At 29.5% G+C, this 144,179-nt stretch overlaps 2 protein-coding genes across 3 annotated transcripts; one reads left to right on the top strand and one right to left on the bottom strand.

The window, feature by feature from the left end:
• The first annotated feature begins 10,976 nt into the window (after positions 1-10,976).
• Positions 10,977-12,414, top strand: LOC136990149 (uncharacterized). Its single transcript, XM_067288520.1, has 3 exons — positions 10,977-11,127; positions 11,288-11,628; positions 12,028-12,414. Exons 1-3 carry the CDS (start codon positions 10,977-10,979, stop codon positions 12,412-12,414), a joined length of 879 nt encoding a protein of 292 aa, XP_067144621.1.
• Positions 12,415-33,179: 20,765 nt separating this feature from the next.
• On the bottom strand, positions 33,180-132,242 carry LOC136990108 (NT-3 growth factor receptor-like). 2 transcript variants are annotated; one of them, XM_067288464.1, is made up of 14 exons: positions 131,842-132,242; positions 61,869-61,943; positions 61,690-61,761; positions 61,515-61,583; positions 55,506-55,672; positions 43,629-43,916; positions 38,147-38,329; positions 37,920-38,030; positions 37,712-37,818; positions 37,348-37,621; positions 36,973-37,279; positions 36,661-36,898; positions 34,445-34,603; positions 33,180-33,963 (listed from the first exon to the last, which is right to left on the bottom strand). In XM_067288464.1, the coding sequence occupies exons 1-14, from the start codon at positions 132,087-132,089 to the stop codon at positions 33,778-33,780; spliced, it is 2,484 nt and encodes an 827-aa protein (XP_067144565.1). In that variant the 5' UTR covers positions 132,090-132,242; the 3' UTR covers positions 33,180-33,777. The 2 variants fall into 2 exon arrangements, with proteins under 2 accessions (XP_067144565.1, XP_067144566.1); XM_067288465.1 differs by having other exon boundaries at positions 55,575-55,672.
• Between the last annotated feature and the right edge of the window lie 11,937 nt (positions 132,243-144,179).

Below are 144,179 nucleotides of genomic sequence, written 5' to 3'. Positions count from 1 at the left end.
AGGTTAAAAAGTCGATTTGCGATTGATTCTCAGTATCCTGTTTACGTAATTTTCAAAACAGAGTATTGTCTTTATTTAACATTAACTGATGTTCTAGATTTTAAAAATATTTCATTTTTTTGGGTTTTAACAAATTACGATGCATTGTTTTAAGTTTCTTATAGTTTATAAGATTTGTTTAGTTTGATATATTCCTAAGCTACTTTAAGGCTTTATTTTTCTTTAATTTAGAGATATAACAAGTGAAGTCATACCAAGATTTCTTAAACTTATTGGTTTTTATATTATTAATCTTTTTTTTATAAGATTTTCCAATTGGGAATATATCTCTAGTCCATTTCCCGGTATAATTTTAGACAAATTTTTAATTTTGCATTTGAAAATTCAGATAGTCATAATTTATTTTTTTGATTCTCGGTTAAAGTGAATCAGATTATTTGGCCCTTTGTATTTTATATCTATTATCTGTGCAATCTTGGAGTTAAAATCACAAAATAACAATACACATGGAGAGATATTCTTCCATTTTTAGAGATATTTAAATATTTCGTTTAATAAGTCTATCTGATCTGGCAGAACGTAAACTAACGTTACTATAATTAACTTTTTGTATAAGTATTTCATATCAGTATTATCGATTTGCAACAAGATTAAAATGTTTTTTCTTATCATTAGACAAAGGCCTCCATAAGGTCGCCCTGGTCCTACTGGTTTCTGTAGAAGATATAATTGTATATTCCATCCTATTTTTAATAATTTCATTAACTGGTGTGACTAGCCAGGTTTCAGTTATACCCAAGAGATCGGTATTATATAGTAATTGTGAAAACTCCTTACTTTTTATTTTATGGATTAAACCTTGGCAATTCCAGTTCGTTTTAATTTAAGATTGTTTGAAACTTTACTATATTCATTATTTTCATTTTCTTCTTCGAGATTAATTATTTTATTGGGTTTTTCTGTAGAGAATCCAACAAAAAATCATCAGCGTATACCAACTGATTCTGAATATAACTATATGTAATTTTTTGACGATTAATTATCAAATAGTCGTCACGCAGTTTTAATTGTAATCCTTGTTTCTTAAAATCTATGTAATATGGTAAAAGTTTTTTCCTTCTTTTGCGGGAATCGTTATTTAAATCAGCTGACATATTAATATCTTGCCAATTTCTTAGAGTCTCGCTATACTTCGACTTATTAAAGGCTTTAATACTATACACTTAATATGAATATTTGAATTGGGTATTGTGTAGATATTTTCTATATCTTCTGATTCGCTGCATACAATTTTAAAAGTACCAGTGAAAAATATTGCTAATTCATTTTTAGTTATATCTTTAAACTGATTTGAATAGTCGTATATTATTATTTTAATACTATTTGTAGTGTTAGTAAGAGTATCCAGTTTATATTGAGTTAATTCATTTTCTAATGTTAATTTAGTAAATTCAGTTTCTATTTTATCATTTCTCATATTTATTTGTTGTAATTGATCTCTAAAATGTTTAATTTCATTTTGAATTATATTAATTTCTTGTCTTATAAGTGAAAATTGACTCACCAGCCATTGTTATCAATTCAACTATCTTTTTTCATAATTCTGCTGTTGAAATGTCTGTTTGTTCTGTAGGTTATTGTTCTTGTGAGGAGGTTAAATTAATTAGCTCACCTGTTTGGAATAATTATTCGGTTCTTCTAGGTTCTGTATATTTGGTGATAAGATTTGATTCCGATTCCAATGATTTGGTATTATTATTCAGCAATTTTTGACAAGCTAGTGGTGGGGTCTTCCTCCCTTTATGGGAGTTTTCTGTAAGGGACCAGGATTCGGTTCTATCTCAGCAATTAGTAACAATAATATAATAAGTTTAACATCATTCAAAATAATTTAATATTCTTCATCTCTTGAAAAATTAGACAAACTTTGGAAGTGGAGAAAAATTCACGCCCTTTAAATATTAATAAAATTAATTACTAGTAGAAATACTAGACATAAAGTGCAAAATCAAAATGGTTTAAAAGAAAATGTTCAGAACATCATTTTGGAGAACACAAAACTAATTAACCTGTCAAATGGATTCGTAGATAGGCCTAGGCAAATACCGAGGATTAATGATAATATTCTTAGAATCATTTCCAGTAAAATTTATTAAATCTTCTTTCAACAATTTAACAATATTTCTAGATTTGTCTATTAATAAATATTTCTATTCAAATGTGTAAGATTATAAGGAAATGAAGCGAATAATTACGCTCTCGTATCTCTGAAACAATGTTTTAAATGTAAAGAATTATTCATTTCAAATGAAATTTTCTAGATTACGCAGATCCTTTTACATATTTTACATGTCATAACTTAGATTACAATTTCTCCCCTACGATTTTTCTCAAATTCTCTCTCATCACGAGTCTTCTCCCCTAATTGTAAATTTATTCGTGTAAGATATTACAGAATTAACTTAATCCGAAGTTTTCATCTAAAGATTAATTCTTCCAAGTATAAATGAAAATATCAGAATTGATGAAATCATAACTTGGATACATCGCATTGAGTAGATATTAAGTGAACACACGAACATTTATTTTAATAATAGATAAATCTTTCCGTGTTCAAGTCGATACATTTATAATTATTAATTAAATCATAAGAATTTAAGTCGATCATTAAATTGCAATATTAATGGTACTAGAGGTAGGTCTTTTTTTTTATCCGATCCACGAATTTAAGTCTAGAAAGTGAGAGGCCATTAATAACCAATGTCAAAACTCTGGAGGTGGCAATAAGAAAAAAAACTAATTCAAAACTAATTAAATGTATCGTAAGCTATTACAATGAACCCGAAGCACAGAGTGTTCTAAAAGTCAACTTTCTTTTAGAAAAATGCACTTTTAAAACAATACACGTTGGCCATTTCTTTCCGAACACAAAGGAATGTCTCTCTCCCACTCAATCTGTGACGACGTAATCATTCGCGACTTCACAATTAGCATCATTCATTATTTAACAATTTAATTGAAAGTTTTAACTAAGGATTGTAAAGAACTAATAACAGATCTATTTAATTTCTCAAACAAATCTCAGTGATTTACACAATAGTGTCAGTACACTATTAACACCCGTATATTAAAACTGAGGTTGAAATGATTGTCTAAAATGTTGGTATCATTAGTACAGTATTACATCGATGAACTACTTCTAGGGGATTTTTATTTTCGGTTTTTTTTATTCACATTTACAACGTTTTTAAAACCTAAGAATTGAACTTCGAGTGTGTACCTTTATGTAACCCATGTTTTGAATATCTTCCTGGTAATCTACAGCTTTCAAGTTCTCCACAAGTAAAAATCAAGCGGGGACCTCGAAGGCTACTTCATGGAACTCCATGAGGAATCCATGAATCAAGAAATTTTTACATTTTTGGATTCAGGAGACCTTAAAACATCGAGAAATGCAAAAAATTTGGGTTTTATTTCCCTGTATGTATGCATGTTAACTGTGTATATGTGTATGTGGAAGGAGGCACGATTTTGTTCGCCCTCTTTAAAGCTTAATAATTCCTGTGATTTTGGTCGAAACTTTCTGAAATTTTGCGTGGAGGTTTGTGTATTAGGGGGGTTGATGTTATTAAATTATGATGGTTAAAGGTCTACGGGGTGGGAGATGAAGGGGGTCGTTTCATAGTCGAGTAGTGGTCGGATTAAAGATGATTTTACTCGTTATTAGCATTTAAAATTTTTTTTATAAGTTATCATTTCATTTTTATATTATAACACGTAACATTTTTAATTAAATACTATACACGAGGTTAACAAGAATTGTTTTTCTACTCTTCAGTTAATTATTTAATTGATGAGTGATGCTATTTTAGTTAGAAAAGTAACTTTTGTTAGGATGGTGAAAAGGGTAAGTGAAGTATATAATTTTAATTGCATCTCAGAGAGAAGCATCTTAAAAATTCTTAAATAAATTTAATTAAGGCAATAAACTTATATAATAACGGTATAATGTGTCATAAATATTAGTTATACAATTTTAAAACTTCAATTACGTATTCCACTCACAATATAAATAATTGTTCAAATAAGACGAACTAACGCCATTATGTCAAATGTTAATAATATTAAATAATTCTACGAGGATTTCAATGTTCAATTTATGGATTTATGTGAATAAAAATAAAGTTTTAGATCAGTATCCTATTGTTACTGAAAACTTACTGCTTCGATATGTATTGTATATATATAAATATATGTTTTTCAAGTTTTTACATTCGTTATTTTGTTCCCTTCGGCATATTAACATAGAAAGAAATATGTAATGTAAGATGCTATAATATAACTTTTAATAATCCCGACCAGATGTTGCTCGAATTATTTTGTCTTTATTATTATTATTGCCGTTAACTTTACACTTTAAAATATTTAACCTTGTAGTATGCTATATTACCAAATTATATTTTAGTAAGAAAGGAAGGAGATGATTTGCATGGTGAATCAATACACTTCACACAGCAATATTAATTGTAAAGTAACAAACAAATTAAAAGTAATCATAAATACAACACTACTTTAGTTTATTCAATTTACATCGTATTGACAGCATTATACACTGATTTTACTGAAATCTTATTTGAATTTTGTTTCAAAATGTCCACGTTCGTAAATCAAATTTCACTATTATCGTTAGAGCGTATGCGAAATAATTATAGTTTTTGTATCCAATAGCTTTATATAAACAGACCTGGTTTTTCACTTGAACGATTTTTTCAAAAATGAGAGCTGTATCAACATTACTTTTTGGAAAAATCCCCTCATATTCAAGCATGAAATTCTTGTGAAATGAAAACTAGAACAGGCATTATATTATCTTTAACACTTATGACTTGCGGCATTGTAAGACACATTAAAGTATGTTATGTTTGTTATTTCATCCAGAAACTGTATTACTTTAAAGCAGTCAAAGTGAAGAATGCTAAGAGGTTTTATTAATTTTACGAAATATTTATAACAATTTCTAACGTGAAATAAATAAATATTTATATTGAAAGAGTAGGAAGAAGAAAAAAATACTTCTACATCGGCTTTCACTTACTCGTTCCCGTTTGACAATTTCTCTTTACTGTTTAGCTGTAGATGTATGGAGAAATAAATTTAAGAGTATTTACTTTCTGCATTATCTTACTTATTTAAAAATATTACTGCTGACTGATATATTTGCGTGGAAGACGTGTACGAATTATCATAATAATAAATAATCAGTAATTAAACATTTTGTCATTCTTTAACGTACAAAATAGATTTTAAATCGTACTCAAATACGTTTAATATTTTTAATAAAATTAAAAACTTATGTAACATTTGAAAAAATATCACTGTAAACAAATATAAAACCTTGTATGTATGGATGTTAGTTGTGTATGTGGAGAGAGGCACGATTTTGTTCACCCTCTTCGAAGCTTAATAACTCCTATGCTTTATATCGAAAATTTTTGAAATTTTACAGGGAGGTTTTTATATTATGTAGATTTATGTTATTAAATTTTGGTGGATAAAAGTCGGAGGTGGAAGATAAAGGGAGGGCCGTGTGTCGTATCTCGAGTAGTGGTCGGTTTGCTTGGTTAAGTTATGGCAACGCAACAATTGAGCGATATGCCTTCCGGGAGGTCTTTTTAAGGGTAACTGGCCCCTATTGAATTGCAGACGTGGAGCTACCAGTGTTCTGGGAACGAAACCGCTTGGCCACTGGTGGGCCTAGTGGTCGGACATAATAATGATTTTACGCGTTATTAACATTTACAATTTATTTTTAAAAATAAAATCCACCCTACCCTCAAATTAAGCTTTTTGCCATTTTATAATAATAAAAAATATAAAATGTTTTTTCTAATATAAAATATATATATATATATATATATATATAATATATATTTTATATATATATTTTATATATATATCATAACATATGGAGCCACACACACACAGTTTTCGATGTTGTCGGAAAAGTTATGCAACTAGTTATTGGATTTTTTTTTTTTTTGTTATTTTATGTTGTTAAGGTCTAAATATCGTAGAAATATTTAAAAAGCGAGTTTTATTGACATATAAAGAAATAAAAACTGATCGAATTTTCTATTTTTAGTACTTTATATAGCTACTGAATTATAATATAATCTGATTATTCGATGTTCTCCCTTTAAATAAATATACGATTTATGATAAGGATTTTTTTCTAAAACACCTTTCTCTCAAATAATTTTATGTTTCGTTTATATATTATGAAGTAAGCGCCGACATTTCGAAAAATATACGAAATGACTTTTCTTTAAATTCCAGAACATTTAAGTTGTTTCCAAGTAATTTATTTTCTTATATAAGAAAATAAATTATACATTCGTCTGAGTGCTTTTGATTACACTTTACATTCATCTGTTTTAAATTTTTATATTAAATTTTATAATAGTAAATAAATAAATAAACTAACTACAAATTTAATGTAAAATTAATGTAAGTTCAGAAATAATCTAATAATGATATCTTCCTTGGATTTTTATACTCGTTATTTAGTTTTACTTTCCTGTCTTTCTTAGGAAAATTATGGTAAATGGTACAATTTTTAACACCGAATTTTTAGGAGTCAAAAAATGTAAAATCCCATTGAAAAAATATGTGCCTGTGTGGGCATCTCATCACATCAAATATGCTTTTATACGTATAGACGAAACGTGACGTTATAGAGCTGCAGTATTTTATAGGCTATGTCTGTAAGTTTGTAAACTTACAGACATAGCCTACATTCTGTGAATTTTAACATCATAAATACATCATTTAATCTTGAATTAAAGATCATTATAATCCGAAGCAAAAGATAATTTGTTAGCTATTGATAAATGAACGAATTGAACTGTTTACCTTAAGAAATTATAGTATTTTTTTTTTATTCTATCAGATTAATATAAGTAGAAAACGTTCATTAATTATAATTAGAAAAGATTATAATTAATTATTTTTATAATACAAACCTGTTCAAGTAACAAAACTTCGAGAAATTATATTAATCTACACATAAATTAATTCTTATTATTTTAATTTTTTAATTTTTATTATCATTAGAATATCTGTTACTATTGAATTAAAGCTTGGATTTAAATCCGATTGTACGAATTTCTATAAGTATATTTATACATTTCTAATTGTTTCAGGTAATGGGGGAGAAGTGAGTAAACTCCCCTAAACAATGGAATAGAAATTAGTTTCGTGTTCGTGCCTGACCGACAGACTGACTGCGGGAAGTTTTTCGGTTTGTCTTCACGTGTTTAACACTGAAAATCTAATTTTGATGACACTAAATGATAATTATGTACGAAAGAAATAACTCAACCGATTACGTTATATCTTTAATTAAACTCAAGAGCAAGAAATAAATAGCCTATGTATTTTAACTTGTTATTTATTTTAGCGTGGGATTTGCTTCCAGGAGGCTATGACTTGCAACATTACTTATGTCGATGTATAAGTAAATAAATTTAAAATAGAATAAATAAAATAGAAATAATCATTACTTAATACGATTGTTAATATTTATTTAGCATTCATTAATATTTAATTATTATTATTATTATTATTCTTACTTCATTAATAATGCATCTTGTTTTCAGGTGTTTTAATCTATCCTAACATCTATATTATTAAAAACTCTTTCTATACATTTACATTATAATTAGCTTAGTTTATTTTAACTTTAAAAACATTCTTATTTACATTTTAAAATATTAATTTACATACATTATTTATCTTATAGATTAATTCTATAAAAGCTATTAAAAAGTAAATTTATATGCCATTTAGAGTGAAATATTCAATGTAATAATAAATTATTCGTTTAGTAATATTATTTATGAATATTATATGTAAAACATGTAAAATACTGTCACAATTAAAATAATCAAATATTTATTAAATTTAATTTGAATTATAAGGTATTAAAATCATTTCTAAAAGTTATGTTTAAGGGTTTTTATTAATTATAAAAATTAAACATAAACATATAGATTTTAATGGTATCATTTATATTAAATTTTTGTTTCAAAAAATACAAATTAGAATAATAATAATTACTTTCCTTTTACTATAAATAAATAAAAAAAAATGAAGCGATTGCTACAAAATAAGTATCGGATTGTTCAACGAAAACATCCAATCTGTATTCTTTTCTTTGGTCATTTCATGAATTGAAAAGTTTCCAACAACAGATAAATCTCGAGAGAAATCTCAACAAACGTTTTTATTTTCCAAACTTGTTACAACAGAAATCCCGTTTTTAGTTTCCTCTAATAAATTAGTTCAATTATTTGAATACTAGCGGATAAGCCCGGCGTTGCTCGGGCAAAAAGTAACGATAGCGAAGATTAAGATGATTACATTATAGCCAGTCTTACCCGTTTTCACAGAATGCAAGAGTTAGGTCCCCCTGTTTCCAGACTAATTAGAGAACTTTTAGATGGGTCTAAAGATATGTTCGATTTCCCGCAAAAAACGCATCTGCGCGTGTAAATCTTGCACGCCGCTTTCTCTTAACATTTCCATTGTTACGCAACACTTCCATTGTTAACATTTCCATTGTTGACACTTTCATTGTTAACACTTCCATTGTTAACACTTCTATTTTTAACACTTCCATTGTTGACTCTTCCATTGTTAACACTTCTATTTTTAACACTTCCATTGTTGACACTTCCATTGTTAACACTTCCCCGCGGGGGTAATTTCGAAAATCCCTTCTTAGTGTATGTACTGTACCCTATTAAAACGCAATCAAAAACGTAAAAACCGCATCTAAAATAGTATAATAGAAGCCGAGCTCTTCAGGGTAAGCCTTAATCCTCTCCCTCTCCCCCGTGGGGAGGGGAGTTTCGAAAAATTCCATCTTAGTGTCCGTTCTCGTGACGTACCCTAACTGTGTACCAAATTTAAACTTTCAACCCCTAACCGTTTGGGCTCTGCACTATATTATTATTATTATTATTATCAACTCGTCTCGATTATATATATAGATTTAGCATTTATATTTCTTTTAAAAAATATAACATTTTGAAACGTTTCACACCTGCAAACTTTAGGCTATACATATAACACGTATCATTGCAATTATTAAATAGTGTTTGTATTATTTTATAATATTAAATATTGAAGATTTAGAAAATAAAATATAATTTATTTTTCACAATTATAGATATGTACTGATTGCATATTTGAACGAATGCAATGATACTTTTGTGTGAAAGAGAACATATTCCCTTGTATTTTCCTCCATGATGCTATAAATGATGCATTCAGTAAAGTTTCTACGAAGTTATTGAATTGTAAACATAACTGTAGTCATTAATTATTAGAATGTCATTATTTTAAAAAAAATGAGCAAGAAGAAAAGATTCTTTTTACAATCATTTTGTTGTTTTATACTTCAGCAGTGTTTATAATTCCGGATAAACAGTCTTCCATCGTAAAATATGAGGAATGCCATTGAATTCCTAAACTATTTTCGTTCCCGGTCTTTAAAACTTTGATGTAGAGGTTAAATGAAAAGAGGTTTAAATATTAAAAAAATTGGTAATTATCAGCCACGTTTTCTATTGTATTCAATATAATTCCGAGATTAGAAATTAGAAATTAAAATTAGATAAACTAAATAACATCTAAAGAAATATATTACAGCTTAAATCAGTTTAAATTTAAAAAATAAAATCTCTAATATAAAAATTAAGTGATCTTCTTTGAGCTAATAGAGACGAAAGTCTATTTATAAAAGTATCTCTTGTCAATAATGCTTCTTACATTTTTATCTAATTAATTAAAGTGCTTTCCTCTTTAATGAATCAGATAAACAAGTGGATATCCAAGTATGCTTCGAGATACTTGGATGTCCTGAAGAAATATGTCTCTGCTGACAATAGAAATTACAATTTATTTAAATAAATTAATTTTCGTGTTAGTTTAGCGACTCTGACAACAATTTCGAAGGATAAAAAAACTTGTCAATAAATGAAAATTTAAGAAACCTGAGGAGTAAAATACATCTTGCCCCTGTACATCATGCTTTTCCTTTAGCAATCGAATCGTGCCGGTCATCTATCTAATTCTTTTCAGGGGAAATTTTTGAATTAAAATAACGTGACCCCCGGTTTGCATCGTAGGTTCACATATCATACATAAGTTAATCGGGACCTCTTGTCCCTAAAGTTTCCATATCTGGTCTCGATTTTCATCTGTCTCGATGCACAGTCATGTCGCCCGAAAACTATGTCAAATGAGCTGGGGCTACCGAACTAAGGACGGGTTCGGATAAAGAAGTTAGTCCGGAAAGAGAAGAAGAAGAAGACAAGTATAAGAATAGGTACTTTAAGCATCGGAACATTGAATGAGAAGAGTAGAGTTGGTTGATCATATGCAAAGAAGGAGAGTGAACATTTTGTGCCTGCAAGAGGTAAGATGGAAAGAAAATAAAGCTAAAGAACTTGGTGAAGGATACAAGCTGTTGTGAGTGGAACGAATAAGAGAAGAAGAAATGGAGTTGGTAGCGTAATTGATAAAGTTCTAAAAAACAGAGTCTGTGAGGTTAAACGAAGGTGTGATAGAATTATGAGCGTTAAGTTGGACGTTGGTGGAATTTTCATTACGATTGTGTGTGTGTATGCTTCTCAGCCAAGTAGTAGAGAAAAAGAAAAGACAAACTTTTGGACAGATCTGACCAAGTTGTAATGCGTGTTCCTATGAACGAGAGATTAATCTGTGGGGCGATTTAAATGGGAATGTTGGGAAGAGGAAGAATGCGGAAAGAAGAGTTCTTGTTCTTGGGAGGTGGAGTGTGAAAAAAAAGGAATGGAGAGGGAAAAAGACTAGTCGATCATGCTGTGGCTTTTGACCTTGCGCTAGTTAACACCTACTTTGAGAAGAAAGCGAATCAACTAGTTACATACATGAGTAGAGGTAGATCCAGCCAAATTGATTTTTTCTTGTGCCGCAGGAGACATCTGAGTGAAGTGAGAAACATTAAGGTGTTAAATGGAGAAAGCGTTGCTGCACAACATAGAGTTTTCCTGGTGGATTATGACCTTCTTATGGACCATTGTAAGAATTGTGTTAGCCAGATTGAACAAAGGATCAAATGGTGGAGATTGAAAGAGGAGGAATTAAGGAAAGAGTTTAAGGTAAAAGTATTAAAAAGAAATCCAGTTTTCGGATGATGTGTAAACATGGTGGTTGCTGAATAGTAATTGCATTTTAAAAGTTAGAGAAGAGATTTCGGGAAATACTTCAGGGAAGAAATTGCCAGAAGGAAAAGAACTTTGGTGGTGGAATGCTGAGGTACAAGCCGCAGTTAAACAAAAGAAAGATGCAAAGAAAAGGTGGGATTTGATGGGAGGGCTGGAAGATAAAGAAACTTACCATTTGGCAAATAAAATGACTAAAAAGGCGGTGGCTATTGCGAAAGCAAAGGCTTTAGAAGAGGCTTATAAAGTTTTAGAAAGGAAAGGTGGCGAAAGGCAGTTGATGAGAATTGCCAAAGCAAGAGATAAGGCAACAAAAGATTTTACCTGTATTAAACTGATTAAAGATGATAAAGGAGTGGTATTACAAGATTACGAAAGGAAAAATGAAAAGTATATTTTAGAAATTTATTGAATAAAGAAAACCCCAGAACTTTATACGAGAATGGAGAGGCAAATGAAGGAGTGGTGCAAGATATTAGCAGAGAAATGGAAAGTGTGCTTAGGAAAATGAAGATGGGGAAAGCAGTAGGCACTGATCGGATTCCAGTTGGGGTTTGGAGAGGTTTGGGTAAGGAGAGAATTGATATCCTCTGGGACCTTATGAAGAAACTCTGGCAGTAGGAGAAGATTCCAGATGAATAAAAAAAGAACATTCTTGTGCCGATCTTTAAAAGTAAAGGGCATATACAGAATTGCAGAAATTACAGAGGTATAAAGTTATTGCCGCATACTGCGAAGATTTGGGAGAAAATTGTAGAAAGAAGGATTAGGCAGTAATCTGAGATTGAAGAGCTTGGAACAGTTTGGATTTTTGCCGGGAAGAAGTACGACTGATGCTATCTTTGCTCTAAAACAGCTGATGGAAAGGCACAGGGAAATGCATAAAGATTTGCACATGGTGTTTATAGATCTAAAAAAGGCGTATGATAGGGTACCAAGGCAAGAAGTATGGAGTTGTTTGAGGGAAAAGAATGTTCCAGAAAAATATGTTAGGCTCGTCAAGGAAATGTATGAGGGAGCAGAGACCCAAGTTAAGAGTAGTGTGGGCACTACAGAAGGGCTCTTCGTTAATGTTGGTTTACATCACGGATCGGCCTTTAGCCCTTATTTGTTTGACCTGATAATGGACGTGTTTGGTGTGTGACGCGAAGTGTGAAGCTTCGTGGAGTATGCTGTTTGCAGATGATATTGTGCTGTGTGAACTTTCCCAAACCCCAAGGCTGAGAAGAAACTGGAAGATTGGAGGAAAGTTTTGGAAGAAAGAGGCATGAAGGTTAGCAGAACTAAAACAGCCTCTATGACTCTGAATGGTAGAGACGAGTGTAATAATCCAAAATGTGCCACTGTCTTTGGTTCCAAGTTTTAAATATCTTGGGACATTTGTCGAGATGGGAGGAGGACTGAACTCGGAGGTGCAGCATAGAATTCAATGTGGGATGGAAGCTGAGCGGTGTGTTATGCGACAAGAAAGTGAGCTGCAATCTGAAAGGAAAATTGTATAAATCAATTATTAGAGCTGCAATGTTATATGGTGTTGAGACATGGGTCAAGAAATAAAGATGGAGGTGTGAGATCTGGAAATCCCCTTGAACGTAAAGTTTTACTAAATTATATCCGAATTAATAATTACCCCTTTCTTATATCCGGATATAATCCGAATATAATACGACTTATAATAAAATTGTTCCCTATATCGAATCGAACATTTTCCTATTATAAACATCCTGCCTAAAAATTGTCCTGGATATAAACATCCTGCCTAAAAACGGTCCTGGACGAGAAAATATGCGTCCCCGGCCGTATAACTGTCAACTATCCATTGTTCTTACGCTGAGTACAGATCATCTTGCAACTTAAGTTTATAGTTAGCGCCCGAATTCGTCGTATTGTTTCCAATCCCGGGAACACCTATGGCCTAAGCACACGCACGTGACCAAATTCCCCAGCAAAAAGCTATATAAGATGCTTCCTTCCCCCCTCTGGGGAGTCATTCATCGATTTAGATCGAGTCGCGATTTCGTCCATTTTTGTCCTTTGTGCCTAAGGGAATATTTTACGTTGTGCCACAAGAGTTACCGATCCTTCTCTTTAAAAGAATTACCGATTCTTGTGACCGACAGAATATTGGAAATACTGATTGTCTAAGAGGTATGGAACCCACTTATGTGAACTCTCTCTCTCCCTTCGCGTGATAGGGATATATAGCTTTTTATATGTCACCCTTTTTATGTCAGATTTTTGTAACGTATATTTTGTTTTCCATTAAATCGTTGTTATCCTGTTAACTGGTGTCTTGTTTGCTCGAATATTCGCTTATCGCCTTACCACGACTCCACCTTCCCTCCTACACTCGACCGGATAAAAAGTAGTCCCGTCCCTACGGGATCCCTACCGTCAAATAAGCCATCTCTGACTCGTCGGCAAGTCCCTCCGACTTGTTAGCCGAAATTAGACAGAGGTCAGACCTCGTCGTCCCTCCTCGGTACCCACAGAGGTGGCGGAGATGAGAATGTTGAGATGGATGTGTGGAGTGTCAAGGAAGGATAGAATAAAGAATGATTTTATTAGAGGTTCTGTTAAGGTGGGCCCCTTGAGCAAAAAGATGCAAGAATGTAGGTTGAGGTGGTTTGGCCACGTAGAGCGAAGAAGTGACAATTACGTTGGAAAGAAGATCGGAAAACTGGTAGTAAAAGGAAAGAGGAAAAAGGGAAGACCAAGATGCGTTGGAAAGATAAGGTGGAAGAAGACTTGAACCAGAGGGAACTTAAGAGAGAAGAAGCCCTTGATAGGGAGAAATGGAAGAAACGTATTAGAGAAGGCCGACGCGATATAAACATGAGAAAAGGCGAAGAAGAAGATTCTATATATATATATATATTGTATAATACCTAGATATATCACGGCACATTTTTCCATCATAGGAAAAATAAACCGGCAACGAGTTGCTCAACTTTCGCAGCAACATTTAAAATTTTAGTGGTGCCAGTTGTTATCATATTTTATTTTTAAAAACTTTTTATATTTTAACTATTATTAATATAAAATGGCAAAAAGCTTAATTTTGAGGGCAGGGATGAGTTTTATAAAGAATTGTAAATGCTAATAAAATCGTCATTAAGTCCTACCCTACTGGAAATACATACGACCTCATTTATCTCTCCATTCCCTCGACCTTTAACCATCAAAATTTAATAGCATCAATCCCCCTAATAAACAAACCTCCTGAGAGGCGCAAATCCGAGACCAGTGTTTAGTGGTTTGCCACTGGTGGGCACCAGGAATCGATGAATCGTCATGAAACTTTTGTTATGAATAATATAAACCTGGTTTAAAATTTAAAAAAATACCTATAAAAATTAATTTATGCACAAAATGCACTTTAATAAAAATATTTATCTTGGTAACTTGTATATAACGGGCATTAACACTATTAAATTTAAGAGTACGAAACTCGAGTGGGTAGGAAGGTAAAAGGGGTCATGTATCATTTTTCGATGAGGATTTTACTCGTTGCATTTACAATTTGTTTAGAAACACGTCTCTACCCTCAAAATTAACCCTTTTTTTATAATAATTAATAATATTAAAGTTATTTTTGAATGATATTTCGTAACAATTTTTTTAACTTTGATCTAGTGTCGTAGTGTTTTATAAACTTCAATATTTTTTTAAGTGGAGATTTTTATCATTAAAAAACTTACTTCTTTTAAGCTTTTGTATTGGACTTCTTAATGTTCCCATTAACCTCCTGTTCAAGTGCCGGGAAGGTCGAAGAAGAGCCCTTGCCAGAGTTTTTATTAGCTAGTTATTAGGATTATTCTTTTCTTAATTTATTTCAATTATCTTTTGAAATTTAATAACAAAAGTTGTTACTGATATAGAAAAATAAGTTTACTTAATAGTTGTTATATTTTCTCTCCTTCCTTTTGATCATTTGTTTTTCTTGGTTTTCACAGTTGCCAATTCTTTTAGTGGAATTTTTGCAGTCAAATGTCTCTCTCTCTTTCTTTTTGTTTAAAAAAATCAAAATGTAACTATGACGAATCCGTTCAATATTATCACTACTATATAAAAACACCACAGATTTTTGATGAATAATACATTAAATATTTTAAATTAAATTTTAAAAAACGAATCTAGTTATTAAAATTTATCATTCGTTGAATTTTTAAATGTCCTTACACAACAAATTCCGTATTTCGTAAAGGGCTTATTTGATTTATATTTACTTTTTATGAAAGTTTATTATAATTTTTAATGTTATATTTATATATTTTAAAAGCTTGTTACATTATATGGTAGTTATATAAAGTTTTATTAAATTTTTATCAAACAAATTGTAAATAACATCTTCGAATAAACATTTCAACCGTGCATTAAAAATACCATATTTAATTAATAATGATAATTTTTACAAAACGTTAAATAGTATATTATTTAATTAGTTTTTAATATAGGCGATTATGGCATGAATGGAATTGCTTTATATAATATTCTATCATATTTTATCATGTTATAGATTATAAACGTTTCAAAATAATAAGGGTATGTAAACTAAAAATCTGGAATATGAAAATAAATTTATTCTGGGATTTATAAGTTGTGGGATTATAAAATGATCAATTCCCTTAAAGTAAAGAAAATACATTCGAGGAGTTTGTCAGTTTAATAAAATCGTATCTACATTTGCGAGATTTCCAATATTTAAAAGATAAAATCTCCTTTATTTATAAATTCGAAAGACTACTTTTCTTAGTTTGATGATTATGTTATTGTTTTTCCTATATATAAAATACATTTTGCGTTTTAATGGAATCTTTTATATAATCTTTACATTTCATATATCACAGCCCGGCACACGGAATGTGATTGGCTCATGTATTTAAGTGACTCGTACAACACGGATTGATATAACACGGAACGTATCTACCGTGTTATAGGAGGTCTACTGTACTGTACATGTGTAATAAATAGTTTCTATAGTCAACCTACCTTATTTCCGCGAATTGGAAAAGAGAACTGGATGCGTGATTTAGTAAGATAGGTATGACTGCTCACTTAAATGTACCGAACCTTCATCTCCAAAGCGAAAATCAAATATGTGAAAAGTTTCAAACAGTGGGAATAATTCAAATTAAAATAAAATTGCGCCACTATCCGACAAAGCGTAACAACTTAAATTACTTCGAAACTGTCCGAACAAAGCCATGTAAATTGCTAAAAATATGCGACATCGATTCCCAATTTATCACAGGACGTTGAAAATAGATTTCAAGATTTCAAAAATCATCAACTGCATTTCAATATAGTCGCTACTACATTGTCAATTGACACGAATACATCACTTGCGAATTTACAAATACAATGTACAGTATAGAGTTGCATTCAGGTATGCAACAAAAAGAAAAGGCTTATTCATTTTTATAAATTGTACCTGCGAGAAGAGAAGTATCCGCTTTTTTTTTGTGTGTACAGTACGTATATTTGCCAGCAACTTTTTCTATTATAGAAGCGTACAAAAGTAAAATGAGGACAAAATTTTCAAATGAACATCTGAAAATTATTAAGTTGCCTCGTTACTTCGTCTATCAAGCCAGACATTGATGGATCGATATCCAAAAAAAAAACAGCTTTATGTTCACATTAAAAATGTTATATTTATATGTTCTTTTTTTCTTTTAAAAATTAAATATTGTAAATGTCTAACTTAATATTAAATTACACGTTTATGTTTTCAATTTGAATTTAATTAATATTCAAATGTTACGGTTATAAAATAATGATATTAATTGAAAATGTTAACAATTACTATCGAATTGAAAGTGTGTTCTATTTTGAATGTTAAAGATAATAACGAAAGCCTTTAAGTTTAATTATACGTTTTATTTATATAAATTTAAATATTAGATTAAATTAGCTATTGTATTGAAATAGCCTTTAGCGATTTTCTGAGTTGATTAAAAGAAAGAAAAAGAAAGATGCAAATGTAGATAGACGAATATTCTTACATTATTTATATTCTTTTGAGAGAAAATGCATTGTAATGCTTACTTAAATCTAATACAGGCTTTCGGTACGATAATCTCATCGACTGTCCCGAATTCGTTACATCTATCCACAGATTACTACCGAAAATTAAATAATATACCGACTTTTCCATTGTCTACACGAGTTAGAAGCGAATTTATGAAAGTACTTAATATTAAAATCTTTACAGAAACAGATTTTTTTTTTGTTCTTTTTCCTCTTTCTTTTGGTTAATGTTACTTTAGGTGCCAAGATGGCGGCTCGTCTCCGATTCCAGCAAACAGAAGAGAGGAAACAATGGGGACGCACGTTCTAACCTAACCTAACCTATTCTAATAAATTACCATAATTATTAGCAACCAAATTATTAGAATAGGTTAGGTTAGGTTAGAACGTGCGTCTCCACTGTTTCCTTTCTTCTGTTTGCTGAAATTTAAAGGAATGATTCAGCAAATGCAACTATGAGTTTAAAAATTATAGAAATATTTAGCAATTAATTGTAAATTCATTTCAAAAGATTGCAGGAATGAGAAATTTTCAAATATATTTATAAGCAATACTCTTGTAACTAGGCAGAGATAATGCAAAGTATATATGTATTTTGATGCCTTATTAAAATGATTTTAATTTCAATGTAGCTATTTAATTTACGTTTATACATAAGAGTTTGTTCAGAATCTAGCGATAATAATTCTTTTAGCCTACTGCTGTTTAACTTATCCTTCTTCTCATTGTATAACTTCTTTTTTTTTTTGTTTGAAATGTCAAGTGCAATATCAGAATAAAGAACTTAAAAACAAGAAATAAAACCTGAAGTACCACTTCGGGCTGTGGAAGAAACAAAGTACTTAAGAGTTATCTTAGATAATAGATTTCGATGAAAAAAATAATAATTTTTTTTATCATAGAAGTGCTAAAAGTTGCTAAATGGACTTTGTGGTGTTGCAAGAAACAATTTCGGCCTCATGGATGAAGTAGTTCTGTTAATAGCCTATATAAACAGACAATAGTTTTTTTTTTTACTTACCTATGCTTTCAAATCATGGAGTAATTGTATGAAAGTAAACCGAAATGTCCGATGAGAATTCAGAAAAAACTGTTGCGTATAATCAGACTAGTAGAACGGTTAATTAGGCTCTTTATGTTCTGGTTGAAACCCATCAGTTGACCAAGAAGTACTCTTGCAATTCGGTCTACAGGAAGGCTTATCCACCATGACAAACCTGTTGAAAAATTGCATTCCTGTGACCTGTGTCAACCATCAACACGTTTCTCGATAAAAATCGTCACTGAAAATGTAGGTCGTTATAAATATGTTTGTTTCAATGTAAGTAAATTGGAGGATAGGGTGGGGCTATCCTTTGTGGTGTATATCTATGATCATAGCTTCAAATTTGCAGAATAACAAGTAAGACTCAATAACTAAATTAGTTTTTCAATTACGCTTTTCCTGTGTCTAAATTTAGTAGTGAAGAAGATAAAATCTGAAGTGCTGCTTGGAGACAACTGCCTGGTTTGTTCAGACTTCTCTTTGTGGGCACTCCAGAATATTAACTACAATGACAAATTAGTGTGTGAGACTCAAGATTGGGTTGATGGCTCTCGAGAGTCAAGAATACAATAGTAAACTTTATGAATGTCCCAACCCATTGCGGTATTACTGGGAATGACGGAAAGACAGACTGGCCGAAGAAGCTAAAAATTTGCAGGATTACTACTTAATACTACTAAAAGTCACCGGAAGCAATAGATGCTGGAGAAGTGTAACTCGATGTTCATCACCTCTGCAAAAACAAGTAGAACTAAGATGTTTTTCTCTACTATCTATCATAGGCTCAAACAATACAGTACATTTAAGCTTCGACTTTAACATTATTCAGCTTCTCATTGGCAATGTCAGAGTAAATTCGTTCAAGAACTGATTGAACTTATCACATACAGCTATATGCAGCAGGAGTGTTCCATGATGTGCAACGTATTCTATTCATGCACTTGAACGCACTGTGTGTGTGTGTGTGCATTCGATAGACCACCGGAATGCACGCGCGCACACACACACACACACTTTTTTAAACACCAAAAATTTCTGTTCTCTGTCACTTCCTAATCGTTTATAAGACAACACGAGTTTACTTTTTTGTAAGCTCCACGATTTACTCTGTCGCACATAGGGTAAAAATTAGGATTAAATAAAAAATAAATCCTAGAATATTTTTATCACAAACCTAAAAATATTTTGTCTTTAATTTGTTGATAAATGTTCACTTAATTTACATAATCCATCTCTTCCATTTTGCATAATTTTTTTTTGTATTTGATAAAAAAAACTTATGACTTTATTATAAAATCTTTCAGTTCATTATTGCGATGAATTCTTTTGTTTATCGATTTGCATTTCAATCACGCAATTTATGAAAAAGATTTTGAAGTCTTTGATTACATTTTAAAATTAATCTGCAAATAAAATTACAAAGCGTAATTTCATTTATGGAATCTCTGAAACGATATGTAAGAATAATTAGCTGACAATTCAAAAATAGAATATTAAACTGAAGGAATTTCTGAAATAATATATCAGAGAAGAAGAACACTTTAGGGACAATTGTTCGTTATTTCAAAAATTGTCTCGTGATGTTTTCTGAAAAAGAAATAAATTGATTAGTACCTAGAAAAGTGTCAAAAATAGAATGAAATAGCAATAAACTTAAACCGTATCTGTCTAAATTAAGATGTCAGGTGTTGCTAAATTCTTTCTTCATCATCTGAAACATATACATAGAATATTCGACCAATTAATTTGGAATCGAGTTCAGGTAAATGGGTGTATCCATCGACCAAAATTATGTAGTTTAAAAGCAAAAGAATAAATGTTAAACTAAATAGAAAACCAATCAATAGTTATATAACGTTACGACGTATACGATTAAACCCGCATTTAAATAATAAAAATTTATTATTGAAAGACAAAAGTAAAAGTAATTTCTTAATTATAAAAATATTATGAAATTAAAGCTAATGTTTTAAAGTTTTTGGCCTTTTTTTTTAGTAACTTACATCACACAAGGAACACAAGGATATATTATAAAAATTTGCTTTAAAAAGGGTGTTGTAGATGATTAAAATTACGAGTTGGTAAGATTTAAAACAAATTTATGAATGAAAACTAATAAATAGAAGTAAAAAATTGGGTATCAATTCAATCATTTTATCATTAAAACTATTTAAAATTAATGGATGAGGAGGGAATTAAACAATTCAAGCAAACATACTGGCTCATAACGATAAAATAAATTTCACAGGAGGATAGCGATAATATTTATCGAACTTTTAAAATCATTTTCTAAATTAAGATTTATACTTTAAACAGAAATATGATGACAATTATAATTCTAAAAATGTCTCGGTATTCTTTTCTGTCTCCTTTCAGTGAATACCTATTTTTTATAAGAAGAATTTCTTGTATATTTATTATGGAATACTGAAAAACTTTTCCACTCGAAAAAATTCCAGAACGACAGTTAACTTTAAAATGTCTTTATATAAAGACGAATATCTAATTTAGTAAAGAAATAGAAAGAAAGCAGTTAAAAATTATCTTTTAGTTCTGATCTTATTAACGGAATTAGAAGTATTCTCGGATGAAAATAGAGTGCAACACAAGGATCTTTTCCAATTACTTAACAACAAATTTTTCTGTTTTTTTTTTTATCCTTATTGTCAAATGACAATAAGAAACTTTTGTACAGTTGTGTTGAAGAATCGCTTCCTTCGATTGAAATTCGCATACAAGATAATATCTTTGTTCTCAAATAAAATAATTTAAAAGGTTAAATGGTTTTTTAAAAATATTCTCAAATTAAATAAGCTTATAAAATGCACATCCAATCCACTTGAGTCTCCTGTACTTTTGTGTTTTCACGTTCTTTTTACAGTTTCAAACTCTTTCTACAATTGAAAAAATAACTTGGTTAGACAATAGAATTTCTAATCAACTTAATTTAATTGAATCTTTAGACTTCTGTTTTTTTCTTTAAGTTATTACTTCTATATATTATAAAACTTTATGTTACAAAAATGATTTATAATATTTAGAAAAACTATTTTGCGAAATAATTTTTCCATTTTTTAAAGTAATAAAACAAAATAATTTGAATTTCCAATTAGATCGTATAACAGGAAACTATATCACATATTTATTTATAATTAACTTATTAAAAATGATCATTATTCTTTATACCATTATACCATTACATATTACAAGTTACAAATATAAAAAGATCATACGCTCTTTCATATCACTTCTAAGTCTCTTTTTATACCTTAGCGAAGCGAATTTAATCTTACATAACAACGACAACAACTTTTACAAACAAGGTCGAATTGTAAGTTGGATTTTCTTAAAGAATGTATATTCAAAAGGATTTTTCGTGTCCATATACAGAATTAGTCTTCCGAAAGAGTGTTCTTTGTTAATAAGAAGCCCAAGTAAATCAATTAGGGTCATAAAATACAAGAAATACGGAACTTTAAAGGAACTTATTAAGCTATAAGACAAAATACACCAAGAAAGATCCCGAAAGCTTGAAAGAAATAAACACGAGAGTAACAAAAATGAAGTGGATTTTGAAGAAACAAGTTCCAGAAGAAAAGAAATGTAAAAAAACAACAACAACAATCTTTACATTTATTATATAGCTAATATACTTATATAAAACAGTTTTAAGAATAAAAATATGTTTATCGTAGTTAAATTTTTAATATAAACGGCGTGTCTCACATTGAATTTATGTAATAAAAGGTAACAAACAAATCAGTTATAATACATGTTAATCGTTTTAAGCTTTCTTTTATGACTTAAAGTGTAAGAAAAATAACGTATTCTTCACTCGGATTTTAGTTAATCGAGTTTCTACTGTAATAATAATAATAATAATAATAATAGCTCAAAAACCCGATTATCCGATCTTCACCGAAAAATGTTTTTAATGGTGAAGATTTACTTTGAAAAAAAAAGAAAGAGAAAAAATAGATGTAGCGAAGACAATTGATAACATTACAGAAGGAACTTTTGACATCAACCATCGACGAGCAATCTTGATGATGTTATTCTTGTTACAAAGTTTCGTACATTAACGACGTCCGAAACATCATTGTCTCTACAAAATCGATAAGTAAACAACATACTTTGATCACTTTTGGTTTCTAGTGGTTATTATTATTGTTAAAAATTTTGTATATGCTTACATAATTAAAATAATTGTTTTACTCCATATAATGTTAATAATTCTTATATCGATTAACGTGGTTTAAAAGTACAATGCTTTTTCGAGTATCAGAAAAGTATGGGAGTATTCCAACAGTGTTCAAATGTTAAAACCGTATTTAAAAAGATGATTTTTTTAAAATTTCTATTTAGAATAAGATAAAAATATAAATTTATTTCATTATTTTCACTATTAAAATTGGTTCCTAAAATTTAATATTTTAAAGCAAAGGAAACATGATATGAAAATGACTGGAAAAAGTTTATCTATGACTAGTCTGGTCTCCTCACTTCTCTCAGACCTCGACTCCTATAATAAATTTTACATTCTTACATTTTAAAAACTACATAAATTGGATATAAACCGTATAAATTAAATCCATCCGTCATTTAGAACATTGGAAAAATTATATGATATACGGTAGACACCACCCAAGATTTTTATATTTTTGAATTCGGGACAACTTGAAACATGGAGAAATGCCAAAATATTGGGTTTTTTCCCTTACGTATGTATATTTGTGTGTGTATGTGTGGGACACAATTTTGTTTACCCTGTTTGAAGCTTAATAGCTCCTGTGTCTTTTGTCGATAATTTCCAAAATTCTGCAAACTTTAAATGTTGCCTGGAAAGTTAAGCAACTTGTTGCTGGAATTTTTTTCTACTTCCTTTAACATACGCCAATAAAAAACACAAAATACTATAGAGCTATTTTAAGTATTTATTAAAATAGGGAAATTATTTATTAATCATCATTGACATGCTGCATGCCTTATTCAAGTAATAACAATTTTATTTATATTCTGTGTTGTGCATGAAAGTTTAGTTGTATCCTGAAATTTATTATGTTTTAAACATAATAAATTTCAGGACATGGACAAATAGTAAATATGAGTAACATCACCTTCAGGTATAATATTCACTGAAGTATATGACAAATTGTTATTCAGGAACGAGTTCGAGGGATATACAGATACAAGGTCTTTAACAAAGGAAAATACTCTAGAAACAGAAAAGTGATGTCATTTACTTTTCAGAACTTTCTGTTCATCAAAATGAGAACGGAAACGTAGAGTAGAAAATATTTCCCGTTTCTGTTAGCATCTTCCATTGTGTTTTATCGATTATAAAACATAATAGTTATGACACAGTGGTAACGTTTTGTCTTTTGTTATGGAAGGAAAAATTGCAGACTATTCGAAAAGCGAGATGAAGAGAAGAATTAGGATCGTTCAGGAAGTATTGTTTCTTTTATAATAAAATAGACAAAGAATATTGAGACGTCAATCTTAATAAGTCAGTCTGCTCGGCTATTGGAAAGTAGGCGATACAATAGATTTAATCTGCTCGTGATATTCTTCTGTTGCGGAAAGAACCAAACACAGAATGACGGAAACTGAATATAATTATCAATACTTTCTTATTGTTTCTATTTTCTGGTAATGTAGAAGCCAGCCTTAATTCGATTAGAATTTCCGAATGGCACAATGAAACACAAATTCTTTGTATTCAAATTGACTTGTTCGCTGTCGTAACTCATAACTATTCGAGAACTCATAATATTCGAACGTCTAGTGCAAGTTCTCGGATTCTAGGATAGTTCTTAATTCTTTCATTCGAATACTCTCACCTTTAGTTGCAATCATTTCAGTGTGTCACAATGGTGACTTTTGACACTAACTTTGTTTTTACATTTGTATTGGTAAATATTTCACTGGACAGAAACGAATAGGGTATTTTAATTATGATCACTCGGTATTAAAAGTTAATATAGCTGATACTAGAAACTAAACTTGTCTTCAGTTTTGTTTTACATTTTAGTAAGTTTGATACTTAAAAACTATGGGAGAGTGCAGATTTATGTAATGCTATTACTAGATTTCTTGCATCAGAATTTAAAATAAGTCGAATTTATAGTTATTATAATCCTTGAGAGACGTAACCCATGAATTTACAGTAAGAACGTCGGGATAAATTTTAACACCGGTACGTAAATTTAGCTTAAATAATACGGTTTAGTTCAATAGATATGATCAAAAATTCTGTATTTATTGATATTGATTCACCTCACCTATTTCGCACGTTTATATCAGACTGGTTAAAGGTTATATATTTGAAGGCATCGATTTTCTTATTAAAACGTAAAAACACTACGTATTTTTACGTTTTAATACTGTATTTCCGCCAGCCCTATTTTACAAAAAAAAACATAGATTTTCTGTTATTGTTATATATAGTAATGTTTTGTTTTATTGCTTCTGCAGATTTAGAAAATTGCGTGTTTCTAAGTGTACCTTTCGCATGTAATTGTAGTCTAGATTGTAGAAAATTGCATGCATCTAAGTGGTTCTGAGAATTCCAATAAGTAGTACAGTATCTCATTTTCAATAGAATACGTCGAATTTAGAATTTCCATCTAAAATTTTCTACGTAAAAATAAGACAAACGTTACGTGTTTTTTCACCCGTAACCTCGAAGATTTCTAGTTCGTTTTCGAGATTGTAGTACTTCTTTTGCTCTCGTGTATTCTTAATTTGTCTACCTCGGCTGCTTTAATAGCGGTATCGAGCTTATAGCCCGATAATTCGGCAGTTGGTTTGGCTTTAATAATCAGTTGCTGCACCAACAGGTTTTTTTTTTTTCTTTTTCTTGAGTGACCACCTCGGTGGGTCACTCAAAGCTTCGTTTGTATGTCCATGGCATATTCTGTAGCAGTAAGTTCTTGTGTTCGGACAAATAAACGTAATTTGTAACATGATTAACTACTAAGCAAATTTTATTTTCTATTTAGGCCTAATTAATTGTATTTATTATATACAAAGTTTATAAATTCATTGATGTTAAATTTTAAGTATCGTTTAACTGCAAATATTCAACATTAATATAATAATATCTTTATTTAAATAAAGGTAATAATTTGTATTAGAACAAAATACCTTTCACATTAATTGGGTATAAATAACATTAACAATCTTCTTAAATATTGAAATTAAAAAAGTGATAAATAATAATTTTAAGAAAACTGTTAATTAAAATTACAGTAAACAGTTATAAGAGGAATGCGTGGGCTACAGTTTGTTAAATTAAAGTATTAATTTAATAAATTTGTTAGATAAAAGGCATAAAAACTGGAAAAATCAACAAGGAAGTAATCAGATTCTCTCCATGATAACACTTCCTATCTAAACGCCTCCTCTTCCTGGAGCAACGATTCATCTAGGAAAGTAGAGAGTAAAATACGGGATAGTTGTCCATTCGATGTTTCCTTTTAGGGCAACATCTTGACTCGGAAAAGAGACGAAAACACATAAATAGACTAGGAAAAGTCATCCAGTTCGGCGGTCATCCCTCTGTCTAATTCAGTTAATCTCTCAATTCCAGTCTAGTTCAGCGATCCCAACCAATCCAGCCGGTGTTTCTGATTAAAAGACAACGGACTTGAACTAATTGTGACCGTTAATATTACAGATTATTACTAAGACTCTTCAGTAGAAGTAAGAGACTCTCCTCCCCTCTCCAGGACTCCGTCCTGTCCACAAATAAATTTTAAAATATATCACTGTATAATATTTAAGGTAAGAACAGAGTTTAAACATTATTATATTTATTATACAGAATACTAATAAATTTTGTCAAATGAAATGATAGATTATTTTAGAGAATAACTTGGTAAAATTTATTTTTTATTGTAAATAATAATGTTTACATTCTGTCTCGATAGGAAAAATTCAGAATTTATAAGCAGGGATAAGCTTTTAGATTAAAAGAATCAAGGAATGAACGATGATATTTTTATCTTGAAATGAATTTGAGATGATCAAATCAAGAGAGGAAACTCGTGATTGTATTAGAAGTATTTACGAACAGGAAGGATTTAGCTAGATGACGAGCACGACTCGATTGCTAACGGAAAAGTATAATTTACAGGGACAAGTCACTACTAATTTGAGGTGGAAAGCATATATTTTAAATTAAATTAATTAAAAATTGTAGCCCGGCATCGTGACGACGTCACAATAAATAATTGCTCGTTTTGTTATATAAAATGATCATTTTCTAAACTTATAGTGGATCCCAGTGTTACATCATACTCTCATCACTTTATCTTTATTTAACGTTATTCTTCCATCAGAATATATTGGTTTAGGTAATGCGAATGTGTACTTGAGAAGCGAAGCGTAGTTACGCATATGATTAAGCTTCTCATTTAAAAATTATTTTATCACATTTAATACCGTTATTTTAATTACTTGTATTACTTTTTCTTCCATAATTTATATAAAATAATAATAAAATCACGGAGGCATTTTAATTAACAAATTATACTATTAAATATCTAAATATTTCTGCTCCAGCTATCTAATATAAACTATTTATAGGAACTATATTATAACTCGCTTTATATTTGCACCAATTAATAATGTCATACGCAAAATCTATTATACATTCACGTGTATGTAAATTGTATGCAATGCAGAAACAGTCGAATCGATAGGATGAAGCAGCAGCGAGCAAATTTAATATAAAGAGATTTATTAAAGTACAGAAAATATATTAACAAATTGAAAATATATTTCGTAGATTTTCTATATTTTATATGTAAATAAAAGTATTATATATATTTTTTCTCTTGTTTTAAAATAAGATATATAAATAAATTAATTTTAACTTCCGTTCCTTACTTAAATTGATTTAAATATCATATTTTATTCATTGCATATTTAAGAAAGACAAAAGTAAAAATTGATCCATTCAAATTATAAAGAATAAATTATTTATAAATTTATGTCTTTTCATCACATATATATTCTTAATGCTTATATTATTTTGAATTCGAGACGTCAAAGTTTTAATATATTTAGTTATTAATAACTAACATGAAACAAAACAAGTATTGCTGAAATTTATCTTTGTATACTAGTACATTTATCAATTAACACCACTTATTATACTGGAATATTATTTCTGATCAGTATGACTATGTATCTGCATCCATAATATTCCAGTATAATAAGTCCTGTTAATTGATAAATGTACTAGTATACAAAGATAAATTTCAGCTATTATAAAGGACACAAAGGCATAATAATTGAATTAAAACAAGTATTCATTGTCGACGTGACAAATGCATTGTAAAAGTAAACGAATGTATAGCTTATTTTTATTCAGGTTTACAGAATTTCAATGAGTATGGCACACGATATACACTTAAAGTTTCTGACACTCTCGAATTTAAGAGAATCGATTATCGAAAATCATTGTCGCTTGTTGTTTTTGAAACACACTGTGGGTATCATATCAATTTTTACTTTCCCGGCTGTTATATGACAGAGGGAAAGTATGGCGGTGGTTAAAGGTCGAGGGAGATAAACGGGATCGTGTGTGTTTCCAGTAGGATCAGACTTAATGACGATTTTACTAATTAATTTATTAATTTTTAAAATTAATTTAAAGTTATAACATTATGGGATAAAACCTGTAATTAATTTTAAATTGATTAATTAAACAGACTGAAGAAGAGCAAGAAAATATACGAAATGAATATCCCTAACTTAAAGAAACGGACTTTTATTGTGTGTGACTTCCTGAATGAAAGAATTAATAGATAAGTTTTATAAAATATAAAAGAAAAGAAAGTGAAATAAAAAGTGTAGTTATATGTTTATGTGTGTATATACATGTTATTGTAATTTATGTCTTTATACCTTAAGTTGTAAACAAATAAATCTATCGTAATGCAGTAGACCCGCGGTAATCCGACATGCCTACAACAGTACAAACAAAGCACATTTATTACGGCAAATCTTCGTCAATCCATACATGCTTAAGCATTTAATAAATTTACAAAAATATAAATACGACTTTTTTACAAAGGTAAAAAACACGGCGAAAAGATGGACTAAAGCAAGGTTTTTACCTTTGTAAAGAAGTCGTATTTATATTTTTGTAAATTTATTAAATGTAAATAACGCCGGCCATGTTTTTTTTAAATTATTTTTTACTTAAATGTATTGATATGATAATGGCAATAACACCAGAGGACGCTCTACCTGTTTTTACATTTTCTGGCGGAGGCAGTAGCTTCAAAAGAAAGGTCACCTCCGAAACTCGACACGTATTGTCTCAGTTTGATTGTAAATGTGATCGCGGGCGTTCATATATTGCTATCGCATCGTACAACGCATATCCACACGTGTCGCAATGGCTTCCCAAACCCAAAAGCAGAAGCACAAAACATTAACAATTAAAGAAAAAAAAGTGAGATTCTGGACCGCCTAAATCGTAGTGAATCTTTTAGTAGCTTGACAAGTGAATACGGCGTAGGACGTTCCACAATTTATGATATTAAAAAGAACCGCGAGAACATTCAAAAGTTTGTGTCAACCACTGACTATGGGCCAGGCAAGAGACAGACACTCATGACACTGAAAATCCAGAAGTTGAAGAGGTTTTGTACTGTACATGTGGTTTCTTCAGGAAAGAAACAGGCGTATGCCTATTTCTGGGCCCATATTGGCCATGAAAGCAAAGTCTTTTTTACAAGGAGATAACAAAAAAGACGACTTTCTAGCTTGCAAGGGATGGCAATGAATTATAGTCATGAAACGCTTCAAAAGTCATGGAATACGTTTCATGACTGTAACAGGAGAAAATCTCTCTAATCATGCATCCTGCATAGAGCCATTTAAATTGAGATTTTTACAAAAAGTGAGAGATTTAGATCTTTGCCCTTCACAGGTATACAATGCAGATGAGTCAGGGCTTTTTTTGGTGTGTAATTCCTAGCAAAACGTTTGTTTCGCATAATGAAAAATCTGTACCTGGTCGTAAGGTGAGCAAAGAACGTGTAACCATATTACCTTTTGCTAATGCTTCGGGCACGCACGGGCTAAAGATGGTGGTCATTGGAAAATCAAAGAATCCACGAGCATTCAAAAACATTGATTTATCTGTACACTATTATGGACAAAAAAGAGCGTGGATGACAAAAGACATTTTCAAAAAATGGTTTGATGAATGCTTCGTGCCAGAAGTTAGGAAATGGTTGAAAGATCATAATTTACCTCAAAAGGCGTTACTTCTTCTTGATAATGATCCCGGTCATCTGTCCGAAGAAGAACTAAGAACAGAGGATAAATGTATCACTGCGACGTTTCTTCCACCAAACTGCACTGCACTGATCCAACCAATGGATCAGCATATCATTCAGTTGTCAAGCAAGATTACAAGAAAAAACTGCTGCTGACGGCCATATCAGAAGACCAACCTATAGAAAAAACATTAAAAGAATTAAACATGAAAGACTTGGTTTTCTCCCTTTGTCAATCTTGGAATGCATTGCTTCCATCAGCCATTACATCGTCATAGAAAAACTTATGGCCAGAAATTGTCACCACTCCCGGCACCGCTCCTCAAATCAGTGTTACTTCGGAAGTCATAGAGCAAGTTGCTACCGAAACGCAGATTAGTTCGGAAAATTTAGAAATCTGGTATCGTGGAATGGATGAAGAAGAAAGTGTGTTCTATCAAATGTCTGATGAGGAGATTGTCAACCAAGTTTCTATTCCAATAATAAATCAAAACGATGATCGCAACTACTCCACAAGTGTCAGCTAAAGATGCGATTAACGCATTTAAGCTCGGTATGCAATGGGCTGAAGAAAATGGTGCATCGTACAACGAACTTTTACTTATGAGGAGACTGAGAGACAAAGCCTTACTCTCGCGTTTAGCTAATGGAAAACAAAATAAAATTGATGAATATTTGCATGCACCATAAATTTATTTGTTTATCCATTTTCAAATTAAGATCGTACATTGTATGTACAGTACCTTGGAAATACGTATGTTGTATGTAATTGATTGGCATCAATATGTTTAGTTATTATTTTTTGCAAGTGCTATAGCGTTAATGACGTTAATTTTATAATAAACCCTATGCTATCTATTGCGTTGTTTAATTCACCAAGTCCCATATATATTATGTAGTATCTATAGATTTAATCTTACCATTTTTATAAATATATAATTTGTCGAATTACAAGGTACTCCTTTTCAAAAAGTTCCGGACAAGGGGTTGGTGGCGGTACTCTATAGTCCGGCAAATTCGATCATCCGACACCGCCTTGCAAAACGTTTGTCGGATTACCGCGGGTTTACTGTAGTAATATCCACGATATAAATTAAAGTCAAAATTGTGTGTGGCGTTATCTATTATATATTATTAAAAAAATAACTTTTATATTATTAATTATTATTAAAATGGCAAAACGTTAAATTTTGAGTTATATATATATATATATATATATATATATAATTTGGCTTATGGAAAATTATAGCTTGCATCACTTCTGCCGGTTATTAATAGAAACGTTAAGTTAATCATTTTTTTATGTCTCATTTGTTACCGTGTTTCTATTAGTGTACTAGAACAAACAATAAATTGAGAAATTATCGACATAGACTACCGCTAAAGGCTGGTGCATCGAAGCAAACACTTATATAACTCATACTGATCCAGTAGAGCAAATAAACAAATGTTACTTAGACTTTATTATAGTTATTATAACTGAAACATCGTTTTTCATTCTCTACTCTTAACAGTTCGATACTTTGTGTGACGTATTAATTCTAAATAAAATCGATCCGTGAGAGACTTTACGAAGCTAATAGGAAAACACACAATTGATCAATCAAAGTGACGAATTCCTCCGAATATATTGATGTAAAAATTCGTTCATCATCTTTAAAAAAATCTATAGATCTCCGATAATATATAGGCTATATTAATTTATTTTAAAAACTATAAATGGTATATTTTAGAAATAGGTTAATTACAAATATTCGAGGTGTATTCAGGAGGAATAACACCTTTATTAAATAATTTAATACAGGTGTTATTCCTGTTAACACGTCTATACAATTCATTTACATAATTTAAGTCTGTTATAAAATCTTGTAACGAGAAACTTTTAAAATAAATCTAATTAATAATTAAGTTTCATATGTTTAATCTTGTCAAGTAAATATTTATCGTTCGTTAATTGTTTAATATTCTAAAATGCCTGTAACTCTTACATAATATAATTCATTTATTCCGATATGTTTTAAGTGTGTAATTAAAAAAAAATTAAATATACGAAAGATCTTTACGTTACTCGATGGGAATCAAGAAGAGGAGAAAGGTCAATAGAGTGGGATGAGTTTCCGATAGTCGTTACAGTATCTAAAGGAGATGAAAGATGGGAACAACTGGTCGGTGCCACGTCTTTTTTAGTTATGTCGATCGTGATTGATGAGAACGGTTTGTAAGTGAAGTAACTTGGAGACGAGCAATTCGTCACTATAAAAACCAGATGATACGACATTGTTCGATACCCAACCACCGCAGAAGTATATACTTTTAGGGAGGGAAACACTAAGTTATATTATTTGAAAATAGACTCAATTTATTTCACATAATAAAATACCTAGTCTTTTTTTAATTGTTTGCGATAGTTCTTAACATAATACAGTTTCATACACCCGCTTTAAACGCTGCTAATCGATAAAGTGGTGTTGACGCGAACGTGTTCTACGTGTTGTTAAAAAAAACAATAACGAAAAAAGGAATTGGTTATTGGCCGCGGGCGATGTTCTCTTTGATTTTGGGTGTCATCTAGTTAAGGATTAACGAGTCGAATTAAGCAAAGAAATAAGTTTTTTTTTTTTTTACAGCACGGATTATTAGATATTAAGTTTCTCTACTACTTAATTCTCAAACCTAAAAAAAAAAAGAAATGTTTGTTTATTAATAGTTAATTTAACGCAGCTTATTCTTATTATTTCGAACTAATTAGCCGAAAATTGATAATTAGTTGATGAAAAATCTTAATCTAATTTGATATTTTCTGTTCGAAAGTTTACCATTTCAACGTTGTAAACTAATTTATTCTTATCGATTTCCTTTATATTTTTATTTCTTTTTTTTTTTTTGTAGTTTAGAATTTATTAAGCGTGAGATTTAATACTTGATTAGCAGTTTAAGCTTTCTTTTCGCAAATAGTTTTAGTTTTTTTTAAATTGTTTTTTTAAATCGATTTAAGAGATTAGTGTGACAAGTTTTCTCGAATAAAATTTTGAAAAAAATCTGTAAAAAGTATTATTTAAACTATTAAATAATTGTGTAATCGATTTACCTCTAAGCAGAACCTGATGTAATCATCCAACCATATTCTCTTTCTTTCTTTTTTATTAGTAAATGAACTTTTGATCTTTAGAGTAAGCATTTTACATCGTAATAAGCTATTCTCTTCCACTTGATTTTAGGCAATTAATGCAGAAAAAAAATTTTAAATAACAATTAACTGTAAATTAAAAATGATTCTCAAGAGGTTAATGAAGACGACAAAAAAAATTTTTTTTTTCACATAAAATCTACTAATAAGCAAAATATTTAAAGAGATGATTTCTATCTTAATTTTTTGCATTTTTATTATCCTTTAAATAATTTAAATTTCATTTAATTAAATATATAAAAAAACATAAATAACTGACATATGTAAATAATTTAATATAATTATTAAACATTAAATGAACACCTGTTGTTTATTAACGAGTTTATTACGAAGTATTTCGCATTATATAAGTTTATTAACACGTTTTAATAATACAACAATTAACTGACAATATTAACTCTCTCTCTCTCTCAATCGATCCATGGAAATTGATGCTTCTGTGGAATAATAATACTTTTTTTCTAAATGAAATTTATTCTATAAAAGAAAACATCTGACTAGATTTTACGTTTATAAAATCGTAGTATCACATTTAACAAGAGGCTTCTTTACCATTTTTATTTCTTATTTTGTCTTCGTAAATCTTCCATACACGATTCAATGTTTTAAATAGAAGAAATATATCGATTGTGCAGGAATATATAATTTTATATTTAGACTTATTTTTTTTTTATATTTGTTTTTGTTCGTCTCGATTGGTTTTATATACAGTTGTGGCTCGGATGTAACGACTTCAAGATTGTAAATGTTCACATCTTATTATATATATTATAGTTGAACAACGAATGACTTTTTCACACTTACAAATGGACAAATACGGTAATACTTTTAAAATTCACTATTTCTATAACAGAGGGTCCTTTTTTTTTTCCTTTTCAAAATATATATATATATATATATATATTTACACATATATACTTTATACGGAAATCATAAAATTCACTCGATTAATTCCAAGTATTCGGGTTCGTTTGTGGTGATTTGATGGATTTGTTTATTCACAACCGACATCGGTATTCTTTCTTGAGGATTTTGATGCCAGCAAGATAGCATTATCGTATACACTTCTTCCGGACATCTGCTTGGTTTCGATAATAATTTACCATTCGTGACTTGTTGGATAACCTGGAAAATTAATACAAATTAATACATAAACAAAAAAAAAGGTTTTTTTTTGTCTTCAAATAGGCAATAAAACCAGTAATATTGTGTTAAAGTATGCATAGAATTAAGACAATTCCATATAACTGATTTACTACCACAAAACTTACAATTTTATACACAAACATTCGAAGAAACATACCTCTTATTGAGGGGAATAGTACGTGATACAGGAATATTCGTGGTTAATATTTACTTTATTAAAACTAAAAAAATGTAACAACGAAACATTGGTTCTATTGAATTCAAGGAGATTTTACGGTTTTTTTTATCAGCACGAATTTAAATTTCTCATATTTAATTGTTCACAAAAAATCGAAATTTATATAAATACATCATTTAAAACTGGAAAAATTTCCGGTTTTTCTTATTATAGTGAGGATTACTTCTATTAATTTTGATGATTTGTCTAATTTACCATTATTTTTAGATCGATAAAGCTTACCTCATGATTGGAAAGTTCGTACCAAGGCTGCTTTCCAAAAGTAAATATCTCCCACAGAACAACCCCGTAGCTCCAAATGTCCGACTCGACTGTAAATTTTCTATATAATATGCTTTCGGGAGGCATCCACCTCACTGGTAACATCGTATGTCTTCCCACCTACAAATAGGAAACATTAAAAGATGAGGATCTTAATTGTATAATTTTTAAAATTGCATTCAATTTAGATAAAGTTCTATAAGATGCATCAAGCATTCAAATTGTACAGTAAGTGGAAAAGTAATAAAAATTTAAATTCTTCGTAACACAGTTTGAAATTCAATTATAATAAAATCTCGATTATCCGAGGTAATGTGGAGCGATTCGACCTCGGATAATCGTAAACTCGGATAAAACGAATAAAAATTACAAATATAAAGTCAATTTAAAGTCTCTTTTTTATATCTTAGTGAATTTAATTATACATTAGAACAATAATTTTTACGTTATTTATTATACAGTAATAAATCGTAATAAGAATTTTTATTGTTGTAGTTACGTATTAATATGAATTGTCTTTTTACTTTAATGAAAGATAAAACAAAAATAAATCTATCATTTTGTAATACATTTTATCTTTTTAAGCATTCCTTTTATGTATTAAAGTATAAAAAAGTAATGTAATACCCCTTTTAATATATAAGTACTGTAGGTTATTTGTGGGCATATAGAATTTAAATAGAAAAGATCCGATAACTCTGCAATACAACCTCCTATTTTATATATTGTTTACTACTCTTAGTCTTGATTGTATATATATAACTGATACTACACTATTTGTATTATTATTTTCTATATATAAATATAGAAAAGAATAATACAAATACTCAGTTACACAGTAAAAACAAAAGTTTTAAATTTATTAAAGAATAACTGAAATATATTAACCATCAACAGTAAGAAGGTAAAAAAGACTAAGGATAATGAATATATAAGTCGATACATTTATATATTGATAAAAATATCAATACAGTGTGCTCCCCATACACACATTGACCAACATCCATACAGAAAAAACCCAATTCGTTCGTTTCGACCAATAAAAAACGTGTTTAAAACAAAACATTCCGCATTTGCATGGTTGTTAGTAAACACCATATTGAATAAAACTTAGTAGACATAGATCGAAAAACTCAATGGTTTCTGAGATAGGAACAATTTAGTATGTTAGAATCATGACTGATTTATTGGTTTCTACGTGTCATGCGACGTGAAAAGAGAGGATAATCTTGAAGAATTTTCACCTCGATATTCATAGAAGGTCTTTCCGTTTCCAAGCACGCTTCCTTGGTGTCATACACGCTTGGTATCTTCTTACAGAATCGCGAATTCCCTCCAAAATTCCAGGTCTTTATCGGATTCTTTATCTCCGAAACTTTTGAGATTTCGATCTATGTTTAGTAAGGATTCGTTTTTGTTCGGTATGTTGTGCACTATCTACTATATAAATGTTGCATGCATTTTTTAATATCCTATATAAGAAAACAAAATGCAAAACTATAAAAATAAATACGAAAAAAATAAAAAAAAACTTAAATATTTTAATTGCTTCTAATTTAACAATTGTTAAATCGACAGTGGGAATCGGGCATAATTAATACTAAATTTACATTAAAACTAATTAAAATGTAATTATTTAAATAAAACATTTTATTTCAATGTATATCCGTCTCTGTAATCCAAAAAACACTTTGGTAGACGTATCTCACAGCAATTTTTGGTTAGCAAATTGTTTTTTATTTACAATTGAACTACTATGTACTTCAGTCGTAAATAAAAAGCAATTTTCTAACCAAAAATTGGATTACAGAGACGGATTTACATTGAGATCTACCATACATCAAGCCGATTATATATTAAAACATTTTATAATTTGTAATTAATAAAAATAATTTAATGTTGAATGATTGAATAATGTATAATCTGAGTGATTAAATGTCGTTACAGGTGGAATTTTACAATCGATTGATGGCATTGTTCTTCTCTACTCGTTTCCTTCGTACCGGTAATTACGAAGAAGTATCTATTAAATATTACTCGAGAGGATAGACGAATGCGTATTGAATAAATTATGAAATATGAAGATAATTTTAATATTAATAACATAGTTTACTTTACTTAATGAATTTCCATTAATTTATGTCTAAGTATTAATTCTAGAAAACTTGATGATCTACCCTATAATAATCGGTGCTGTAAACGTCACGAGACATTCCAAAATCACCAATTTTGACCACCAAATTTTCTCCGACGAGGCAATTTCTTGTGGCGAGATCTCTATGAACGAAATGCTGCGATGCTAAATATTCCATACCCGCAGCGATTTGAGCGGAGATTTTTAAAAGTCCCGATAACGAAAGAGTTTCGTATTTTTTTGGTTCTGTTTTCGAAATTATCAAGTCTGGTCCTCTGTCTCTATCAGGAAAACGAACATAGATGAAATCAAACGACATTACTTGTCATATTTACTAAATAACAGGTCAAATTACCTTAGGAAATTATTTAGATCCCCGTGTTCCATATATTCGAATACCAACATCAGAGGATTTCCGTCCGTTGAAACACCATAAAAGCTAACGATGTTTTCGTGTTGTAATGTTGTAAGTAATTCGGCTTCTCTATAAAAGTCAGGTCTAGCATCTTCTTGATTAGGATCTTTTAGAGTTTTAACTGCAACCAGAGTCGTCGGTTCGTCCGGAGTTAAATAGTCTACGGTTCCGAGAAACACCCTTCCAAATGCTCCCTCTCCTAAAGTCTGGATGAAACTTATTTTCTCTTTAGCAATATGGCGTATTTCTAGAAGAAATGATACATTTTTTAAATTAAATAATAAATAAATTTAAGTGTAATGAGTCAATGCTAACCAACAGAACAATGTTTTTCTTCGTCCTTAGGATAATTTGGATTTTCCACCATTTTCGATGGATTTAAAGGAATCCTTTCTCTTCCGGTCACTCCAGTTCTTTTGCTGTTTTCTTTTCGACACAACAACCAACAGAAAACGTTAGTCAAATGACAGAATCCGCTTCCTTCCTGGAAATTTGGAGAATCTCGACATTTTCTCAGTTGAAGAGAAAGAAATGTCGTCAAGAGTAAAATAACTGCAAACGTCACGCTTCCCGCTATAAGAAAAGGTAACTGGAAAAAAAATAATAATAAAATTATTAAAATGCAAAAAATAATAAAATAAAATATTTAACAATTATAATTTAAATTCATTTAGTTTACCAGATAAGTTTCTTGATTTTCTTCGTCTTTCTCCGACATTTTCATCATCCCTCCCATTGTTGGATTCATATGTAGATTCGGAAAGCGAGTATCATTAGGAAACGTACCTAAATAATTATTTAATTATTTGTGAATATCTAAACGTACGACAAAGTAAATTTACTTATGAAATTAATTAAATATAGGAGTGAAAAAAATATATATATACCTGTAAGAAACCTTGCTTCTATCGACATGTTTGCCGTTCCGTAATTATTAACAGCAACTAGAGTATAAATACCGTCACTAATGTGAGTGGCAATCTGAATTTCGAGACATCCTATAGATAAAAATAATAATTGTTATTAAAATATATGTTAAAAATTATCATTTACTAAATAATTAAAAAGAAATATAATACCAATTATTACTTTATTATCATGAACTAAATATTACCTTTCGTTACGGATAAATTATTGGTAATTTTTTTTTTCTCCACAGCAAAAGTGATATTGGATAATTGCAGGGGCTTATCGTTACGGTACCAGTATATGCTAGGTTGAGGGTATCCTGTTAATTCGTAACCTATTTCCCAATAAAAGTTCTTTACAGTTCCTAAGTAGTTTATTTGAGGAGGAGCTGAAAAAAAAATAAAAAAATACAATACATATATTGGTTTCAATTCGTTTAAATATGCACCGAATCAACAGGAAAATCACGAAATAATGTCGGCTTTGTATGGTATATTTTTGTAATGAGAACTGCAAGCTAATTGAAAAATTAACTCGAAATGTTTACTTTTTATATTACAGAACGGTCGCGCTAATCCGAACATGGGTTTTACCAATTCCCTAACTAAAATAATGGATTTGTTAACTGTACACTTGCAGCTGACGTCAAGCATTGCTGCTCGTTCTTTCTATCACCCTGTTCGACTTAATAACAATTCTAACCTCTGCTATTGTAAATACGGCAAATTTCTTAATTAAAATAAAGAAAAATGCTAATACCCTGTACAGTATAATTAATAATATACTTTTATGACGTAACTTACTTCAATAGGATTTTATTTTTAGTGAATATCCCTAACAAAATCCGCAAACTCAAGTAAATCCGCTTAAAATAGACTGTTTCGAAACAAAAGAATGTATTTTCAATTTTCATTCTCTTATGTGACTTTTTATTTATATTTTTTTAGTATTTTCTAAATAAAATGTAAAAAATATTGATGAATACAATACAATAAAACAGATTTTATATATATATATATATATATATATATATATAAATGTGAAGGGCGTTAAAAGTGAAAAAAACATTTTATATTTAAATACAGATTGTTTATATCTTAAGAATTGAAATTTAAATTTAATTGGAATAAAAGGTTTATTTGGAAAATATCATTTATCTTATATTTTCTGCATATAACACGAAAAAAAAAAAAAAATCTTTCTAGACGGGAGAAGGGAGAATTCTGTTTAAAATATTAACTGTGATAGAAAACAAGGCATTATAAATAATTAAATTATTGTTATAATTCGTAAGAGTTTCTATATTTATTTTGGCATTTTGATTATAAAAAATTATACTTTCACATTTTTTCTTGAAGCTTAACTTCTGCGAAAATTTCTGAAATTTTGCAGGGATGTTTGAGTCTTAGAGGGATTGACACTATTAAATTTTGGTGATTAAAGGTCGACGGGGCGGGGAGATAAAGGGGGTCGTGTGTTATGTCTGGAGTAGGGTCGGACTTAATGACGATTTTACTCCTGATTAGCATTTATAATTATTTATAAAATTCATTCCAACCCTCAAAATTAATTTTTTTTAACCATTATATAGTTGAAAATATAAAAAAATTTTAAATCAAATATCATAGCAGATGGCGGCACCAAATATTGCCGGGAAAGGTAAGCAACTCGTAGCTGGAATTTTTATTTATTTATTGGAAATATTAAATTATTATCTACCTCAGATTCTTGTCAGTCATTAATGGATTAAAACGGACAATGAATTCAAACCGATTTTTCAAATCAGTTCAGATTTATCATAAACTAAATATATTAGACTTGCCTAAGCATCCGGCATTGCCCAAAGGAATGCAGTGAAGATAATATAATGAGATAAAATTTTATTATGGCTAGATAATGTTATATAATGTATTATCCGAGAAGTTATATTCAGTGATAACACAGGAAATCATCTTGGATAGTTTCCAAAAAAAAGAAGAAAAGGGATATATAACAGTATTGAATTAATTTCTTATCTACATCCCACTTTATCCAGTGGGATACAATAGTATACAAGCAGAATGTGACAGATGTAAATGTCTCCAAAAATATCCAACGTAGTGTTTAAATAATTAGTGACACCGCTTGAAAAGAATTTAGTAAATGAATAAACTAAAAAATAAAGTACCTATATCAAAGGTAAAATAATTTGAAGAATTCCTAAATTGATAACAGTTATACTGAAGTGTCTGTGGGAAAATTAAACTTTCCAAAGCTCCATTGTTATATAAACAACGGTTTTTTTTCTTGTATTTCCATATGGTTTTATATGATTGGCAGCACTGTAGCGTATGTTTTTGGCATTAAATGTATTAGCACAGTACCAGATTTCGAGCATTAATTAATGATACATAACATACGCTCGACAGCTAAAACACTACGCAGTGGATGAATGACTTCGTCCACACTAAAAGATGGAAACGGTTTAACCAACTGATTTTGTCTTGTATAATGAGTTTCATGTAAAAATAAATTGATTTATATATGATTTTATAATCTTATAGATTATATAAATATTAAATTACAATTACATTTATATTGTAATATTGAAAATCATCTAACTAGCAATACTGAGTGTGGTGTAGAATTTAAATACTAAAACACTAAGTGATATGTAATAGTCCGTATGCTCTTAATTAAATTAAACACTTCTGTATTCTCGTTTCAACAATTTGTAGAGGGAGAAAGAACATTTCATATCGTAAATTAAATGCTTTTTAAAACCATTTTTACTCCTATACTCTCACTTCTGGAGAATGAATTTTCTCAGAGAACTTACTGTATCTAATGTTATGACTACGATAGTTATAATGGTCATTAAAATTTCGTATATAACATATTAATTTAATCAATAATTGTTTAATTAAACAATAAAATATTGTTTTTTACATGCAAAACCATTTTTACTCCTATACTCTCACTTCTGGAGAATGAATTTTCTCAGAGAACTTACTGTATCTAATGTTATGACTACGATAGTTATAATGGTCATTAAAATTTCGTATATAACATATTAATTTAATCAATAATTGTTTAATTAAACAATAAAATATTGTTTTTTACATGCAAAATCATAAAAATTTAGATTTTTTGCCTAATATCTTGAGACGTGTCATAAGAATATTTAGAAATGAAACGTAAAGTAATCAATAACTTTAAAGAACTTATTAAAAACAGTAATAACGAGGGATATATTACGTCAAATTCAGACTTTAATATATAAAACTGTTTTCATTTCTGTCATATATATATATATATATTTATTTACTTTTAATCCATTACGTTTTCTCTAAACGTAACGACTAATTAGGTATAAAATAAAATACTAAATTGACACGTAACGATTGTTTCAAGACATTATTTTTAATAATTGATTGGTGTGAATGGGTCGAATCGCGTGTGATTTAAGTGTTGTACAAGTAAAAATCACACAGTTCTTAAAAGGAATTATTTTAAGTCGAAAAATCATCCGAAAATCCGAATCAACACTATATATATACTGTAAATATTGAAGATAAAACCAGTCAAAAATGGATTCAATTATCATCAGAAGTATTTTCGTGCCTAGAATTCGTGTAACGTTAAATCAGGTTACTTTCATTAAAAATAATTTTTTCCAAATCCAAATCGATTTATTTCATCCTACACACTTTTTTAATAATTCAGTTTCTCGAAAGATTTCTAGTCTTGAAGAATATAACATTTTTTTTTTCTTTTTTCAGTCAATGCTGTTAAATTATTTGTTCGTAATTTTCTGTTATAACAAATGGAAATCGGGTTATAATTCATTATATCGACAAATAATTAACATTAACTTATTTAAATTATGTCTTACTTAATGATCTTTCGAGTAATGTGCCAATTATGTATCGATTATGGCTATGAACTCAATAATTGATCAATTGACTAATAAACGTTTATACTTATGTCAATGTGAAAGCGTGTCTGTTTTATTTTTCGGACTAAATAGCATTCTGCAAGTGTCCAATCAATAATTGTAGAATTTGTTTGAAATTTTCGATCACTTAACTTTCAATATCTTCAAAAACACTCGCAATGGCTTCGTTCAGGTTCTTGATGGTTCTCCAGCACTTCCTATACACTGTCCTTCACTTAACCACACAGATAATAGTCACAGGGATTGAGGTGTGGTAAAAGAGATCCCATTCCGCACCTCTCTAGAACAACTGGAACACCTTGTTGGATATCAAATGATTACGAAAACACGCCGATAAAAAGAGTTCTATATTGATCCTAGCAGTATATGGTCCTGCTCAAACCATATTTTGTCTAAATTTTTCGATTTGATGCCTTGGTGACTCGTTGCTTCTCAGACAGTTTTCGGAGGATGTTGTGGCATTTCTATAAATTGCTAAAGGTTTTTGGTGGCCAAGAATTGACATATACGACCAGAAGGAAGTGCGCCTGAAACCATACAAATTGAGCATCCGTGACTTCGTTATCCGTTCCGTTAATTGTTCCGTTCCTGGAGGAACCGCTTGGTACTGTACATTTGGATCATATGATCCTATAATTTTCCTTTCAAAATACTATGGATTCTGCTCCACGATATTCCAGTTTTCTGGCTAATTCTATTCTTTGGAGACTCCAAAACAGTATCTTTGACCTGGATATTGGTTCGACTTAATGTTAGTGGCCCGTCCCCGTCGAGAGTCGACGGCGGTTCCTCACTTGTAAAATCGGCCATAAAGTCTCTGGATAAGTTGTAGACTCAACTTTCAACTTCTTACTACCTCAATAGAACAAAACCTAGACTAAATTCAATCGGAGCGGCTGGAAACGTCGTGATCGCAACCTTTCCGTGCATCAAAAAATACTCCACAATGCAGATTTTTTGCACAAGTTATATTACTAAAACTTTACTACCTCAAATAGAAATGTTCTCTTCATTTAATGAAATTATCCCAATCTAGTTTGCATGAGCTCTTATTGCAAAATAATGGCCCAGTCTGTGGCACATTGCACGAATGTCCCTGTAACGTAACATAAATGTTTGCTTAAAAAGAAAACAATCGTAAGACATCATCTATACATATATATCTTAATAACTGCCTAAATAATTAAAAATTAACGTGTTCTTTTAAATATTATTATTATTATTATTATTAAGTGTAATATAATATGTGAATCGGATAAAGCTTAGGATTATCCGGTCTAAAGAGTCGATCATATTAATAAATACAACTAGACAAAAATAAGATCTTCTGAAGCTTTTAATGTATTTGCATTTTTTGTGGCAATTACCCTCAAATAAAAGCACATTTATTTCCTAAGAACTTGAAACGAATAATGGATATAGTCCATTAATACACGAGAAATATTAATCAACAACGAGTTACAGTTCAATAAGCAAATGAACGTCTAGTCTCGTTAAAGGTCGCTTTTATCAATTCGAAATGTCCTTGATCGATTTTACCTGTTAGTAACCGAGAGGGAATTTTTTTTCCATATTTAATTTGCAGTAAATAAGTCGAGAATTTATTCGTCCATTTACAATGTCGCAATATTAATTAATAATTAGTGCCGTTCGACTTCCATTAACAAATGCACTTGTCTGATAAATAATTAGTCATTATTATATTATATATATATATATATATATATCATTTAGAATAATATAAATTTACCGTTGATAATTAAGCGAACTGCATCGTTTTGGGTTCCAACGGCGTTTTCGACTATACATTTCAACCATCCGAAATCTTCCCTCCTCACTTCGCTAATTCTCACTATCAGAGCCGCTTCGTTTTTTGTTAAATTCTCTCTCAGGTATTCTATAGTATAGTTAGAAGACAAAGCGGATACATTCCAATGTACTTCGGGGGTTGGTTTACCTTCTCCAATACACAGCATCTCTGTCGATTGACTTTCGTTTATTTCTATACGTTTTGGTATTACTTTGGCTGTTGGAAGCTCTAAAAAGATAAAAATCGTGTCTTTATCAACAGGAAAAGAAGCCATATTTCAACATTTTAAATCATAGAAATCTTTAAAAAGTAATTAGTCGTATGTTAAAATATTAAAAATATCACTTATCTTTCTTGATAATTACTTAAAATATTCAAATTTAAGTTTTATTTATCGGAAATTTATAGTTTATGTTTACCACGAATTTATTTCTAAATTGTAAAGATAAATCTAATTGTGATATTGTAATAATGATGATTTAATACTTTTCTTATACTTAAAAAATACAGTATAAAGGGAAAAGGCCTTTCTATTCTTATAAAGATCTTTTCCTTTTAGTACAATTTGCTCGACAAATTCAACGCTTCGTAATTAAATTTTTGAATAATAATATTTAATTAAAATATATAAATTAAGTCACGTATAATTTCCCTTTAAATTCACAATTTTTAAAAGGGAATCGATTTATAATTACCAAATTAAGAAAGAAACATATGCGAGGTTAACAAACACAATGATATTTTGATTCGGTAATAAAGAATCTTCAACTATATAAAAAGAAAATATAAAATAATTTGGATAATTTTCGAAAAAATCTTTAATACCGAGAGAAGTCGTATATACCAGTAAATATCGGATTTAAATTCAGGAAAAACTTTTATTATTTTCGACATCGCCGAGTGGAGAATGACCGTGGGAGTCGAATGACTGAATGGCTCGACTATACTATCATCTTACACGTTCTTGTTAGCGATAACAGAGAAGTTTCTTTGCAATCTGTAAAGCGAATCGACTAAAATAATATCCTAAATGTTTACTCGCAATTTCCATAAATGTTGTTATTGCCAAATGTCAGTATAGTAACGTCATTAAATCGGATTGTCGCAGAAATCCTCGACTGGATATCATCCTTACTTGTTTTCTCTAGCAGTTTCTTTTTTTAGCATAATCGATTTAAAACAGCATGTATTAAAATTAACTAAATAAAACTTTTATTTTGAAATGTTTTGATGCGAAAACATTTATGTATAAGATCAACGTATAAGAGAATGGTTCATTTAAACTGAGCTTGAACAAGATAGAGCTGTCGTCGTTTTCTTTCTTGTCCTTTCGTGTTTTCTCAACGGGAATTACTGCTACAAAAACGTTGAAAATCTTTCAGAAAGCCTTTGGTAACGATTGTCTATCAAAAACAATAGTTTTCGAGTGGTACAAGATGTTTGAGGAAGGCAGAGAATGCGTTGAAGACGAACCACGCTCTGATAGAGTGATGAACTTCAACTGATGAACAACACGTCGCATTGTTCGATTTGGTTCCTAATAATTGTCATTTAACAATTAAGGACATTATTGAACGTGTTCCAGTATCATTTGGATCTTGTCAAGTAATTTTGAAAGATAATTTGGCGCGTCGAATGCGTGAATGGCGCTCGAAAGGCGAAGCAAGACCGAAAAGACCACGTCAGTCAGTCACAAATCAGGGTCGTGTTGACTATTTTCTTTCATTGTCGTAGTATTGTGTATCACAAATTCCTTCCGACTGGCCAAGACGTCGACAAAGATTATTATTTGAGTGTTTTTCATCGTTTGCATGAAGCAATTCGTATTGAATGACGTAATTTGCGGCGAGAAAACTCGAAGATTTTGCATACAATGCTCTCGTTGTTGGTTAATTTTTGGCAGAATAAAATTTAAGGAATACGGTTCCGCATACGTCGTATTCACCTGACGTGGAATCGCGTGACTTTTTTCTGTTTCCTCGACTAAAATTTCCCGATTTGTGATCAGGGTTCTAACCGATTAATGCCATAAAACAAAATTTGCTGCGAGTCCTGAAGGGGTTTCAACGAAAACGTCGGCTTAAGTTCATTGGAGTGGGAAGAGATTACTTTGAAGGGAAGGAAATAAATTTTGATGGATAAATTCAAATCTTGCGTTTTATTAAACTATTAACAATACCTTTTGATAACCTGGGTATTATACTTCTTCAGTAAACAATCGGGTATAAATTAAAGGTTTTTATTATAATTATTGATGATAAAATAGAACAAGAAGTAAAGACTACATTTAAAATCACTCTCTAGCATTTTTAAAAACTCTTTCCGGCCTGTGGGCACTAAGACGGCCTTTTTTTAAAAGCAAACCCATTATGGGTTCGGCCTGGTGGCTTGGGAGGGGGCCTACGTATCCAGACAGATCATCTCAAAAAATTCTGAGGTTTTTGACCCGTTTTTTCCGGATTCGATCCCGGCTATCTGGTTGCCTTACCCATCCGGTTGCCTTACCCAGTATCTAATAACATGCAGAATATCTCAGAAAATACGAGAATTAGACATTGTATTCGAGTGAATAAATTAATTTAACTTGTTTGCTGCTGCACACATGGCATCCTCTGGAATATTGCCACGGCCTGTTTTCATATTATAAGTCCTCATTACGCCCTGACAAAAAATAACCACACAGAAGAAATTAGCAAAATTATAGTTAATGCTAAAAGTTTTATTATTCCTGGATGGCAACAGTGGACTTCATAAAAATTAAAATATACATGGATAGTATCAATACATTTTTATTACCACAGCACCTAATTAATTTATATCGTCAATTTTCAAAGTGAACTTGGCTTGGTAGTGATTGGGACTCAAACCCAAGATGAACTGAATAAAAGGCCCTATTAATGCTCGCAGGACGGAAAGAGTAGAAAAAAAAGTACGCAAGGCAAAGAAAAACACTTCTAGTGATCGAAAAAAGTAAAAATCTTAGTTGTATGTGATAGCGAATTACCGTTGAAATGCAAAAGCCTAAATAACAACTGTCACTTTTAAAGACTGATTAGTTAAATGGGAGATTAATTTGAAACAAAAGATTGTTTTGTTGATAGACAATTGTACAGCATATTCGTGAGTTAATAATATATCATTAAAAACATTAAAATACTATTTTTCTGCGAATATGACACCACTAATTCGATCAAGCGATTACGGTGTCATATCTAATTTAAAGGCAATACTACAGAAGTGAAACGTATGCAGGAAATTTTTAAGATAATAGTCAAAGATGAACCAATATGACTTTTATTGCTAAAAAATCTCCCAACTTGACGCACTACTCCTTTTGGCAGTAGATCAAAAGTATCTGGCAATTAAATAGTTGAAAATTTTTTTAAAAAGGGTGGTTTCTTATAACAGTAATAATAATAATAATAATAGGCGCGAAGTCACCTGAAATGAAGTTGTGTGCGTTGAAGAAGAAATCGTAACACTCCAGAAGACACGTCGAAAGAAAAGTTTAAAAACATTGACAATTGGCAAGGAAATTCCAGTGTCTGCTACAATAACATCATCAGAAGGTTACCAAATAGTTACTGAAGAAGACACTAGACAATTATCTGATGAAATTGAAGAAAATCAATATGAAGATAGTCTAGATACCCAATAGATACCCAGCGAATACTTCCTTGCGTACAAATGTCGAGTTTCATAAACATTATGAATATGAACGTTTGATCAATGAAATATTGCCATAAAAGGCTAACAAATAATACTAAATGTACTACTGAAGTGATTATTATTACAATTAGTATACTTTACAGTTAATTATTAAATTTAATTCTAAACATTTTAAATTATATGATCCTGTATGAATAAAAAGGAAGGAAATGCTAATAAGCATAAGGTAGAAGCATAAGCATTTCTTCTGTTTGGTATGAATAATGATTACCTTGTACTTCTGAGCAAATGCTTTTGGTAAACGAATGAAAGGTTCTCGATGTGCAGGTTAATCTTGTCCCTATGTTCTCTTTTATTAACTGTATTCAATTTCATATTGAATATATTCAATCGTACGCATGTTGGCCTTTGTTAACCCCATCAAGCTCTCGACAATCCTATACGTTGGAACACATTAATTGAACGAGTTAAACAAGATGGTGCATCATCACCAAGTGTTCGACACTTCTCATTGCCACATTTCGCGACAGACAGATATTTTGTCATTGCGATTGCCCAGTTGGAGTTTTTCTTGTGGGAGTATGTCAAGGGCAGAGCCAATTCAACATGATTACCCGACATTGAGACATTGAAAAGGAGGATAATAGATGCTACTGCTTCTCTCTCTGCAGAGATGTCGGGGAAAGCTTGGAAAATAATTGAATATCGGTTAGATGTACTCCGGGTCACAAATGGTGGTTATCTTATATGGAAGTTTATTAACACATCAAAAAACTTTATATCCTTATATTCTGTTCGTTATACTTGTAACAGTTGCTGTTTAATAAATTTTTTTAACACGAAAAAGCCTTTATGCCATTCTATATGTCAAATAGATCCAAATTAAATAATTCTAATCAAAATTATATTGTTCATAAAAGCGGAAAGTAATGCGTATTTAATACAAGAGATCGTTACAATCGTGCCAGTATTATAGGAGAACGTTCTGATTTGGTTTCGTACATCGATGATAGACGGACAGAAATTATTATTGTTAACATTTAAATAGAGAATAATACATACTGCAGAAATCCTGGATTTCTTTTATCACCCATATATTTATAAATTACAGTAAAACAAACATTTTCCATACTTTAATGTTCACAAAAACCAAAAAGTAAACCTTCAATTGCGAATAAAATGCAACTATAGAGAAATATTTATCATTACGTGTTCTTCCTGTAGAGAAACTAAAACAGAAAATTCCTAGCACTTTCATATTTCTAAATTCCAATCTCTCTAAACTCAAATTGATATCTTTTCATCAACAAAACAGAATGACCTCAATTCTACTTCGTTACGAGGGTAACGTATATCACGAAATCGTATTTATTATATCAAATTATTCAATTTTCTTCGATTTTAAAGTATATCTTTTGCTATTTTTTCCCTTCTAAGACTTGTTCTACGTAGTCTAAAGTTCATTTTATTAATTTAATTCTTTATAATAATGCATAATTAATTTAAGAATAGATCTCAGTTTTGACTTCAAAATTTGTCTAAACTTTTTTCGGTTAGATTTACTTATGGTATACAAAATGGCGGCTCGTCTCTGATTCCGGCAAACAGAAGATACATGAAAAAACAACAAAATCCGAACTCTTAAATAACTTTATAATTAAATAAATAGAGTATTTATAGAAGCAAAATTTAATTAATCCTATTTATTAATTTAAATAAATAAAGGAACATTTTAATAAAAATTTATGATGTAATTATAAAATAATAATTAATATAAGAGAAAAGCAATTAATAAAGAGCAATGAAATTACTGAAATGAAAATGATAAATAGGTTGCTAAATCTAATAAAATTAAACAAAAATTTTGTTTTTAAATTTCTTAATGTAGTAAAAGTTTGCGTATTCACGTTTTTCACATAAATCTTATATATTTTTCAGTATATAAATAAATATGAACCAAAGTATGTCGTGTGGAAAAGTCCTATGTAAGGCTCTATTACTGCCAAATATAGGCATCTCCGTAATTGAAGTAAACTAGAATCTAGAAGTAGAGAAGATGAATTCTTGCTGACTTCGATGATTTCTCCTTTCTAACCTTTGTCTGATAAGTTTGCTCTCGTTCATCTCATACGTTCCAGTATAGTTCCCATCTTCTTGCTTTCGACCATCCTTATTTATTTATTCAATTTTCCAGTTGTGCTGATAGTAAAAGATACGAAGTTTCGAAGTTTGCTCGTTCTCGACTCTAACGAAATTCGTGTTATAAGGAAACTCTGACAAATGCTAATAAATATGTTACTTAGTTGTATAGGACTGATTAGATCTCACTTGTCAGTAAAGTTTCTCTCGTTCACAAACTTCTACTAAATAATTTGATAGTCTGTTTGACATCTGGCTCCTCTGTCATTCATATATCTCCAATTGTCTCCACAGGATCAATGTGACGAGGAACTGATTTCTCATAGCCCAATTCTGCAGGTTGAGTTATATAAAGAGTTGAGAGACTTTAGGTTTAAATCAGGATAGCACTGTGATAAGTTTAAGGATAGAATAGCAAAGTTTCAGGAAGTAAGAATAAGACTTATATCAAACTATTTAAGAGCCTTTTTAAACTTTGAAACACTGCTATTCTGTCTTGAATTGAAAACATTGCCAATTTATCTTTCATATTTTTCTTTGTTCTGTTGTTTGTTCTGTCGTAATACAAAACAAAGAAAAAGTTAGTAATATTACTGTAAACCATAATGTACGAAAACATTTTGAATGTTACAAAATACTGTATTGAATGCGATGTTAAATAGGAACTTCTTAAGAAATTGGACTGAAGAGGAGGGGGAAAAAAAGATCGCTTCTTATATGAAAGAGTATGACTTCCGAAAAACACTATAACATAAGTTTTATTGAATATTTAGTACATACATACTAAATATTCAATAAAACTTATAATCGTGAATTACGTCACGACTATAGATCAGCAACGTCATTTCCAAAGTACAGTATGATAAAATGTGGTGTCGAGAGGTATGGTTTTGAAAGATTAAGACACAAATCAATGATTCGTGTCTTAATCATGTAATTTTTTATTGATAACAAGTTATACCCCACTAGATTATAATGCACACAGTCCGAGGGAGATATTCATAGAGATTGTGATACACAAATGTGAACAATATACAGAACTCGAGATAAATATAAACACCTTTGCAAAATAAGCATTACAAACAGACTAGGTAAATTAAACGGTTGTTAACAAATTGTCAATAACACAACTAAAATGGCAAACGGGTTATGTAAGTATTATAAAAAAGTATGAAGATGTTTGCTTATTTTAATTATAAATTGGTTTTTTAAGTTACATAAATATAGACATACCAAGCGTATTTTCGAGGGAAAAAATGACAAAAAATCATGAAACATTAGTATTAATATTCGGTTAAACGTCCGTTTTTTATTTATTTACTAATTGAAATATTCAGCTGGACATACTCTGAACAAGATTCTGTAAAGTCTTCGTATCCATCACAGGCGTGGAGAATTGAGATTTAAGGTGTTCAACTGATGTAAAAGAATGATTATCTGCTTATACCATTCTGAGAATTATCGGATCGACGACTGGAAAGCATTCTGACCAATCAGAACCTCAATCTCGTTATTATAGTCACAATACATGCCAGTGTACTACGACTAGAATACACGCTTGCATTATCTTGATAAAATATAAAAGGGATGTGATAGTGTCGTTTTCTACTTAATAATAAAATATTTAAAATAATTTATCATCAAGTTTGAATTTTACAAAATAAATAAATTTTGATAAAATATTTGAATTATTAAATATTAAGTATTTTCAAACAAACCTTAAACAAATTCCTAGTTGATACATTTTCAATGAATTTTAAAATACATCAAGCAGAAATTTTTATAGTGAAAATACTTAATTTAATTAAAATTCTTTTTATTAATGTATAGAAAGATTGCTATCTTAAGATATAAAACTAGGAACGAAGCAGGAGTTTTTTTTCTTAATGAAACTCCTGCTTCGTTAGAAGCAGGAGTTTTCCACTCGTGGAGACGAGTGGCTTCATCTACTGTACGTCATGGTGTATTGATGAGTATGTGTGTGTGTGTCTAAAGAGATCACGACTGGTCATAATATTAGAAATGAAATTAACTTTTTTTTATGTCAGAACGTCTATCGTAAAGCTCTGCATACAATCCATGAAATCTCAGATAATACTTTTTAATAAATAATTAATAGATATAACTTAACATTAACCAGCCATTATTATTAGGTTTATTACTAGTCAATTTTTCTATAATAAAAACATAGTAATTTTTTTTTTGGTCCAGCTAAAGAAAATATTTCAAAATTATTATAAAATTGTTTCTAAATAAAATATAAATTTAATTACTTAACCAGCAATTATTTATTATGACATCGTCACAATGTCGGGCTGCAATTTTTAAATTTAAAATATATACTCTCCACCTGAAATTAGTAGTGTCTTACCCTTGTATTGTACACATCATACTTTTCCGTTAGCAATGGAGTCGTGCCGATCATCTAACTCCTTTCAGGGAAAAATTTTTGAATTGAAATAACATGACTTTCGATCCAAATAGGTCGTTCGTGTATAGTTTATCGGGCCTCCTGCCATTAATGCTTTCATATCTGGTCTCAGCTTTCATCTAACTCTATTCTCGCAATTAAGGAAAGCCAGACGGATGACAATGGATATTTATAGGTCTACAATTTTTTTCAAATTGTAAATATAATGGCCAGGATTATAATAAAATATTAAAAACATTGACAAATTAGGAGAAACAATAAATGTCTTCATATTCTGTCCTTTTTCAATATTTCAGGAACACAAGTCTTTACAGCAGAGTCGATCTTAGGTTTACAGCATTCGTCTCGATATGTATAATGAGACGAATGAGTAGCCTCAAATATAAGGTCAACTCTGCCATAAAGAATACACGCTTGAGATATTGAATGACTTTGGATGCTCACCACAGCTATATAACTCAGTGAGGTTTTACTATATATGAAGCGAAATACAGTGGGTGATCGGTTAACGAACATAATCCGTTCCAAGACTGTTCGCTATCCGAATTGTTCGTTAATCGGTTATCGATTTACCATAGGTTTCTATGGGAATTTGATTAATTCGTTCTGGAAACCCCCAAAAATAAAAAAAATATATACTTTTTTACTACGTTTATTTATATGTAATAATAAAAATACATATATACACAGTCTTGCCTTTTTTTTAGTCATGTTTTTCACGTTTGTGGTTGTTAAAGAATCTGTCTAATGTCGATTGCTTTTCTTTCTTCTTCAGAATCTTTCAGAAGTAATTAATAGCATTGTAATTGTAGACATCCCCAATCCAAACCTCGACCTGGTTTGGATGCCATTCTAAGACCGTTGTTCTGACATCCTTCCACTTCTTCAAAAGATGTTTAAATTAATAGCAGATGTCGGCATTAATCCTCCTTTTTAGATAAAATTGAACTGTGGCCTACTGTAGACCTGTTCAAGCCATACTGCCCAGCAACATCAGACATCATCTGCCCACTCTCTACCTTTGCTATTAAACAATCACCTTTTGAAAATAAAAACCCCACTCTCGCAAATACTATAAAAGAATTGTTTCTGTGAAAAAAAATAAAAGGCTGAAATTACAAGGGAGAGTTTCAAAGTTCAGAATATGAATATCACAATCTGATCAGTATATACCGGGTTGAGTGTCGATGCTGACGTCTCCCATACTCCAAAAAGTTTCGAATTGTTGCCCGAAGACAAGGGAAGATCAATCGGTATTCATTATTTTATGTCTCTTCTTCATGTATTCGTTCTGTGAGGTGTTCGTTGTCCGAACATAAGAATCTTTCGCGAAAGCGTTCGCTATCTGATTTGTTCGTTAACCGATCACCCACTGCATAAAAGTAATGTAGTATTGAATCTGTATTTATAAAAACTGAATGCTTAGTTTCGGAACGTAAACGTTCAATATTTCCTTGGTATTGTCAGCAATTTACAAACGAGATTTTTATTTCTATAGTAAAGAAATACATACGTTTCTTTAAAATCCAAATAACACTTTGTGAACAGATGAATTTAGAAATAAAATAATACAAATTTTGTTTGATCAAATCAAATGATATTACTTTGCTGGCATAATTCTTCACATACTGTAGATGAATTTCACGTCTTTTGTTAACTCAAGAATTTTTACTAAAATATTAAAAGTATTTTTTCAGAATTTTTTCTTTCTATCTCAATCGTCATTCTGTTTTTTTGAAAATTTAGTAATTTGCTAGAATTGAACAGAACTTTAGAAATTATTTAGAAATTATTCCATCAAACAAATGCTATTATGCATTTCAGACGTGGCTGTTCGGAGTAAAGGCGAGTAATTAAGAGATTCATCGATTAAACTATGAATAAGTATAAAATTCGTTAGGAAAGGATAAACAAAATACAATTATACAACGTATCAATAATTAAATTTAATTAATATTATAGATAAATGTATTAAATATTTGATATAATATATATTAATTTAATAACTTTTTAAATACAAAAAAAGAAAATGAATTTAGAATATATTTATTAATTAATATTTTTTATTTACTTACTTTTTATATATTCGGGGTGATTTCATATTTAATTACTTAGAAAAAATTAAAACTAAACTTTCCTCGAATATTATTTTATATAAATTAATTCAAAAAGTAAGCGAATAAAAAATAATTAATTAATAAATGTATTCTAAATTCATTCTTTTTTATTTAAAAAATTATAAATGTATATAAAGTATAAAAATTAAATTTGACTTTCTTGATTAAAAATATTTTATTTAATACTAAATAAACTTCGTTTGGATATAATTAATTCATTAAGTGACATATTTCCACTTCAAATATATTTAGTGATTCAGTAATTTCATTTTATTTTCTCATGTATTCGTATCATTTTTTTTTAAATTAAAATGAAATCACTTTTGGATCTGTTACACCATCAACAAAATTATAACATATTCTAATCATATTAATCTTATGACATCGAACATTTCGTTATGTTTTAATGAGAAAGATTAATTACCTCCTTAGTCAACGACGTATGAGTTCAATTAGAGAAATAATGATTAAATTATCTTGCTCATAAAAATGACAGAAGTACCGTAATTCACGAATTTTAGTGATAAACAAAAAATAATTGAATTGATTTACTTATAACCGAACACCAAAAAATTTAGTGTATAACACAATCTGACACGTCACAATTATAATTAAGTGTTAGAACACTATTGTTTAAAAACGCGTATACACGTGAAAAACTAAAAAATTCGACCCTTCAATATGACTTTGAGTTGTAAGAAGGACGAAATTGTGAGTATTGTGACGAAATTGTGAGTACTGTGACGGAATTGTGAGTATTGTGACGAAATTGTGAGTATGTGACGAAATTGTGAGTACTGTGACGGAATTGTGAGTATTGTGACGAAATTGTGAGTACTGTGACGGAATTGTGAGTATTGTGACGAAATTGTGAGTACTGTGACGGAATTGTGAGTAATGTGACGAAATTGTGAGTACTGTGACGAAATTGTGAGTACTGTGACGGAATTGTGAGTACTGTGACGGAATTGTGAGTACTGTGATGAAATTTTTTACTATTTTGTTTTACTAAAAAGTAAAAGTGAATTCAAACTGAATTATCGTCCTGCTTTTAATAGCATTACCTCGTAATTTAAGAGTTTGATTTTTTTTTTCGTTTAGAATGTAAAAGATAAAATTGGTATTTGAAAATGAAAATTTAATAAACTTCACCAATTTTAAAAATTAAATTCACTTTGCAAATAATTTTTTGTTTGTTTAATTTATGTTAATCTTCTTAATTTAAGAAGATTAACATAAATGTAAAAATGTACATGAAAATGAGCAGAATTATATATTAACTGAAAATATTTTAATTTCGAATGGAACGTTTTAAAAGTATAATTATTTAAATTAATTATATTAATTTTATTATATTGAATTTTTTAACAAGGAGTTTTCATCTAACAATGTACAAATGTTTTAATTAAATAAATTATTTATTTATTAATAATTAAACAGATAATTTAAAATGATATTTACCGCATTCTGGTAGAGGAAGATTAATTATTAAGTTAGTGTCGTTATGTTCTACGCAAGTCAGTTTATTACCATAACGTCCAAATATATTCTTCGTCTTTTCTCGGTTCAAATTGTTCTTTATCCATGCGACACTACAATTACACACCAATGGATTGGAATCTATTGTTCTGAAAGAATAAAAGTAACTTAATAAATCAGAACTTTTGGCATTTAAAATAATTCCATCTTTTACAAAGCAATTAATTTTTGAATTAAAAAATAGAAATAATTAACAGAAAAATTTTCTTTAATGACAGGCATAAATTATTCAGTGTATAATTACTTTTAAACGTCAGGTGCTTAAGTAGATTTTCAAATGAGAAGTAATACTTAAATTTAAATGTTGATAGCATAGCAAAACTAAATATTTAAATCAATATAAAATATTCTTTACGACGACCAAAATTATTTATAAATAAACGTTTTCGAGACCTTTCATTTCATTCTCAATCATTCAAACTGTCGTGATCACATAAAATTCTTTTTTTAGAATAATATATTGAAAAAAACAAGACGTTCTACAGTTATTCATTCGAAAAAAATGTTCCATATACTTAAAAATAATCGTATTATTATCAACATTTTTAATGAAACTTCTTTTTTCATACGTTCAATAAAACTATAGCATTATCGTTATTAGAACGGTATGTTCCATACTAAACATATAAACCTACAAACAGTTGTTCCATAGCTTTCATGTTTAGTATTTTATCTTTTCTATACAACAATCCTATTTCTTTCCACAACGTTTATACATATTTATAACATGCTTCTTCGGCAAGACTTGCCAACAAATTTCCTTTCGAACAATTTTTTTCCCCTACGTTGCGTTAATCTTATATCTAAATTTATGTAATTTAGGCTTTTGTAATATATTATTTTCTTTCTGCTGAATACATTATAATCACAATACACAGACTCCAAAGCATAATTTAATTAGGATTGACTCTGTATTGTTCTTAATCGTATTACATAAATTGTTTAAAACTACTTTCCTTCCTCCAATTTCCCTCATATATCTTAAGTGTTCTGTCTATTTCCAAGTAATCTATTATCAACCTTGCTTCTCTATCGTGTTCCACACTACTAATAAGCTTCTAAATCTTAAGTCATATTTTTTTTTTTTATTGTTTTCTTCTACCCACTTTCTTATAATTCCACTATTATTCCGGCATTATTACTCTAACAAATTACTTTTCAAAAAATTAATCAGACTTTATAAATATTGCATTTAGTCACAATACTTATACTCTGTTATATTCTCTAATTTCCGTTGATTGTTATTATTTTACCACTCTAATCTTTAGATTTTCAGCTTAGAAACGATTGTGTCTTCTGTATTCTATAAATACTAGTAATGATTTAATCTTTAATCTTCATCCTAATATCAAATTTACCTTTCAAATTAAGTTCACATCATTTCTATTAACATTCTCAAGAAGTTTTTCAATACGATCTATCCTTAAACATTGCAGATGACCTATTTTGTATTTCAACAAATATATAATTTTTGATATATTTGTCTGGTGGAATAGCTATCTACTGTCAGCATTCTTCAAGCAGTCTATAAAATCCAGTGGTTAATGTAATTGCTACGTAACGATTTCATACAACCGTCTCTTTGTGAAATAGATTGTAAAAAATCCAGCAACGAGTTGTTTAACTTTCCCGGAAACTTTTAAAACTGCGTGTGGCGCCATCTGTTATGATATTTCATTAAAACATTTTTACTTTATTAATTATTATAAAATATCAAAAAGCTTAATTTTGACGGTAGGGATGAATTTTATAAAAAATTGTAAATGCTAATAAGGAGTAAAATCGTTATTAACTCCGACCCTACTCGAGTTATGACACACGATCCCTTCTATCTCCCATCCCCTCGACCTTTAACCACTAAAATTTAATAGCATCAATTCCTCTATTACACAAACCTCCTTGCAAAATTTCAGAAATTTTCGACGAAAAGAAGGAAAGTTATTAAGCTTCAAAGAGGGTGAACGAAATCGTGCCACACGCAAACATCCATACATACAAAAAAGAAAACTTAGTGATTAGTGATTGGCCATGATATTTTTAATAAAGAAAAATATATTCTCTAAAATCAATAAGAAGAAAGAGATTGAAGTTTCAATCGTATCGAGAAATGAATCTGTAAAAAAATTTTTTTAGATAAAATGAATTTAATTTTTCTGTTGTGAAAATATATTTTAAACAATTTACATTGAAGCAGCACAAAGAGAAGAATTTAAAATAAGGTGTTAAATAATTTAAAGGTTGAAGGAACGTAACTTCTTTTGAGTAGAAGTAAAAAAATTTGAACTTTGAAAATTTATTTGCAGAAAAAGATTGGTAGATGAGAGAGAGAAATCTAACATTATAACAAGACAGGTCTATTGAAGCGTGATATCTATTGTATTTTTTCTTTTACTTATGTAAAAAGTCTTAGATTCGGTAGTTCAATCGTTTTTGTTTTTTATTTTATCAATGCAGCCATTGATTCTTTTTCCAGCTTAATGATGTTTATATTTACGAAGTCTTTTTGAAATAAATGATGAAAATTTAAATTTCTATAAGTTTTTGTTCAAATTTTAACTTATTCGAATATTTTTCTGTATTATAATTTTTAATTTGGAATAAATTTTTTACTATTTGGACTAGTATGGCTTGACAGAAATCTTAAATTCTCTTATGTCATTCCTGACTGGATCGATGCAGAGAGAGAAAAAATTGCTTTAAAAATTAATGTGCAGTGAAATAATAAATGATGATTCATTTTAACATTAGAAAATTTATATTCAAAATTTAAGCTATCGGAATCTAATCAAATTGATTGCTCTATGTATGGCATATTGCACAGGCTAGTTCTTCGATTAAATATAAACCGAGGAATCTCCTGGCATTTCTTTTTTTCGGAGATTCTATAGTACAAAATATTAATAATTATGTGCTTAGTTAATATTCACAATAATAATTCTTTTAATAATCATATATAAAGTTAGTTTTTGGTAACTTTTTAACCTCGCTTAACGAGCATAATTCGTTCCAGAATCTTACTCGTAACGCGAAACATTCGTTAAGCGAAACAATTTTTTCCCATATAAATTAATGTAAAATACGATAATGTGCTCCATGGAGAAAAATTACTCAAATATTTTATGTATAATGTTTATTCAAAGAAAATTATAAAAAATATGCATTGTTAAGGAGCGCGAATTATCTATTTTTGTAGCGCGGAATGAACCAATCTGGAATGCGAATTTGATTTGCAGAAAACAAAAAAAATCGAAATAATTAGTTTATTATTTATGATGCAGTACATATCTAATTATTCTTTACTAGAAAGCTGTCTGGAAACATTTTTTTTGCCTATGCTTCAAAATTTGGTGAAAATGCGACACAGCATTATCATTAAATAAATTCGTAGCGCTCATAGCCATTGCCTTATTAGGATGATGCTTCTCAATGTACAGTACGATGCAACAGTTTTCCATCCTTTCAGCATTTCTCTTATTGCGCCAGAAGATTGTTGCTTTGCTGTTACCTCCTCTGACAAACTCTCCTCCACAACTTCTTGCTGTGAAACACAATGCAACTCCATAAGCTCTTCGGTGGTCAGCTCTTGGCTGTGCTCTTCCACAAGCTCATCGATATCATTGTTATCCACCTCCAGTTCCATGATCTTGGCCAAAGACACAATCTCGTTGACTACAGACTCCACAGGTACTGTCTAAAACCCCTCAAAGTCACATTCGACAACGCTCTCCGGCCAAAGCTTCTTCCAAGCAGAAGTGAGGGTTCTCTTGGTAACTAACACCTTCCATGTCTTTTCGATCATCTTGAGGCAGGCAACAATGAGGAAGCGATATTTCCAAAACTTTCTGAAAGTGATATTGGTCCCTTCAGTCACCTCAAAACAACGCTCGAAAAGTGCTTTACTGTAGAACTTCTTAAAGTTATAAATAACCTGCTGGTCCATAGGCTGGAGTAACGGTGTGGTGTTGGGAGGCAGAAAGTGGATTTTGATAAATTTAAATTCTTCAAAGAGGTCATCATGTAGGCCTGGAGGATGGGCAGGAGCATTGTCCATAACAAGCAAGACATGGAGTGACAGATTTATCTCAAGCAAATATTTTTTCACAGAAGGGCCAAACAATTTCGTTGATCCGATCAGTAAAAAGGTCACGTGTCACCCAAGCCTTGTTATTGGACCTCCACATCACATTTAGCGTGCTCTTCTGAACTTTACACTTCTTGAAGAAACTCGTGGAGTTTCTGAATGGTAAACAAGCAGCGGTTTAATTTTCAAATCGCTGTTTGCATTGGCACAAAATAGCGGTGTGAGAAGCTCTTTCATTGGTATGTGGCCGGGTAATGCATTCTCCTCTGCTGTTATATGGGATCGCTTCGACATCTTTTTCCAGAAGAGACCCGTTTCGTCACAATTAAAAACCTGTTGTGGCAGGTAACTCACAGAATCTACGAGCTTCTTGAAGTAGCCGATGAAGTTCTCTTCTGCCTTTGTGTCGGGACTTTTTACTTCACCATGCCTTCGTCATGGATAACGGTTCTTCTCTTAAACTTCTCGAACCACCACGGCTTCCCTTAAATACTTCTTCTTCGACCTTTGATGATCCTGGCGTCTTGTTAACGAACGATGTTCACACAAATGATGTTCTCGTTAATAGTGTCGCATTGAAATTGCTTTTCGTTTATCCGTATGAGAAGCAGCCTTTCAACATCGTAACCGTTGCGTAGATATTCTTGCCACTCCCTTTGAAGCATCTATTTCCTTGTTCTTTAGTGCAAATCGTTGATGTATGTGCTTGCTAGATCAGCCACGCTCACACCTCGTTCTGGCTTTTCAATGATTTTACATTTCATTTCTATGGTTATTTTTATTTTCTTGTGGTTGTTTTCTTGCGACTTCTTCTTCGGATTCATCTTTGCAAAGGTAATTAAACTTTCCACAAAAAGCCACAAATAATGTCTGATAAACACGCCAAACGATATGCCAAATTCTTGGGCTACGTAAAGGCTATAATTAAATATTAGAAATTAATTAATTTGACTGAAGGTAAGCAGTTATGCTGCCATCTCGTATTAAATTTAATAATTATAAATAAAATAATTTTTAATTTAGACATTTCTGGAATTTAATTTAGAATCGGTCAGTAAATTTAATACGAGATGGCAGCATAACTTCCTACCTCTAGTCAAATTAATTAATTTCTAATATTTAATTATAGCCTTTACGTAGCCCAAGATTTTGGCATATTGTTTGGCGTATTTATTATATAACGGGCTATAGTTGTTGATGTTTATATGTAATATGTCTGAACACAAGTTTGGAAAAATATGCTATTACAAGAGACAATAAGATGCAAGCGGAACGAGTGCTAAACACAGACCGTTGTAGCATGCTCACAATCACGGGACTTCCCCTCTCCTGGTCACTCGTTATGCGAAACGTCGCTCGTTAAGCGAGCCATTTTTACAATTTGTCGTGCTCGTTAAGCGATTTTCCATTGTATTTATTGTTTTTTATATTGTTAGCCATACCGGCGAAAATGGATCCAACTCTTCAATTTCCATTTAACTATACATTATGTTAAAGTCATTGTGTCTTCTTATATTGTAATTACAACGTTCCACTTCTATGTCGTTTGTATTTTAAATTTGATGCTTATACTGTATATGACAAAATTAATAGTAAACGGCATTAAAATATTGTAAAAAATATCAAAGAAAATTTAGAAAAAGTTTGGCAAACGTTATCTGAATGAATTTTTTGGCATTAGTTCAATTTGGATCAGTCTTATATAAAAATTTCTTACTTTAAAACGAAAATACTTACGATGATATTTATATTTATAAATTAATTTTTGATTCGTTTCTTCTCTTAGATATTTTTAAATAAATTAAATATATTATATGTATGTTTAAAGGAGATATTAAAAACATATTTACAATTTCATTAAAGGCAATCCTTGAATCAACTGCCATGGTAATACTGATAATTTGTTTTCCATAAAATTTCTGTAAATATATATATATAAAATTGATAAATACAGTATGAAACAATACGTAAACAAACAAAGAGAAAATTTATATATATTTTAGTAAATTAATTTGTAATACGTACATTTGTCTTAATTTCCAAGTTGACCTAAAGGCATTCGGGAATATGTAACTTAAGCTACAGTTTTTAACTGTCCTAAAATTACCGAAACAAATTAAATTGTTCTATTAATATACATTTTAAGTTAATTAATATAATGAATTTAATTCGAAAATATGCAATAAATGAGAGATTTAACTTACAACGTTTCTATATTAGGATAAACTTGTAGCTGTTTCCCGTCGAGGAATTTAAACATTGATTGATTCTCGATGATCCTAAATATTAAAGAATTTTTTAATTTTATTAAAAGTTTAGTAAAAATATATTACAAATTATAATAAATTTATATTAATTTTTAATTAATAAGAGGCCCAGTAATGTCATGTTTCGAAAACAATTTAATCAAAAAGAATATTAGAAAAAAATTATATAGTTTTCTTACTAATAGCTACTTATATTAGTCACCTATGGTTCCAAGATGGCGGCTCGTCTCTGATTCCAGCAAATAGAAGAAAGGAAACAGTGGGGATGCACGTTCTAACCTAACCTAACCTATTCTAATAGGTGGCCATAATTATTACCAATAAAATTATTAGAATAGGTTAGGTTAGAACGTGCGTCCCCACCGTTTCCTTGCTGGAATCAGACGAACCGCCATCTTGGAACCATAGGTAACATTAACCGCATTTTTTACGATGAAGGATTAATACAGTATTAACTTTCTCAACTTTTTTTATATGTTTAAAGAAGAAGGCTTTTTAGGATGTAACTCATAACAAAGCAGATTCTAATACAACTTTCTGTTGATCGGGTTTTAGATTTTAATTTGGAAAAATTACGAGGGGATATTTCAAATCTTCTCGACTTCCATACTTGAATTGCACTTACTACATTGCATCAACTTGCAGTAGCGATCATTGCGATTGCTAGTCTCTTTCTTTGTGATTTTTAGCTTATTTTAGTTACGTTTAATTCTAGTTACGACCTTTAAAACGATGCAAATATATTAAGTGAAAACACCAGTCCAACAATTAATGTATGTTCAATTTTAGTTTCTAGCAGTTCGTAGCGATAATTATGTATAACTTAATATCTACCAAACATGAGAAATATGTAATTAGTAAATAATAAGTAGTAATCAGTAACGTACAGACTTATAATAATTAGTAGTAATCCGGTATATGATTTATTATTTGAATTTGATTGATCCGGATAAAACGTTAATGCGGCAAGGCTTTCCAGCAAGACATTAATCTGGCAACCAAAGATCTGCTGGAAATTCGGCAGTTGATCTAAGAAACTATAACTTTTATAACACAATTTATTTTATTATAATGATTTTATAAATCTTTGCAGAAAATAGAATATTTCAGAAATTTTCGACAAAAAGAATAGGGTTATTTAGCTTTAAAGATGGTCAACAAAATCGTGCTAACAAACACAGACAATAATATCCACAAACACAGAAAAACACCCAAATTCTTTGTATTTCTCGACGTTTCAAAGTCTTCTGAGTCCAAAAATGTAAAAATCTTAAGTGGAAGGGTCATTTTTTGACCGATCGCCATGCTTTTCTTCTCATAAGTAACAGCCTGGAGAGTGAGAAATAAAAAAATAAAATAAGAAAAACTTTTGATAATGTGAAGATTTTTGAAACCTATTATGAAAATTTGCCACGCTTTACACTATTTTTCATCCATAATTACGTGTTTCTCCCTGTTTTTGCGTCAATGACATCATCAAAAATGTGCGCAAATCTTATGTACGAGTACAATTCTCTGAGTAACAGAAGCTATTTAGATATATTTGGATCATTTCAGAGAGAAACAACAGTAAAATGAATTTAAAAAAAAAAACATTAATATTTATCGAAAATATTGTTAATTATATTTAAATTTTATCCGAAACATGGTATGGATAACATTTATCCATATTCAATAAAAGTCACTCGATTTTATAAAACAGAATGAAAAGTTTCTTTATAGTCGATGCCAATGGAGACGATTGCCCAATTCACCCTACACTTTTGCATTAATAAACAACTCCTGTCACTTTCGAAACTAAATTTCGTGTAATATTCTTACTTCGTTCTATGATCAAAGTAAGAATATTACACGAAACCTTCGTTCTACGAATAGATAAGGTTATTTTGTCTCGCTGTTTCCACCACACCGCTCCATAATTCCCGATTTGAAATTGTAAAATACTGTGGATAAAACACGTGAATTAATATTTATTTTGTGAAAACAACAAAGTTTTTCTAGACAAAAATGTCTTTATATACAAGTATTATTTCATTGTCATTTGGGTTTATTGAATTTTACAGAACCTTATAAGAACTACTTAAAATAGAAAAATATAAAAACTATTACGTACAAAATTTTACATGAAATAATTCGTAAAAATGTGTAGACGAAACATTTCAATTTAAATATCTATTTAAACGAATAAAACTGAAAATTTAAAAAGAAATTTCTCAAAATATAAAGCGAATATTATATAAACAAAATTGTATGAAATTATACAAATAGTTACAACAGTTAAGTGTTAAATGCAACATTAGCATTGACATTTAGTCGAATCTAATCCTTGTATCTGAATTCGAAACATAAATTTAAAGCTAAATTATCCTTTAACACATTTATTGGGGCATATCAAGCATAAGGAATTAATTCGGATCATTTTCACTTTAACAATTCGTTGTGATATTCTATTCTTCACGTATTTTCCATTCGTAACGTAATTAATTTCTGTATATCTGGAGAAAATACATAGAGATTTCCATACAAGTTAATATAATAAAGAAGATTACTCTTAGTCTGGATGATGCAGTATTTTGGCGATTCTCTTGACAAATAATTAGAAAAATTCATCATCAAAAGTTATCAAGAATCCAGCTTCATTTTTTTAATAACTGAAGATTTTTTGAAACTTTTACAAATTTTAATCGCAGTGGAATTTATTCCTCTGAGAAACGTTTCGGATGAGAAGAACTAAGTAAATTATTGATGAACAGCAGCAATAGGTGTTTATAATTAACTGGATTTTTATTTTACAACAACGTCATTATTGCTTGTTAAACATAACACGTGCCACAATAAATATCTTTCCAGTTGTGATATATTTACACTACGTTTGTTGACGACATGTATCGTGTCTTCACGACATAATACGATAGATCCTTCAACGGGGGACAAATCATAAATGTAAGAAGCAAGGTTCCAGTAGCTTAAGTACAGTACACAAAGAAGCTTTTCAACAATAGCAAAATATAGTTCGAAGAAGAAAATTGCTTATACACAGTATATATATAAAACATGAAAAGAATTTTATCAAAAGTAATAGGTGATATTGAAAAGTTTCTAATACATTTGTGAAAAAGCAATAAAATGTAATAAGTACGATTATAGTAAGTCATAGAAGTCGAAGCACTATTTATGAAAAAGCACTATTTATTACACTACTAAAATAATATATATATTTTTAAATTTTATTATGAAGTTAACTTTAAGTTTAATCTTTTAAAACATTACAATAATAAAGACTATTTTAATTCTACATTTGACACTGTTTAAAGTACGAATATTGTAATTTTGTATATGTGTAGGAAAAGAAAGATCCATATCATCGACTTTAACGATGATAATAATTGATAATTTAGTAACGAAAAAAGTATTACAGCATTATCCTGCAGACTACCATTCCAATATTAAAATCTTCAAGCTTTCTCTCTTCTTTGTTTACTTTTCATTTTTAAGTAGGCCCTACTTGATCCAAACTCGGCCGTTCCTACAGTTCCTTTGGTCTCTGAAGAACTATTTTCAACTATTTCCATACTTCATGTGGTCAGTCAAGCTAGTTGTGATCTCACTTTCGGTGTCTCACTTCATATCGGTCGTGTCGTTTTCTTGAGTGCCACTTCTGAATCGCTATTAAATCACCAACTTTGTTAACGCTCGTGTTTTCCCAGGATGATCATCAGCGTAAGCCAACTTTTCTGTAGTAGAGTCCTCATCTCTGTTATCCGCGGTTTAATTATTTCCACCTTTCTATCCAACCATTCATTCGAACTCGCAGTTCTTTCACGGGAAATTCCCCTCTCAAGGCGCTCTTGAAGTTCAAGCTTTTTTTCTTACGTCGCCACCTTTAGCTAACTTAAAACGTCATAAATTTTCTCTCTTTCCTCCGTAGTCGTAACTTCTTTTCCTTCACGTCTTCTGTATCTATCTGGATTCTCCTCTCGCCTTTCGACGGCCTTCCAATGTCTAAAGATCGTCTGCTGGCAGTGTCGCTCCACAATTTAGGTAGGGAAAGTATGAAGTATTTTCTACTTAGGATAACACTAAGTAGAAATTTCAGAGGAATTGCGAGTCTATCCTAGTAGGATGGTTCACAGTTCCTCTGAAATACCTTCGTCTTGTTCTCCGTTCAGTTCAAATGCTAGCAACTGTAATAACGAAGCACTCGCCCCTCTTTACTATAAATCTTCAGTTGTATGTGGAAAGAGATCCAGACTATCACTTTAGCGATAATAGTAATTGAAAAATTTAATAACGAAAAAAGTATTAGATCATCATCCTGCACGCCACCATCCCAATCACACGAACCACATACTCTGCGCCCATTTTCTCTCTTTTCTTTTAAATGCTTTAAAACAGAAGATGCATGGAAGCATTATCTGTTGCGTTACTTTTGAACACTTCTCTATATAGAAATTTGGTTAATGTTACCCATGGCTCCAAGATGGCGGCTCGTCCGATTCCAGCAAGGAAACAGCGGGGACACACGTTCTAACCTAGCCTAACCTAACCCGTTCTAATAATTTTGTTGGTAATAATTATGGTAATTTATTAGAATAGATTAGGTTAGGTTAGAACGTGCGTCTCCACTGTTTCCTTGCTGGAATCAGAGACGAGCCGCCATCATGGAACCATAGGTAACATTAACCAGAAATTTATATTTGTTTGGTTTAATTAGACGTGATTCATTTGAGTTAATAAGATTAATTTACTATGCTTTGTGAGTTTATATCAGTAAATAAAAACACAATATAGTAATTTGATCAACAATAAAATGACAATACGAGGCCCCAGAAAAAGAATCAATAATTTCATTATATTTTTCTAATCTGACATTTAGTCAAATCCTAAAATTTAACTACATTTTATCAATATTATTAACTTTACTGTATTAAATTGTTCTGAAATTAAGTAAATACCATTTTGAAAATAACGAATTTTTTGTTATCAAAATCACATTAGTTTGTTTCTAAATTGTTCGTTTAAGTTGAATACAGAATCGATTATGAATTCGAGTAGACAATTGTTAAACTACTCAACTTGGTATTTCATATATATATATATATATATAATATCATATATATATATATCAATCAATATCTCGCTATCGATCAAGATTTTATACGAAGAAATACTTCTATGTAATATGTATATCGTATATCATGGTCAAATTACGCATATAAAATATTAAATTAAATCCTAGAAAGGCTGGAAAATAATTTAGATAAAATATATTTCAAATTTCATTAATGTTATATGTAGAAAAATATTAGTCATGTTGATAATACAGTATTTTATTAAATATTTGGATCTAATTTAATATTATATATATACGATTTTAATGGAGAAAGCCTGGGCCAAAATAATTTATTAACAAATGTTTCAATAGAGTGATATTAATTGTTCTCATCTTCTCCCAAAGAGGACAAATTTCTTCTTCTTATCATCTCTTACATACAATTATCTAAAAGGTATTACTATTACCATTAGTATTATTATTAAATTAACGCCTTCATCTTCAATATTAAAAAAGTTTTTCTTAACTTTTCATTAATTTATATCCTTCTGTTGAAAAAAACTTCAATTTACAGAAAGATTTTTTATTAGAGAAATCACATGTCATGAACTCTTTTACAATTGATATGAAAATAAATTATGTAAATTTTCATCAATATTTTAAAAATAAAAGCAGGTAGTAATTTACAATTACAACTGAAAAAAAAACGTTAAATAGTGTTTAAAACGTTTTACTTGTGTGTTTATTATAAGCACTGAAGTTCGTTATAAAAATAATCAGCGTGTATATCAGTGGAGTAACTAAGATTTCGCTCTAGGGTGATCTGGTAAAATGATCTAAAAGGTACAATCGGAATAAAGGAAAAATAAGTGTCGTTTATATACCCGTCAGACAAATGTTCTAAATTGTTGCTGAAAACTTCGAGAATAAACTCGATATCCGAACTATGACCTTTGTTTTAGAACGATAAAAATCCAGTGTAGTGTAACTAAGTGATTGATAACCGAGCATTTATTTATTTTTTTATTATAATAAGAAATGAAATAATTGATTGATATTGAATTATTCATTAATAAAATTTAATTTTTGATTTATTGTTTAAGATGAATTTTGTTTTAGTTTAAATTTTATTTCTAAAGCCTCTGAGGGAGTCCAATACACACATCACCCTCATAAGAAGGCACAGGTGTGCATTAATAGTTAGAGTTACTTCTCTATATCCAAGTGTTCCTATTATCCAATTCTCTGTGCAGTATATCTAATTCGCTATTTATCTTTTCTCTGTTTTATTGGATTTACTAAGCAAGCAGTCTTTTTAATTTATTATCTATCCGGAGCATAACACACACACACATATATATATAAGGGTTTTCAGAAATGTTTGGTCAAATTTCACAGCCTTACAGACAGCCATTATGTTTATCTTTGGTTTAATTAGCGAGTTATTAAGCGTTGAAATGTAGTCACGTCATTTCCGTTTTTTAAAGTCTAACTATGTAATTTATCAGTAATTAATTAAAAAAAATTATGATTCCTAAACGAATTTAAACAGCTCATTTTTAATTTATCTCTTCTAATTTAATTTAAGTAATTAATCCAGCCAAGAATACCTTTGCAGATGTTCATCAACGTCTTCGAGAAACGGGGACACTTTCAATAGTCACTATTGATAGAGGAAGAGAAAGAACCGCAAAATCACCTGATATGGAGGATCGAGTTATTGTTAGAATGATCCTAGTACAAGTACAAGACAAATAGCTAGCACTCATTCAAGTGTATGGCGTATTCTTCGTGAATACCAATTGTATCCATACCATTTACAATCTTACTCCTGAAAAGTTTTCAACGTTGTCTGCGAAAGAGTATTAATTCTCGTTTTCTAAGGAATATGCTTTTTACACATGAAGCAACTATTGATGCTAATGTATCAGTAGTATTGTTTTATTTTAGACTTGAAACATCGGAAATGGTGCCACTACGCTTCGAAGCTTAATCACTCTATAAGTAAGCTTCAGATTTAAAAGAAAACGACTTTTTTACTTAGGGTTTCCCCTCTATATGGCTATGAAATTTGGCTAAATATTTCTAAAACGTCTTGTGTAATTGTTTCAAGTTGGATTTGCTTTTGTTTAATGCCAATAGATTATTTCTTCTTACGACGTTTTAAATAATCATCCCCAGATCTACAGCTGAAAGACCTCAATAGTTTCGGACTATTCATATCTGTATATAAATTTTAATACGAACAATCATTACTTTAACGATGTTACTCTTTCCAGAAAGTTAAAGATACTACAGATAACTTCATTATTCTTCTTATGAATATGCAAACTATTCTAAGATCAACTCGTTAGTTCTTAACTAAATTATACATAATTATCTATTCTGAAATTTAAGCATTTTAAGTGTTTATAACTCTTATTGTTTTCTCTAGCAACATCGAACTCTGTCAAAGTGGAAAAAAATCATTTAAATTTTAAATACTAGCTGCAATCCAAGGGTAGTGCATTGCACAAAACGATTTATCAGATAAATTACGTGCCAAATTTAATAGTTTTACACACTCGAAATATATTATTTTGGTCAAATGTTTTGGCATTTTGTAAAGGAAACAAATTTGAAAATATTGAACAGGTTTATCAATACTTAAAATATAGTTTATACGTATTTATAAAAATACGTATAAAAGTTTTTGTTAAAAAAGCCAAGAATAATATTTTCTTTAACGTTGTACGATCGATCAAATTAATAATAAAGAATACGTTCAATTATCATTCGACTGAATATCACTCGTGTCTTCAACGAGTGAACGTTTAATTAAACTTCACTTGATTCGAAATATGTTAACAACTCGAAGTGTAAAATGTTTTATTTATCCAATGCTTTATTATTAAATTATTTATATTCACCTATTTTAAGAAAAATGTTTCTGTCAAGATATTTCCTCAATCGAAAAGCATATTAAAGTAATCTAATCGAGGAAATACGATATACGACTATTGTAATTGTAATTAGACTTCTCCAATGCAATTGTTATATTAACAATATTAAATATTATTAATATATTTTATTCTTTTTATATAATAGAAAAGACGTTTAAAAAATAACTTTTCGAATCATTTTATCTATTCTCGTTGACGGGACGATGAAAAGTGGATATTTCACTTAGGTATGACGTCAGCGATATATCTGGAACGTGAATGACAGAAGAAAGAGATTTTTCTCATTCCACATCCACATTTTATAATCTACATTACAAACTTAATGTGATATAAAGTTTTATTTAATTTAAATTAACAAAAATTCACACGATAAAACGTTCTTTCGAATGTAAGATTAAAGATTTCTTTCTTACAATTTAATTATATAAATCGATAAGAAATTTCGATAGAAACTAGAGAACATGTTTCCATTATTTCCTCCAACATTCTATAACTTCTTTGGAATTTTTCGTATGCGTGATTCTAATACAAAGTAACAATTATATTTGTTTATAGCTTATCTTTTTATGTAAAGATTTTAAATAAGAAATTCTTTACATTTTGTTAACAATGTTAAATCTATCTTGAGTAATTTAAACTGTATAAAACTTAAACGTAATCAGGGACGTCCACACAAAAAGGGGGCAAAGTTGGAGACAAATAATTATTTTGGAAATTTTTCACCAGTAGAATATATAATACAGTGCTAGTCGAGGGTGTAAGGTTACATATCTCAATCATTTTTAAGATTATAATTTGTGGAATTTTTCACTTCATTCCAGGGGAGGGTAAGGGTCTTGTTTGACCCCCCCTCCTCTATGACGTACTTGAGTGTAATTATAATTAATAAATGAAACCGAATACGCGACGTTCGCTAAATTGTTCACAATCTGTATTATATTAGCTAACCGATAATTAAATTTAAAAATAGTGAATGAAAGTATATGATTAATCATACGTTTTACTATAAATCTATTTATTAACACTTGGAATACATTTTTTAGTATCGTAATTATAGTAATGTTCGTGCTACTTGATGAATTTAATAAAATATTTTAGTATTAATAACAGTTTTGAATGGAATTTTAGTAATTATTAAATTAAATTTTATGTTTATAAAATTTAATCGGAGTTAATTGCAGTTACCTATTAAAATAAGATTTAAATGATTCTTAATTATTGTTCGATGAATCTCATCAAAGGCGAAAGTCAAAATAACACGGATTTATCTGAAAATGCCAATTTAAATGGCAATTTATTGCTTGGTGTGCTTTTAATTCATTTCTAGAAGAGTAATAGAAGTGTCAGAAAACTCCAAATAAAGCAATGAATAATTCGAAATTAAGAATATCGAGTATTTTTTTTTTCTTTTATAAAACCCATCTCTATCTTCAAAATTAATTTTTTGCCGTATTATTATAATTAATAATATAAAAAGTTTTTAAAATAAAATCTCATAACAGATGGCGCCACACATTTTAAAATTTGGCCGGGAAAGTTACGCAACTCATTGCTGTTTTTTTTTTGTTTGTTTAAATCAAATCTTTCCTATTTATTGGGGCAAACTTTTTAATTTTTAACTAATTAGTTTATAGTTTAAATGCTTTATATAATAAATATATACATAGAAGATAGACTTATTATAATAATAAATTCCAAAAATGTTGAAAATTTAATATGTAAACCTATAAATAAACTGTTGAAAGTAATATGACAATAATGAAATGTAGAATATAACATAGATTATATTTCTAGTAAACAAAATACTGGTTTTTCACTAGAGGTCGAGTATATAAGTAGTTTTTAGATTGCATTTAAGAATGTAATATGAACGATAAGAATGGGACTTTCTCTAATTAATTGATTCCAAAATGCCATCTGTTATTTGCAACCGAAATGTCTAAAAATTAAAAATAACACACACGATAAGAATTACAAAGTAATAGGAACATATCAATACTTTTGAACAACAGAGAAAAGTAATACACACTGATTTTTGAATTATTACGTTCACGATAATGATAATTTATAAGAGAACAGCAATAGAAAGTATATACGTAGTATATTATATATTATCACGACGTACTGTACATCATATATCATTTTATACGTTATTAATTCAACTGAAAATTAAAACAATTCTTTATCTTGATTTATTTTGGGTACAAATATATAAAAAAAACATGATTATTCTCATTTTTGATATCACAACTAAATTCTTTTTGGTTAACGTTACTTATGGTTCCAAAATGGCGGCCCGTCTCTGATTGCAGCAAATAGAAGGAAACAGCGGGGAAGCACGTTCTAACCTAACCTAACCTATTCTAATAATTTTGTTGGTAATAATTATGGTAATTTATTAGAATAGGTTATGTTAGGTTAGAACGTGTGTCTCCACTGTTTCCTTTCTTGTATTTGCTGGAATCAGAGACGCCATTTTGGAACCATAGGTAACATTAACCTTACTTTTAAATATGAAATTTAATCGAGTTCCTCACCTAAATAATAACACATTCATTTATATCTTTTAATTACATTTAATTTTTAATTAATAAAAAAGGATTTTTAATTGAATTGTTATTTATTTATTTATTTTTAAATATATCTAATTTGTTTATTTGACTTAGATAAAGTTAAAACATATTTTTGAAAGAAGAGTAAATGAAAACAAACATAACTTTTTATGTTAAAAGCACGAAATGTATTTCGTAAGGTTATTTAGATTCTCGGGATTATTTGTTGCGATATTTAAATATATATTTAGGTCTGGTTTGTTAGAAGATATTTCGAAACGAACTCTTACATAAATGATACGTTTGTGAAGAGGACAAATTAGACGAATATAACAATATTCGGCGGTATTAACGGCGCCAGCGTGGACCAAAGCGACATCAATACTCTTTTTATAGCCCGGAAAATATCAGTACCACGCAACATTTACACAATAATAGTTCTATAACTCTATACTTTACTTGCGCAACCGCACTCGAATTATCTACTATTCCTCGCACAATACGGGGTTGTGTGGCGCCGGCGACATCTGAAATGTCTCCCACCCCCATACAGTCAATCGAAGAAAGCACACAACGTCTATCCAACAGTTGATTCAATTAAACGAGCATTTTCCCTTGTTCATTTACTTAATTTTCACGACAAAATTGTTAAATAATAATAATAATAATAATAATTAATACTTTCGTTAAGTTTGTATTATACATATCACATATTTATTATTATTTATGTATATTTATCAATTATCAGTTTTGATTGATCATATTAATAAACAATTGGGAAGTTATCAACACAGAAGGTACAGTACAAGAATACAGTACTATTATTATTCTATGTTAAAATATAGGATCTTACAACTATTCAAGTAACTTCGTATTTATGTGTTACGAAAGATATTTATGATTACGGTTCCATCATGTAAGCATTTGTACTAAATTTTCGTTATTTTTATTAATTTTAATGTCGCAACTCGACCTATATTGATAACGATTGATGATTTATACCCAAGCCAAATCGTTCAATCTAAGTTGAGAAGTCTTGCAGATTATTCTGAGAAATAACAGAAACAAATCTCTATAATTAGCATCAGACTATAAATAACACGTAATTTTTTTTCTTTTAAACTACACGTCTTCTGTTTTTTATTTAATGTTAATGTTAATCAATGAGTTTAAGAATGGGAACAGATTATTCTGTCGTCCGTATTTCATGCTAGATTATAAAAGAAATAAGAAAATTTAAACGAAGCGTGAAATAAAATCTAAAAATATTTACTATTTCTGCATATTTATGACTAAAATTTCGAATTAGGAAGAAATATCGAGCCTTTTTTTCAGACAAGTTGACAGTACGAAGCTTTATTTTCTTATATATAAAATATTGAAATATTCCGTCGTACGTATCTTTCAATATTGAGAGATTACAATAGAAATATATCATTTTATTTAATTTCTGTCTTTTGTACGTAGTTAAAAATTTCGGTTAATGTAACCCTTGGTGCCAATATGGCGGCTCGTCTCTGATTCCAGCATGGAAACAGTGGGACACACATTCTAACCTAACCTATTCTAATAAATTACCATAATTATTAGCAACCAAATTATTAGAATAGGTTAGGTTAGAACGTGCGTCCCACTGTTTCCATGCTGGAATCAGAGACGAGCCGCCATATTGGCACCAAAGGTTACATTAACCAAAATTTTTATTAGAATTAAATAAAAATCGAATCATTTAGGGCCTATATTTTATTATAAAATTATTTTAATTTAAAAAGAAAAATGAATACATTTTACAAGATTCTGTATCATTTCGGAAGAATCGATTTATAAAAAAAGAAATTAAACAATTAACTTTATATACAACGAACGAGACATTTTTCAATTGTTTTTGAAATTTAAAATGTTCGTTTGATTACAAAAATGATTGAAAAAAGTCTCAGTAATGTTTATTTACGTGCAATCTTTTATTTATATGGACTTTGCTGATTTAGAAAATTGAAAAGTTGTTTATTTCGGTTTCAGTGGAATAAAATCCAAAATAATTTTAAAGTTAGTCAGTTGTTGACTTAATTCTTTCTTCTGGAAATAAATTGCGTAGTGAAAAACAACCCTTTTTTTGGACAAAGCTGCTATTTCTTTTTTCTATAAATGAAATAATTAATGACAATAAAAAGATCTTTTCAGGCCGGATAATTTATCGATAATTCTGAAAGATGAGGTTAGAGATAACATTATTCAAACTGAAGGTGTTCGGTTATTTTACTCGATTTAAAAAAGGAAAATGTATAAAGTGGAAAAACGAATTTTTTTTTTAGAGTTTAAGAATCTATGACACGTGATGACAGCAAGCCAAATTACGTAGTCCTTTCACGTTTTGAAAAGAATTCCTCAATTTGGGTTCCACTGCTTTACAATGTAACACTATTCAATATAAATAGATTTCTCTCTTCCAATCGTGAAGAATAAACTTAATCAGATTTCATTTTAATTCTATTGTTGATTTATAAAGTTAAAATGATGTCATATTTTATCAGGAACTATTTTTGTAACTAACTTTTTATATTACAGAATACTGTAATGTTATCAGCTTTATTTATCAATTAATATAGCCTATATATATACGTGTATATACACACACACAGGACTCCTGATTATCCGTGCATCGTCAAAATATTTTATCCATCTTATCCATTGATACTTTAGAGAAAGAGGGAGGCCTGTTGGTTTAGCCTGTTAAAGAGATAAGGAGAGAGAAATATGTAGGTTTAGGGTTGGGGAGAAGGTGGAAGGGGGAAGAAGAAGAGAGAAAGCCGCTATCGGGAGGTATTCGAGCTATTTACATACTATAGTTCATTTAAAACCTCTGAATAGTTTTTCTTTTTATAGTTTAGAGGGCTATTTTAGATTATCCGTGTTTTCCAGTTTACTCGTGTACTAACAAGCACGGATAATCGGGCATTCTGTGTTTATATTTTTACGTCTTTAGGACCTTAATATAAGTCTCGCATTATATTTTATTCTTAATACGTTTCGTTATACATATACAGAATGAGGCATTTATTATTTATACAATATATATCATGAAATTTTTAAGAATAAATATAAATAAATAATTATTTATTTATTCTTACATTTGCTTAAAAGATTTTCGTAGTAATCTGCTAATAACAGTTCAATAGAAGTTCACCAAATTAATTTTCTAATTGTACTTATGTCATAAACAAACTCACTCGAGAATGTTGCGCGAGTAATAAAAATAAAATTCTAATTCTTTAGAAAGGATTTGTATTTAAAACAAATATTTAATATCCTCTTTATAAGTTTTGAAGTACTAGTTTATAGTAAGTAAGCTTATCTGCTTGGTTGTGTCTTATAATGAATGTAAAATAAAAATGGAGAAAGAGAGGAATTGTTTCAACGGTATATATTTGAATTCTTTTTTTGTTGAAACCCTTAGAAAAGACTTTATATTAAAACGAGCAATTATTTATTGTCACATGGTTACATTGCCGGGCTACAAGTTTTAATTTATTCAATTTAATATATATTCTCTCCACCTCAAATGAGTGACTTGTCTCTGTATATCATACTTAACAATAGATTCGTGCCGGTCATCAATCTAACACCTTTCAGGGGAAACTTTTTGAATTAAAAAATAACGTGACTTCCGGTTTGCATCGGAAGTTCTTATGTAGTTATTTAATCGTAGCCTTCTTTCAAGGTTTTTATATCTGGCCTCGTCTTTCATTTATCTAGCTTCATTCTCCAGATTAAGAAAAGCCAGACGGACGGACAAACGGATGGACGTTACACAGAAATTACTTTAACGACTTAAGTCTCCGGCAGACTGTGTTAAAAATGTAAGGCTTTTTCTATGGGAAAATCTTTCCGTACGTTAATAGAAGAGTTAAATAGGATTCTAACGCAAAAAAACCGCTTAGTCCTATCCGATTCCGTTTTCGAGAATTTTTGGAAAGGGATTTTCCTATAGAAAAAGCATTACATTTCTAACACCATTTGAATCCAAGGCATGTGGCTGCAAGGCAATTTTATTCTCTACTCAACACGGTAAGACATTTTACAGTTTATCTGAAGAAAGATTATCCCTAAATCTAGCTGAAGTATTAATTATTTGTTATTTTCTTATTTCAATTAATATATTATAATTAGCAATATCGCGTATATGGCAAATATTAAATATTATTACATAAAATTAATTTACAATGGATTTAAATTTAAATCAATATGAATAAAATTAAATGTCGAATAAAAAGACACAATTGGTTGGTTGATGAAATAAGGCAACACAACACGTGGAAGATCTTCAATGGGACTTTGGTCTCTATTTAGTTAACCCGCAACCGTGTTCAGGGGTTTTGTCCACTCGACCACTATATTATTACATATAATACAATCGATACTTTGCGATGAACGATGCTAATGAATATTTGAAATATTTTTAATTTCGTTATATTTCTAATTTTGGACTCTTTAATTCTAATTACTTAAATATTAATTTAAAAAAAATTATTGTACTTATAGCAGAGCCAAATATTTTCGTTCCAAAGTTTACAATTTTATAATAACTTTAGCTTCAAAATCTCGAATTATTAACATTCCTCTTCAGTATAAAATATCAATTCGAATCCGATATGAAAGAGGAATGTCAAAAATTCTCTATGCTGTTATTATTCTTTCCATTTAAAATATAAATATTCGTCACACGAGCATCATGCATCAACATGCACGTTTTTTAAACACTTCAAATCTGCATGAACTAAATAATAAAATATGTTAACACGTGGCAACAACTACAGCGAATATAAAACAAAATAGGATACAAAAAAGGATTTAATCGTCTTATTCAACGAGAGTTTTATTCCTGTGGGTAAGAGGATTCCTCGAAAACCCCTGGTTGTCCTATGGTACGAAGCTATATCTGACAGAAAAAAGGAAGATAGGCCTATATTATCGGCTCTTTCCGCGCATTTTTCCTGATTTTATTAGGTACAGTACAACACACTATTCTATGTCATTTTTAATTGTCTACTTGGACATTACTCATTAGTAGGACTTTATACTGGTGTTTAAAATTTGACACAATAATAACAGTTAATAAAGAAAATTTGTTTTTTCTGAACTATATCACCTGTGGTAGTAATTTTTTCTGTACACTTATACGTGTTTCGGGCCACCATGACCCTCATCAGCAGTATTACTACAAACCACTAAAAATAATTAATTAAGATATTGTGTATAATAAATACCCGACAATAAAATACTTTTTTTATAGAAAACTTACAGTAAAAACGTATCCTAATAACGTGTACAAGTGGATTATATTTCCAAAATTATTAATTACCAATTCATTTTTCTGTATAAAACAAAATACAATAAATTAATGATTTTTTTAAACAAAAATTACATCGAGATTCCATTCACCATTAACTTACAACGTCAAAGTCAATGTGAGTCTATCAATCATTTATACTGTTTGCTCGCTTGTTCTATTTCTATATCTTGATCTTGTAACTTGTTCTATTTTTAATTTTATCTATATACATTCTGAAGATATTGAATTTCATGGCTTGTGGAACGTTAGATTTATAATTAAAAGTACTCTTGGTATTTGTATAGGTTTTATAAATGTTTTGTATTCTAACTTATTATCAGTTTTATTGACGGTTATATCTAAATAATTTATACTATTATTAAATTCTTTTTCAACCTCAAATTGTGTGTTTGTTTCTATTAAGTTAGCCTGTTTTAAAATTAAATCTTCACTAGTCTTTCTACTATCAAATAAAATAATGCAATCGTCTACATACCTATTATAAAATATTATTCCTTTCATATCTTTAATTTTTCTATATATATCTATCGTAAAGATTTCGGCAAGTCTTGGGCCTATGCATGTTACCATTGGTATCCCATCAGTTTGTCTTTAAGACCATGTAATGCGTATATAGTTTGTGTAATGGTAATAAATTTCTCCTCTACAAGACTGCCTTCGACGAAAAGGAACTAAACTTCCGACGGAAAAATCAATTCAAAACGGAATGCCGAAAGCGAAAACTACGAAGGAGCCTTGAGGAATCTCTAAGGAAAAGAAGGATATTTCCTAAGACAAAGCCATCATCACAAGTCACAAGTTACTCCTAATGCGAAAATCGCACCATCCATTTTGGAGAGAGTTGCCGATAGCAAAGTGGATGACAATATAAACGTATCTATAAAACTGGCTTCGTAATTGAAAAAAATGACCAATTTTTTATAGAAAAATACTTCTGTTATCCTCAAAATCCTTGTATAAGAGATTTTGAGGGGCATAGTCCCTATACAGTGGATCTATGGTAAGAGAAAGAGCGTAGTCCCTATACAAGGGTTCTAAGGATAAGAGGAAGTGATTCTAAAGAAAATTGGATCTTGGAGTTGCGCCTTTTTCTTTTGATTGCATCTTCCTAAATTGTCTCTGGATTTGTTCTAATTTTCTTTTAAAATGTAGACACTGTTTTTATGCGTGTAGGATTCTCTTGAAACCTGAGAGATTCCTAGCAAAAACGCCGTATCTACAAATACAGGTACTTTGCAAATATCGTTTAAAAACATTATATTCCATTAAATTATACGAATATAAAATTTTAGATTGGTTCTTTGAAAGATAAATATTGTTAATACGGTAAGTAAAAAATAATTTCTGTTTGTAGTTACCAGGAATTCAACGTTTATCTACAAAGTTATAAGGCTGTAGTTACGATTCTTTTACATAGCAGAATATACTTCTAATATTTTTAAAATTTTACATTAAACTAGAGGGAAATGTTACTAAATTTAATACAGTAAAATCTACGGAAATAGCATGAAAATGATTTTTTCTTGTTTGAACAGATTTTATTATTTTCTTTTTCACCTTTAATCTATACCGAAAAGAAAAGCTTTTGGATGCCTTTTTTATCACCTCACACCACAGCCAATAAGCCAATATTAGAACCAAAAATTCTAATTGTATTACAGTAACACAGAGACTAGTAGTTCAATGATCTGACTTTTCGAGATATTTTCAAGGTTAACTTCAATATCTGTAATTACTAACAATGTTAATTGATTTGTTCTCGAATTCTCTTTACTAGTTAGTTACTAACTTCTCCATAGAATGTAAATTAGCAGCACTGTATTACCTTATTCCCTTCGTTTTCAACTAATAACATTCGTTGCTTGTTATTTACAACTCGTTCTCGAAAAGTAAAATTTAACATAGAAAATCGCTTCGTTTCGAAGAAATAAAATCTGACTTTTGAAACGGGATTTTCAAAGATTACGTAGTGAATTTCGTATAAATATGACCCTTCACATTTTGAGGATATGATACTTTATATAACGAAGTGAATTTCCGTAATATTTTTAACGTAGTATACAGAAAATATTGATATATTATGTAAAAAAAACCTTACTATTATATGTATATTACATATACTTTTATATAAAAAGTAATTATTTTATGTTTACTGTTATTTAAAATATTTTAAAAATTCTACCTTTTTTTTAATGTAAATATCGATTTAAATATTCTAATTTTAATAATTATATTTTGTTCCCATTTACTCTTGAAATTTTTACAAATATCTGCTTTATTTGTAGCAATCTACAGTTTATTTGTTCGGAAGTTTTCATAATTACTTTTCATGTTAATAAAATGTTTCAGTGGGTTTTCTTAAAGAAACCTACCGACACAGGATACACTATTATAAATCTTCGGCTTCGTTTAATTAATGTTGTGACAATATTTTTCCTTGTATCCAGTTTTTTTTAATATTATCAGAAGAAGATTATCAGGTCAAAGTAATTTTATTTCATAATAAAAGATTATTTTACTATATATATATATTTCGAAATTTCAATAAATTTTAATAATAAATAAGGTAATACTGTATTTCTTTCTATCTTGCGAAGTTCAGTGAAACGTCTGTTTTGTTATAATTTTGAAGATTTATAAGAACTAAGCGTATTTTAATGTTAACTTGATGAATTGATTAATCACTGAAATACATAAATCGTTCAATATCTTAAATGGTAAATTGATGATTTATTCAAATGAATAGTTGTTCTTTTTCTTCTTTTATTAAGAAATGCAAGTAACTTAGAGTAGACAGACCTATTTATCGAAGTTATTTCTGTAAATTGTCCTCATTCCTAGAAAGTAACTTTTCATTTGAATAAATAATAGGATAAATTTACTTATTATCAGATTACTTACAATTGAAGTAGTCATATTATTTCAGTAATTAATAAAATGTAAATGCTAATAACGAGTAAATTCGTCATTAAGTCCGACTCTATTGTACATATGACACACGATCCCCTTTATCTTCCCACTCCTTTGACCTTTAACCACCAAACTTTAATAGCATCAATCCCCCTAATACACAAACCTTTCTGCGGAATTTTAGAAATTTTCGACAAAAAGCACGGGAGTTATTAAGCTTCAAACGGGGTGAACAAAACTGTGCTAAGCGGACACACTAACATGCATGCATACAGAAAACAACCCCGAATTATTTTGCATTTCTCGAAGTTTCGAGGTTCCCTGAGTCCAAGAATGTAAAAATCTTGTAAAATTCACTTGGCAATAAGTCTTTACACAAGTGAATTGATGAGAAAAAACGAACAATGTCTGATACGTGCACTTCCAACACAACGCATAGCGGTACGACCATTCGGTGAATAGGCCTATCCTATGCTATACGTACACCTTATCCATTCTAACCGACTTCATTGAGGGTCTACCTGCCTCGAATGTTAAAATTGGAACCAGTCACGTGTCACTTACTGCGCTGATGCGAGACATCAAGTATAAATTAGTTTGATTTGTAACTCCTAAAATTACATTGAATGTAACTTTGAACTATACAGAAAAACTATAAACTTTAATTTAGTTTTATTATATTCTACAAAGTCCAAAATATTAATCTCTGCAAAGTTAGAAATAGAAATTTTTAATAAAAATGATTTTTCAGGCTTTTTTATTTTACTACTTTTTAATTTTTATTTCAATGTAAGATCAGATTCTATTTTAATAAAAATCATTTGAAAATAAAAAAAGAAAATTAAAGATTGGTAATTATTAAGATTTCATCTTTGAATAAATGACATCTGTCTTTGATATATGATCCTTTGTTTAATTTAGATGACTCTTTCTTTGCTTTTGTCAAAGATTTACAGTTTCATTATACAATATACAGTTGAAGTATAGAAAATTTTAAAACACTTAATTTCAGGTAAATTAAACCTGAATTAATTTAACTTATATATAAATAACATTTTATTAAAAAGACAGTCTTGAAATATTTCTTAAAAATTAATTATTAATGTAGAAAAATCATTTCTACCTGAAAATTAATTAATGTAATCTAAACTAAGACGTAACTTAAGATAAACTTTTAGAATTGTACGTTTATTTCGGTAGTTTCTTGAGATCTTTTAGTTTTCTGGGGAGCCAAGATATCCCGGTCCCTGTCTAGTCACCCCCACTTTCTTCCTGTTTTACTCCCATTCTAGGTTAGGCCTTGTTTATATTGGTGTAATTTAAGATCATCCACAAATAATCCAGTTGTACTAAAGCTATAACATTAAACTAACTCTGTTCTTGAATGAAAAGTTATTCTAATGCAGTATAAAATGGCAAGTTAAAATGAAAATAACATGATTACACATTGTCTGTTATACAGCTTCTGTGGATAAATTTTCATAAATTCTAATAATTCATTTCACCACATTTAAAATAATCAAAATCACTCCGTACTCAATATAATAAGAAAGAGTATTTTTAGTTGTCAACCGCTACATTACGGCTTACATTGTAAAAAAAAATCTGGCAAAAGTTGCTTAACTTTCCCGGCAACATTTAAGACTGCGTGTGTGGCGTCATTATAAAATGACAAAAAGCTTAATTTTCAGGGTATGAATGGGTTTTATAAATAAATAAATAAATAAATAAAATCGTCATTAAGTCCTATCCAAAATTTAATAGCATTAATCTCCTAATACACAAGCATAATACACCTCTTTGAAGCATTAATATTAAGCTTCAAAGAGGTAAACAAAATCGTGCCCCCACACACACAAACACTCTAACATCCATAAATACACAGGGGAAAAAACCGAATGCATCAATGCCACCTAATTAAATACTTTGAGCTAGATTTAATACACTATGACACAAAATCATATTTTCAATTTATTTTCCATTAAAGTGGAATTTAAATAAAAATTAAGTCAGATAATAGAATACAATTTGCATATATTTCAATTATATGTTATATTTACCGAAAATTATACGAAAAAAGAAAGAAATTTTGAACTTATATCAAATCATATTTATGTTATTCTTCGAAATTCATAAAAACTTTTGTGTTTTTATTACAGTATGATTAAAAAATAAATATAGTCTTCAGTCATGCATAAAATTGAGGTGATTTCTTCGTGGAAATCTTACATTATTAACATAACTAAATTATTTATAAAGGTTACGATCGCTTATATTCTCTGCATTAACTAAAGTAAAATTACATGAAAATATCACGTAAGCTGAAGAATAATTGAAAATAACTATTTCTTATAAAATAGTTAATAAAACTATCACTAGATTTCTCGATGGTAAATAAACGAAAGGTTGCTCTATCGATTATATTGAATGCGATACGCGTGGGAGTAATTCATTAGAAAGCCGTACATTCATCTCACATTATTCCCAGAGAGAAGGGTCTTGTTAATAAAGACTTGTTTTTATGAATCTTAACGGGTTAATTAAAGAATTTTGCTTATCATTCTAAAATCTAGTCGCGACATAAAACATTAAGTATTGTATAGGAAGCGAGTGATAAATATATAAAATTACGAACAATTTTGTTATTATTTTTCATCGAAACTTATATTAACAATTAGGAACAGTGTAAACAATTATCTTTTCAGTATCAAAGATGCCGTAACAGACCATTTACTTGTCTTTTATAGGCCAGTTTCCTGTGTTTTATGGCTTTTCACTATCTTATGAAGTATTAGACTTAGTCGTTGTTACGCTTTAAATCAAAGAACGTCGTTTGCTGAAAACGTTACACTGTTCTTTGTTACGTAAACATTTATCTATTTTATAATCAAGACGCTTTTCGTGTCTGTTTCTATATAATATGAAATTAATAACTTCCTCTGTGTACTGATTTTATTTATTTTTGTATAAAATAAAAGATTTTGAGTGCGAGAGAATTAGGATCAGTATAATAGCATTCTAGTAATATTTAAATTATATAACTGAAGTGTGAAAAAAAAAGAAATATACCTTCGTTAAATTTGGAAAAAGTCAAGATGTTTGCCAATTGATTCTCAAATATGTTAAATTCCAAGTACAAAATCCAAACAACGTTACATTTTTATCGTTATCTTTATTACCTCGTACTTCGACTTTATTTAATATTTTAGTCAAATCTATGTAATTATTTCTGGATTATAAATAATAATAATAATAATAGTATTCATTTTTACTTTCCTGGCTATTTTAATATAACATGGGAAAGTATCGTAATCGTGTCAAATTGACCCTCTGGGGTTCTTGTAAATCTCGATGTTTTGATCTCAGAATAGGGTGAAGATTAAAAAAGAAAATTGATAAGATGGCTTTGTATATAAGAGACATTGATGCTATTAAAATTTGGTGGTTAAAGGTCGAATAGGTGAGGAGATAGAGGGGTCATGAGTCACCCCTTTACCATAATAAATTACCATAATTATTACCAACAAAATTATTAGAATAGGTTAGGTTAGGTTAGAACGTACGTCCCCAGTGTTTCCTTTCTTCTATTTGCTAGAATCAGAGACGAGCCGCCATTTTGGAACCATAGGTAACATTAACCGTTATGGTTAATAAAAAAAAAATATTCTTAAAAATTTTAGTTATTAATAAAGAAATATTCAACGTATTTCATTCGTTTAAAGAAAGAATGACAAAAGGAACAACACGCTAAGGGGCAAAAGGAACTCGAACTATTCTCGAGTTCCATACAAGCACTCGATGGCTATGATAATAATATACTGTATATGTTTAATAATTATAATAAAATATTTTAAAAGTCTATTTCTGTCTCCATTCGCCACATTCAGCATGCGGCGAATGATGCTGGATAAGTTCGAGTCAAATTATATACGAAAAAAGAAAATCCAGAGAATAAGATTGAAAATCGAGGATCCTCAAAGCGGCACGTGTTTGCTTTAGCCGCTTCGAATATCTGTTCGACTGATCTGATCACGGGGTATTCGCATGATTTCTCTATCTTCCCGATCGTTCCGGATTAGAATACAATTATAACTGTCGTAATATTTCATGACTATTTCGATCGAGACGGTTTATTCAGGCTATTGATAGCCTATACAATCGGTCGATGTAATATTCGAAACCCTGGGCTAAGTGCCGTATAGTATAACGTATACGTTTCCTTATCTCAATTCACTTTTGTAAAGAATTGGTTACAACTTCTTTTTCGTCTGTCAAATCTTTCTACAGATAGTTAGACAGTTGTAATGATTGCAAAAGTAAAATTAAACAAGGAAGAAAGGAAAGTGCGAAGATACCGCGAACTTCTAGATATAGAGTTGAATACAGTACGAGGTCCTTCACAAGTTATAATTATGATAATTGTATGAATTTTTTCAGTCTGATCACAACAATATCATCATAATAATGTAAAACTACCTCACATTAAAAATATAAACATTCTATCGAACACATAAAATTACTCGCTCAAGGTTAAATACTTTCGTACACACTTATCCTAAGTAAAACATCCATTTAAATGCGCTGGTTGTCTACAAGAGAAATGTAGAATATTCGAAATATTTAGTATCATTAATGAATTTCCATGAAACTCAGCTATTATTACTAATATAAAAGCCGTTGTCTGTGTGTGTGCGTGAATTCTTTATAACTCCTGCAACAGCAAGCTCGACTTAAAGCTCTATTCGATTCTTCAATCTCTAATTTCTTATAAAAGATATTTCGTCATGCTTGACGGAAGAATTTCTAGTAATAAAGAATTAGCTTGTGTTATCGATACAGACAGAGGATGAGAAAATAACTCCCATTGTTGTAGTTTTTTTTAATCCGTTTCATTTGCATCTTACATTCTTATTTCACATCGTTATTTACTCCACAGCTTACCTCTATCTAAAATCGATGCATTAAAAAATCATTATTCACAAAAATACTAATTTAGTAGAAACTCGATTATCCGAAATTCCTTCCTCATGGAAAGGGTCAACTTGAGAAATAAAATGCAACGCTTATTTCGCTAATGATCGAAGCTGAACGAACGAATTTTGGTTTTCAAACCTTCAATTGTATTATAGAATTTGAAAGTAAATTAATTTGCTCGAAATCTAATGTTGTAATGTTACATATATGACTTAGTTTCGTGGCGTAACAATTGATAGATGACGTTGTAATTTCCATTTACATGGTAAGTTTAATCTCTGTGTTATGTACAAAACTACACGTTCTAGATTTTTTAAAAACTCTTTTCGGATAATCGAGTTTCTACTGTACACATTTCTCTGCACGAGAATCAGTAAAAACAAATAATTTTAAAGGAAATATACATATTTACTATTATCTTCCATTATACAGTTTCCTTAATTTCATGAAATTTGATTACTCTTTAATATTATACGAGAATCAATATCGTTTTAATGTTAATTACTAGATTTTTAAATGTCCACGTAATTGTTCTTCCTGTTAATGTCCATCGTTTTAAATCAGGAATTTGCAATTTTATTAAATGCCAAACTTGAATTATTCATAGAAACTATAGATATACACGTGTAGTTAGTCAGCCGCCAGCTACCAATCCCCAAGATTACAATTTTCGTGACAGGCGAAATGAATTCTTCGGTGTTTTGGGTTTTACCAACGAACCATTCGTCTTCTGTAATTAACAACGCCCAAAGGCAAACTTTTACAATTTCACCAAACTATTTTTATTTCCTCAATAGTTATTTTCTACTTCTGTGTTTTCCATAAATACATAATTTATTTCTTTACATTATCACTTGCTTTCATCCATGTAAAAATATTAACGAAGTTATCAAATACATCAAATTCCATGTCCTATGTAAACATTTAGATTGACAACGATATCTAATTAATAAATTACAAGTAGTACTGTATTTAATTTTGTCATTTGGCATTTCGATTAATAACAGAGCGTAGATTAATATGTGCAGAAATAGAATTTACTATTGTGCTTTTACTTCCTCAGACCCTCCCCCCAGATTTATACATTTTTTGACTCAGTGGACCTTGAAACGTCTTCTTGTATGTATGGAGTGTGTGTGGGACACGATTCTGTTCACCCTGTTTGAAGTTTAATAACTGCTGTGCTTTTTGTCGAAAATTTTGCAGGGGTATTAATACTATTAAATTTTGGTGGTCAAAGGTCGAGAGGATGGGGAGATAATGGGGGTCGTGTGTATCTCCAGTAGAGTTAGACTTAATAACGATTTTACTCTCGTTATTAGCATTTACATTTTTTTTTAAATATAAAACTCATCTCTACCCTCAAAATTAATTTTTTTTGCCATTTTATAATTATTAAAAACTTTTTATAATTTGAACTATAAAATATGATAACATGGCGCCATCATATGTTGCCGAGAAAGTTAAGCAACTCGTTGTACGATTTTTTTTAAATTTTATAGCCTTTGGTTTTGGATGACAAAAATTAAAAAAAAAAAATTCAGCATTGAGTGACTTTCCAGGCGAAAAACACTAATAAGAAGTAAAATCTTCATTTAGTCCGATCCCACACGAGATATGACAAATGATTACCCTCTATCTCCCTATCCTCCAGTTCTTTAACGACCAAAATTTAATAGCATCAATGCTCCTTGCATGCAAGTTACCATGTCAAATTTTGTTTCTTAATCATTATCCCATCCTGAGATATTAAACAAAAAGTTGCCAAATCACACACAGACACACAAGTCCATGGAAATTTTTCCCTTTGTTTTTTACTATTTTTGTATCTCAAAACGTGGAGATTTGTATGAAACTTGGAAGGTCAAATTTGACAGCATTACAATACTTTCCGGTGTTACGTATACAACAATAGATTAATGCAATAAAATTAAGTATGTTTATTCATTTTATAATTGAACATAGTGTGTACACAATTGTGTTTTTAATAAGAAATCAAATCTAAATGTTTTTTTCACGCAATTATATACAAATATAACTTGAAGCAATTTACAAATTGTATTTGCGAATTGCGTTTAAAAATTTATTAATATATACAGTATAGAAAGAGAACTGATTACATTCTATTAGTTGTATAGTATAAAATAATATAAATGTAAATGATAAAGCTACTTCTAAAATTTACAACGAAAATTGAGACAAAAATATACATAATTTCTAAACACACAAACCATACGTGTAATGGTGTAATTACTGTATAAGTTGAAAGTTAGCTTCACGTATATTGTGTTAGTAGAAAGCCATTCTTGCTTGTGTGCTGTTTACGTGCAATTGCTATAAAAACAGATGAATAAATCGAATGTTTCTGTTTCTGACTTGCGGTATTTCTACACATGTTTATGTTTATTGTAGACTAAAAAACCAGTTAATAAAAGCGTACGACTTTCGTTTTTACATGTGACATTTTAGAAAATTGAATAATAAATATAACCTATAATCGGTCAAAAATAAGAGTAGACACTGATATAGGGCTGGCCCATATACTGTTCATCGACTAACCCGCACTTCTAAGGGGTGATATGGTGGTGACTTAGCAAAACAATTATATTTTGTTTATTGAAATCTGTTTTTCGAAAACACTATTATTTTACTTGTTGTTGTTCTGTTAGCTTTTAAAGGATCCTAGTTTCAAGGAAAAACTTAACGCAGCGGAAACATGAGCAGAAATTTTTTGTGGACTGTACGAGCTAACAACTATGAGGAAATCGTGGAAAATTTGGTAACGTTCTACCAAACACTGGGTTGTAATATGTCAGTCAGGATGCATTTCCTACATTCCCATTTAGATTTTTTCTCTCCAACTTAGGAATTGTTTCTGATGAACTTGGAGAAAGGTTCCATCAGACTTTTTCTCAAATGGAAAAGCGGTATAACGGAAGACGTAACGAGAAGTTAGCGAGAGATTCCAGAAGAGGAATACAAAAGGAAGAAAACATATCGTTAAGTGTTTCAGTTTTAACTGTATAGAATTATGAAAAGTAATTAACGTAAATTTATTTATATTTAATTAGCCAATTAGCAATATGCGTATCCAATATATATGATATTTTGAACAGAAAATGTTTTCCATCAGAAACCTTATTTCTCTCAAAAGTGGTGGGTATTAGTCGAATTCTGTTGCCAGATTCGGATTCAGCACCATTGAACCTATAAAAATCAGTAAAAATCTTTGACGGGAGCAGAAATAATTTTTTTTTGTTTTGTTTTGTTTCTGAAAAACAGTATAATTGGTATAAATTAGAACTTTGTTACAATTTTATTTTTTTTAGAATATTAAAATCGCTTTGTTTATTTCATAGTCTTATTGAAATTATAGCATTAAAAACACCAAACAGAAAAAAAGCAGATGAATTCGGAAGATGTAGAAAAATGTTGTAGGAAAATTTAAAATGTAGAGATTAAAAAAACAAAAATCCGAAAAAATAATCAATAAGAACTTAAAATTAAATATTGAAATTCAAATAAGATTTAAAACACATAAAGCATTAAACAATTGTCAATGAAACTTTATAAATAAATAAATATAAATATATCATGTATATTTATTTATTTATAAAAATGAGGAAAATTTTCTTTGGTAATTGTTTATATTGCTTCATATGTTTTTAATCTTATTTGAATTTCAATATTTAATTTAAATAAACTATTAATAAATAATTTTTGCCGAGATATTTTATATCGTCTCTAGATTGAGATGTTGATAGTAAGACTTAACCATCCTGTAGGCTTCACCGTTATATTCAAATTTCTTGGCAATACCAGATACACGAACAATACTGAATGCGCCTAAACGTCATGTTTCGTCGCCTTGGATAAATCACGAATTCATAAATACTTTCATGCATCGATTGATTGAAACTATGAGGTGTTGCGCTGGCTGTTTGAAAGGCAAAGTTATGTAGTTTTTGGAGAGATGAGGCCGGGCCGTTTCTTATGCCTAGTGCCAATAGAAAGTGCCTTGCTGTGAGATTCGGTCTGTTGACAGCCAGTTTGAGCACTATTGTCTTAGATGATTATAATATATACATGAAAATATGCGAGATTATTTAAAGACAGATAGTAGTTTAAAAGATTAAACGAATATTCTCTCTTTTTAAATCAATGGAACATATTATAAAGTTTTACAACGAGAAAAATAAAAATAATAAACAATGTAATGTATTTAGTAAAATATATATTAATAAAATCCAGTGAAACCTCTTAAGTTGAACATTCTCTCATAGGAACGGAAGAAATTCCTATTGAAATGAATGTACAGAATCTTCTATATGTTGGACATACTCCACGTGTATCTTACACACCCTGTATTTCTCTGGATACTCATTTTAACCTATTGGATTAAAATGAGAACGTTAAACAATCTGTTGTAACGTTTTGGAGTTTGCACCTGTTTAGTAATGTGTTAATTAAATTACACTTTTAAATTTAATTAAATCAGTAATTAAAGCTTAACATTTTTATTTAAAACACTAAATAATTTTATTATGTAATTATTCATTCCCATAGTATCTGTTAAATATAATTACATTCTGGTAAATTTAAAATAGTATATATGCAGGGGACCCTGCATATAGACTAGTTCCGTTCCTGCAAGACATCTATAAGAACTGGTGGAATTGTTAGTACACATTTGTAATTGCAAACCGCCGATTCTGTAATGAGTAAAGTGGGACTACTTCGATTTTAATAGGAGAAAGAGAAAGTTAGTAAAGGAGGAAAAAGGGAGAAATTGTTGATTGCCTAAGCAACGGCAAAAGTTTAAGACACTGACTGAGGAATATGAAATTCTTAGTCCATTGTTTTTGACTCTACGGAGCTTGTCAGAATGTAGGCTATCACAACAAACAATGAAATGATCTTTTCGTAAATGTAGATTTATTGAACATCGTACTGATGAAAATGTAGAACCAGAAGAAGAGACCGAGTTAAATTATCTGTCTGATGGATACAGAAAGCAACTGTCTTCCTCGCAAGAGATAGTGACATTTGATAACGTCCTTTTAGTCCACGACACTACTGACGACGACACAGTTGGTTCTGTGCTAGAAAAAGTGATGACCGTCTGTGAATTTGCTTTAAAAGAAATATCAACTGAACAAAGAAAAACCGATGAAAAAGCTGTCCTGAACTGCTTACATCATCAAAGAGATATAGAACATTTTGATGAACTTTCGCCCATGAATATGAAAACACTTAAAACAGTTTTCGGCATACGTTATAAAATTGAAAAAACATTTGATTTATACTGTATATTATACCACTACGTGCAGAAAGTGTAACATTTAAAGAAATGTATTCTGATTTTTGGCAATTTTGCAAACATGAATATTCAGGAAAATAAAATTGGGTTCACTATTTTATGTGCTGTAAATACTGCAGCGAAAACGTGATTTTCCTTTCTATCCTGACGTATGATTTCTCTTTCTATTGGTAAAAAACACGGGTTTGGAGATAGAAAAAGAAAGCATAGGCAAATTTTACATAGTGTAATTTTTGGGGGACTATATCTCGCGAAGGGTCATATGTAGAGGTATAGTTCTTTTTTGCTCCTATTGGTATGCTATACACTCTGATAATATCCCAACTTTCTCATTCGGAGCTTGAATTCAGCCCTGTTTTCTTTTGCAAAAGGAAAAAAAATCATTTCACGTATCATCTACAATGTCTTTTCCATTTCAGTGATTTGTTCCTGTATTTGTCACGTAAAGATTTTCGTCAGATGAAATATATAGTTTTACCTTCGGTGTCATTCTGTGACTTATGTGTAAGATCATCATCATTTACGATATAAAACAACTGGCTAATATCATTCTGAATGACATAATATTAAAATCCCAACTTATGTTTAATTGGATTATTAATAACAATTATAAAAATTTATGCAAAATATAAAATACGTAAACGTATTTGCAAGTGTATACAGCAAAGTCAATTCACCAATTCCGAATTATTGAATCATCAATTATATTTTATGAAAGGAAAAACTCTTTTCTCATCTTTATCATTTTCAGAGATAGAGTAATATTAATAATTTCAATCCAACATGAAATTAATAATAGAAAAATGTCTGACTAACAATTCAAAGTGGCAAAGTAGCACATTCTATTCGGTTCTATCAACACTGACGACATTGAGGGAGAGTAGGGAACCAGTGTACAGGTGGAGGGGACGTATACAGTAATTCTGAACGAGTGTGCGAGTTGTTTAGTGTCGAGTGTACTGTATCTGTAAATCCTTACATGTACATAAGCCTACAATAAGTCACATATATATCTGAGTCTATGTTTCATTTTAAGGAACAAAATATGTCTTTCTCATCTATTCACAATAGAAATTAATTCAGAACCGATTATACCCAATTCTAAAATCTCTTGGATTTCATGTAAATATATTAATATTATTAAATTGCAATGTTAATTTTTAATTATCGAGAATTTTAAATTGAAGATAGTATGATATTGGATATACTTGTATATGAAAAATATTAAATAAAAAATTTACTATAACTATTTTAAACGTATTTAAACAATAAAGAATTTAATTAAAATATTTTCAATATAATTTTAAAAAGGATAGAATTTCTTCATTAATCGATAATTAAATATTTTAAAATAATAAATTTCAGCTTGTCATAATTCTTAATTAAAATCTTATACTTTCATCATTATTGTCATACAGTGAATCTTCACTTAAGGCGACACTCGCATAACTTTATTCCTTTTTAAGAAAATATTAATTTACGTAACGTATTGTTGACTTTGTTTACGCGTAGATGAGAGTAGGTAGACACAATACTCTGAAACATAATGTAATCAAGTTACAGATTTACCGTCTTACATATTTTATATTGTTATTATTATTGTTGTTTTAATGATGTTTTTATTATTTAATCTAGTATAACTCATAAAATAATTCCACAACGAGTTGCTTAACTGTTCCGGCAAAACAATTTAATTTTTATGTGACACCATCTGTTATGATATAAAAAAATTTTTAAAAATAAAGTATTATTAATTATTATAAAATGGCAAAAAGTTTAATTTTGAGGGTAGAGATGAGTTTTATGAAAAAAAAACAAACGGTTAAATTTACCTATGGTAGTCAAAATGGCGGCTCGTCTCTGATTCCAGCAAACAGAAGAAAGTAAACAGTGGGAACGCACGTTCTAACCTAACCTATTCTAATAAATTACCATAATTATTACTAACCAAATTATTAGAATAGGTTAGGTTAGAACGTGCGTTCCCACTGTTTACTTTCTTCTGTTTGCTGGAATCAGAGACGAGCCGCCATTTTGACTACCATAGGTAAATTTAACCAAAAAAACTATTATATTTTTTTGTTTTTCGATTAAAACATTAATAACAAAAGATGTTAATTAATTATTTGTAAATTGTTAGTAAATATTGTTTTCAGTTTAATAATATTATAAAGTAATACTAATAATAGAGGTGTTGATCTTTTGACAAATATTAACTTGAATCGCATTTCAGAAATTTCGTATTGTTTGATATTGCCTTTATTTAAAAGAAAGAAAGGAATTAATAGTGTAATTGGGCTACAATTTGAAAAAAAAATGTAGACCTATAAATTCCCACTGTCGTCTGTCCGTCCGTCTGTCTGTAGATAGATGAAAGTCGAGCCCAGATGTGGAAATCTCGACTAACTATACACGTACTTCCGCTGTAAACTGAAAATCACGTTATTTCAATTAAAAACTTTTCCCCTGAAAGTAGTCAATAGATGACCGGCACTACTCTGTCGTTAAAGGAAAAGTATGATGTACAGGGGCAAGCCACTACTAATTTGAGGTGGAGAGCATACATTTTAAATGAAGTAAATTAAAAATATGATTAAAAATTGCAGCCCGGCATTGTAACTATGTCACAATAAATAATTGCTCGTTTAATGTATAGTGTTTTAAATAAAAATGAACGTTATTCATTATTTTTAATTACTCAGAAAGCCTTAATTTAAATTTGTTAATAAATACAGTGAAACTGTGCAAACTGGACACTTATGATACCGAATATTTTCCGATTCGACAAATTTCCGTTTTTAACAGGTTTTTTTTTAACATAGAAAATATCTACGTTTTTAAGAATTTTTCCATTTACACAAGTTTCCGTTTTATTAACGTTTCGATTTGAAGAGGTTTTACTGTATACACAAAATTAATTATTAATAGTAATTTTAATAATACAGCTAATATGTTCAGTGATTTGTAAAATTTTTTACACAAAAATAAATTTAGTATTGAAATGCCTCTATTTTGTATATAAGTTTAAGCGCGCTAACGTCTTGAGCAAGTATATATGAAATGTATATGTGTATATATATGTGTGTGTGTGTGTGTATGTATGTATAATGATAATGTGTATTACATTCTGAAGATCGTGGGCGTCTGAAGAGGAAGCAATAGAAACACTTGCCCGTCCCTGGGATCGAGTAAAAATTCCTTAAATTATTATCGTTAAAGATGATTGAGATACGCAACCTTAAACCCTTGAGCATAGCACTCTTTACCTGTCTTAAAAAATCCCACAAATTAAATAATTTAATAAAAATTCATTGATATAATTATTTATCTGTAAGATTTGCCCCTCCTGAAAAATATTTCGCGGATGCCCATGCTGGAGACAATACCGTTTGCGATAGAAATTAGACAGGAAATCGTGTATATCTTGCTTAAAAATTAGTCCTTTTTAACAGTCTAATTGTCTTGCTGACTGTATAATTAAAATGATATAAATCAAATACTAAATTTTTTCTTTTTTTATTATTGGATGACGAATGGTATTCGTGTATTTTATAAAATAAATAATTCGGCAAATATAAACTTATTAATTTTTCAATGTTGACAGAGATTTATTAATTTTATTTCTTATCACTTTTCAATTATTTACAATTCTCTTTATAATTAATGTAATACTTGCCTTCCACTTATTGCTCACGGGGAGAAAAGAATGAAGATTAAAAAGCAATTATACTTGAGAATTTATTATATTTGCATTTATGCAAAAATTTTAATTATAAAACTGTAATTAAATTTTATAGTTAATTTTCACAAAGAAAGTAATTTGTTCTTATTAAAATATTTTCTATAACAAAAGCTAACTTATTTTAAAATTTTACAAGAGTCCGGAAGAAAACGAAACTTGAATTTAATATAAATTTAAATTTACTTGACTTTAAAACTTCTCGTGAATAATAAATAGCGTAAATATACTTCGATTTATATAATTTATTGACTTAAAAATCTATAATAATAATTATTATTACCATTATTATAAGAAGAGGAAGAAGAATTTGGTAAGTCTCTAGATCTCTGTGAATGGTCGGAGACGACAACGATTGATTGGAATTCAAAGAAGCGTTGTTAAAATAAAGTTTATTTGAAGGCAATTGCGCTGCCAAGTCTAGGATAATAAATTATTTTCTAGACAATAAAGCACTAAAGAGATACATAAATCGTTTTACATGGCGTAATTTGGGAATTAGACAAGGCAATATTATAAAGTAAACATCAACAAACTCTTTCTTATGTCTTAGAAAAACTATATAAAGTAAGGTCGATAGACTTATAAGCCTGGACTACAAAAGACATATTCTATTTTTAGTATGTTTACAACAATATCTTGCTGTGTAAAAAAAACCAGGCTTATGTTAAATGAAAGTTTTATAGATGTACGAAGAAACCATGGAGGAATTTTAATGACAGATCAAAAGGAATTTAAAAAAAAATGAAACTAAATATTAAAAAAGATTTGTTATCCGTTTATTTTATTCAGAACATAATGTTTTGTTTTCAAAATTCCACGAATTTTCCAATCTTCTCTTAAATTTTTAACTGTTTACACGGCATTTCAAAGTTTAACTGTGTTTATCAATTATAAGTATTGATAAAAGGCATATTTAAACAATAAAAACAACAAATTATCAGAATGAAAAAATAACTAGACTAATTACTGAATTATTAAATGAACTTAAATAGAAAAATTAAAGAAAAAATTATATTATTTTTCCACAAGGTTATGGAAATATTTAGCTTTTCGATAAGTTGTGTAATAAAATCATATATCAATATTAAAATATTTAAATTTATATATGTATAGAATTGTATATATTTTTATTTTTATAAATTAATTATTATTACCTTCTCGAATTATTTCAAATAATCGGATTTGTTCTATTTTAATAAAAGTAATTAAAGCACTATTTAAAACATTTCAAAATCTTAAAACTACATTCTAATAGAAAATTATATCCGATTATATATTAATATGTAATTTCCAGGATATAAACGCCTTACAACTGAAAATTAAATGCAACTAACAAAATTCTTATAATAGAATTTAAAATTTACATAATAATTTACGAACTGATAACGAATTAAAGATTAAATCACGCAAAGGACTCAAATAATTTTAAAATATTAATAAATATATGAGTGATTTCTATCTTATGTAACGTAATATAAAACACAATCAGAAAGTACTAGTAGTTAACAAAGTTTAATTAACTTTGAATATCTTTTCTGATGAAGGAGTTTTCGAATTTTATCTAATGTATTAAAAAATCTATAGTTCATCATCACAAAATTTCCATTATCGTCAATAAAGTAACAGCACTATTTTTTATCATCATCTGACAATCAATCAATAACTTATTTATTCCAATGTGAAAAAATCTACAATAAAAATAGAAGAAAATTGAAATCGGAAGAATATAAATAGAATATCAAAATTATGTTAATTATTTAAACAATGTTTCAAATTTATAGCCTATTTTTTCATAGAAAATGCATTAGTTTTTAATGCCATATGAAAATCACGAACATACCAAAGAGACTAACATTCAAACGATATGAATATTGATATTAAGACTGTAAAATCAGCCATATTGTTTGTATGTCCTTTACACTAAATCTTTATTTATATTCTAAATAGAAAGTATACATTTTAAATTATTATGTATTAGCAGTAAGCGGTAGCAAAGTGTTTTTTCAAGATGGAGAATGTTAATAAACTCAATTGTGTCTGCAAAACTTATAAGCTGTTATTCCTTACTATTAAAAGAATATGCCTTTTAATGAAATCCCGTTCGTCTTGTTAAGTGTCATAATCTGTTCTGTAGATACCTCACATAATGTTTTAATATTGTATTCATTTTTCTATACACTTGTGAAAGGATGATAACATTAAAAATGATTTTTTTTAATTTGTAATTTGACTTAAATTAATAATCAGTTAAGTTTATTTCTTCAGAAATATTCTATGTATTAACGCAAAATGTGGAATTATAATAATAAAATATTATAATATAATCGAAAACCAACACAATTCCAATTTAAATTTTCATAATTAATATATTTTAAAAACTTCTTATATTAAAATGTACTATATAAATACTGTAGTTTATATTTATAAATATGGTACAGGAAGAAATCTTAATAAATATCTTGTACCGATGTTTTCATTGTTATTTCAATTCAAATATTTTCCTTGAAATGTGTTAGATAGATGACCGGCACGACTCTGTTGTTAAAGGAAAAGTATGATGTACAGGGGCAAACCACTACTGTACTAATGTGAGGTGGAGATCATATATTTTAAGTTAAATAAATTAAAAATATAATTAAAAATTGCAACCCGACATTGTGTCAATGTCACGATAAATAATTACTTGTTCAAAATATATTTTCAAATGATAATGGAAATTATGAAGTGAATCTACTATTTTCAGTGTAAATAATACTTTTATTTGCATGTGACTAAATTATTGATTCAAGTATAAAAATTATCTACATTTATATTTGACGTAAAGGATTTAATACTTAATACATTTTAAATTTTATCTAATTATAATTTATCAAATTTAGAAATTTATTTAAAATTTTGAAATAATTTTTATTGAATAAACTGAAAATATAGATTTTTGAAGAAGAAATTTAATAAAGTTAAGTGAGAAGAATACTAATTATTCCAATAGAATATAACGCAACTCGAAACAAAAGGCGAGTGATTTCAAAAATCTCTGATGTTAATATTTATCATTTATGTTTAAGGAAATACAAACTGAAGAACGAGGGTCATTCACATCCCATTATAACAATGCAATCAACAGACAGTGACCTTAGAAGAAACTTTTATTTAACAAAGTAGTGTTCATTTGTTGTATTCGAATATCAATTCATCATATAATATTAACTAAAGGTAGGATCAAAGCACTGTGCCGTCGAATCAATGATACTTATAAGGCCAACTTATTTGCAAAGAGTTGGATGATTTAGTTGAAGAACTAATCAAAAAACATGTCGAGTGTCTGTGGCCGGTGTTTAATGTATATTGAGTATAAGCAACAGAAACAACATTCGAAGTATGTTGTTTCTTAACTTATAAGCCTATGAAGTTATGTAATCGGCTTATGTACTTGATTGAACATTAAGAAGTTATAGTACCTTTTGAATCAAGGAGTTATTTAAGATCAAAATAAGAAAACCCTGTACTGCACACTTGGTTTCTTACACAGCGCCTGCCATTATGATTACTTATATTAGATTACTTGTAGAGAAGTCATACACACACACAATCAGGAGATATATTTTTATCGGTCATTCAGATCTTATACATCCATCCAGAAGTAGCTGAGGCAAGTGTACCTCTTTCAAAAATAATCGCCACGTAATATTAATGATTAAATTATAGGAAATTAGTGAAATCTTTTCGAAATTAGCGTTGAATTAATTTTGAAACATATGGAGCTATATGAATCATTCTTCGCGGACTATTTGACATAATTTCATATTATACAAGAAATTATTTAGTGTATTGTATTATTATTATTATTATTATTATAGTGTATTAGATTATTGTAGCACTAGTAGATAGTAATATTAATATTAGTTTTTAAACTGCTAAATGATATTTTCCACAACAAATTAAACCTAAGGGTTTGGTGCGAGTTAAATTTTCAAATAGCGTAGCAGAAAAAGAATGTTTCGGAAACTTCCGCGAATACGCGAAGAAATTTCGAAAACCCTGCCGACTTCAAATAAAGACTTGTCATCGGATTTTGAGTCTAGTGAAGAAAATGTTCCATGTAGTTTCTGTGATACCCATTATCTCGATCCAGAAGCAATAAAAAAAATGACTGGGTATGATGTAAAAAGTGTACCACGAACTCTGTGTAGAAGCTACGGGCTGCATACAGTTTCGGTGTGATAAATGTATTTAAATATTGGAAAAAACAAAAAACATAATTCCATTAAATTTTACGTCGGATTTTTATGTGATTCAAATAACCCTATAAGATTTCTTATTTTGTACCACTACTTTTCTACTTTTAACAAAAAAATATTTAAAACCAACAACACCATAATTTATCATCTATAATCGAAAATTTCCGATAAAAATAAATAAATCTGGTAAAACAATATTCCCTGTCTGTACAGTACAGTAAGCCAGATTCTGAAATGATCCCAATAGCTTCGCTTTACCGTATGCTGTACAATCTCGATAATCTGCACGTTCGCTAGTCGATACGTTCAGTAATCCAACACTAGTCGACTCTCGGGTATTACCAATATTGTTACCAACTAGCAGACAAGATTTCCGCCATTCAAACTTTAGTTCCCAGTGAATTTGAACACTGTACTCTTAATAGTTACTGTAATTTATTCGGCAGACTATTTATGTATTATTGTGCAATATTCAATATTTATGTTATTATGTTATACACAATATGTATTATTGTGCAATATTCAATATTTATAACATTAATATTTTGAAGTCCTTTTGAAAGGATACCAACGCATTTTTTCGTATTTTCACTGCCTCTAATGCATTTTTGTAATCAGTATTATGGATATATCTGTCAACACAGGATCATACAATAGGATATTATTCTATTTCGCAACAGTAAAGAACCCATTCTTATTTAAAAATTTCTCTAACTTAATTAATCTATCTCAAGCCTGGTGCCAAGATTACAGTTAATCAGGTCCCCCATAGATTAAGAATTTTCGTTAATTTCTAAACAGATGAAACTTAATATAAGATGAAGAAACCTCTCATATACAAGTTAAAAAGTTGATCGTCAGTATACATCATTTCAACACGTAGTATATCACCAGACTCTAATATCCTAGCATATTATGAGGGTTCCTCTCAGTATTTCGATACTTTCTATAAGACTAGCTTTGAAGCTTAATAATTCCCGTGCATTTTGTCGAAAATTTCTGAAATTTCGCAGGGAGATTCTTTTAGTAGGAGGATCGATGCTATTAAATTTTGATGATTAAATGTCTGGGGGGTGGGGAGATAATGGGAGTCGTGTGTACCTCCAGTAGGATCGGACTTAATAACGATTTTACTCGTTATTAGCATTTACAATTTTTTATAAAACCTATCGTTACTCTCAAAATTAACCCTTTTGCCATCTTATAATAGTTTAAAAATAAAATATGTTAACAAATGGCGCCACTAAAATTTTAATTGTTGCCGGGAAAGTTGAACAACTCGTTGCTGGTTTTTTAAATGTTATACCATTGTCGGTTAAAATCGCGCTAGAAATAAAGGTAACCATTATTTATTGTAAATTTAAGTAATAGTAAGATACTACGATTACATATCCTTTAAAAATAGGTAAACTGGGAGAGATAAAAAATAATCCAAAATGCAACTTTCCATAGAGAATTTCAATTCATTTTATGTTTTAATAAAATAAGTTCGTTTCTATTTTGCCCTGAATTGATTAACTATATAGTTTCTATCAAAATACACCAATATAAACAATTATAATATTTATTAACATTATAGAAATGCTACTTTAATTTAACTGAAGGTATTCGTACCTATGTTGTGTTCTGTACTGTAACTGGCATGAAAGTTCCCTGTACAGTGTCTGGTACCTTCAGGCAAGAGTCACTATACAGTGATTCCTACCGTTAAGCCCGTCTTACTTCGACACCTGTCCCACACGTGTCGGATTACCGAGATTATACTGTATATAACTTTTTGTTTAAACTAAAAATATCCAATTATTTACTTTTGTCTCTTTATTTTCTATATAATTATAACTAATCAGGAAAAACGTATGATATAAAATATTTGTATTTGAAATTTTGAAGTTATTAGCGGCTCTTTCGTTTCAAATATAAATAAATCATCATCACGGTATTATTATTACCAAATATAGAATCAACACATTTATAATATAAATTAATAATTATTATACACTGTAAGTAATAGAATAAATTTTAAGCAACAAAATATGAATCTAAACGGATTAAATTTCGTTGGTTATCTAATTGATAATTACTCTAATTAAATTTTACTACACTAAAATCAAATAAATTGGATTAAATTTTAAAATTTAATATAACGTTATTAAATATCTATTTTGGCTACAAAATTCAGATAAAATCATCGTATTTTAGTTTAGATATTCCACGATAAATCGGCATTAATATATGACTTTTTTTCGCGAATCGTGACATTGTTTTGGATCGATAAAAGTTTTTTTTTATGTATGGAAATCTGTTTCAATTTGATCGAATTTTCCATCTATATTTTCAATTTAGCTTTTCCATAATCAGAAATATAAAATCTGCCAAGTATCATGGCCAAAAGTAATAAAATATCTTACTTATTTTCAGATGTTATGATAAAGTAAACTATTTCTTTGTCTACCTTTTGATAGTCAAAAGAAGAAACTATTATTTAAAATAAATCAAAAATTGGTAACCAAATTTAAACGATCGTTTTATTTTATTTAATTTCTTCAAAAAGATATAATTATTTATTTACAAATACATCAAATATTCAAAATTTTCCAGATTTAACACTAGCGAGCGAAATCACTTCCTAATAAGTATAGAAATGATATAGTCTATATTAAATCCCTTTTATGTTTTAATTTGGATTATATTTGTTTACATTACAGTTGAATATTTTGTAAGGATTAAGACAGAAAATTTAAAAAAAAAAAAAAAAAACAAAATAGAGTCGGGCAGTATAACGATTAAAAATTTCGAAATGTCTGTTCAATGTTAGTATGAAGTATTTTAAATGAATAATATAATTTTCAGTAAAAATTTAATAAACTAAATAGAATATTATTGCAAAGAGAGAGAGAGAGAGAAAAAAAAATTCTATTTATAAATTGTTAAGACTGGATAGAATTTCCCTGAAAGTTTCATTTAACATCAAAAGAGTAGATTGGTGTAAAGAGATTGAATTAGATTTGTTATGCGAAGCATTATATTAGAATAAACTAGAAGTTACTATAAAAATCGAAATGACTAATCTTGACGGATCGTCGAGATTGAATGAAATCTTCGAAGAAAAAAATTTAATTTTACTTCATTTTCTAAATTAGATTTAAAAATTACATGAATAAATAAATTACATAAAATTATATAAATGAGCTAAAGTAAATAACATTTTACATTAAATTTACAAAAAAAAAGTCAATTATTAATGATTGTATAATAACTTTTGATAAAAGGAAAACAAATGAGAATATAATGATAAATATGGCTAATAAGATCAAAGAGAATATTAAATTTGAATTAGAAAAAGAAAAACAGAACAGCTTAAATTACCTAGATGTAACTATAGAAAGAAGAAATGATAGATTAGTTTATAAGAAATATGTTAAACCTATACAAATACCCAAAATAATTAATTATAAATCTGTTATACCTGTTAGTATGAAATATAACATATTTAAAATGTATATGAATAAAATAAGACAAAGAACAAGTGAAATAGAAACACAAAAACAAGAGGAGGAAGAAATAATTAAAATGTTTATTTTAAACAACTACCCAAAATGTTTACTAAATAAATGGAATGAAAAATTACGTAATGACAATCAATCAAAATCAATGGACAAAGAGAAAAAATATGTTAAATTACGGTATGTACCAAAATTATTTGAAAGAATTAAGAAAGTTGTAAAAAGTAGAATTAATTTAATACCTGAAAAAATAAATTCAACTAAAAAATATTTGTTATAGAAAAGAAGAAAATTATGATATAACAGAGGAAAAAGGTGTTGTATATTCATTTAATTGCAATTGTAACCCAAAGAAAACATACATTGAAGAAACAAAAAGAAAATTAAAAATTAGATTAAGCGAGCATATTAGAGCAATAAAAGGAAAATATGCAAATTCAGCAGTGGCTGAACGTTGCAACAAGAAAGGTTGTGAAATTGATTTAAATACTGTTAAAATAAGGAAAAAAGAAGAAAATAATTATAAACGTCAGTTATATGAACATATAAATATAATCAGACAAACAGAAAGAATAAATAACAATACCGGAAGGGAAATCCACCAATCCTGGAGAAGCATTATAGAAGGGGGAGGGAAGTGAAAGCATAAAAGGAGAGATTTGAAATAAATTGTAAATATAGTTTAAGTAAAAAAGAATAATCCAGAATGTAAGTAGTCAATGTAGAAATTTTAGATGAAATTTTAATTATGATTAATTATAATGTATAAAAAATAGGTATACGTTTCGAATTATATGGTTAATCTGGATTACAAGTATATTTGAATCTTTAAAGAAGTTCGGAAATACAGAAACTGTAAGAATTTTATTATTTTATTGTCGGGGAATTAATGTGTTTATTTTAATTTTTAATTATAATTGTAACAAAAAAAACATTTTAATTGTTGATTGTAGAAAGTGCTTTTTGAATGCCTGCTGAGGAGGGACAAACAAGTCCGAAACACAAGCTTAAAGCGTATGTGTTCTGGTGAACTAAATAAAAAATATTATTTCTGATCTGTAAGACTAAATATCTGCATTCATAATTTTCCAGTATAATAAGTCCTGTTAATTGATAAATGTACTAGTATACAAAGATAAATTTAAGTTACAAAAAAAGTGTTTATTCTCTTCATAACTGTTTGATATACAGTAGACCCCCCTTATAACACGGTAGATACGTTCCGTGTTATATGAATCCGTGTTGTACGAGTCACTTAAATACATGAGCCAATCACAGCCCGGCACACGGGCTGTGATTGGCTCATGTATTTAAGTGACTCGTACAACACGGATTCATATAACACGGAACGTATCTACCGTGTTATAAGGGGGGTCTACTGTATTTACCTAATTATTCAAAATTTAAGCTGAGAGCTATTAGTTTTATTTAAACCCGTAACAGCAATACAAAAAACACGCAAGAATTTAATTTAAAAAAACATAATATAAAACTGTTTTTAAACTAAAAACACAGCACTTTACATAAACTGTAAACACAACAAAGTCCATAAAATTATTCTGTATAACACGAATTCAGCGATTACTAATAAATTAGCACAATCGTAATTAGATATCGTTTCCTTAATCACTATAATTAATTTGTAAAACGTTTATTGGATAATTAATTTTCTGCAGATATTTTGAATCCGTTAAACGAAAAAATTCGGATTGAACGGATGCAACTTTTCAAAATTAAACTATAGAAAAACTTGGAAATAAATATGTTAAAAATTAATTGTATATGAATAATTGTTTGACGTATCATATAAATAATAAGTACGTGGAAATCTTTAATGAATGCCATATACAAGAAGTATTGGGACATTGACCAAATACTTTTTCGAAGTTATATTATTATAAACTGCCCTTAAGCAATGTAATACACTACTTGTATTATTATAAAAATATAGAAAATTTCGACAAATATTGTAACTTTACATATGAAAAGATAATAATATATTTATTACCATTTGTTTATTATTTAAAGCTTCTTCTTATATTTATATAAAGATATTCGTTAAAAATATATTTTTTTACTCTGAAGTATTTTAAATATAAAATTAAAGACGATTTAATGCGGAATAAGCTTATTTTTTCACAATATATAACAGCATATTTTAAATTTCGTTTATTTAGGTATAGGTAATTTTATTACAGATAATGCTTCGTTGTTTTATATTTGCACTTTAAATAATTCAGAAAATAAAATAAAGACGTTTTATTTCCAGACTCTATTTTAATACTTTCAAGGAAAACATCAATCTTCGCTAAGCTAATCTAATTTCCAACGAACTTTTATTACGTTCGACGTATTCAATATTTATTGAAACAAATTAAAATTAATCGAATAGTTAAATGTTTTATTACAGTTTATGAGATTTCATTCAAAGTATTTTTAATCGGAATTTCCTACTAAATTATAATTCTCGTGTTTCAATCAAGAAGATTTTTTTATATCATTAATTGCAGAGTGCTGACCTTAAAAAAAAAGAACACAAAGAAATTTGATTTATATTTTTAGTAAATTACTCCGACAGATTTAAAAATATAAATCTTGTTATTAAATCGCGCAACTTAAATTGCAGTGGCTACTAATTTTAGTATGTAAACTCATCTCGTTAGGAATTCGAAGGTATTTTGAAAAGGGTCAACCAAATTTATCACACATCGATGATGCTTACTCTAAACAGAGTAACAAAACTTCATCTACGACTCTCCCTAATTGGACTGCTTGTATGTAATTCATTCATTTCCAATTGAAATTAGATACAAAACAATTAAATCATTTTCTTAAATGATATAATTTTAATTAATAATACTTAGTAAGCGATGTAAATTATCATCAAAATAGCTTCATAAAGATATCGTAGATATAATTGTACAAACAGATTTATCTATAAATATAACAGTAATTGAATTTTCATTCATTTTATAAATCATTTCATCTAAAATTTTAATATAAAGGTTTAAGACAGGATGAAACTTATTGCACATAATTCAGATGAATGTGATGGCACGTTCTTTACTTAATTAACTAATTAATTAATATCGTTTAACACCATACATTCGTTACTTTTTTATTTATTTATTTATTTCATAGTTTCGCTGTGATGTAAATTAATTATTAATATCTCACCATCAAAATTTTATTTGTAATAATTCTTTTATGTAAAATTCTCTACGCTTAATAAAGACAAAAATTCACTAATTACTTGAATTTATTTCTTTATATGGCACATTCTTAACAATTACTTTTCTTATATGATAAATTTAAAGGTTGGAATCTATCCATTAATAATCGGTTCATTCATTAAAGTTTATATTTTACGAGTAATATAAACACTTTAGCTATCGAACTGGTGAAGCACAGAGCATTTATTGTTTAAGGCTTGTTATGTTGTTTGTTAGTTATTCAATTATAGATAAATTTCGGGTCATTTACACATGAAAGTTAATATTTAAAATATCTTTATTGATTTTTTTCATATTTTTCTGAAAATTTAGGCCTATATTCATACGAAAATAAGAGATTACATTTATAAAAATGAATTGGAAATTCAGAAAATCAATCCTTAATTTAAATAATTTTTATCTTAAATTAAGCTAAAACATGTTATATAATTCGAAGTTTAAAAAATTTAATTTTTATAAAAGTATTAATTTACTTGCCTTATCTATTATAGACCTATAATATACAGTAGACTCCCCATAACACGGTAGATAAGTTCCGTGTTGTACATGAGCCTTAAATACATGAGCCAGTCACAGCCCGGCACACGGCTGTGACTGGCTCATGTATTTAAGGCTCATGTACAACACGGATTCATATAACACGGAACTTATCTACCGTGTTATAGGGGGTCTACTGTACACAGAGCATCTGTCAACATATAAAATAAGCGGACTACTAGAATTAATTAACTTGGATGCGATTTAACCAATGCTTTATAGAGGGAAAAAATTGTTATTTATAGAAATTACATAAGCAAATAAGAAAATTTCGAATGCTTAAAAACAAAATATATAAATTTTTTTTTTAATATTCTAAAGCAAGTTTGAAAAAAGTAGCAATTGGCCTATGTGATAACATCGTCGTTAATACAAAAAAAAATGTCCGGGAGTTATTAGATTAATCATGTTTCGTTCATTTAAGTCAGGCAATTAGAGAAAGCAATAAAAGTAAATTGTGCTTTTTAATTTTTCAGATAAATAAAGTACTTTTCGTCACACGATTCTTGATACAAAATAGAAATTAATTGGACAACAATCATAAGAATTAGTCGTAGTTAAGCTAGAAAAACTAAGAAAAAATCGGGAATTGATAATAAATAAGTTAATAGCGATTAACAGTTACTTTATATTATTTATTTGTTTACTTTTTTAGTCTATAAAAAAAAGTAATGTTAAGCTTGTGATTGCCTCTTCCGAATTAACAAAGATAAAACTCCTTAAGTTACAAACAAAACAATAATAATAATAAAAAAATACAGAATTAAAATCATTAAATAATAAAGATTCAACAGATAAAACTGCGTTAACAGCCTGATAATAATAAAGTGTATTTTTATCATTGGCAGAGTCAGATTTCCGTAGGCAAAAAACCCTGGTAGACATACATACGACCTATTTCTTGAAGAAATTCTGATAAAAAATATTCTACTATTAAAAGTAATTCATTAAAATATTTATAAAATAATAACTATATCGTTACTTGCGTGTCTTTATCATACACTGTGAGTCTACTAAACAAATGCTTTCGTTGTATAGAACGATTGTAATGAGTAGTATTTCTTGTCAATTTAATATAAAATTTATATTAATTCTAATTATAAAATATCCTGTGAGAAATTTTACTGAAAAATATACCTTATAGTGCCCATTCTACATATATAAATGCCTGTTTAACGGCATCTCATAAATGATAAAAGAGCATTATATGAGATGCTTTTTTATGGATAAAATTAGGTAGACATTCATCCTGTGCGGTTTGACACAGGTTAGAATAAATGAGTGAATTGTTTGACAGCCTGTATTATATTATGCTAGAATAAATGTTTTTATCTTTTTAGTCTCGACAAAATCGGATTTCCGTACAAGTTATTGAAGTTAATAAAATAATTAATCTCTTATGACAAACTGCTCTTAAGTGATTATTATTATTATCATTCAAATTTCATTTATTCATTAAACAAATTAATGCATGTGTTTTTTTCGACTCGAGTTTCATATTTTATTCATTTAACGATATCATAAATTTTAGAAATAATCTCTAGCTACATTAGATATGAATTCGAAATCAATTTTTATATAAATTAAATTCATATTTAATATAATAAGAAATATATATAATTTATTGACATTTGATCAGACAGAATTTTTGTTATATTTTATCTTTTGACTACGACATCAAAGAGTAAAGTACAGAAATAGACCGTAACTTAAGCTCGTATCTTTTACTATAACAGACGGATCCGATCGTTATAAAAGTTTAACCAAAATATCTTTGTGTTCTGCTTTAAAATTTAATCGAAACATAACATTTTTATTATTCTTCCTTATGTAAAATAGTCTTAATATATGTATATTATTTTTGTCAATTTTATAGTCATTTTTCATAATCTGGTGAAATATATCTTAATTAATGTAACATATTCTGACATTTTTTCAACAAATTAATAAAAATTTATGCTAAATTTTAGCGATATTTTTTAATTATCGCAAATTTCCAAATAAATACTTGAGGAAAACAGAAACTTAATATTAGTTTTGCATTCGAACTGAGTCTAAAACGAGAAGAGCGAAACACCGAAAACCATTTATATTGCATTAGTTACTTCTACAGACTTACTAATTACACAGGTCTGAATGTTACGTATAAATCTGACTAATTTTAGCTTTTAATAGTTTATTTTAGCTCTTAATAGTTTAATTTTATTACAAATTGAATTAAAATTTTATATACTTCAAAAGTTTAATATTGTCTCGCCCCTGTACATCATACTTTTCCTGATAACAATAAAGTCGTTCCGGTCATCTATCTAACCCTATACAGGAGTTTTCGGACGTTTCTGTATAGTTAATCAGGGCCTCCTGCCTCTAAACTTCCCACATCTCGTCTCGGTTTTCATCTACCTAACACAGCTCTTGAGATTACGGAAGGACAGTCAGACAGACGATGGGAATTTATAGTTCTACAATTTTTCCAAATTGCAGTCAAATAATTGTTACTATTATTATTAGCGATTAATTTGAGCGTTATTCTAGGAGAGATAACAGATGGTTAATTATGGATTGATAAAGAGCTTTTAGTAGTATACTAGTTGACTAAGCACTCGTGAGTATACTTATGCACTGCTGTCAGTATTGCCGTTCAGAAATACGCTGACATCAGTAGGTAAATAAACAAAACGAAAGAAAAGAGCGCTATCGAAATGCAAAAACAAATGACAGCTGTTCGTATGCAGCGTGTATTGGAAAAAATTCATGCAATTTAGACATCACAAATAGCGATTACACACAGTTACACTTATAAATCAAGTTTGCAGTTTTTGTAAAGTCAAATTGTGTAGCTTTACAAAATTACAAAATTTTTGACATAATAAAATTTCATATAATAAGAGGGAGAGAAGAGTTATCCTAGTTGGAATATCTCCGTTTCTGAAGAGCGGAGGATATGAAAGGTAGAGGAGGAAAATTCTCATCATCCCCCGCTTCAAATCGATTCCTAACTATATTAGTAGTATAGGCTACTTATTAGTTGCAGAATAAAATAATACTACGTATGTTTCATCAGTATATTTTCAACTATATTAATTAAAAATAAAGTAAGAAAAACACCAATTCTTAATTTATATTTTCAATTTATTATTATGTGTTAATAAAACTCCTACTAGAAGTAATTACTCTATCCTGTACTTTAATCAAAATATTCGCTTTATTTAAAATTAATTTGCATTTCATGTTATTAACCACAACTTTTAAATTTCGTAGATATTCGTATACATATTCATAAAATAACATATAGACAATAGACAATAAAATATAATGAATAATTAGACGAAAGACATGAAAATAGTACATAGAAATGAGGTATATAACAATATCTTACCTTCTGTTTTGTACATATTATCGATATTTTCAAAGAGGGAGAGAAAGAGCGCGACAAACACTACTTCGCATTCAAACGTTAGCGACGAGGTTTTTAAGTAATTCAGATATATTCGATAATTCAAAAAAAAACAAGGTTTTAAAAGATGAAACCAAATTTCGAGTTGAGGAAAAATTATAACCTAGTCACAACATTGAGTGAACAATATTAATCTAACAAATAGAAAAGGTTTCGTTTGACAATTGTAAGAGGCAAAAAAAGAAGAAAAAAAAAATTTATGATAGATGATTTTATAGAAAATAACAGACTTTCATCCATTATACTAAATATAGAAATAGTTTAAATCGACATAAGTTACGACGATGACGGAAATATATCGTTGGATTCTTTGTCTTGTGATTTATTTCAATAGGTTTACTCTATTTCGCAATGAAAGTATGATAAAACTAAAGTAGATAAATAGAAGCAATAATTCCTGCTATGTTGAAATTTTAGGCAACAACCATTTTGTTTTTATGGAAGGTGTGATAATAACGCTTAAATATCATTATAAAAATGTATAAAGACAAGTCAAAGTTATCAATATTATCAAATTATTTCGTATATATATATATGTTTTATATATTCTTATTTGGATTTAGAAAAAGTTAAAGTATTCAGTAGATAAACGAAGCATCCAAATAATATTTAATAGAATTTTTCCTCAGTAACTGAATAATTACATATGTTAAATAATTTACGTATGCCCTTGTTCTAAAGCTCAAAAATGAGTTAAGCTACGTATTAATACTAGTATATTATTTGTAATACCAACGTATGTGTATTTTTGCACTGTTTTATGAAGTAGTGACATAACAGTCGGATGGCCGAGTGGTTAAGGTGGCAGCCTACAGCTATGAGGGACCCACGATCGGATTCATACGGGTCGAAACACCTCAGAAATTTTTCGGGGTATGGTCCTTCCATCACCATCAAGCCTCACCGTCTCATAAACAGTATACTTTCTTCATATATTGTGATAATACAAAAGAAAAATTGCATTATTATTATTATTATTATGATCCGGTTAATTAAACAGTTATGTTAATCTTCAACACGTGCTAAATAAAGCACGTGTTGAAGATTAACAATTAAAAGGATCAAACATGAATTATTTTTCATTCGTAAAAATAAAATAAATAATTTCAACATTAATTTATTTTAAATTTTACTCGGCACAAACGAAAGAATGTTATTTTCTAATACTCGAAAGGATGAAAAGAAAATACAATTGTTAATTAACCTGAAGTTTTATAGTTTTTATAACACAATTACGTTTTAATGAAACTAAAACAATTATTTTTTATTTAATTAATTTTTAATTACAGTATTAAAATTGAATTTTTATCATTAGAATTTAACGTTCTTACGTATTGTTTTACATTTATTGAAACGTTTTAAATTTTATATTTTCTGTAAACAAAAATCGAATAAAGTTCTCAAGTAGGATTCGATAAAGAATTATAAAATAGGTATCGTTTGGCACTACGGATTTATTTAAAACCGAACTATTTGTAAAGCGACTTTCTACTTGACGTAACAGAACGAAAACATTTTATCTAAGAAAAACAACAAACACATAAATTTATCTTTCTACAACAAACGGAAGTGGGCATATTTTCTGTGCTGCCGCCATTTCTTCTGTACCAAAGTGGTTCGTAACATTAGCAATGCATTTTATATTATATAAAGATGTTTGCTAAGGAAGTTCTTCTATTATATTTTTTTATCATTTAATGCCCTCGAATAACAGGATAAAAATAACACAAATGATGAATGACACTCGAATATTTTAGGAAGTACTAGGTTATATAAAATACAACTTTAGATGGTATAATATATATATAAATTGTTATGTTCTAGCTTGTATATAAGAGTTTTCAACAGAAAATTTCATAACATTATTAAATTTTTCATAAAGTTCAGTGAAGTAACATTACTTAGGAAATAGCAAATAGGATATTAGCAAATAGGAAAATTACATTTATCTGTCCAAAGTCATAAATGTGGTCTAAATCCCGGATTGGACTAATAAAGTAATTGAGTTTACTATTAATAAATAGATTTCAATTAATTCAAAAAGATTGTATCATATTTATTTTTCGCAGAGGCAGGGGAAAAAATCTATAGAGAAATGTAGCAAAACCGAATCGTCTGGGTAAAGAAAATAATTGTGAATACATTGCTAAATTTCTATTGTGTCACGTAATTCTGAAATAAATTATCAATTTTTAAAACGTAAAAGTTGAATAGTTAAGAAAAAAGAGGATATATCTCTATAGAATACCTCTTGAATGATCAAAAGAGGGGAGATAGGAACGATTATAAAATATACAAATAGAATAACTATTATATAATTTATATATCGCTCAAATAAATTTTCCCCTCTCCACAGTTATGTGTTATTATGTCAAAGTATACAGAATCTAACTTTTTTTGAATATTCATAAAAGGACAAACAATTTTCTTCCTTTGTAAATACTGTAAATACAATTGCATGAGATTATAATAAATACGAGCGTTTCTGTTCTTTTATTTTCTTTGGAAAGCAAATTGAAACTTTGCCGTTAAATTCTCTTCTATTATTTTTATTATATATATGTATATAATGAACATATTTATTTTTCAAATATTGCGACGTCTCTAATTTGCGTGGAAAAATAAATACATTTGAGCATGTAAACAACTGTATAATTGCATCAAAAATGAATGATTTTGTTATAATATTTATTGAAAATTAAAAATGTATTAAGTGTATAATGTTTATTACAAATATATAGGTATACATCTTTAATATTTTATGTCTTAATGGTGTAGAAAGAAAACAGTTTTTAAATAAAAGAATAAATGACCGAAAGATAAAAGATATTTATGAATAATGAATGGTAATTTTATAGCCTAATAAGAACATAAAATTATTATAATATTTTAGTAGTTTTAGAAAATTGAATTGTCTGCCGCTTGTCATTTTTATACATTTGAATGGAATAAGATGACATAAAATTAAGCATGCCATTTATACGATTCAAAATTAAAATTTCAATGCATATATTTTGAGTTTAAAGTAAGATTAAACGAATTAAATGGCCACGTGGTTTAGACACGTGAAGAAAGCCCGGAAAACTCCACGTTGGTGAGGTACAAACTGGCGACCAATTATCAGTTTCACCCACTAGCCCACTGCTATGAGTTAAAATATAACGTTTAATTAATTATATTTTAAAAGATGAAACTAGTAATTGTATATTATATATATATCGATTTTTATATTTTTACAGGTTCTAATGCAAGTAAAATGCATTCATTTTTGATAAATTTTGGAAGAAGGCGTGCATAATCAGAGGTTAAAATCAACCTAACAAGAGCTAATAAGATTCTCTCGTATAATGTTTAGTGAAAAAATTAATCACTTATTTTTACTTCTTATTCTATACACTTTCTCTTCCGTGTTGCTTAAACACGTATCGTACTTGTTAATAGTTTTATAATATTGTAAAGTGATTTAATTATTAAATATTGAATATTGTGGCACTTTACATTAAGAAATCAAAGAATTATCATATGATATAAAATAACTTTGTAAAATGTAAACAGAAATTATACATGAAGATGTGACTGTATTCCCTAATGGAAATATAGTTAAATTTATATTTAATATACAATATAAATTTAAATTTTCATTTGTAAATATAATTTCTGAAAATTTAAAATCTTTATTCAAATAAGTCTTTATCTGATATATAAAGACATTTTAGAAAGCATCAAAAATATTATTCATCCCGTTTTCGGCTATTTTATTAGAAACATTCCTTTCTCTTATATATATAATATATATTATATATAATAGAAAAGACTTCAATTCAATTTTAAGATTACGATTCATTTTTCGATTATAATTTCTATACGTCTTTTTACAAAATAATAGTTTGTAATACAGCGGACAAAATAAATAAATAAAAAATATAATCCTTTCAAATAAGTTTCAGAGACCCCGAAGTAATTTCTTATTGAAACTTTCATTTCAACAAAAGCCAATAAGAATTATATAAATAATTTTTAGGTTTGTAACAAAAAATACTCCTTACGCAATTCTTTAAGACAAGGCCATTAAAATGAAATAAAAGAAACAACAATACAGGTACTCCTCACTTTACGACCTATCTGCTTAACGACCACTCGCACTTACGACCAATCGAGTTTCGACCCGCAATTCGGGGAATCCCCTTTCTCAGCTCGGGTGCCGGTCAACGGCCAATGGTGACACGCGCACTAAGCGTACTATAAAAGGCTTGCACGTACTATAATAAGCAAATAGTTTTTTTATGAATAAATTTGAAGTTTGTTGCATAATTTGTATAATTTTACAACGATCCTATATTCCCGGCGCAAGCTCCTCGCTTATCGACCAATTCGCTAAACGACGTCGGAACGGAATCGGTCGTAAAGTGAGGAGTACCTGTATTGTCACTAAAAGCAAAGATTTGTTGCTGGATCCAATGAATTACTGTAGAGCAGCGTTTCTCAACCTGGGGGTCGCGAAACAATAATGAAATCATTTTATGAGAAAAATCATTTATTATAAACTTATAAACATTTTACTTACAATAAGTACACACGTAAAGAAAAGAAATGAATGCGATGGTTGCATTTGTTTTTTATTTAAAATTTTCTCCATACGTTACAAACACACAAAAGCAAATTGTTTTCGAGTGATAAAAGACGATTCCTGTATTTAGTTTTTAGCGCAACCATAGACGAAAAACCTTTTCACAGAGAGAAGACGTGGCGAGAGGGATTAATATTTTCAATGCTTCTGTGACTAAATTTGCATATTCGTGTCGACGAGCGAGGCAAAACCTATTTAAATCTTCAGATGTAAATTGCAGTTGTAACGTTTTGTCGGCAGACATTTCGATGAATCTCAACTGGTAACTTAGCAGCGGCAACAACATTTTCACTAAAGGATTCAGTACCCATCTCTTGGAGAAATCATTTTTATCTTCCGGGAAATACTCCGTCAGCTGAGTTTTTAGCTCACGCAAGTGCATCTTCGTGTGGTGAAAAATATTGTGTTGTTCATTCAAATTTTTCTCGATATAATCCGAAGTGAGTGGGAACATATCCAAATTTTTGCTTTGAAGGCGAATAATCCAGATATCAAGCTTCTTAATGAACGCGTGAATTTGTCTGTCATTAATAAAATGTTTTTATCACGTTCTTGTAAATTCACATTCGAGTCGTTTAAATGCGACTACACTTTTATCGGTACGGCTTAACTTACAAATTGAAGTTTGTTGATTTCTCGAGGGAAGTAATTTTCTTTTTCGAAAATTCCAAAGGTTTGTTTTTATGAGCCGGATGTTTAGTTTTCAAGTGCAGAACTAATTTTGATGGCTTCGTGCTTTCGTCGGAGAGAACTTGAGAGCAAACAACGCACTGTGGCTTTCCATCCGATGAGGTGAAACCATAATTTAAATAACTGTCATTGTACAACCTTGTTTTTTTACCAACCGATTCACTGGACGTAGATGGCTCAATTCGTTTTTTCACAAATTTATCCATTTCGCATTAGAAATTAGAAAAAAAAAACAATTCAGTTTCACGGTTGATTGCGCACTAAAATAAAAGCACCGGACGTACCCTTCGCATTCGAAACTTAACTGAAGTGGTGCAATCGCCAGCGTCTCTTTTATACCAATGACGGCACGACTTGTTCAAACGCATCCATATGCATGTTGAAACATGCTCTCGCAGCGAGTATTATAGAAGGAGATCAAATTACAAAGAGCGCGTACGCATCGTGTCGGAACTTGTAAATTGCTCGTGTATGTACTGTACACGTCATACATGCGTGTTCATACTCGTCGCTATAAACGCAGCGACATAAAATAATAGGAATAGTTGTATTACATTTTTTATTCTGTCGGTATTTTCTTAACGTATAAAATTAGTGCAATGTAATAAAATAATATTTAAAAAAATTTACATTTATAATTACAGTCAAAATTCAATTAGTAATAGTAAGGCTTACTGTTATTATTCCTTCGGGTGGGGGGACGCGAAATATTAATTTTATTTATACAGTCGACTCCGCATAAGTCGTCACCCGGATAACTCGACACCATCGGTTAAGTAGTCAATTTTCTGTGGTACCGGCCGACTTATATACGCATTAGTTAAAAACTCCGGTTTACTCGACACCGTTTAAAGGTTCGTTCACATCTACAGACACCGTACGTGGCAGACACGTAACAGCACAGACATAAAATTATTATTACATACATTTCCAATAGGCATATTTACATATACCGCGTGTGAGCGGATCGTGTCCGCACAGACACGGGCCGGCACAGGCCAGCATTGTCTGCGAGAATGTTTCGTGTGTGCCGGCGCGTGTCTGTACAACTCTGTGGGAGTCGGCATCGTCGACACGCACAGACAGTGCTTGGTTAAAATGATGAATCAAGAGAAATTAATTGAATTAGTTCGGGAATATACATTTCTTTATTATTTAAGTGCGTGCACTTCCTAGTATGCCTGAAGGTGTCTGTGCATGCTGGGTTGTAGATAAACTATTGTCTTTGCCGTGTCTGCCACGTACGGTGTCTGTAGATGTGAACGAACCTTAACTCGTCACCGCTGGATAAGTCGACATACTTTTGCTGTCCCACACTCCGATAAGTCGTCATCCCCTCCCGAAAAAATCAATTCACTCCGCACATGTGGTGAGAACTCATTTTTTTCAGAAGGGGAGTCGATTTATTTATTAATACATTATTAATATATTTAATAATATCATAATGTATATATATATACATATTAATAAAAATGCCTTAACATTTTATGTATTTTTATGTATAAAATAATAACAGATAAACAAAAAGAAAATATACAATCTACATCAACGTCACACCGGAATCCAATTTTGCATTTTCTCATGCCAGAGGCATTAAGAATCCTTAGACGTTACTTGCCAACAATTGACAATTGCGAAGATGATGTTTTCAAGGCGTTCGTGATCGTTGAAAAAGAAAGTCGAGACAGTTAAGTGCTCAAAACAAACAACACTAAACGAATTTTTCAGTTTTTCATCTACAGAGTAATTGTAAATGGAGGACACAATGTATTGTAAGCCTATACTACTGTATAACGCACTACTGTATTTTCCTAACTGTAGTTTTGTGGTTTTTTTTCAACTTCGCTTTAGTCGTCACGTCGGATAACTCGACACATTTTCGCTTTCCCTTGGGGTGTCGACTTATGCGGAGTCGACTGTATTTACTATTTGGGGATCGTGAAATATTAATTCTGTTTGTATTTACTATTAGAGGGTCGCGAAATATTAATTCTGTTTGTATTTACTATTAGAGGGTCGCGAAATATTAATTCTGTTTGTATTTACTATTAGAGGGTCGCGAAATATTAAGTCGACTGTATTTACTATTTGGGGATCGTGAAATATTAATTCTGTTTGTATTTACTATTAGAGGGTCGCGAAATATTAATTCTGTTTGTATTTACTATTAGAGGGTCGCGAAATATTAATTCTGTTTGTATTTACTATTAGAGGGTCGCGAAATATTAATTTTCTTTACATTTACTATTTGGGGGTCGCAGAGCTAAGAAGGTTGAGAATCGCTGCTGTAGACAATACAATAAGATATATAGTATCGAGATAACAATTAGTAAATATATTGGTTATTATTTGAATTTCTGTTTTTGTAATGGATTTATTCAGCTAATTCTTTTAAATGAAAACTTTAATACTTATAATTTCAAAGATATTTCTTTTACTTTTATAATTTGGAAGTCTTATTTTTAATAATAAATATATCAAATCAGAAAATGAATTTTTTAAATTTCTTTACAAATATTTTTATAATAAAAATTAAATAATTAATAATTAAATAACAGAAAAATTAAATAATTATTTGTAAAGTCTTTAGTTTATAATACATAATTTGCAATCGTTATTGTATGAGTGAAGAACGAGAATAATTTATTACTTGGTAAGAAATCTTAAAAATGGTGTAATATATAAAAGAATTTTTATATAATAACAATCATTCAAGTGATATTAGTCTTCTCGACTAAAATTTAATAATTATTAATACGATAAAGTGTCAATTTTATTAAGATTTCTTTGGATCATAAAAATTTTATTTAAGAGAAAATTTTCCATATGAATAAACTGACATGTAAGATGTTATTAAGTATAAAAATGATCAATAGTTCCATTCTTTCGATGGCAAGAGATGTTTTCTTTAAAATACTCGTCCGTTTTTCATTATATCATCATCGAGTATTTCTGGAATTTCATTGTTTAACAGTTTTATTTTATATTCATTTAGATTTCTATCTTCCTTCTGACAATCAACGAGCCAAAAAAGAAAGCCCTTACAAAATTCTCTATGTATGTCTATTTCATATAATACCTCAGAACTTTGTCAATCGAAACTTTTGAAACTCGGCAGGGTTATTTCTATATGTGGAATATTAACGTTATTAAATTTTGGAGGTTAAAGGTTAAGGGGATGTAGAACTAAATAAAGGATGTTACGTTTCATATCTATAGGGGACAGTCCATATAATAATCCAGCGCCATGCGAACCTTCATCAATCATTGTCTTTTTCTTCCTCAATTGAAGTTCCATAATCCTCACAAATTCTTTTGGCGAAGGTAACTGAAATGTTGACTAGCTCGTCCCTATTTTTTATTAAATATATTACTGTGACTATGCTCTGTGACTGTAATAACAACTAACAACGGTACTTTGTTCGATCGGATTAGGTATCTCAGACAACATTTTTCAATAACTGTCAAATAATCTTTCCTTAATCTCGAGAATAGTGTTAGAGAGATGAAAGATGAGACCAGATATGAAAACCTTAGGAGTAGGAGGCCCCCGATTAACTACATGTGAACTTCTAGAAGTCGTGTTATTTCAATTCAAAGACTTCCTCTGAAATGAATTAGATAAATGACCGGCACGACTCCATTGCTCCTCCTAACAGATGACCCCACACACAATTTTAACTTTAAGCTGATGTATCTTAGTGGTGTTTTATTAAACGTTAAATATATATTAAATAGAGATGTAGGCTATATAATAATTCAACAGAATTACTCATAAGTTTTTGTTATTATTTAAATTTTATGTAGTAGTAAATAATTCATCTCATATATTTCTTCCATGAATTTCGTCGAATGTATTGATTTGTTGTTTCGTGTTTCGAATAAACAAACATTGTCATGTGCTAAAATATTAAAAAGTTGTTTTGCATGTTTGCAATTTTCAGATTTATCTCAAATGTAACTTGATTTATATTACGTTCAAACGGATAAAACTCTGAAACTGTTTTATGTAACCATTAATGTCTTAAAGATTTTAAAACTGTTTCATTGTCAACAGCATTAATAACGTAAATTTTAAACTTTTATCAAGAATGAACTAAAATCGGTAATTCACTTTATCCACTTACATGTAAGTAAATTTACATTATAGCATTGATATTAGCTTCAATATTGTTGGATATAAATGTATCTAGCAATTTAAATGAAATTTATATAGTAAAAAATCAATTAAGATCGCTAAAATTTTCATACCATTTGTATAAAAGGTTTCGTAAACTTCGCAACGAATGAAGTTTAGTAATATCGTATCAGTATAATGTTTCAAGATAAAGAGAGATTTCATTAAATTCTTATTATCAGATAAACTTCAATAATAAATGATACAACTTTTCGTTTCCTTTAGCTCCTTTTTTGTTCCACGGATCCCTTTTCCAGTAACTGAACTTTTCTCGAAAGTGCATGAAATAAAACTACAAAATAAACCACAATAATTAACAATAATACAAAATTAAGATAATAATTTGATATTTATCCTATCGAAAAATTTCTCAAGACACCTGGGGGACTCGTATCCCTAGTTAAATAACACTGGTTAAGCTTTATTCTTTGCCACGTACTTCAAAGAAGTTTCTTACAATATCTCGATGTAATATCAAACTACTCCATAAATTTTAAGATAAATATTTAAATGATATTCATTATTTGCGATAAATTCACCGTATTTTCTTTTTTCTATGAAAGTAGATGACGAAACTCATTTAAAATATATGTCAGAATATAAACCTCAGTAAACAAAGTTAGCAAAGATGACGAGTAGATATTTACTGTTCAAATAACGTTGATAAATTCGAAAATATCTTGTCAGTCCGATTCTTGCAATTGAATGCAATAGGAAGATCTACTCTCTTTCTTTGTGTTTACATCGAGAATAAAATTAGATTCTTCTATTTCAGTTAGTTGCAGTTTGATAACCTAAATAAGAAACTTATACATGTGATCTTAGGAGTATATAGGGCGATATAAAAGCAGATTAATAATCTTATTAATATTTATACATATTAAATATAAGAAATTGTGAATCGTACTACTCAAGAGATTTTCTTTTCCATCTTTTCACTTATCTAAGTCTGTCATCATTATAGTAATGTAATTTTCAGACATCCGACAACATACTAGCATCTATTATTGCTGTAGTAAGTACAGTAACCCCTCGTTATATCGCTCATTCGGTTATTCTCCCTACATGCGCGATATAACGAGGTGCTGCTATATATGATTTATATCATAAAACTATTTATGAAGCGGCTGAAGAAATTTTTATATTATCGATAAATCAGTTTGTAATCAGATCCACCCACACACACACACACGTTGTAGAATTCATTACAGAAAATTACTGTATGCAATGAACACTAATTTATTAATAGTTATAAATTATTACCTTTTAAAGCTCTTAAATTTTTACGCATTTTAACAGCAAACTCGCATCGGAATTAATTGAAATAATATCAAATAGGCTAGTTGAAACGTGATTTTAATTAATCGAATATAATAAAGGTACATTGGCAATACTGATTTTATCGTGTAAATGTTTTATATCCGATTTAATTTATGTCAAAGTTTTTTCTATAGCAGCTAAAAGATAAGGCAAAATATGCAGAAAAAAACGTATAAAATTCCATTAATGATTGCAACAAAATTGGGCACCAATTTTAATGGGTATTGTTGAGGTTCGAATCGGCTCGGTTTCAGGAACTTCGATACTACGTGTTCTACTATTACAAAATTCATTGATAAACGAGCAATTATTGGGCTGCAATTTTAAATTATATTTTTAATTTATTTTACTTAAAATATATTCTCTCCAACTCAAATTACTAGTGACTTGCCCCTGTACATCATACTTTTCCTTTAACAATAGAGTCGTTCCGATCTTCTGATACCTTTCAGGGGCAAGACTTTGAATTGAAATAACGCAACTTCTGGTTTGCATCGGAAGTGCTCCTGCCCCTAAGGTTTCCATGTTTGATCTCGTCTTTCACCTATATAACTTTCCAATTATATGTACTTTAAGTAATGTGTAAAGGAATCAAAAGTAATCTTTACACAGACAATTATTTCTTAAAATAAAAATTATAAGCTTGAAAGCTTATAATTATCGTGGGATTAACAGATTCAATTAAAGCGATATTTATTCTTTTATATTAATTTTTTTTGAGCTGCAATTTGAAAAAATTGTAGACTTATAAATTCCCATTGTCGTTGTCCGTCTTCCTTAATCTCTAGAATGATGTTAGATAGATGAAAGTTGAGACCAGATGTGGAGAACTTTGGAGCAGGAGGACCGGATTAACTATGTGTAAACGTCCTGTCTAGACAAGAAATCGCGTTATTTCAATTGAAAAAATTTCCCCTAAAAGTAGTTAATAGACGACCAGCACGACTCTATTATTAAAGGAAAAGTATGATGTACAGGGGCAAAATACTACTAACTTGTGGTGGAGAGGGTGTATATTTTTAATTAAATTAATTTAAAATATGATTAAAAATTGCATTTAATTGTGACCATGTCACAATAGATAATTGTTATTCGTTTTTATTCTTGTAAATAATCCCGAAGTTCGAACAAATGATCCTATTTAGTAAATGAGAGATAAGAAAAACAAAATATCGAAGTTATAAACCAAAAATAGCATCGTAATATAGTCAAAAGGATTAATATATATTTTATATATATAATGGCAGGGAAGTGATTAATGAACTTTATCTATAAAATCATTACTGTTGACGCCATTATAAGTAGATATTACAATAAAAGAGTAATATTTGTATAACATTAAAGTGAAAAACTTCATGTACCAGGAAGAGTAATTGCTCCTTCTGAGATTTAGTTTATTCTATTTGTTCCCTCCCCCCGCTGTTTATCAAATGACAGTTTTATAAAGCAAAGACATTTTTGTAAGAAAGGCGATTCTCTGATTAAGAAACAAACGAATGTGCATACGATAATTAAATAGTTTGTTGCCTCGTAAGTATTAGGTTAAAAAGTATCCAATAACGAATGATTTATGATTTGTAATTTATAAAGAGTTTATAAATTATGATGTACATAAATTTCTTTATAATTTATAAAGAATGATTTATTCTCTCACAATTTGCAAACGGTTAAAAATGTCTTCGTGTAATTTCAAATATGGAGAAATCGCATACAGTACAACGAAACTATTTTATATGATATATAAATAAAATATTATTTATATGATGTGATTATATATATATATATATATATATATAATATTTTCAGTGTATAATCATATAATATTGTTACTTATAGTTACTGCATTAACTATAGACTTGGATTGTTAAGTTTCTTAACACACCACAGCTTCACACGCGATCTCTCAGGTCTAAATAATATCCCGTTTGATAGTATAATTTATTATTTATTAAATATAACAACACGTTCATTTTTAAAATTAATTTAAAATCTATTAAAGTATCTATCTCTAAATCTTTTATCCGATTAAAATCCGATTTATTTCTTTTTTCGAATAATTAGTATTAATGCTATGTTTGATGATTTAATAAAGGAAAATAATTAGAGAAGTGAAATGTAATTAATTGGTTAGAACTATTCGACTTATTTAAGCTGTATTAATTGGTACAACCAATTGAAAATTAAAAGTTATATAAAATTGTAAACACTGCAGTCCATCTCTTGGTCATATTATCAATGTACGAAATGTCAATTAATCATTGTCAATGGTTTAGGTAATTCTCAACCCGAATCGTCATCAGAACTACTTTAAACGAAATCATTTGCATAAACGATATCGAAATTTCAGATGTTATAGTGACAGAAATATAGATCAGGAACATTCCAATATATTAATGTATTAGAAAATCTTAAATCCATATTGTCATTACAGAAATATTTATCTTCTAAATTAACCGTAAATTTCTTATAACCGTTTTTAAAATTTAAAAATCTAATTAATTCATCAGCTGTTCTTACTACATAATTGGTTTCTAAAAAACTGTAGTTAAGTGAACAGTCGTAAGTCGAACTTTGATTTCCTATTGTGAATGACAGGTCTTATTCTTAGAAATTTACAGTAATAATATACCAAGATGGCCAACAGGATAAAGCACAACAATTCAGAGTCATTTATACTAATCATAGATCGGAATCATAAAGTAGATAGGATCTATTATATTTAACTTTGCAGAAGCAGTTATACGAGTATACAACGATCAATGGCGGGACAGCTGAGGCTAATAAGTCTCAGCTTTTCGCACAGGAAACCCGGGACAGAAACCAAGCAATCACCCCATGAAAAAAAAACAGCATGGGCTGTTCTTTTTTTCATGGGCATACTCATCATAAAACAAACCCATCTTATTTTAAATACTATTGATATATAAACATATTGATAATTTTTACTTTCTCATCCTTCGTTTCAGATTACTCCTATTTTCAATCGGGAAATCATCATTGATCGTTGCATGCAATATTCGGTAAACTTTCTGGGAAGATCTATATATTTTATCTATTTTTATTTTAATGACAAAGCGAAGAACGATGCTCTAATCTCTCGAATTCATCCGAAAACAACAATAGTAGACAGACTACTATTGTTTTCAGTCGTAGAGTAGAAAGTTTAAACCGAAGCCTTAGTGAGAGTTAAGCCATGGGATCAATTTGATTGGTTTAAAAGTACGCGATTAATCTCCATTCGAACATTGTGTATGCTATTACTACTAGTAGTTAATTCACAATACTTTGTTTCAGAACATTAAAAGGCAGGCAAAGTTACAAATTTTGTAATAACACGAAAAATAAACATTCGTATAAATTAATTTTAAACGTGTTAGTCATTTAAATATAGGATAACTTAATTTACAAAAAAGTTTATTATTCTGAATTACTGTTTTACTTCAGAAATGAGAATTATACGTGTTCATTATACTGTAATTTACTATATTACAGTATAATGAACAATAAACTTTCACTTTTATCAATTAGAATAAATGAATAAAAGAATGTTCAAAACAAATAATGAATATTTATAGATGATGTCTGACAATAGAGCTTGAAAAGTCGAATGAAAGTAATTAGCATTTTTTAAGCTACAAAGTACACATTAAATTTTGAATTGGAATAAAAACAAAAGAAGTGTCAATGAGAATCCCGTATAGTACTTCGACAAGAGATCAAATTCTTATAAATATACAGAATAGTTTCAATTTGTACCGATAAAATGTCATTAATCAAGGCGAAAGTATTGTTGTGTAAATTGGCCTATTACATAAGTTCACTACCTTTTTATCTTTAATGGAAATTAGGAAGGAACAAAGCTTTTATTAGCCGCACAGAATATAAGAATACACTTTAACAAAACTCCGAAAACATTTTCGAATTATTGTTAATAAAAGAATTTGAACGACGTAAAAATTTACATGGTAATAAAAGCTTATTTTACAAACCACAATTAGATTTTACGAAGAAATTTCGTATAATTTTCAAGAATAAACGGTGGATATGTTCAAAAATTTGATTATTAACAAGGGTTTCGAGTTTTAATGAATAATTTTTAATGTATTTTCGTGAAAAGTTATTTGTTTTTTTTTAAATCTTACGTATACTTATTGTATTGATACAGATTTTTCGCATCATTCCTTATCAATGAGAAGTTTTTATCTATTAAACACGAATATATTTATTTCGAATAAATAAGAATTTAAAAGTATAAGTAAAATTATGTCAGGCGTATAAATCACATCACAATATTCTAGTTTCACAAACACTAATTGAGTGTTAGAGACAAAAATGCAATATATTAGAAATTGGGAAAACTTATTTGACAGCACTACCGGGTAGTAGAAATTTATATCTAAACTAGAACGAACATAAAATTCCGAGAGAAAAAATTATGTCAAACGTATAAAAAGTCGAATCCAATATGAATACACCTATTTATCAACCAATGTTTCTTGAGGAAAAAAAGATAATGTGTCAGCAACAAATGTCTCGACTGGTGGCAAGAAGAACTGCCTAAAAGACTGCTTTAGGAACTGCTTTAATACCAGATGCTGTTGGGTATTGTTTAATTTTTTTTTCTCTCGCTAAAGAGTTAATTATTAGTAGCGTATTCGAAATAACACGCCGTGAGCCATAATATTGTTTTATCGCGAGTTAAGAACGAAAGAAATTGGATCTTACGAAACGAGTTTACTCTGTGGGCATTAAAATGGTTTTTTTTTTCTAAGCCAATTATAGATTCGGCTAGACAATGAGGCGACCGGATTATGACAAACAGGTCAAGGACAGACGTATCAAGGACGGATCACCACTGAAAAATTTTGAGGTCACTGACTCGAACTCGAATCCTCAGAGCGACAGACTGACGTCTTTCACGCCAAGGTCATTTGGCCGTCTCCTTCTGGTGTTAAAACTATATCTGTATTTTATTATTATTATTATTATTTTGATAGAAAAATATCCCCGTTATTCTCGAGAATTTGTGATAGGTATTCCAGCATCGAAAGTCCTTCGATGTGATCTTTATGAGCTGGCATCAGAGCAAACAGGTCAATTCGAGAATCGAAAAGTAGTGTTTTGCTCTACTGTAGTAAATTCTAATCGCATTATTACTGCAATTCAGAAAGAAAGTTATTCTGTGATCCAATTTCTCGAAGAATTTTAGGACTCCAATTTATCTCTGTTAATAAACCTGTTTTCGAATACTGGGTACTATTTAGTTACCAACTTCTCCTTAGTGTATACAAGGCACTATGTTAGTTTCTTGTGGTGATTCACGAGAACTTTTCGAAATCATTCTCATAATAGAATTTGTCACGCTTTGCTGTGACTAGAGACGGATAGTACCGGGTCGGAACCTGTACTACCCATTGAATTACAAATAATGCAATACGCTTCAGAGTTAGAATGTTATTAACACTATACAATACATTTTCATTTACCTTACAATCGGTCCGCGTTGCTTCTAGATCATTTTTTAAAAAAATCAGCAACGAGTTGCTTAACTTTCCCGGCAACATTTGGTGGCGCCATCTGTTATCATATTTTATTTTAAAACATTTCTTTAATATTTTTACCCGTTATAAAATGGGAAAAAGCTTAATTTTGAGGGTAGGGATGGGTTTTATAATAAAAGAGAAAGTTATAAATGCTGATAACTAGTAAAATCATCATTAATGTCGTGCAAGAATGAGGCATGTTCTTATCTCTCAAAATTAATCTTTTTACTCGTGTCTTAATATAAGAAAAGCAGAATTTTATCGAACTCGAAGAGTAATTAACTTGTAAATATAATTTTACATTTGCTTCGTATGTAAATTTGGTGGAAATCTTATCGAGATTTCTCTTTCCTCTATATCGCGATAGGCAAAAGCCCATTGTATACTAACAATTGAATTTTTCTAACATAAATATCGTTGGGCATTTTGAACATTTTTAACAGTCTACATTTTTATCTATTGTACAGCTTTCTTCTCCTATCAATACTTTACAGACTGAGATCAGAAAACGGTTCAATACTTTTCTGCACTGACCACACAATAGAAAACCGTAGAATGACAGTTCCATCTCATTATAATCCCTAAGAACAAATATTTTAACTAAATCTTAAACATTTTATATATAAATTTCGTTCAAATATTTTAATATAGAAAGAGAAAATGCCCGTAATATATTATAATACGTTATGGTAATTATTTTGAGGAATAATGCTCCCATTAGGAGCGCATCCTTCAATTAGAAAAGATGTTTTATTTTACAATAAAACTTTACTTTTAGTCGTAATTTCCAACACATTTCGTATACAATCTTAATATTAAAACAGGGAAATCTCTCAATATATTAAAGTAACGTGTCTTTTTTTAAATCTGTATCGGTTTTATTTTTACAACGTTACAACGTGGATTTTTTTCTATTGTAACGTACAATAAAAACCTTAATTTTCTTTAGGAAGTCGTTAAAAGAATTGTACTACATCAAAAGAAGTTTAATGATAATTATCGGCTCATTCAACGATACAGTTCTTAATAGTTTTTTTATAATATACAATACAATTTTTTATAAGAAGTTATACAACTAAAAGAAGAAACTAAAAAAACTTTATTACTGTGTTTTTTTAGTAAAAGATTAACCAATTGTAAACAGTTTCTCAATTCATTTTCTTTATTCGAAAAAACGCGAAAATTAATAAATTATAATATAGAAAGGAATATAGAATATAGAATATAGAAAGATACATTGAGTAACGTAGTTTTAAATAATATATTGAATAGAAGATGATGCGGAAGATAAAAAATCTAGTTTCGAGTTGGGGGAAAAGGGAGCTTAGAACGAGAGAATTCGCTATTTTATAAGGAATTGTATCCTTCAGCACGTTAAACGCATCTTAATTTAAGAGTGTGTGTTTGAGGAGAAAGTAGTTCGAAAGGCCATTACTCTGAAAATATCGGTTTACACGAAACACTCCAAGGACAAGAGTGAGCATCCATTAAACGTAACCGGAATCTTCGTATTCAAAGATAGAATTTTCGACAATTTTCTTTGCACTTGAAACATTTTCTTTCAGAAAAAAAGACCAGTAATACACCTGGATTATTCAATTATTATAATATTTTCATTTCATATTTCACTCACTTCTAGTGAAAAAAAAAAATTGAAACAACTTATATAAATTTTGATTGACTTTGCATTTGGTCCTAATGATTTCTTTATTACTAGTTATTTAGCATCGTTTTAAATCGACAATTCGTTTCGAAGCGCTCGAAGAGATCTCTTCTACTTTATAATGAAAGAAAATGAATTTTATTCTCTTTTCTATTAAGAACTTAATTAGGCTATTCCTGTTTGTTGGTAAGTGAATAAATTCATTCGGGTTTTCGATCTTGTTTAACGAAACTGCAGATTTTAAAACATTCTAAATGAATTAAAAATCGATACAAGACTTGAAATTTACTTTAAATAATATAACTTGGTGCTAATTATGTAACTTCTTTCTATGTATTATGAAATAAATAATATATAATTTTGTTTGTGACGATTATAATGTGTATTGTTAAAGAAATTAATAAATAAATTTAATTTGTTTGTAACTTTTATTTGTATCCATAACAGGACAAATAACTTTTATTACCGAATAAATTTATTTAAATATTAATTCAAATAACGCTGAAATCAATAACAACATCAATAAAACTTCAAATAAATTATTCGATAAAATAAAGAAAAATTCGACAGAAGATTCTGTATTAATTTTTACTTTGTAATATGTTATTTTAACTGTAAAGAAAGTATTATTAAAAGGAAATCAACGACGATTATATCCATAAAACTACGTCAGATGGTAACGCATCCGTATCAGCTCTTGTGTCTATCTTTTCTATAACTAAAGTAAATAACGATATAGAAAAATTTCACATCTCTGCCTATCAGAATCATTTTAAGATCGATCCAAACGGAGTTTGTTTCTTTTCACGTTTCTCAAACTCATCCCTTTCGTCAGAAAGTATTTAAATAAACTTCCTTTCGTAGTACAGAATAGGATAATTATTACATTATCTGGTTAATGTTACCTATGGTTCCAAAATGGCGGCTCGTCTCTGATTCCAGCAAACAGAAGAAAGGAAACAGTGGGGACGCACTTCTAACCTAACCTAACCTAATCTATTCTAATAATTTTGTTGGTAATAGTTATGGTAATTTATTAAAATAGATTAGGTTAGGTTAGAACGTGCGTCGCCACTGTTTCCTCTCTTCTGTTTGCTGGAATCAGAGACGAGCCGCCATTTTGGAACCATAGGTAACATTAACCCATTATCTTGTTAGATAGGTATTACTCGAATCAACGTGTTAAATGGGTATCAAGAGAATCGTTTAACATTTTTAGAGACATTTAGGTGTAGGGTATGAGCCAAAAATGACCTATCGGTGCAAAAAACTGTTGTTTTTTGGGGGTGTGCTAGGTACATAGTTTAAAGTCTAACCTAAATGTTGACAAAGTACAAGGGCTTCACCCTGCTTAAAAATAGTACCAGGGCAAAGGCCCTCTTCGTTAGTCAGTAGCTCCATTGTGAGTCTGGTCGAACTCACAATGGACCTGGAAAATGGACCTCCTTTAGTAAATATAATGTAAATATATATATATTAGTCATATGAATATCAACAGCTTTAAGATATATAACAATTAGTTTTAGTAATTAGGAAAAAAAGTGAAATGTTGGCTACAATCTTTTTTTATACATTTCTATAAATAAATAATAAAAATTCTAAAATCGTATTTACTTATTATTGAATTACAAACATCGAAAACACTTATTTATATAATCATTTAAACACAAAAGTGCTTTCATTTCTGTTTACTTTAAATTTCCATATTAATATAAAAATATGCAAATAGAAAAATGTACGATAATCAAATATATTAAATAAATCATAAAGAAAAATATGGTGAAAATTTCGAGTAAAAAAAAAAAAAAATTATACAAATTCGAATAGAATAATAATAATAATAATTAAAATAATTATTTAAAGGAGAAATCGTATATCCATTCTTCTTCGAAATGCAGCAAAAGAAAGTTATCCTCATTTAAGGCTTCACAGCCTTATAACGTGTTACTTCCGTCGATTAATTGTAATTACATTTACGTGTTCGTTAAATATAATTCAAGAGGAATTACTAATTATTATTTTATAATATATTCAATCGATCTATAGGAGATCGTTCAATGAAGTCTACTGATTCTAATTACTGTGGAGAATATAATATCATCATAAACGGGTCGAGTTGAATTTTGTTACGTACACAGAAACCTATACTGAAATAGTCTTGGAAGAATCACATCACGCGGCGTAACATCGAGCGAAGTTCTCCGTAACAATTAGAAGCGATGTAGTGTAACTTATATCTGTTTATTTGCCGTTTTATCAGACAAATAATAAGCGATCGAATAGAAAGATTACTGCTATATAAAAGACGAAATTATATATATATTAATGTATAATTTATATATACGAAACTTTTTAAGTTGTAATAATTATCCTAGTAAACTCAACTAGTAATATTTTGAAGTTCCATCGTTTATTTAAAGCCGTCTCTTAGCAGAAAAGATAAGAGAAGTTACTTAAAGTATCCAAGATATCGCCGGTTAAACTACGATTCCCAGAACGATTTATCTAAAATTAAAATGGAAAGGAATTTCTCACCTTCTTAAAGAATTCTCGTTACGGTTATTTTCTACTGTCGATATATTAGAAATAAAATCACACGTGACGTCTATCCTCGTGTTATATGATTGAAAATAATATCAAAGTAGTGTTACGTGTTACGTAAAGAAATATCAGCTCAGAGCAAATTACTGATCCGAAGACTGTATAGTTTACATATTTTATGTAATTTAATATAGAAGCTTCCCTTCAGCTGTATTTTCTATTTAGCATTTGAATTAGACGGGTGCAGTTTAAATATTCGAGTTTTTCCTAACTTAATTAATGCACTCGGCCCTCTATTTAATATACATTATGTATAAATCGTGAATGAAAAAAAAAATCGCGCATTTTTATATCTAACAGGTCCTTTAAACATTCCATAATTCACCCATATCCCAAACGAGAACGAACACTATCGTCCTACTTTCACACGAGAAAAATCATACGACAAATACAATACATGCTGTACTGTACAGTATATTTTAAATAATGCTTAATAAAACGAAGAATTACAAAATAATTTAGTACAGAAGTCTATAGGATTACACAACAATCGGCCGTCATCGTTTATGATTACCTCACGCTCTCCATTAAGACCAAATATGCCGTTACGCAGACTGTTACGTAGTCGCATCTGTGACGTGGAAAACAGTCGAATGTTGGGCCGGATTCCGGAGGTGGAGATCGAGAGAGGGCGAAGAGAAGAGGAAGGGGGGAGGTCCGTCGTCCGTCGACCCGGATATAAGGGAGGGTCGCACGCTATTTTTATCCACGTGCGCCTCCCCCTCAAGTGTTTATGCCACTTTATTCCCCGAGGAATCCGCAAGTCGGGTGTGTCGAAACTGTCGAAAATCTCCTCAACTTCTCCACCAATTCCAAACTGGGAGAGAAAATGTCCGCCAAATGCCTTATTTTCTCTCGTTACCCGAAATTTCCCTGGTGTTCATTGTCGAGGAACACGAGAAAATCAAATCGTGAGTACTTAAAGAGTAAATAATTTTCTGCTTTGATCCATTTAAGGAAAGCGAATTTTTAAGTGTTCAGACGAGTCGATCTGTAAATATTTTCGAGCGTACAACGAAACGTTTGTTCTAGATCGGCGGAGTGACCTTTACCCCTTTCTCTAATAAATTCGCCTTCCGTTTCAGGAAGCGAGTTCTTACTACGGTCCACCCGCTAAATTAGAGCCAAGAACGATTCTCGGATCTTTATCGCTAGAGATTAATGCGTCACTTCACTTACCTTAACAAAGATTCCACTCGAAAACTTAATTTGTAAACAGATAAAGGGTCAAGTAGCGAATGACGTAACCTTAATTACGAAAAAAAAAGAATCTCGAACGGAAATACCTTTAAAACGTGCCGACGATTTGGATAAATTCCAGAAAATTTCGGGATATTTATTTGTTTTAGTCGCGCCAAACTTTACGAAGTTTTAAACGTCGTAACAAGCGAGAAGAAGAAGAAGAAGAAAAGGAACACGTAATTCTTATTACCCGCGCTTGGTCCGAGACGTGGCGTAAAAAGATAGAAAATACTCACACGGTGATGATGGACTTGGGATTCTTATCACTAGGTAAGGCGGGGATGGAGTCCAGTCGGTCCTCGTATTTACATTCCAGATGCATCTCATTGCACCAACAGACGGATTGGGTGGAATTACATATGTCAGTTTCCCCGCTAGCGGGAAGGAGAACGATCGACAGACGAATACAGAAATAGAAAAGGCGAACGGGTGGACGGAAGAGCGTGATTTCGGACGTTCGTCCGGGCGAACGACGCCTCGACATATTCTGACGGTGCCGTCTCCGTCAACACCAGAGCGCGACGGCTGTCGGTCACGTGGCCCGCGATGGAGGAGGAGGATGAGGAGGAGGAGAAGAACGGAGGAGATCCGAGCGGCGAGTCGCCTTTCCTCTCTTACGTCGCTCCATTTACTCCTTCCTCCGTCGATCGTTTCGCCCTCTGGCGAACCGCTTCTGAAACACTTCTTTCTCTTTGTCGTCACCCCTGGTTTTAAACGAAATAATACTTAATAATACTTCATTTCTTTAAACTTTGGAAAACTGTAGAATATTTTTCAATATAAAATTTTTAATATTTTAATTTAGGATAACAATTATATTTCGCTTGTCGGTAATTAATTAACATCAGTAGTTAAGATGACAGCTATACGCGTAACGGAATTTATTTACGACGGAGCCTAATTTGACAGAACGTCGGTAAATCTGTAAATTCGAAACGAATCGATATTCTTTATTACCGAATAATTACGTTACGTCCGAGTGAAAACCCTTAAAAATAGCTTCGTTTATTAGTTTTCTCGTAAAGTAAATCCTAATAATATTTCTTAAATCGTGCTCTAATACGACTATTCTTTTACAAGTATTAAATTCGATCTCTTAATAAGCGGCTGATCAACATCTCCCGCGAAACAACAAGATCCTCTTTGAAAAATCTAACGAGAAAACTTGGAGCCAATAAGATTATTTTAAGTTGTTTCTCTAAATACACCATCGATGAAAGGTTCAGTAACGGCGAAAGCTTTAAACACGTGAAATAAATAAATAGATGAACGTCTAAAGCATAATAGATAATGGATCAAACAATTTAGACAGAAGAAATTGCTCAATAATTGAAGCATAACTTGAGTAGTCAGCTGCATCCGAAGAAGGTAAATAAAGCATTTTTATACATTTAAAAAACGACCATTTCTTACGTTTGTGCAAATAACCTATCAAATTATCCGATAATTTGGATGTATAAATTAGTAATTTCACGAGTATTTATTTAATTAGTTGGAAAAACGTGATATTTGCAGCTAGCAAATATTTAGTTGCGACGGTGAATTAACGTGGATAGTCATTTAAAACAAAGGGTTTCGGGATAGAAAGGCATTAAGAAGGTAATGTTGCGTTGGAAGTTAACTCGTCGCATCACACCATTTCGTCATTAATGGAATCGTCGTCTTTTTTTGCTTGGATAATTCTTTCTAACTTTAGAAAATCGCTTCCGATCCCGCAAACTTTTCCTTTTTAACAATATATCGAGAATTTATCGGACGATCGCTTTGACGAAACCACGTCATTTCGCTCTTCCGCATTTTTATTGTTCGGAAATAATTAATATTTAGATATTTTAAATTGATTATTAACTTTAATTGCCTTCCACTTTTAATTAATTCAATTTTTATTTATTTTACGAATTAAATCCATAATTAACGACTGACGTGAGACGAATTTTGCTATTTCTAACGACGTCATTCCTTTGTTTCTTTTATTTCAGTAAATTTTCTACGTTTGTGCCTATTGATTTTAAATATTTTATTAATAATTTTAATGTTTTTAAGTCAGTCACTTAATTTTATCTAAGGTATTTAGGAAAATATAAAGAGATAAACTTCTTCCTTTTATAACGTAGTCAGTTGTATATGAAATGAAAGAAATTCTATTTTTTTTTCTGGTTAGAAAAAAATATATATAAAGTCTGTAGATAAAAAACGTTCTTTAAGAACTGATTCTGACAGTTTTATATAATGTTTCGCGTGGATTTGCCTGCCTCGTCAATACTCTTCCGAAGACAATAATACGTTTATGAAGATTCCGTTCTCCTACTTTTATTTCTGCTTAATTAACCAATCTACAAGTAAATTCAAACGAAAAAATATTAAATTAATACATTAAAAATCAATTTCTTCTATTCTTATGTAATATTAAAAACAGATTAAATCTCTTGCTTATATTCTTTATTTTTTCTCTTTGTAAATTATAACACTTACACGATAAAATACATTTTTTTGATGTGTAAGTTTATTAGGAAATGTATAGCGTATTTAAGTGCTATATTTGGTGTTCTATACAATATATAGTAATCTATTATATAATTAAAACTATTTCAAGAAATATAACTTCAGTTTATTAAATTAACCTTAACATAAATCGATATCCTCGTCTTATAGCGGCCTTCTTAATAACAATTTCCCAGGAAACAGGTAAAAAAATAAAAATCTTCAGTATTTTGTACGGGACAGGAGCCGCTTTTGTAATTTATAACGGTAATAATAATCAGATCGAGCATCAAGAATATCATAAACTACACCCTCACTGCTCAAATAACCAGGCGGAGCTCTGGACTATGCTCAGAGCCTTAATCACTGTAACAACTAATCAAAAGAAGTATAGGGGCAATATTAACTTTAATATCGACAGCAGATATGTGCTGAACATACTTAATAATAGCGGCAAAAGTACTGAAATAGGAATAAAAGCCAGACAACTAGTCAATAACCTAAACAACCGAAGAGCCCTTATCTTTAATTGGACTCCAGACCACTCCGGAGTTGAGGGTAATGAGGAAACGGACAGGCTAGCCAAAAGAGCTGCCTCCCTGAAGTTACACTATGCCTACGATAAGATCCCTCTCACGAATATCAATAGATACATTAATAACAAAATCCTGAACATCTGGCAAAGAGATTGGGAAACCTCCAATACTGGCAGAGTCACCTATAACTTCTTCCCTTCCATTAAAAAACAAAGGCAACACCTAACCTATATAAACGTTAGCTATATTATGACGCAATGCTTCACCGGCCACGGCAACCTACCGAGTTACCTCCGCAGATTCAAAGTAAGGGACAACGCTACTTGCGACTGCGACTGCCAATCTGTGGGCGATATATATCATGTTCTCCTGGACTGCACGAAGCACGACGCCACTCGCCAGCCACTATACTATCTCATCATTCAAAATGGCCAAAACTGGCCACCCAGCCTAGATTTTTTCTGTTCTTCTAAGGAAACTTACCGCGCCTTCGAGACTTTCACCAAGAACTGTGGACTGTTCTCAGCTGCAACTAATCGACCGCACCAAGCTGCAACAACTATATTAGCAACAACAGTAACAACACTGGCGACATCAATAATGACAACTTCAACAGCTGCGGCAACATCAGCTCATTGACTGCATCAGCATAGTAGTTTTTGGTGGCTCACTAACCATTATGCTGATGCAGTCAATGAGCTGATGTTGCCGCAGCTGTTGCAGCTGTTGAAGTTGTTGTCATTATTGATGTCGCTAATGTTGTTACTGTTGTTGCTGATATAGTTGTTGTTGTTACTGATGTTGTTGCAGCTGAGAACAGTCCACAGTTCTTGGTGAAAGACTGAGTGAGGAAAAAAAAACACATATAATTCCTTTCCCCATATATAGATATTCAGTAATTACTAGTGTACAAGAAACAATACAAAGTTACAAAACAAGGTTACAGTATAAATCAAACACAAATAAACAAATTGCCAGAAGGCAATTTGTTTATTTGTGTTTGATTTATACTGTAACCTTGTTTTGTAACTTTGTATTGTTTCCTGTAACTAGTAATTACTGAAGCAATTGCCTTGGGCTCTCATATCTTCTTTCACACTTTCCTATCCCCTTTTATTTCACACTTGGTCTCTCATTCCTTTCCTCTTCATTCCGTTTCTTATAGGGCTAAGTCTGCCGCTAAATGACAGACAGCTCTTCTCTCTTTAAGTAAAGTACAGTAAATTACAAAGTCTCTAAACACTAGCAGGTTTTTGCCTGACCAACGGACTGCCCCGCATAAAGTTTTCTGGTTATCTTCTTGTGTCTATTGCCTAAATAGGAAGAGCCAAACTTCTCGTAGAAAATTCTCCCAGAGGTACCGTACAACCCTCGGTAGATCCCCTCTTTTCTCGTTAAACAAAGTATGGACTTTTAACTTTTATACATTCTCTTTTACTTCACAACTGGGTGCATAGGTAGACACTAGGCATCTTTAACATCACTCTTTATTCAAGAATATCTTACACACCGACAGATAGTTAGTATATAGCTATTAGATGATTAATATGATTATAAAGCAAGTGAAACGAGGCAGCCACGGATAGTTGACAGAATAAATTAGTAGTAAATCAGTGGTTCAGCCAGTTGACTGAATATCACAAGGTCTATAGTTTAAATTCCCGTGTATCCAATCGAGTTTTGTTTGGATGTCCGGAAAGGCGACAGCCTGCCGCTTAGAGATTCAGATTTAGTTCGGGCCGTCTGTAAATGATTCCCTTTTTGAATTGGTAAGAGTAATTATTCTGACCATCAACTGTGCCTAAACTTTTTGATTGGTGGGAATGAAAGACAAGAAAATACTGGTTCGTGAACACAAAAAGTTTGAGAAGAATTGGTATAATCTATTTTAAAAATCTTCTTTCTTTACTATTTGTGATTAAAGCTCCGAATATGTTTGCAGAGCACCAAAGTTGAGGGCTTCTGTTAAGCTTTATATCAATTTCTCTAAAGGAACGAGAAGTTTTAATCCCTTTGTTTGATGCTGAATTGAAGATGAATTTTGAATGAAACGTCGACATTAAGCGTATAATAAAAGCCTTTTATTGAACGTAATGCATCGTAATCAGATTTTTAAACTGTTAGTTCCATACATTAACGACTTATGAAAACTCACTTTGATTCATTACTAGAGAAAAAAATATGAAGATTAGCTAATATTAAAGTATCATTCAATGGGTAAGCGCATAAAAAACCCTTTTAACCTTAAATATGAACGTTTTAGAATAAAGGAGTGTCTCTTCAAGAAGTCTACATCCATTCTATATTATAAGGAATGTGTATACAGAATAATAAATTCTTAATTTTAATTTCGTTACAAAAGTTATTCGCTTTATCAAACATATTTTTGTAAGATCATTACAATATAATATTTTCGATATAATAATATTGACATATTCGTCTGCTTTTCTCTACATTATCTACGTTTATTACATCTACTGTTAGTTTTATTGTCCAATGTATGAGTTGCAATAAAGCTACACTTTCAAGAAATAATCTTATAACAGAGATTTCGTTTCTCTACAAAATATATGAGATTTAAAAAAGTTTTAAAAGAATCTCTTAATCATTTTTGACAAGTAAAAAATATGTCGTAATTCTTTTAGTAAAAATAATTAGATCACGTGAAATCTAAATACGAAATCTGATTTTATCGTCATTTTTAAATTGAAATTCCAAAATTATATGAAATATATAAAGGAAAGTCCTTAAATATAATGTAAATAATTACCGGTACTAATTATTCATCTATAATATATTATATATATATATATATATATATTGCTTTTCGAGGAGTAGAGATAATTTAGTAGTGTGTAACCCTTCAAATGCATTGTTTCAGCGTTAGAAAGGTTTAGAGTTTAGACTAGCTACCCCTTTAGATGCTGCTCTGCAGCGCTAATAAATACTGCGAAATAGTCTCAATCTCGCTGCCCTTCAGCATCTTACCTTCAGAACCTGTAGTTTTTGAAAAAAAAAACGAAAGGTTTGTTTACATTTCTTAACAGTTTAGTAAAGTATAAAAACTGGAGATCAGTGCTAACACTTGCAAAACGGCATCTTAAGGAGTAGCTAACCTGACCTTTAACTCCTTCTGGAGCCGAAACAATGAGTTCGAAGGCTGTGTTTATATGACATTTTTGAATATCCTAGAATTTTCTGTAAAAATATTATGTCATATACATATCAATATTCTATACTTTTTAAATAAATAATTGAGAAATGTGGCACAGAGTCTTATAGGCCTATGAGATGTTGAATTGAATTACAGTAGACCCTCCCTATAACACGGTAGATACGTTCTGTGTTATATGAATCCGTGTTGCACGAGTCACTTAAATACATGAGCCAATCACAGCCCGGCACACGGACTGTGATTGGCTCATGTATTTAAGTGACTCGTACAACACGGATTCATATAACACAGAACGTATCTACCGTGTTATAGGGGGGGTCTACTGTAATACTTTTAGAAGTGGATTTATTGGAGAATAAAATAGAAATAGCCTATTACTGTAATGCGGAAAATAATACGAAAGGAGACAAAAATTCAAAATTCTACATCTTGAAATTTTTCAACTCAAACTGCAATTTTAATATAAACGTTAAGAGGTTTTAGTGGAAAACTTACAGAAAATCCAAAACATGTTTTAAAATTTACGTAAGAATTTGTTACTTTCTACTTAAAGTATTAGGAATTGTATCATAGTATAATATAGTAAGGATATTAGTGTAATAGTATATGCTTTTATTCTGTCGATATAATATCGATTTATTGTTGAGACAATTGCAGTGTGAATCTAATATTATCATCTCGACAGAAATCGTTTTATTTGAGTAAATCGTAATGAGAATTGGATAATAGATATCATCAGGAAATGTATACAATATACAGTGTTTTTGAGCTTCTGAAAAAAAATATACGATAATTAAATATAATTTAAAACGATTTAATGTGCCATACTATTTTATATCTTCTATAATATTTCAGATGTAGTGTTAATAATTCAGCAATATGCAAGAATTTCCAGGAAAAATTAGCTCGACTTGACGAATTTAACCGAAATAACGAATTGTTTCTTACCCCTGTAGAAAAGTACAGTACATTCAATAGATAATAGTATTTTTTAAAAAATTAGTCAAATATTCAGCTATTTATTTCGTTTATTCGTAGCATTTCGATGATTCGAATTGATATCGAAGGAATTTCTAAAGGATACATGACTTTCGATTAAACTGTTGAGACACTCGATACGTATTGTTGCGTGACTATTTACGAGTAACACAAACAAAAGGATCGAAAACGACACGACAAAATTTAAAATACATAAATTGAGTCTCATAGGCACTTCAGTGTAGGTCAGCATTTGTCAACTATAACTGAGGAACCGAATTTAATACTTTTTATTTGTATGATTTCAGACCTACGTGCACATTCGTTTCCTTAACTACTCCTATTAAAGGTTATGTGGTTTGCATTGGTTTCTATATTAATTTTTTTAATTCCAGGAGAAACCATACGTTCGACTCTAATAAAAACAGAATAAACATGTTACATAATTATTTATCAATGCTAAATTTGTTTTGTTAATTATTCGAATACATTTTTCAATTACTCAATTTCTTCCTGTACAAATTTATCAAAATTATAAAAATGAAGAACTAATACAGAATAATATAAATTATACTATTACAGAGCTTATTATTATTGTTTTTTTTTCTAGTAATTAGACGTATAAAACTTTCTATTTAATTATCTAATCCGTTAATTTAGACATATTCACGATGCTAGTTTCAATTAATATAAATTTCTGCATCAATATTCGACTGCATTACTTTGATTAACACGTAAAATAACCGATTAACAAGAATATTTTTTTTTCTTTCTTGCGAAGACACAATGCAGTGACAGTAGATTTAAAACACTGGGCAACCGAATAAAGGATTAAAATTTGCCCAGTGTTTTAAATCTACCGTCACTGCATTGTGTCTTCGCAAGAAAGAAAACACAAAACACGGTTTCTTCAAGATAAAAGAATATTTTTATTATATTGGAAAATAGTTCTAGTTATTTGATGTACTTAGATCGTTGTCTTAAGTAATCGTAACGAAGTTTTCACTGTAATAAATTGGGTCCATGGTTTTTACATAAAGGATGTATAACAGAAGAGAAAATATTAAGAAAACTTTTTCAATTTTTCTTTCGGAAATTTCTCTACAAATCGTCTTTTCTTGGAAGACTCGCTCCATAACTTAAAACGTTAAAGTGTTATTTGTAGCATCAAAAATGCAGGAGGTAGCGATATTTCCACACATTTTCCGTCTAAATGACAAACTGAGATGGAAATGTGCTCCAGATGACTCCACACTTCCAAATGTCTAACATTTTCCGATAGAAGACTTCGGTAATCTGACTTTAAACAGCCATCTTAAAACCAAAATCAGTACAATCGAAGCGAAGAAATAAATGTCTAATATAATCATACGTGATAAAATCAATTTAAAAATTCATTTTATGTGTTACTAAATTTAATATTACACATGCCGATTTTTTTTTTAAGTTTAAATCTCCAGTACATTGATTGATCAATATTAATATTTTAAAACGTTTCTCGGTGTCTTTACTCGAATAATGTCTATCCTTGCGTTTAATTAGACTTAAAATAAACGTAATTAATAATTAAAAACATATGTTAAAATTAAAACTGGGCGTAAATTAATTATCAAAAACTATTCTGCATTAATTTAATTTAATATATAGTAGTGTCTTGCCCCTGTACTATACAGGGGCAAGACAGTACTAAGATATATAAAATTTTATAATTAATTATAAAACAGTAATGATAAATTGCGTAAAAACTACATTTATTTTTGCTTTAAAGTGTTTATTAGTATTAGTATATTACGCTAATTATATATTATAATGTGAGAATTCAGAATTTACACTAATTAATTTGTTACGTCTTTGCAACTAAACAAAGCCAAAATTAGAGAAACTGGCCAATTAAATGATTCAAAGGTGAGACATCAGTGATTCTAACGGTTTTTCTGGCACAGAAGGTCTCACCAAATCCAGGAAAATTCAGAGATTTACAGATTACACTAGCTGTAAATGATGTACAAATAGAATTGGATACCCGAAATCGAACTAACAAATCAACACTAAAAGAAAATTGACAATAATGATGTACTGAAAATTTCAATCTTTTTCTTTTTCTTATGCGTGTATGTCTTGGGTTAACAATGCAAAACACCGTGACGATTAGAACAGAACTTTGTACGGAAGTAACTAAGATCCATCGAAGTGATAAATATGATCTGAGGCTACGTATAAAATTATATAGAGTTAAGGTTCATACTAAACTTTCAATCATTATTATCACCAATTAGCAAATAAATAAATTATATTCTTATATAAATTACTAAGATTATTGAAAGATGTTTATCGGTAAGCACACAGGACAGAAATTTTAATTTACAGGAATTTATGGCGATTTTTTGATTGAATTTCTATATTTTTAAGTAGGCGTATGTTACTGTTTAGAAAAATCAATCTATTTTCTTTGTATTTAGTCTTTAATGGAATTATTTTACACAAGATCTACCTTTCTTTTGTGGACGATAAACGGGGTAGTTCGCTATAATGTACAGTACATAATACAAATTTATACTGTAGTTTACTCTTATATTACAGCAGAAAATGTGGAAATTGTGTGGTATTGAATTCTTTTTTACGTAATTTTTTTTTAATATTAAGTCTTTACAACTACAGCATATCAACTATATCATTGCTGCGTGTACGCTACAGTAAAACCTCGTTATTTCTATATCTGATAATTCGAAGTCGTGTATATTTTTCTCTCTTTAGTTTCAAAATAACGAGGTTTTACTGTAATTATTCTTATTCAACGTAGGAGGCGAAAGTGGGATGATAAACACTATAATAGGCGAAGAAAAAAGAAACATCTAAAGAAGAAAATGCTTCTTCTTTATATGTTAGACACATGAAGAAAACACACAAGAAGACACACAATGTCGTATAAGAGTCAACAGGTTGACTCCCTCTTAGACGACATTGCAATTCCAGGCAATAATAACAAAGATGCAAATATTTATATAAAATTACAACACTTAAAGGTAAAAAAAAATCAAATATATTTTCAATAAATAACGTTATTTAAAATGTTTATACCCTAAATAAAAACTTTTGATATTTGTAATAACCTTAATCTTTTAATCATTTAAGGAAAAAGGCATAAAATTTACCTCAATGTTTTTATTGTTGAATATTATTTAGATTGTTAATATTGAATACAAGTTTCACTCAAATGCGAGACGTGTACAAATTTAATTCGTACGTCTAACTCGAATTATACATAACGGAATTAACATTTTACTTTCGGATCTTCGTCTCTTCTTTCGAGAGAAAATAAACTTAATTAACGCAATAAAATTTACTTTCGTATAAAGTAATAATTACTTTAGCATTTTAATAAAGTAAAATGTTGACCTTTTACGAGTAATTATTATTTCCTTAAAAAAAAACAACTGTAATTAGCAGGAACACTAGCCTTTGGTAAAATAAAAATTTGTATAAAATGTATGTTAAATATCTTTTTTATGAAAATATTTTTTGACATTGGAAGAGATATCGGCTCATTTCCGTAAATATAGATAGAGATATCTTCGTTGGCTCATTTGCATAATAAATTTGTACATTTTTTGTTCTCATTTTTATTATATTTTACATTTATTTTACTCTTATTTACATTCGAAATTATTAATTAAAATATTATTGTTTTTTTTTACGTTAAATTTTTTTTTATAAAATTGCAAATTAGCATTTGTAAACATGTTTAATTTTCAGTAGTTTTCTATTATAAAAAAAAGTTCTGTATCTTATCTAATTCGAACTTCTTTAAGGTTGCTAGATAAGTCAGGGTATAGAAATTAATGTATTACTAACGTATTTATTTACATAACATAATTATTGATGAAAGTTTCGAAGAAATTCTCGACAAAGTACTAAAGGTTTCTACGTTAAATTTAATTCACAAAAATTAAATGAAAACTCTTTACTGTTATGAAAAACGACGTTAAGTAACACGAGATAATAATATTTAAGGTGAATTAAAATTGATAACAAATCTCGAATTCGTTCAATGATTTTTTGTTTATTCAATTCACGATAGACCTATAATTCGATTTAAATTCTCCTTCCTTTAATAATTATATTTCATCTTTCGTGTGTATTTTATACAAATATTATAAGATATTTCATGATTTGAAATAATAGTTCAGTTTCTTAAGTCAATAAATAAAGTTTGATAATTATAATATTGGGCGTTGATTACTTAAAAGTTCTGCAAAGAGATTAACTATAAACATTGGTTTACTTTTCTTAATCATTATACACTTAGGTTTTCTCTTTTAATCTATTAATGGGAGTTAAGAGCGTTAATTGTTAATTAAATAACTTCTACAGTAATTAATTCTTGATTAAAAAGTCCAAGATCATAATTCAAAATTATTGTTTAAAACTCCTAAAAGAAAAAAAAAAAGAAATATCCAGCAATGAGTTGCTTAACTTTTCCAGCAACATTTAGTGGCGCTATCTGTTATCATATTTTATTTTAAAACTTTTTATATTTTTAACTATTATAAAATGGCAAAAAACAACTTATTTTTGAGGGGAGGGATGAGTTTTATAAAAAAAAAATTGTAAATACTAATAACGAGTAAAATTGTCATTAAGTCCGACCCTACAGGAGATTCACGCTACCTCCTTTATCTCCCCACCCCCTCGACCTTTAATCACCAAAATTTAACAGCATCAATCCTCTTAATACATAAACCTCCCTGCAAAATTTCAGATATTTTTGACAAAAAGCACAAGAGTTATTAAGCTTCAAAGAGGCTAAACAAAATCGTGTCCCCACAAACATACACACACTAACACGCAAACACACAGGAAAAACACCCAAATTATTATTATTATTATTTTTTCATTTCTCGACGTTTTAAGGTGTCCTGAGTTCAAAAATGTAAATTGGAGTGATTATTTTTCGACCGATCTCCATACTTTCCCTCTGTTATATATAACAGCCGGAAAAGTAAAAAACTTGAAGGCATTCTATGAATATACCTAATTAATAATCATTATTATGTATTCGTAATAGTAACTGGAATGACATTTATCAAAATAATTATTATTCAAACTTACGGTTATTTGAGTCTCAACAATCAATTCGGATAGAAGACAATTTTAACATAAACAATGTACTTCATCTTCTAATTAAGAGTAATAAATGAATATTTAAAATTTAATTAATTTAAAACCAATATACTAATCTTTGAAAAGTTATATTAAATAATTTCAAATTCCGATTCCATAATTAAGTAGTTATTTAACTAACCTATTTAACGTAAACATTCTTCTTTTGAGCCATATGAATGCAATACTCATTCTTATGCAGTATTTGATATGAAAATGTAATATTGTATTGAGATTTAATCCT

The sequence above is a fragment of the Centruroides vittatus genome, unplaced genomic scaffold (genome assembly GCF_030686945.1).
Source record: "Centruroides vittatus isolate TY-2023 unplaced genomic scaffold, ASM3068694v2 scaffold_861, whole genome shotgun sequence".
Classification (NCBI taxonomy): domain Eukaryota; kingdom Metazoa; phylum Arthropoda; class Arachnida; order Scorpiones; family Buthidae; genus Centruroides; species Centruroides vittatus.
The sequence above is the reverse complement of the archived record's forward strand: the minus strand, read 5'-3'. Positions and strand labels throughout refer to the sequence as shown.

Bases quoted from the DNA above. Each gene is read 5' to 3' on its own strand.
- LOC136990108 (XM_067288464.1), bottom strand. From the start codon at position 132,089: ATGTCGAGGCGTCGTTCGCCCGGACGAACGTCCGAAATCACGCTCTTC. The intron at 61,944-131,841 runs GTGAGTATTTTC...TTTAATATTTAG, and splicing joins CCCAAGTCCATCATCACCGT to GATCATCGAGAATCAATCAA. The intron at 33,964-34,444 runs GTAAGCTTTATC...TTAATTTTCCAG, and splicing joins ACGAACTTTCCAATCATGAG to GTTATCCAACAAGTCACGAA.
- LOC136990149 (XM_067288520.1), top strand. From the start codon at position 10,977: ATGAGTAGAGGTAGATCCAGCCAAATTGATTTTTTCTTGTGCCGCAGG. The intron at 11,128-11,287 runs GTAAGAATTGTG...GCATTTTAAAAG, and splicing joins TGACCTTCTTATGGACCATT to TTAGAGAAGAGATTTCGGGA. The intron at 11,629-12,027 runs GTATTACAAGAT...AGAAAATTGTAG, and splicing joins TTAAAGATGATAAAGGAGTG to AAAGAAGGATTAGGCAGTAA.